Here is a 123,938-nt window from a genome sequence, read left to right as displayed (position 1 = left end):
GCGGCGGCGTGAGGCAGGCGACGGCAGGAGCCGCTTGACAGGCGCGGGAGCCGCCGCGGGACGCCGGCGACCGGCTTCTCGCCCGCCCCTCCCCGGTGAGTGGCGGCCGCGCCGGCGCCGCGGCTGCCGTCAGCTCCGGCGGGAGAGCGCCGCGCGGGGCCCGGCTCCCCTCGGGGCAACCTGCCGCGGGGCCGGGGCAGGAGCACGCGGTTGGGAGGGCGGCGGTGCGGGAGCCGCTGCGGTGCGGCCGCTCCCCCTCGAGAGCCGGGTGGCGCGGCTCTTCCTGCCGTCCGCAAAGAAGCTCCGCTCCGCACCGCACCGCGGGGGAGGTGGCGGCTCCTCGGCCCGCGCGCGGCGGCCGTTGGGGGCCGCGGCGCTGCGCCTGTGGCCGGCGCCCGCGCGAGATCCTGCGCCCGTTAGGAGCGAGGCGGCGGCGAGCTCCCACCACTCTGCTCCCTCTGGCACTGCGGTTCCGCCTGGAGGCAGCGCGAGGCAGCTCGGGCGGCTGGGGGGCGCCGGCTGCCCTGCCGCGGGCGGCGGCGTCTCTAGCGTCTTGTTTGCAGCTGAGCTGGGCGCCCGGCATCATAAATGGGCTGCCGAGTTCAAAGCGGATTTCTTGCGTAGTGAATTGTCCTTTTTACGAATGCGTGGTAATCCATTAAAAAAAAAAAAAAGGTAGTTAGGCAAAGTATGAAAAATTCGGTTGGAACTCTCATAAAGAGTGCTCTTCTCATCGCTGTCGTCTGCTAAGTCAAATCGCAAACCAGAGTGTGGTGCTGCAGTAGTTAAGTGAAGCCTTTCTCAAGTTAGCTTGTATGCTCCGTTAGACTTCAGGAATAGAATGCCACTTTCTGTGCTTTTAAAAACGTCCAAGTATTTATTTATTGCAATTCAAACTTAAAGTCTTTCCCTATGGTTATTTTCTGTTTCTCACTAATTACTTAGGCTATAAAAGGTGGCTCCAAATAATTCTGAAGCCTAAAAAGTGTAATGCAGAGGTTAAATACTGCTATCTTGGTGAGGTCTAGTAAAGTAAACTTTGCTTGTGACTCATGCATATTCCAACTAATCTAGGTTTGCTGATTAAACTTTACAAAATAAATACTTTGTAGATCTGATTATAGCTTTTCAGAGCATGCTTTACCTGACTTGTAGACAACTTTTCAATACAAGTTTGATGACGATTTTTTCTATTATTTGAGGAATGGCAGTCTTAAACGTTTGAACTTTTAAAACTTTCATCCTGCATCTCAGTTACGTGGAAGTGACAAAGAGAAGTGGTCTGTTAGACGGTCACTACCAGTAAGTACTGTGGCATATGGTCAGGTGGGAAAAATAATGGTTAGGAAGGTGTTTTCTGTATTACAGTTATGTTTTAAGCTGTCATATTAACAGCAGGTAACAAATAGGAGAGTGAACAGCTTGCAAGCGACCAGTTCTCCAGGACCCACCATCAAGTGCTCTTCCGACCGCAGTAGCCTGCTGAACACTTGAGTGGGCTCCATGGCAGCGTGCTCAGGGAGACTACTCGTACAACCAGACTGCTTGCTTTGGGCTGGGGAAACTGTTTTTTCTTTGTTAGGGTATAATAAAATGTCAGTACTATTTAAGGATGATGTTGCTTGAATGGATGCAAAGAAAAAGTGCTTTGAAAACACCTCTGCTGGTACCCTATTTATGGGAAGTCTCAAAGTTATGTAAGCAGGAGGCAATGGGGAAGAGTATGTGGTAAAACTGAAGTTCTGATCTTGAAATACTTAACGTTGTAAAGCTAACTGCCATATAACATAATCCATTTTTTAATATAAAAGTAATGTTTCCTGATTTTGCTTGAGGCTTAGCTGACAGAGTTGATGCTCTAGTTTTCTAGTTCGTGTACATAATGTAGTTTGTGTAATGTCTTGGAGGTCAACTGATATTAAATATTTTTACAGTAACGTTCAGATTCTGAAAAAAAATTAATTGCTTTTGAGTGCATGTTATAGCTACAAGTACAAGCTGCTTTCACACTAATTGAAGCTGAGTAGAAATGCAAAGGTAACTTTTTCGTTCTGATGTCCTGCATCAGGTTATTCTTATAGTTTGATTATACATTAAGTGTTGATCTTTACTTAGGGAAGTTCAGTGAAGGAGCAGTGACAGACCCCTAAAATATGTTTCCTCATACTTGGTATGTATTATTACTTTGAATGTGCAGATGCTCTTCCCTCCCCTGCTGCATTCAGATACAGTGTTCTAATGAGGCAGAGGTATTGTTTTTTGGAGTAGCTGCTTAAGTTCAGAAGAGGCCTTGGAGAGTGTTTCCATTGCAAAACCAAGTGTATCTGGCCACTAGTGTGAAATTCATAGTACGGAGAAGGTATTCATTCCAACATCTATCTAAAAGTTGCATACATAAAATGACGACTCAGCTCTCCTTAAGAGGAGGGAATGTGAAAAAGGCTAAAATAAATGTAGATAGCTCCTCTTGCCCTTTGCACGTGGGTGTCCTTTTCTCATGAGTTTGTTTCATATTTTTTAATATTCAAATAGGGTTGTGAGCCGAGTGTGAGCCACGTCTACTCCCTTTACTGTTGCAGTCAATCCATAATGGAGTGGATGTAAAGGGAAAAATTAAGTCTTCAGTAATTATCCCTTGGCACTAAATAACATCACGAAGAAGAAATTACACTTGTCATTAACTGTCCGTGACTGCAGCTGACCTTGTTATTGGTCTGGGTGCATCTGCATCAAACAAGGATGGGTAAAATGCAGGGAACTTGCATGTTTTAAGATAGTCTTTTAAGATATCATTTGACACTGTACTGTAATGTTTTCCAAGAGTAAATATAGAACAAATTACAGCATGGAGGCTAGTACAGTGCTTCAAGGAGTCTACAGAAGGGGGACTGTTAACCAGCTTCTTGACCTCTGCATCTGCTGGGAATTTAAATTTTTATTTATTCAAGTTTTAAAGAAATAGCCTTAGGCATCCAATCTTACTGCTAGTTACTTCTTCCAGAGATTAAAATCTTAATTGTAGAGCACTGTGCTGTTAGTATTCTCTAAAATATAAGAAATGCATGGAAGATGGGCCAGGAGACCTCTGAGATTTTTCTAGTACACAGGAAGGGCCAAAAAATCCTGTACAAAGTTGTCAAGGCTTAACAGAGCAGTTTATAAATGCAGAGCACAAGAAATGTTAAACGTAAAATGATTTGTGCTTGCACATTATAAATGTTTTGGTATACAACAGTGTTTTGCTAATACAATTTGTACGGCTCCTTTGAAGACCTGCTAAGGTCTAAGTCTTCTATAATTTGATGATACTTTGATTTAATGGTAGGTAGAAAACTTTTAAAACTAGTTATATATAGTTAAGTTTATCAGTCATCACTACAATGCAGAAGTAATACATGTGGTATATGTGCACAGCTTATGATGTCTAAGTGGACAGATACTTCATTTGCTTCAGGTGAAGCCTCTAAAAAGTGAAACAGTTAAGTCCTTATGTGAGTTGTAGTTTCTTCTAAGAGAACGTGTCTGTGTGAGTGCTGCTGCTTGCATGTGAGCATTTCACGCACCTGCCAGCTGACTGTCCTGAATGGACAGTGGTGCTGCGGCAGGTGCCCTCTTCTGCGGCAGCAGCGGAGGTGAAGCAGCCCTGTCACCTCCTATTCCTGGGAGCAGCAAGATAGGACCTGGTGAGTGACCAGCTCAGTTCGCGCGTGTGTGTAAACTCTCCACATTGCCTAAAACTTGTATTCTTATTTGTGATTTCTCCTAGTACATGTATTTTTCGTGTTGTGGGGTGGGGAAGGGGGTTTTGTGCCAGCTGCTGCTTGGGCAGGGACCTTATGAAACAGCCCGTTCTTGTAACGGCCAGCTGAGACTGCAGGAGATGGTGGGGATGGCCTCACGTATCTGAGCCAACGGTGAGCGGATTTCCCATTTATTTTCAACAGGTGTATAGACAAAGAGTTACCAGGGCATAAATAGTGATGATGATACGCAGAGGTACTTGCATGTCTGTCTTGTTAGTCATTCTTTTTTGTTGACAAGGATACATGTATGGAGGAAAGTTGGGAGCTACATCACAGCCATTCAGAAAGCAACAACTACCTTTGCAAGCCTTCTTACCTGTTTTATTTGAGCTTGTTCAGATACTCTCTTTTGTATATGCTGGGTATTGGGCACAGGTATATGCAACTAAATCATTTGAGTTAGGGGGGCAACACTATCTCCTACCTTTAGTAAATCTCTTCAGAAGATCCCTATCACAAAAAGTAACTTTCTTGCTTTAGCTTCTATGTCCTTGGAATAGGACAAAAAATCTGGGTCCAATACCAAGTGCTTGCTTACTGTGTTTTTTCCATCTACTTTCTTCCTGCTTTTCTGAATTCCTTCTAGGCTAAGCTTAATATTGTGAAGGAACTGAAGGGAGTCTGCAGCTGTTATTTCCTTGCAGTTGGGCACCTGAAGATTGAGACAAGTTTTAAGATTTGCTGGATGCAGCTGTTTCTTAAAAAAAAAAGTGGTGGGGGGATTATGCTTGATACACTATAAGGGTATGTGTGGTTCCTGCTAACTCCTTAGAGTTGAAATAGGACAAATCACCATGTTTTCCTAATAAGTGAGCCTGATCTGAGTGTGTATCTGAATTTCTCTGGAGAGTTTCTACATACATACATACATACCTCTTCCCACCTTCATGCATGGTACCTTGTGTAGTCTCTCTCATTAGGACATGCTTAACACCTCGGGGCTGTGATCTTGTGTATCTGCTTTCTGAGTTATCTGATCTATCTTCTGATGGGATAAATAGTTCACATTCTTTTGTAGCTGGTTGCTACATTGTTAATGGAATTATCATAATTCATTTTCTTGGGGTCGTGATTTTAGTGTTCCACATGCAGTGGTTGCCTGCAGTAGAATCTTAAGTTTGTACAGTAAGGAATTGTCAGGTTCTGATCTTTCCAATTTTTAAAAATTCAGGCTGTTTTTGTATATGATACTTCTTTAAAGTAATACCATGAGTTTATGCAAGGTCTTTCTGAAATACTAAAATCTTTAACAGAATTTTACTGCTTTTCTGTTTGTTTTAGCAGGAGATAGCCTTTTTGTCCCAAAAGGAAGATGCTGTCTAGATATCTTGTGTCCAGATTAGTCTTAAAGTACTTCTTCAGATTTGTTAAAACAATGTTATATGCAGCTTCAGTATGAACAGTGTTTTTGAATTTATAGTTTTTTCCCTGTATATGATGTACTTTCTGTGCAGCTCCCCATTGGTATGTTGTAATCTAAAAGCAAGTTAAGGCATTGTATTGAAGGTAGATACCCTGATTAAATCATTTCATTCTAGGCCTTCAGCTACACAAATCAGGTCAAATTTTATCCAAGACACCAAGGAAATCTTGTCTTTAGGTGAAAGAGATAAACTTCTCTAGTGGAAATTTAAGTTTGCTGTCTTCTCAAGGTAATATGATATCCCTTTTAGTTAGTTCAGGACTAAGCCTTGAGGCTGTCATTATCTCAAGCATACATTAGTTCAGGGAGCTTCTGAAGTTTATAAAACCTGCAAGAGAGTAGTACTGCTTTGATGAGGAAGGTGAATGAAGTGTGTACCATTATTTATGCATTGTATGGAATCTATCGTGGATTAACACAGGGAAGTTCAGGGGAATGAGTGCAGTTCTAAGGGGCGCTTTTGAAAACCTATTTGAAAAGAAGGGTTTGTAAAAGTGAATTTTGTATGTAGAGGAATGTGAAAGGGTATCAGAGCTGTTAAGTTTGGTGAAACATGTTAGTGACACTGTCATATATTAAGAGCTCAGAGATTAAAAGGGCTGCTAGCGTGTTTGATGGCACTTTTGATATTAAATCTCCTGTATGTATACAATATATTGGAGTGCTTGAAAGAGGCAGACAGTTTTCTGGAAAGGTCAGAAGATACATACTGGCTTTAATCATGAAATGAACAGCATTATAATTACCTGGGAAATATTATCTGTATGTTGTGAGTAATATTTTTCCTAGCTTGTTGTAGGAAAATGCTGCCTGGACTAATGGCTGAATTTTCTCCAGTGCTCAGTAGTATAAGCCCTCTGCGGCAGAGGTGGGGGAATGGCACCTTCCTCAAGGAGGCAGCAGAAGGCTGGCTGCTCTGCCCCTGCCTGGGCTGCGGTGTTGGCACACAACCAGTTGCACAGCTGGGGAATAGGTGGGGGAGGCTGCCCCCTTACACCTGGTCTCATCCTGTTTTGTATAATCAGACAGTCATCCCAGAAATTGGGAATGGGGAGATGGACTTGCTTGGGATGTTCTCTGATGCTTTGGGATTTTCAACCTGTTCCATTTTCTGAGGAGCATGACAGATTCTGCAGCTGAGTGTTTGCAGCCATCTAGCCCTCTGAGCTGCTGCACGTTGGCTTTTTTTTTTGTGACCTGTCAATGCTTTGCTATCTGCAGAAATGTCTAGCAACATTCAACAGCGCTTATGAATGTTTGTGCAAATATTTTTCGTAATGTCTGTGTGGAAGATGATTCCGCTCCCTTATGGAAGGGGATTGAAGAAAGATGTTTCTTTCCTAAAGAAATAAGAAGTGGGGAAGGAGAGCCGTAACTACCAGTAGCGCAGTGTGGCCAGCCCAGTGGGGTGTGGGTGTGCTTGGAATGCAGCTGGGCAGTGAAGGCTGCAATCAGCCACCTTGGGTTTCCTTCCCCCAGAAACATCCTCTGGAAGGGGAGGTATCAGGAAATACCTTGAGGGTTAACTTAGTTTTGGTTTGTTTGCTTTTTTTGTTTGTTTTGGGGGTTTGTTGGGGTTTTTTTGGTGCCCTGATTAGACACCAGCAGGCAGCATGTGGTACCAGTGTAGTTGTCCCATTATGTAAGGGAGCATACATTGCAGTGCGTTACAGCAGGGGGACAGGTGTGTTAGAGGCAGTGTGTTACAGCAGGAGGAGATAGATGTGGTAAGGCAAGTTCTGCCTTTGTTAATGAGTGCTGGTTGCTAGTCCCAGCTGGCATGGTATTGTTCGGATACTCGAGAGAGAGGCGGGAGATACCGTAAGCACTAGAGGAAGATGGTAGCAGAAGGATGTTGCTGCTGGCATTGAGTACAAGCAGCAAGAGGCAAGTGTCTTTTGCTTCAGAACAAGCTAACTCACGTGAGGTGCTTGTGATAGATTGATCGTATGCAGAGATATCCCAAGACTGTTCTCTGTGCCACCAATTAAAAAAAAGCTGTGCTCTGTATTTGTTACTCATAGATTTTTGCACCAAATAAAAGGTGGTTGTGTTTCTCTCGTCACTCTGTTGGATTAATAACAAATCTGGACCACAGGGATGGATGTCAGCTCCGTGATGCATGGATAGGGCTCTGTTAGATCATATCTGAACCAAGCTTCCACAGTCCTTTTAGAGTTTGAAGGCAATGTAGAAGGGAGGAAGCCAAAGCTATCTAACAGGTTGTAAAATCCCTTTTTTGCCCTCCCTCCTCTGCTCGTCTTTCTGCCCCTAGTCCSCTTGTGTACACACACACTCTCTTATTACTGCATGTAAAACTGTTTGTATTGCTTGTTTTCTGTAAAAGACAAGTGCAGAAAAGCTCTATAGGGATCTCGAGCATCCATTCCATACTAGCCTCTGGGCATCTCTTATTATGTTTGCAATAGCAATTTCTCTTCTCCTGTACCTGTTTTATTTGCACTGTGCTAAAGGTATGCTTGGTGCCTCACAAAACAAATAGTTAGAAAGCTCTCTTCTGTGTCAAGGCAGGCTGAGCTGAAGGAAGAGAAGATGAATCTGGGTGTATAGAGAATTTTGTGCAGGAATTCAGCACGCAGCCAGTGCTTATCATACAGGGCTTTTTGTGCATCATTTAATTGGTTTGTTTCATAACAGAAATCTGAGTTTGATTTGAATGAAGTCAGGCTGAATAATAATGATGAATGTTTTTAGGAACAGTGCTCCAGGCTTGAAGAGGGAAGTGGAAAACAACACAGAGGTATTAGGGAGATGAATTTACCAAAATGTTTAAACAATTTGTCGAACTCTTATGCTCCTGTGAGTATGTATTAGTAAATATAGTCTGACAAACAGTTTTACTTTAGATAGAAGTATAAATGCTTTGAGCTATATTTTTAGTTTATTTGAATATAACATTAAAAATACCCTTTCATGTGGTAAGACTGGCATTTTAAGAATATTTAAAGCTGTTAATGGACTGGGTTCCAGCCGCCTGGCTGAACTGCTGACTTCACACATACCATTTCCTTTTTCAGGTTTTTACAGCCCCGCATCTTCAAACTTTTCAAGCAGGATGAGGGGGGTGAGCGGCTGTTTTTATTTTCCTCTGGTAGCCTTAGAGCAGCTCTAAACTTTCTTTTTTTAAATTACTGTCAAATTAGTAAACAATGAATCTACTTGACATAAGGTATTTTTGTTATTAGTTGATACTGCCTATGTTATTTTACTGAGACATTTGTTTTCTGCCATTCCCATAAAAGTATTCATTTCTTGTTTCAGGAAGTTTTGTGACAAATCTTTGGTCTAAATTCTGTTAGTGTTGCTTTTTTTAAATACACAATGCCTTTTTCTGTACTGAATAATGCAGTCAGTATGGATTGTGAGGCTGTGATTTTTGAAGCTTTGAAATGTATAACTTATTGTAATTACAGTGCTCATATTCTAAAGCAGGTCGTATACTTACCTGTATAAAGGGCAGAATGTTTACAGATGGTATTTTACTGCTGACAGCTTAGAAGTTTGTTTATATTAATTATTTGATAAACAGCGAGTTGTGCACTGTCAATGTATTTCTAAGAAACTTTGCAAGTGCAGAAAATTTCATCTTGATGTTAGGGCAAACGACATTACAAAAAGATTTTATAAAGCAGTAATTGCCTACTCACTTTCCTTAACGCCACTTAAGAAATATTTGAACTTTGTTGTTATAATAATACATATAGCTACCTAATATTTGTTCCTTTTGAAAGCCAGTAAATCTGACAAAAGCCCAGCTCTCCTAGCTCTGTTTTTATCAACTAGAAGAGAAGGTGTTCCCATCTATCGGTTCATTAGAAGGTCTGCCATATGAAATACAGAAATTTAATTTCCTTTCCTTGAAAGATTCTCACTCTTTTTACAAAGAAGGTGAACTAAAAGGGATTCTAATTTAGACTCAGTTTGTCAGAACACCTACTGATTATATGCTTGTGTGTATAAATGAAGGAAAAACTAATCTTTGCTATTGTTTTGAAATGGTAAGTGTGTAATGACAAATAATGCTGATTTTTACAACTGCAAAGCTTGTGTTACATTTTATAATCTTATATATTTCTACAAGTGTAATTTTTTTTTAATCTTCAAAATCTTACTTTTCTGTAATGATGGAGCAGTATGTTCTGAAAGGTGCCTACTGATTATTTCTATTACAGAAATTAAGGAGGTATGTGCTGTTGTGTCTTAAAGTTTGCTCAATGAGTCTGCACACTAAAATATGCGTTGGGTAACTAGTCTGGAAGTAGTTTTCAAGGGGACTTGGAAGTATTTAAAATTACAGAAATCTTGTTTTAAGTCTCCTGTGTTTTTTTTTCTTCATCTTTTCAGCCTCTTAAGGACTTGTGAAAATGGTATGAAACAGTGTTTTTATTTAAAAGATAAGAGATTAATAGGGAATTAGGTTTAGAAAAGTATTCCAAATTCATGAAGAATAACTTTGAAGGAATGCAACACTTAAAAAAAAAAAAAAAAAAAAAAGTCACACTTGTTTTGGAAACTACTGTTCTTGCATGTTGGGCTGTGTTTATGTGCATGTTACCCCTGCATAGAAATTGAAGTCAGAATCATGACTGTTGCACTATGTGTTAGTCCACAGAGGAGACAGTGAAGGCCCTTTCCATGGAGGGCTCTCTGCAGCATTGGCTGTAACAAATGGGCAGAAGGAGGGGAGGAATGGTAAGAGCAAGAAGAGCATGGCGATACTGGCCAGCAGTTACAACCGGTAACTGTTAAGTTTCTAAAGCTAATAGCACTTCGATGGTGGAGGTAAAAGCAAAGTGTAGGTCTGGTGTAAGTGAAAGATCAGGAGGAAATATTAGTTTGTTTATATTGTGCCTTTTCTTTGCTCTTAACTGGTTTTGCTGTTTAAACTATGTATAATTCTTTTCCCCCTTGCATATGGGGGTTTGATCTAGAAACATCTGTAGAAGAAAAAGAAATAAGAAAGAGAGGGGAAAGTATAACTACCTCTTCAGATATAGTCTCAAACATGACTATTTCAACCTAGAAATAAGAATATTGATATTTCAGAGCTGATTTCCTACTAGTTTCCTCTTGTGCATTCTGGATGTCTTGCAGCTTTGTATCTGTCTAAAAGAATAGCCTCAGCCTTTGCCGAGCTGCGACTGCCCATTGATGGCTGTCCCTTCCTCCCCCAAGGACTGCAGAGCTGAGCGCCGACTCACTCCATTTATACCAGTGACGGTGTCACTCCATTTATACCAGTGACAGGGTCAGAAAGCTAACTGCCGCCAAGGCTGGCCTCTCTTTCTTATCTCTGAGTCTGAAATGCTGAGTCATTAACACAAAAAACAAGCATTTTGCTGGGTGCTAAGCCCACAATGTATTTGATGCTTAGGCTTCTTTTAAGTATTACACTTATCTCTGTAATTCTGTGCTGTACGTTTTTATGAGCAGGTATGCTGCCAAGATAAACTTGCTCTGGGAAGCTCTAAGTATGCATGATTTTTTTCAGAATGTTTACCTGGTTAGCTTGGTTGAATGACTAGCTTAGAGTGAGAAGGATAATGGAGACGTGTATTAGACAAAACACAGAATGATTTTTGACATTTTCTGTAAAAATAATAGCTTCTTAGAAATGCAGCAATACATGTCCTTTGAATATTTTTTCCAAAATCAGAAGAGCAATGTCAGACAGGAAACGTTTTCCATCCTGTTTTCTGCTATCTAGTAGTAGCAGCTCAGAGAGGATGGTTTAGGCTTGGGTACTAATGTATTTCTTTGTCACTAAGGTCTAGCGCAGTGGGGGGTGGCTAGTAGAAGTGATTTGGGACTTGACAATAAAAACCTTAATAAAGAATTAAAGGCAGATAAATGCTTTCCATCTGATGCTAAAACAAGTAACTGATGTAGGAGAAGCTAAGCAAAGAAGGAATAAAACTGAATTTCAGGATAATTTGAAACCTAGATGTAAATACTCCTGTTCCTGAGAGTGGGGATCCTGCATGGCTCTTTAATTAGAAATATTTTAATGATGAATCTAATGTGATACTTCCGTTCATGGATTTTATTTTTTTTTCTAGCTTTTCAATTCCTGAAGTTTACAGCAAACAGTTTCTCACTGGTATTGCCACACAGATTCTGTACTTCCACTCCCTGAATGGATGCTTTTTGGCTATTTTCTGCATGTGACCGACAAGCGTTGCTCTTAGCTTGGGTTTTGTACCTTTGCTTTTCGTTCTTTTCCTTTGTGCCTCCTAACTCCATTACCCTTCAGCCTGGCCATTGCATTTCTCTCTTTGTTTGTTCGTACGTTCCTGGCCTTGTTGCATTTTTTTTTTCTCTTCATTTCTAAAAGCTGCTAGATTACTTTCTTAACCCAAACTTTCTCTTCACTTGCCCTATTTTTTTGCTGAGTTGCACATACAAGACTGCCTTGAGCACCATGCTTTCTCTATAACTTTTCCAAAAAGTCCCTGGAGGCTTCTCCCCCATATTTGCTGGTTGTTTTCTTCTGTTCAGGAGAGGGTGGGCTGTGGCTCGAGTCAGGCTGATGATGTTGAGAGCAACATGAAAGGACTTCTGTTGGTTAGCAAAGGACATAACTGCCCTGCTCACAGTTTGCTGCTTAATTACATGAGGTGATGAAGAGCTGTTTCTGGGTCTGCCCCTGCAAAAGAAGTTACACTTTGTTTCAGACTGACCAGGCTGTGTTTTGGAGGAAACTGGCTTTCATTGTGTATTTTTCAGCAACATGCAGTGGTTGCTAGATTAGAGGCTCAGAAAGACCTTTCTTGGGTATGTCTTCTGTGACAGATAGCACTATCTACAAGCTAGTTTAATAGTGACTCTGAATTGATTACAGTAGGTGTAAGTGGGTTTTCAGTAGCACCTCTTCTAAATAGAAATATATTGTATTCCTGCTGTTGAATTTGCCCTATTTCAGACAGCACTTTCAGAACTCTCAATTGTCTTATATTTTTAACAGGCTCATGGGCATGCTGTAAAATAGCCTATCTGGTACAACACAAGCTAATGAAATGCTGGAATCCTTTTTATGTTCTGACAGACGTTCCAGTTGTGCTAAACTTGATGACTATCACTAAGGGTTGGAATCTTTATTACTGCACCAAGTGCAATCTGGTACTTGGAACAAAAAGATAAAAACCATGCGCGTTTTTAAAGTAATCTGTAAAAACAGCTACTTTGACTCCGCATCACCTTTCACAATTTATTACTTAGAGAGGAAAAGCTTTGAATTTTTGGGGGAGTCTACAGAAGTATCAAGTATTTCAAATTTATTTGATGGCTTAAAAGGATTTCTGTTCTTAATCCTGCTGATCACTTATGTGAATGCTATTGTGTAGCGAAAACTGCTTCCTTTATGTTACTATTCAGTTTTATTTATAACTGCTTTCAAGTCTCAGTCTTTTGAGTTTTTGTAATAACTGTGCAGCATGTTCACACACAGTACACACACTAAAAGAATTTTTCATTCATTGGTATTTTCAAAACCATATTTAATTAATTTTAGCCATGGGACTTGCACTGTATAAGTCATTTTCATCATGCAGTCTATCATAGTGTACAACTTGATCTAAATTTTGCAGAAATGTCCCAGTTTAAGGAAAATACTCATCTGTATGACACCTCTTTTGTTATATGCAGTATGTGTGTGTAAATTTTTATGGCATGTGGTTATAAGACTCAAGAAATTCCAAGTAGATACCTTGCTTTTCAGCTACTATTCCTTTTATGTAACATTGAAAAGTGTGGCTTCTAAAAATGTTGCCTGTAGCCAAACTTGATTTTGGAAAAAGTGTGCACATATTTAAGTTAAAAAAATCTTGAACTTTTGATGGTGTTAACTTTAACCTCATGGGAATTCCTTGAAAGGAATTGGTCAAAAATGATAGTTCAGAACTTTTAATATCTTTTTACCCATTGTTACTTGAGTATTGGATGGAAAAGGATAAAAAACTTGATGATTTTGCTTCTTCCAGGCTGAAAAGTTTCAAGTGAGTTTGATTTCAGCTGAACACAGTCAAAATTTGAAAATTAGATGCTGGAGTGGAAAATCACAGTAGCAAAAGGGGAGGGGGGGAAGGTTGCTTCTGGTGTTTTACAATGGTTTAACTAAGTTGGCACTTCTGGTTTCTAAAGCCTACAAGGATGTGGATCACTCCTTCTATCTGAAGTCAATATACCCCTAGCAGTTTTTCTTCACTGTAATACGAGTTGCGATGGCAAGTGGTATCAGTGAACAGTTATGCCTTTGTGTAGATTTCTTACATCGGTGCTTTTGTTCCCCCTTCTGCTGTAGTTCTGAAGTACAGTGTGCTTTATCCAAAGGTGTTTGTGGTGATGATTGTTAAACTATGCGTATGTGAGACACGAGGGTCTTGCTTCCATTTTTTCAGTAATGTGTTGGGTTTTTTGGGGGGGGGGGAATAAAGTATGTTTTGTATCTTTCTTTGCATTAGTAACCCACTGAAAATGCAAACCATTAAACAATGAGCAGTCTAAAACAATGAAATAAAAGTTTGGTTTCTTCTGTACCCTTGCCACTTGGATATATCCATTGTTTACACAGTGTTGCTCTACAAATAGCTTGTTAAACCTTTCTCGCTTTAAACCTGCAAGATAATTATAGACCAATACAGAAAAAATCCTCCTTTCCAAAAAAATCCCAAACCCCAAAACCCAACAACCCCCCTCCCCTAACATGTTGTATTACTACTCCACAGGAAACTGTTGTGCTGAAAGGAAGAATTAACTGGTCTTTCAACTTCAGCCTTTTTATTGTGAGAGGGAAGATCACAGAAGTGTTACCATGGGGAGAACAGCAGCTAAAGGTAAGGCCTGGTAGCTTTTATCCAAGAGGGAAGAAAATAGGGAAACTGTTAACTCTTTTTTTTTTTTTTGAAGGTGGTGGGATATTACTTGATAATTACTATACTGTTAGATTAAAGAAGGGAGGTTATGATATGTATTGAACACAACTAAGTTCATACTTTACATTGTTTTAGAGTAACTACGCTAAATTTAGCTTACCTTGGAGCTGTTCTATACAATTCAATGAAAGCAACTTTGTCCTCTGACGGTCTTGAAACCGTTGTCCTACTTTAAAATTGAAGAGTGTGTCTAGATGTGATATTAAATAAAAAGTAGTCCTTTATTCTGTAACTACTGCTTAATTTAGCAGGAGGATAACTGGTAATGCTAGGAATCAAATTTTACCACAACAAATGGCATCAGCAGCTATCTTTCACAATCTCTTGAAGATAAAATGAACAGTTTGTTTTAAAAAATGTATTTACAAATGCATAGTGTACCGTGAAGGTTGGATTTCTGCTGTGTCATCTCTAGAGAAGTTGATCATGAATTAACGTAAGTGCTAAATTAAAGAATGAGACTTAAGAAGCAACGAGTGTGTTTGGGTTAGTGGAACAAAGAGAATGTAATAAGAGAAAGGCCTGCTGTCCGGAGCTGGGTTGCTGCTGCTTTTCAAAGCTTTCAAATGAGTAGCCATCCCCCATAAAACCTTGCTAACACTTTTGTGTAACACTCTTGAGCTTTCTTCCACCTTCAGCCCAAGTTGCTTTATGTGCTTGTGTGCTCCTTTGGTAAATAATTGTCTCTCGCTATAATAATAGCAGTGGTCATCCATTTAATTGTTGCACCAGGAGTTTATGGAGGAAGCCTACCCCCTTCTCTTGTAGATTTTATGCATGGCTGTTGTCTAAATATACTAAAAGAGACACTCTGTTTCTGGCAGATAAGATAAGATAAACCCCCTGGGAAAGCACAAAAAGAAGTAGAAGGAGATGTCTCAGATTCCCTCAGTCTTGATATCTTCAACTGTGTGCACTGAGGTTTGGTGAAGGGGTAGCTAAAAGGTGCTCACAACCCTGTGTGTTAGGGAGTGAAGGTGGCTGGCCCCTTCCTGGGCTATGATAGGTCTTAAGAGACTTGGGCTCATCTTTGTGTAGGAATATTGGCCCATCTTAGTAACTTGCCTTCAGATGAAGTTCACTGTATGGCATGGGAAGATCAAATGCTTTTGTCACCCAAAGGTGTTTAATGTGTCAGGAAGACACAAAGGATTTCTTTGAGAAAAGTGGTCTCCTGCTGTGTTTTGAACACAAGCCAGCGTAGAAGACTTTAAGGTATCTAAGAAATAGCTGTACAAATCCTGAAAACATGACTGCCAGCTTCTTTTTCTTCCACAGTGGACAGCAAGAAAATATGCAAGTCTTAAATTATGAAAAACATATGCCTCCTCATGGAGCTCACTACTCTTTTTGTCTGGTAAAAACAAATGCTGTCTAAAGGGGTGTTTGCCAGCATACAGACAAAGCTATAGTCCTGTTGGTTGAAAGCTTAACTCTTCCCAGAAGGAAGTGTGTGGTTTTGTTTTCTTTAAGCATCTCGGGCAAGAAATTGGAGTTCAGTATGGCAGTATTTAACAGGAAACATCAATTGGCCACCAGGACTATCTTTTACTAGACTTTATGTTCTAAAGATGCCTTTTCTGCTTGTAATTCTTTTTGTCTCATTCACAAGCCAGTAAAGATAGCTTTGTCTAGATTCTTCCTTGTCTCTGGTTTCTTGGGTGATAGATGTGGTTACTCTTGCCTGTCTTCTGTTGAGTAATCTTATCAGCAGAAGAATTCTGTGGTTACAGATAGGGTAGAGTGGTGTAAACAAATGGAGTTTTGAATCAGTAAGCAGAAAACACCATGTTAAATAATCTAATCTTATTTTGTATCTGCTGCATTAGTTTATATAAAGTGTGCTGTGAAAAACTCTTATTTGGTGGACATAAAATATGCTGCTTTCATAATTTAGTATATCCTATACTCTAATCTTGCTACTTAGAACAAAGGAATCTTTTTATGGGATTTTAAAAATATATGATTGTATATATAATACTAGATATATTTTATATATATAATGTGTATATATGCCTGCACATATAATGTGTAGAAATAGATAAACAATATAGACTATGTATTGTATATATAATATATGCTATTTTTATATATATAGTACACATGCACATATTACTATATATTTAACACATTTTTGGTAACGATGCCTCATCCTCTGTTTTTGTGGTTTAAGAGCTGAGTAGCATGTAATTAAATCCAAAATAGCAGCATTTCTTTTTTGTTGTTTTGATAAACTACTTAAAAAACATTGCATATGCTGTAAAAGTAAACTCAGACTTGTCTCTTAAAAATGGACTTTATAAACAGAGGAAGATAAATAATGAGTTAAACTGACTTGTTTTTTGTCACCACGAACTTGAATACTTCAGAACGAATAGGTCTCTTCTGTCTCTTACTTAAAAATAAAGTTCCCATTTTCAAGTCCATTTTTCAGCTTTGAAGGAAATCAGTCATTGAACATAGCCTGCTAAAGAAGTTGAAAAGAAAATATTTTTTGTACCTGCAGAATAATTGCCCCTTTTCATAATCTCATTTAAAGTTTCACTGAACTGACTGTTAAATGCTTACCAAGAGATCGCCCTCAGCCCAGTGATTGACATAATACTCCTCCATTTCTTAATCTTATTTTCAGTAATCCTCTCAAACTAAATTTACTAGAACTTGAACTATCAGAATTTCAAACCTAGGTGGACACATTTTAAAAAACCATGTATTTCATCTTTATAAAATCATATTTTAATAAAATCTTAATTAATTTTTCTTTTAAAAATAATCCATACATTTTTATCCACCCTGGATACAGACATTGGAAGAGGCACTCCAGACTAAGATATCATAACATCTGTGAAGTGTAGACTGGGGGAAAACTTTTGAGTGGTGGGAGGTGAGAAATTACTTCTAGACCTTAGGGTTAGAGAAAGAGACTACAAATATGACCTCGTGGCACTCTTAAAAATTCAGGACAACATGAAAACAAAATGGCCCTTACAAGAAAAAAGAAGACAGGTAAGTAATTTTTACTGTTAATAGTTTTTCATCTGGTTAGATAAAGTACTCAGCTTTGCAACAGCCTTCCAACATTGAAGGTTGGAATGCATAAAGGCAAGGGGAGCCTTTGGAAAGAAAAATCTTGCTTTTATTCAGACTCATTTTTGGACACTTCAGCATGTGCTGGGTGAGTTTTGCTCAAGGATCTTAAAGTATAGATTTCTGGCTGTCAAAAGCAACTGATAGTGATGGTGCTTCAGCTTTATTATAAATGAAGGTGTCTTCACTGGATACAAAAGAGATGTTTAAACTGCTACTGAGGAATCCACTTCTTTTCATTAATGTCTTCATCTCTTGTTCTCGTAATTTCTTTAATGGTTGGTTACAGAAGAAATATGTCCCTGAAAGTGTTCCATTTCAACATTCATGTTTGCTGTAGTATTTCTAAGATACGCATTAACCTAACTGTGATGTAGGAAGTAAATGGGGTGGTGATGGTCAGAGAAAACTCTTCTGGTGTGCAGGCTGTGATCTTTCAGATTCTTTCATTTGTTCTTGATTTTTCTGATCATGAAAGGCTGTCATCTTGTTTGAGATCTAACACTGGTGGATAGATATTTTTTCATGACTCTATCTTTCAATCTTTGGGTATTCCTGGGAAGCAGTTATTCGTTCTTACTCTTCAAGTCTTACTCTTGAAACATGAAAATAGAGCCAGCCAGTGCAGAACATAAATAATTTCTCAGCTTGCTGTGACCACTTGTGAGATTTCAGCTTCACGGGTGTTTCACAGAATCACACATTCTCAAGCAGGGTCACCTAGAGCACGTTGCCCAGGACCATGTCCAGGCGGCTTTTGAATATCTCCGAGAATGGAGATTCCACAACCTTTCTGGGCAAGCTGTTCCAATGCTCAGTCACCCTCACAGGAAAAATTTTTTCCTTAGGTTCAGATGGCATTTCCTGTGTTTCAGTTTGTGCCCATTGCCTCTCGTCCTGTTGCTGGGCACCACTGAGAAGAGTCTGGCTCTGTCTTCTTTATACTTTCCCATCAGATATGTATACACATTGATCAGATCCCCCTGAGCCTTCTCTTCTCCAGGCTAAACAATCCTAACTCTCTCAGCCTTTTTTTTTTTTTTTCCTTTCCCCTCCCTCATATGGGAGATGCTCCAGTCTCTTCTTCATCTTTGTGCCATTTTGTTGGACTCGCTCCAGTATTTCCATACCTCTCTTGTAGTGGGGAGTCCAGAACAACATTTGCATGTCATCTAAGAAACTAGCGGCAGGCCTCTGCGTAATTATTGTATGGATAATCATGCTTAGTCTTTCTATAAGGAAGTGGAAAAAGGGCAGAAGAAGCAGCAGGGAAAACTTAAGTCAGTCCAGTAAGGGACTGACAGTATCCAACCACTGAGCTGACGGGTTGGCGATTCCTTGATCTCTGTCCTATTTTCAGGCCGGTGCACTGTCAGGACCAGAAGATTTTATTTCTAAAACAATGCCTGACCTCTGGTTCAATGGTTTTCTGTACGGTGGCTATATTGCTACTTGTTTGCTGTATTAAAAACTGTTAAAAGAAGATGTATTGACTTTTTTTTTTTCTATATGCTTTAGCTAGACAGATTGCTCACCATTTTAACAGTGAAATGCCAAGTTTGTCATGTGAATGTATTAAAGCTGTGTGTAACAATTATATTTGCTTAAAAAAAATAGAGGAGCCAGTACTTGAAACTTGTTTAATATAGCTAAAACTAAATTTACCTATACATAACTTGTTTCTTGAAAAAACATAAGTGAGGTCTGCTGCATGGAATAAAAAGTAAGCAACACGGTCTTTCCTTGGGAAGAATCAGCAGAAGGCATTCACTTTCTCTTTACCTACCTTCTCTGTCATTCATCTGTACACACACATAGAAAGGAGTCTGTCATATTTCATTTTTTGCCAGATTTCAGTGTATATGTGTGTGCGTGCTTGAGAGAGAGAGATGCTGTACCTATAGTGGAGAAGAGAGAGCCAGTGCCACCCTTCCTTTCAGTGTTTAAAATACGTTAGTCTGGTGATCTACTTTTGACACTGGTGGACTGCAGTTCAAATGCAATTCAGATACGACACTGAAATTGGCAATTGAAATATAAGTACATTTTCAGATTTTAAAAAGTGTCCAGCTCTGTATGGCAGAATAATTTTCTCAAAGTTTGCTAATGCCTCAGAGTTGTGCATGGGGTCAGTTACAGGTCGCTCCTCTCAGAAGGTGAGTATTTCAGTTAACTCCTTTGGTTGTCCTACTTGGTGTGAGTTGCTACAGGTGACATAATGATTCAGTTGTACAGGGTGATTGTATTGATAGTTGATTATTGTATTCTCTTACACTTAAGTCCTTACCTATTGATGGGCTTGTATTTGAAATAAATACACTCCTAGCCTGGAATTAGAGGATTTCTGGTGATCAGAAACACTTAAGATGTATTTAGAGTTATTTCTGCAGCAATGATAAGCCCTACTGGTTTTTCTTCTGTGCTTTCTGTAAGTAAGGCTTGAAACAGAGTACAGATGAACCATGTGTGATGTTCATCATTTCTACTCCAGTTCTTTCATTACTTATTGAAGAATAACCACATACAGAAAGAGCTGAATCATGACAATCTGTTGGAATTCTTTTGATGCTTATTTTTTATAACTAAAATGGGCACTGAGGTAGCTGTCTGCATTTGATTATTCAATAAATTAAAGATGGAATGGAATCTTTAACTCAAAAATACACTTTAAGGGTTTTGTTTTTTTTCCCCCCCGTTTTCTCAGTTCAGAGTGGTCTGGACAAGATTTAAAAAAAAAATGCAGTGATCCAGAAGATCTCAAATTGTGTGTAGATTGGGTAAATTGTTAAAAATTAGAGCAGGGTTACTCTTTGTAGAGCTAATAAACTGTTTTCTGCAACTAGCTTTAATAATGTAATATAGAACACTTAAAAGCTCTGCTTTTTCATGCTGTACTTCTCAATATATTTTAAAAGAAGAAATAGTGCAGTGAGTAAAACTGTAATACAAATATCTTTTGATTATGCACTGAAATGAATTTGAAAAAGTTTTTGGAACAACACATTCTGTATTATTTGAAAGTATTCTGTGTTATACTGGACATCGTTATGATGTGAATATTACATTGATTATGTAATGGAATCTTGTCTTTTAGATTCAAAGAATATTAAAAAAGAGAAACATGGAAAGAATCAGCAGGCAAACAACCCGTCTTTAAAAAGTGGTAGGTATTGCAGCTGTCAGGTTATTAGTTAAGGTACCCTTAAAAATAAATAAAAAAATTATTTTTATATATTTTTATATATATATATAAATATATACATATAAATTCGGATCATACTGTCTCCTGAGGCTTTTTTATTCTTTTTTTTTTTCCTCCCAACCTCCTTGGCTATTACTGATGGGTAGTTAAAAACATACTATTGCTTCTGTCTACCTCCGTTAACAAAGTATGTTTTAGTACAGCAAATGATGCTTGAAATGGCTTGACTTCAGCCTGGTAGTTTTGCTAGCCTAAGACAACTATTGATTGTTTATATAATCAAAACCATCCTGTGAACACTTTTTTTAAAAAAAAAGATTTGTTAGTTTGCCCATTTTCCTAATCATCTGCTTCCCTTTTCTGTGCCTCTTCTGCCCCAATTATTTTCTCTTTCCTTATGTGTTTGCTGGTGCCAGAGTAAGGCTTTTCACTTTAATAATCTGAATTTTTACCATTGCTAACTGGATTAAATTGCCTGGGATTCTAACTTTACTTTAAGCAAATTCTGTTTTCAAATCAACTGCGTGTTTATAATAAACTGAGGAAGCTACACACTTGCTGGAAATGGTCCTGCTTCTTACCACATCTAGACATCTACTTCCCCCAACAGGTGCCATAAGGCATGTGCATTGGGATTGTTGCCAGCTTTTCTGTTCAACAGCTTACTAAATAAAGGGGCTGTCCGGTCTTCATGAGTTGCACTGAGAGGACAACAGCCTCTTTATATGCTTTTCATGTGTTCACGTTGGTCGCTTGAATGCGGGGCAGTAAGAAATGTCACAAGTCCTGTTGACTGAAGTAGAAAATGTCTTTCAGAGTCCTTAGTTAATTCTTGATAAAATATCACTGGGTGACTTAAACTCTCACTTCCAGTCCCATGCCCTTTGACTCCTAATAGGTGGCCTGGTACAGAGATTTTCTTGGGTACCAGAGGAGGAGGGACTTACGGTAGTATAGTCATTGGAACAATGTGGAAATATTAACATGGTAACTGGGTAGTTGAGGCAATGACATGACATGCAAGTGTGATATTCTGTTATCACAAGCCACAGTAGACTTTCTGCTGTTCCATTGGTCAGACTCTTTCAGTTTCTTTCATTTTTTTGGATCCTGGCAGTGGTTTCTGTTATTCTTCCCTGTTACTTTGAGACATGAGAGGAAACGTTTTGTCTTGTTTTCTTTCTAGCAGTGTAAGATAAGCTCCAGTCAAACTAAAGTCAAATAGCATGTCTATGTTTTAAAATTACGCTGTCTAACACAACATAAGCCCCTTACCCCCAATACTTTTCATATGCGAATGAGATAACAGAACTTAAGGAGTCACTCTAAAACTTCCCTGCCTTTTTCCGTAGTAGAGAGCAGGGTGTTGAAAAGGCTTTGTGCAGAAATAGTGCTAAGCAGACAAGCCTTATTCCATCATCTGTGCTTTTCCACGGAGGACTATGCTGTTAGTGTACTGTTTGAGCACTGAGTTTACTCATGAGATCTAGACTCAGTTCTGTCAAACATCTAGAGAAAGTGACTTGCTCAGGATCACACAGCATCTCTAATTATGTATGGATGAGATGATAATTTTATCCTGTTACTGCTTGTTGGTGGGAAGGAAGAAGAAAGAGCCTCTCTTTGTGCTGAAAAAAGAAAGGTACCTTACAGTACATCTACCACATCTCAAGAGTTTTCAGGAGGGTGTGTGATAGGAGAAGTTGAAGAGGAGAGGAAACAGATGTGAGAACAGATGAATAAATAGATTAAAGTAGGTAGGGAAATATAGGAGGAGAAAACTTCTATTTGAATGATCACAATATATGGATGGAAGTATAAGGTATAAGGGAGGATTTAAAATATTTTATACTTACTATGTTTGCAAGAATATGTAAACCAAAATTAAAGAGAAACTTTGTCATCTTTGACAAAAAGGGATGGTGAGATGAAGACTAGAAAAGACACAGCTGTGTGTCAGAAGTCTCTGATGTATACACAGGAAACCTAGGGATGAGATGAGAAGACATGAGGTGCTCCATTTGCTTAAACAGCATTTAAACTGTGGTGATACTGTATTAAACTAAATTAAATAAACCGGAATCTTAACTCTGTTTATAAGTGATAAAAATCACAGTTTAAATCTTTAAATAAATAAAAATTTTATTTAAACTTAACTGATGTGTTATGTGCAGTAGAGGAAGATAGAGATCCTGGGCATACACAAACAGGGCATACACACATCCTTGGAAGCAGACAGGATGCCTCCGAGTGTGCTGAGGGAGTTGACTGATGTCACTGCAAAGCACCTACCTCTCTATCATTTTGGAGAGGTTATAGTGATTAGGGATGTTTCCTGATGAATAGAAAAAGCCAAACAATATGGCAGTCTTCCGGAAGGGGAGTATCTAGGTAACTGCAGGCTGGTGTGCCTAACCTCAGTCTTCAGGAAAACTATGAAGCAAATCCTCCTGGAAGCCATTTCCAAGCAAATAAAGGACAAGAACATGCTTAGGAACAGCCAAGATGGATTTGCCAAGTGCAAGCTAAGCCTGACTGACCTGACTGCCTTCCTCAGGAAGATGACCGATTCTGTGGACAGGGGGAGAGCAGTGGATGGTGTTTATCTCTGCTTAAGCAAGGCCTTGGCTATGGTCTTTTTCAGTGCCTTTACAGCCAAACTGGTGAGCTGTGGTTTGGCTAGGTGGGTAGAAAATTGGCTGGGCTGCCGAGCTCAAAGATTTTTGATCAACAGCAGGGAGTCCCGCTGGCAGCTGGCTACTAGTGGCATTTCTCAGAGGTTGATACTAGGGCTGATGCTGTTTTATGTCTTCTTGGTAGACTTGTATGAGAGGAAAGAGCCCACCATCAGCTAGTTTGTGAATGATACCAGCCTGGGATGAGTGGCTGATGTGCTGGAGGGCAATGTTGCTATTCAGAGGAACCTGGACATGCTAGAGAAATGAGACAACAGGAACCTCATGAAATTCAAAGGCAAATGCAGAGTCCTGCACCTGTGGGAGGACTAATCCCATGCAACAGTGCAGGTGGGAAACTGGCTGGTTAGAAAGCAGATTTGCAGAAAAGGCCCTCGAGCCCTGGTGGGCAGCAAGCTGAGCATGAGCCAGCAGTGTCCCCTTGTGGTGAAGAACGGCAAATGCATACTGAGCTCTTCTAGCAAAAATGCAGCTAGCAGGCTGAGGGAAGCGTTTAGTTCCTTCTTTTTGGTATTTGTGAGGCTGCATCTGAAGTACTGTGTTCAGTTTTGAGCTCCCCAGTACAAGGAAGACATTGATATACTGGAGCAAGTCCATTGGCAGTCCACCAAGAAAATGAAGGTGCTGGAGAACATGACGCGTGAGGGAGGAGGCTGAGAAAACTGGTTTCTTCAGCCTTAAGAAGAGAAAGCTTACAGGAGAGCATCTTGCTGTCTTCAATTACCTAATGGGTGGGTGTAGAGAAGACGGGGCCAGACTCATCTGAGAGGTGCTGTGGGAGGACAAGAAGCAACAAACACAAGTTGGAACATGGGAAATTCCTACTTCATGTAAGGAAAAAATTCTTCCCAATGAGGGTGGTAAAACCCTGGAAGAGGGATCTGGAGCGATTGCGGTATCTCTGTCCATAGAGATGCTCAAAAGCCAGCAGGGCCCCAAGCAGCTTGCTCTTATTGGGCCTACTTCAAGCAGGGGGTTCAACTGGAGACCTCCATGGGCCCCTTCTGGTTTAAGTTACTTTGCGATTGGCAGAATTGGTCAAGAAGTGATACAGTATTGGTGTAGAATTGGAAAGAGCATCATGGGTCATTGACTGCAGTCCTGTGCTATTGCAGGCAACCATGCCATAAACTTATTTTCTCTATATTTAAACTATTCAGGCTTTTTGTCCATACTGACTCTCTTGGATCGCTTTTTTAACATATCATTCTGGTGTTGGTTACAAGCTATTTAATTTTTTACAAAAAGTCTTAATTATCTTCTGATTTTCCTCCCCCCGCCCCATTTTCAGTATATGCTGATTTGTTCTTACCATTGTCCTTCAGCATAAAAATCCTTTTCTCTCTCCAGTTTTCACTTTGCTGATGTGTTCACAGAGAAAGTTGTGCTTGTTGCATAATAAGTTTTTCTTAAGCTATTTTATTCAGCCTACAGGTTTGACTGGGAAGAAGAATGCATGTTAAATCATTGTGTGAGCTAATTTTCTTAAAGGCTTCTATTTCTCAGAAGTTGCATGCTTTCTGGGGCTTTAGAATTAGAAATGTGCAGAAAACAATTGCTTCTCTACCTGTGCCCACTGGATACAGAGAAGCTTTTTTGCAGAAATATTTTCATTTGATTATCTCCCTAGACATGCATGTTATGTATTGCAAACATATTTTCATCTCCTTTTTCTATCACTGCAGTAATTAAATGATAATAAAGACTATCTCTAGAGCTTGTCTTTAATTTACTATAGCATGTCTTCACAGGTGGAGTAATGCTAAAGTAAACTTCAGGTTGTTTTTGCTTGGTAAAAGAGGTTTTAATATCCAGAATTTAAAGCGAAGAGCCAGGCAGTGTGTTCCTCCTCTTGGATTTGTGTGCACAAACAAAAAATGACAGCGTGTTTTTTGAGGGGGGATTTTTTTTTTGTGGTAGGTTTAATTTTATTGAATTGGGGATTTTTAAATTTTATTTTATTTATTTATTTTTTTTAGAGATCAGAAGTCAACCTGTAGTGGCAATTTTATTTATTATTAGGCTCAAAAAAGAACCAACAAATATCCTTCAGAGAAGCAGTATGCAAGTGGCTGAAAACGCTGTCATTTTCTGTTTGGATTTTTTTGTTTTGTTTTGTTTCTCCTCTCCTGAAAATCGCAGAAATGCGCTTAACTGTGCCCAAGGGGGTTCTTGAAGGGACTGCTAACAAACCTAATTTCATTTTTTCTTCATTGCCACGTCGGGATTATGATACAGGCTTTGAAAAGTGGTAGTAGACTGAACCGCTAGGTGGCACCATTGTACCATTTTTGGGTTCATCTGTTATCGAGTCTTTCAGAAAGATGCTAGGTGCCCAAACAAGAAAAATAAGCAAAAGAGCTCACTTAGATGATTATAAGAACAAAAATGTTAGCTGAACTATTGTAGTTTTTCTCTTGTGCTTTGCATTAATTTAAGTAAATGCTCGCTTATATCTTTGATAATCTAATTTGATAAACTAATTATCTTTGATAATTAGTATTTCATACTGTGCCATTAGTGTAAAAATTTATAATACTGAGAAAATCCAATGTAAAATACACCCACCCACCCATGCACAAAAAAGGTCTCAACATTAGCATTGGAAAAAAATAACAAGGTATGATGATGCTGAAGTTACTTGTTGCTGAACATTGTAGTGATGTTTACTTTACCATACAAGCATTAACCTTTAGCAGACTTTGGATAAAAAGTCACGAAGGTGCAGTTAGAAGGTGTGTGTGTGTGGTTTGGTTTTTTTTGTTCATGTAAGATCACATTCATAGACTGGGCTAATCCTTTTGATTTCTAGTGGATTTGGGTTAATATATGATTCTTAATATACATTTCAAATACTTCATCCTATAAGCACAGAATCTAAGTGGCTGTGCTTTTTAACATATATCATCTCAGTAGTCCTATGAGGTAGGAAATGCTGCTGTTCCCATGTTACAGTTAGGGAGACAAAGACAAAGAAAGATTAATGTGATTTGTACAAGGATTCTTGGGACATCCTTGAGCAGATAACTGAATCTAGATATCCTTGACTTGTATCTTCTTAAGTGAACCACAGAAAAAGAATTTGGGGAAGATTTATATTCATTTTGCCTGTTCTGTGATCCACGCTGTGGATTAATAGAACTCCTAAAACTACTTCAAGGGTTGTATATTTTAAAAAGGTGGAGTTTCCATTTTACAGTAATTCTCTTCTTGAAAAAAAACCTTAGTCTACAACATCGTTGGGGTTTTCTCCCCTCTTTCCCAAAAGCTCTTTTTTTATTTGTTTCTTTTAAAAACTGTCTGTATTTTTTTTTTGTTTGTTTGTTTTATGTCTTCCAGAACAGTTTAATTGGGATGATTATCTGAAAGAGACTGAATCAGTAGCTGCCCCTCTGCATTGTTTCAGACAGGTATGCTAAATACTATTCTGCAAGTCTCTGTGAATGTATGCGTGTTGATAGGGTGATGCTAGAGCAACCTTTATATTTAGACTTCTTGTAAACTTCCTATTTGATTTCTCTTGATGTCTAGTTACAATTTTGGCAGATGCTAGCTGCTGAAACTTTCTATTCTTGGTATCTGCCTCAAGCCAAACTTCGAGGGTTTCATTAACATGGTAGCTTTGGACTCTCTTTTTTTAAGGAAGATTAGATGCATGTATATCTATATATATATATAGACAAGATGTATACATGTATGTTTGTGTAGTAGAATTTATTCATCACTTCTTTTCTGGATCTCCCAAATATATTGAATTTTGGATCTTTCTGAGCAGAGTGATTATTGCCGAGGAGTAGTAGATATTGAAGATTAAAAAAAAAAAACCAAAACAAGGGAAATATGCGGGGAATACTGAAGAAGTACTGGTTTCACAATGAAGAACTTTATTTGCCCCTAACCTTCGATCGTGCAGAGCTCTGGTTGCTGAAGTGTTGCTTCTGCTCTACAGAATGTGGATAGTGGCTAAGCTTGAACATTTCAGAGATATGAGTTTAAAAAAAAGCAAGTTTATTGAAAAGTATACAAGTGTTAACTACGTTCTCTGAAGTTATCAGTATTGTTAATTGTTCAGTAAGATGTACTAAGGAATGTTTAATGGTCATATAAGAAAGGTTTTTACTGTACTGTTGTACACTGTGCCCTACAGATTTGATTTCCCCTCTGCCTGATGTTTTTATATCCATTCCAAGATGAAGTTTAAATCTATCATCCTGTGTGAGCTAATGATCTCCAGTGGTTCAGCCCTCTGGAGACTGAGTCAACCTCTGCAAGCATCTTTCTCTGTGTAGAGGGGGATGTGGGCCAGTATGTTTTGAACTTGAGGACTAGCTTAGCTGGCTGCATAAAGATACACAGGATGAGTTTGGGTTTGTCTGCCTTCTCTCTATTAGAAAGATAGGTGCTGAAGGAATTACATAGTTCAGGTAGGTGTGACAAGTGGCAAATGTGTAGTTTAGTGGATCAGGTATGTGCAGAAAGGTATCTTCTAGGATTTGTTGGTAGTCTGATGGTGCCGTAAGCAGTACTGGCCTCCAGTGGGAACTAAACACAAAGCAACATGAATGGAATAATCTGAGGAGGAGAGGAACTGTAACACAGTGAATTTGAAGTAGCTTGTAGAATTGGAGACCGGGGGGAGAGGAAACCAGGTGGTAACACTTCCTCATGCTAGATCTTGGGTCTCAGCTTGCTCTTGGGGAGTTGAAGATAAAGGACAAAGAGGCCCTTATGTGTTGGTTTCAAACAGCAAGCAAGGAAGGTTAGAGGGGGCTAAGAGTAGCAATGTCCATAGCTCCGTTTGGATGGAGCACCTATAATTCAGTATCTTCAGTAAACAATTCTACAGTATTCCTTTTTCATAGTGAATACCAGCTCAAGGCAGAGACTCTAAACTGCTTGGGTAGAGACTCTGAACTGCTTGAAGGGCTACAAAGATGATTAGGGGACTGGAACATCTCTGTTATGAGGAAAGACTGAGAGAGCTGGGCCTGTTTAGCCTAGAGAAGAGAAGGCTAAGAGGAGATCTTGTTAATGTGTACAAGTATCTTAAGGGAGGGTGTCGAGAGGATGGAGCCAGACTCTTTTCAGTGGTGCCCAGTGACAGGATGCGAGGCAACGAGCACAAACTGAAACACAGACAATTCCATCTGAACATGAGGAAAAACTTCTTCACTGTGGGGGTGACAGCGCACTGGAACAGGCTGCCCAGAGAGGTTGTGGAGTCTCCTTCTCTGGAGATATTCAAAACATGCCTGGACGCGATCCTGTGCAACGTGCTCTAGGTGACCCTGCTTGAGCAGGGGGCTTGAACTAGATGATCTCCAGAGGTCCCTTCCAAACTCAACCCTTCTGTGATTCTGTGGGTAGAAGCAGAGGTCAGTAGCGTATCCATTGGTCTTTCTGAGGTTGATACCGTACTCGCAGACCATGGACCATGGTGATGAGAGCATATACTCGAGATATGTAGCTACTGCAGAAACCTGCCTAGAAGCCTTCCCTTGTCTCTTTCTGTACTTGCATCTTTCTCTTTGCTACTAGTGCTCAAGATTTCCAAAGTGAACAACTGAGTAACGCCTTAAATAAAGGTGTTTAAGTGACATGTATTGACTGAGATAAATCTGAGCGGCTTAGATTGCTTGAAGTGTGTGGAGGAGTTGGAAAGAGGAACTTTAATTTCTGTGCATAGCAAATTTCAAAACAATTTACATATGCAGGTTTACAGTTTCTTCTACGTGTTGACCTTTAAGTAGAAAGTGATATGCAATGTTAATTATTGCAGAGCTGGCTCCTCTTACTAATTAATAGTTGCAGATTTTAGAAGCTGAAGTGCTTGAGCTTTGTGTAGGACTAATTTGACTTTATTGGGTTACACATGGCTTGTATATGTCATTATCACTCTGTATAATGTGAAGAAATACGCTGCAGTGGCAAGTCAAATGCAACAAAGCAGAGAGAAGCTTAACTTGACAGTTAAATCCAGAATTTGTAACTTGTGGGTGTTTTACAAAACTTAAGTTTTGTATTAAAATTAAAAATTTAAATTAAAAATTAAAAATGACCCGGGGAGCAATAGATAAGTGTCTACCATAAATTAATATACAGGTGTAGACAACTAATGGAAATTGCTGAAAGTATTTATCTTAATTTAGAGTATATTTTATCTGTTGCTCTCCATTGTTTTTAATTACCATTTAAAATTTTGAAATAATCCACATCCCTTTCTCTCACTGTATGACTTTCTTTCAAACAGTTGAAAATTTTAAATAAAAAAGGTCAGTCCCTTCTGGTTTGAACAGAGCTTAAAACAAGGTTGTTGTTCAACTGGTTTTGTTATCTTGGTGCAAATAAGAACCAGTGTGGAGGTGATACCTTTTTAGTACAGTGCCCTGAGTTGTTGCAGTTTAAACAAACTCACCTTTTTTAAAAACAAACAAACCCTCCAACTTTTCAATTTCAATTGCTTTTCATGGTTGTAGAAAATAACAGCTTGACAAGCAATATCCTGAAATTGAATTGCACTTTAAATTTAATATGCTCAGGCTCCCCCCTCAGCCAGCCTGCTGTCTAAATGCTGTATTGGCAGATGCTACACTCAGCATTCACTGAATATTGCTTGTCTTTTTGTTTTTTGGGCTCTGGCTCCTTCAGGGCTCCTGCTGTTGTTCTGGGGTCTGCTTCAAATAATGCACCTGCACACAGTAGCACAAGTACAGCAAGATGTATTTTTAAAATTTAAAGGTAGTGGAGGCAAAATATCACCAATGCTTGTTATAGTAGCACAAATTACTTCAGCCTTTTTGTGTGTGCCCAGATGTATAAATGTGCCCAATCCACCTGCTGTAGAATCCCTATCTGAGCTGATCAGGCAGGCAGGGATGGGACAGTCGTATCTGGTGAGTATGAATGCTCATGTTTCTTATTTTTCTACCTGCCTCCCATATTAGGTTTCAGGTTGCCTTAGTCTACATAGGAGAGCTAGAGGGTTAAAATGTCATGGGGAACACTGCCTACAGTTTTTGTCACCTGTGTTCAAAAACAGCTTTGTACTGGAAGAGATGCAGAAAAGGACTTCTGGGATGACAGGGGAATAGTCATCCTCTCTTACAAGAAACTTCAGTGCTTGCTTATTCAATTTGATGAAAGAATGCTGAGAGAGGATTAGATTACCTTCTGTCAATATCCTGCAGGTTTTGATGTTATTTTTAAAGGATTTAAGGTAAAAGATAACGTTGGCAAAAATTTCCATGAATACATTTAGGCTGGAAATAAGGAGGCTTCTTAAGAGAATACTGAGATTCTGGACTAATCCTTCTACAAAAGTGGCAGAGGCAACCAGTCCTAGTTAGTTTTAATATAGATTTCTGAACAGCATTAAATGGTCTTATTGCCTGCAGTACTACTGTAGGTGAGTGATCAGACTCAGTGACCCAGTGGTTTTCTCCCAGTACAGTATTGTTATGTGAGCTTTTCCATTTTCTTAGCCGCAGTCCTATAAAAGATATTCCCTTCGCTCTTCTTAATATTTAGCTTTTCACAAAAAGCTTGGATCAAAGACCAAATTGCATAGTCACATTTCTTTTCCCTGTGCCAGTGTCTTTTTCCAAAAATCTGATATCGGCTAGTTGAATTGGCATTTCACTCTGTGTGTGTATATGTATGCATTCAGTTTTCTATGAATAAGCACAAGCTATGATTCCTATCTTAGCTCAGAAGTTTCATGTGACTTTGGGACTGTATTTCCTTTCTGTAAAATTAAGTTAACATTAATTCCTTTCTCTTTCTTCTTTTTTCACATTGTAAGCTTTTTTGATGCAGAAACTGTTTCTTGCCTTGAGCTTTTGTAAGCCTAGTAGGGCAGGGTCCAAGTTTTGTTTGAGTTTCCAAGACATTACTGTATTGCGATTAACTATCTCTTGTCAACTGAAAATTAATAAACCTTGCTTTTTAAAGAGCTGAATGTCATGTTTGTTAATGTCCTTGTTTTCTGTTCGCTTCAAGAATTAATCACTAGTCTCCTATCTTTATGTTCGTATTTTCATCAAGATTCCTATGTTACCCTTCATAGTAATGCTTACCTTTTAAAAAAATCAATCGTGTTTGTGCAGTAGAAACTGAAATGGTAGCTGTTAGTTATCTAATGTCCCTTTCTGACTTGATGCTCAAGGTTCAAAGGTTTCTTTATATTTAACAGTTGTGTTTGGATGAATGAAAGCTGTACATTGAATTAGCTGGTAAATTTAGAAATACTAACAAAAATAAGAAATGTCTTTTACCTCTTATTGTAGTCTAGAATTCCACCTACAAATGATTTCAAAGCTGGTATGAAACTGGAAGCCCATGATCCTCGCAATGTTACCTCGGTTTGTATAGCTACTGTAATTGGAATCACTGGCGCCAGATTAAGGTTGCGGCTTGATGGAAGTGACAACAAAAATGATTTTTGGAGGCTTGTGGATTCCTCGGACATACAGCCAATCGGGACCTGTGAAAAGAAAGGGGGCATGCTCCAGCCTCCTCTTGGTAAGAAGCAAAGTTTCTGAACTGTCATGTATGGAGGTCAGTTTTGTCTTTTCGCGTTGGCAAATTTGATGGTACTAATGCTTCACTGAACCATTATTTACCTAAAAAGGAGAGGTAAGCAAGCCAATTCAGAGTAAGTCAATTGTCACTTTTTCTTGTTTTGGATTTTTTTTGACATAAGAATGAGCAGAATAATTAGATTTTTGAGTTCTGGGTTTTTTTTGTGTGTGTCCTTTATTATTAAATGGGTGTGTCAGACTGACAGCTTTTTTAATGACCAAATATATTGTCTTGTGCACCAGTCTAAAAATATTCCCCGATACACACCCTATCCTGTGGATGTGTATGGATGCAGTATTTTCTTGCTTTATGTTGTCCATGCTCCTTTTAGCAGGCCTTGATAAGAATTGAGTAGTGCTGGTGGAAGCTGAGTGATTTTTCTTTTTCCTCTTCAGCTGAACAAAGTGGCCCACTAGAAGGCGCTCACTGTTAACCGAAGTGTGAAATGCTCAGCTGGGCTGCAGAAGGTGCATCAGTTCAGGACAATCTGAATGTTTTCTCAGGCTCTTGGAGAAGATTGATTGTGATCTGGGAAAGGTAGCACAGGAAGGGTTGACTACGGTATTGTAACATTCCACTCTGAGATAGGAGAAAAGCACTCCAGGGATCCGGCAAACTGTAAACTTATATTGCATACAATTCCGATCTCTTCTAATCAACACATCTTGGGGGATGCCTGATCAGTTTTTTATGACTGGGTTATGAGCTCTGTGAACACTCGTGAACAAGATATAGCTTTCCTGTGTTCAGAAATAGTGCAAAACTAAAATAGTCTGCAGAGTATCTTTTGCCTTCCATGGGCAATATAAGCTACAACATTGTGTCTCCCCAAACTGAGAAGCAGTACTTAGGCTTTGTCAAAAAAGATTGAGGGCATTTATTGAAGGGGGAACTGTACAAAGGAATTCCTTGTTATATGATGAACAATCAAAGTTAACTTTGACTAACCACTGTGGGTAATACAACTGTAATGCAACTTCTCTTTGTATGATTAATCTGTATATTTAGATCTGCTTTCTTGTACCATATTTGTTATAGCATAAACTTCTAGACGTGAACATTTTGAAATAACACATTTTTCACATTGGTCTGAAAATAGTTCTGCTTTAAAAAAAGAAAAATAGTGACAGACATCTCTCTCAAAACAAACAAAAACAAAATTTCACAACAGCAACCCCCTTGCCCAAATCTGTAACATTCAGAAGATACAAGAAATAATGTTCTTAATGTAAAGAAATGTTACTATGGGTTTACCATCTTACGGTTATAAACCTCCTTCTGGCTTTGGTGTAATCAGGAATTCCTACACATGAGAAAACGGAGGTTCAGTAAAGATAAGTAGGCTTTCTCTTACTAACCTCTTATATTTGTGAACATTAGTTGCTAATGACTTTCAGATCCAAATGAAAATTACCATTTCACTACAATATGAAACTTGATTTGCTTTTATCAAGGCAAGCAGATACGGCAGCAGTATACAAGTATATATAACCTTTAAGACACTTAAACTAGATAATAATAATGACAGATTTTTGTGCTGTTGTGCTACTTTAGAAACACAAGGAAAGCATTGCAACCAGGGTGGTTGTCTGGAAAAGTAGTATTTAGGATAGAAAGACATGGATTGTTAAGCCCAGAATGGGGTTTTTCTTCTTTCTTTTGAACATATACAGGTTTTAAATGAAAAGACTGGAAATTCTTGAAAAAAAATCTAAAACTTTTTTTTTTTTTTTTTGAGGAGTTGTTCAGTTTAATCTCTTTGATGTTCTTGGTACACCCTTGCAGAATGAATGCCGTGGTACCAGTATGAAAGAGGATTATAATAGGAATGAGTATACCTGTTCCTTCAGCTACACAGATGTACAGTTTTACATGTATGGCTTTAATTAGGAGCCTAGTACTTTTATAAACCTGTTTCTAAACCAGCATGATGTATAAAACAGCTCTGGTTTATGTATAATGGGGTCAGCTTATCCATTAAGAAGAGAAACTTATTGTGCTCATCGGTGAAGGGGTTGACGGATACCCTTTGGATACTGTCTCGTACTCGTATTCAGTCAAGCTACTTGTAGTGCTGCACCTAACAAGATGTTTCCATACCACCAGGAGTGTAAGTGCATCTACCCTCAGAACAATTGCTGGTTATTCAGAAAAGAATGTGAGTGCCATTATTTGTCCCTCCTGGCCTAGATCTTCCTCGAGATAGGCTGAGTTCCAACTAGCAAACATTCTGGTATACCTAGATAAATTTTTGAAAAAGCCTTTTTGGCTGTTTTACAGCATCCTTTTCCTGGGCAAAGCTGGGAGCTAATTGGGTGTGTAATTACCTCCTGTTAGACATTTAAACAACTGATTTTTTCTTTTTTCTTTTTTTTTTTTTTCTGAGTAGTAGGGAGCCTTCTGGATACTGATGTTCTATTTCTTTCATAATAAGTTAAAATAATCCCTCCTACCTGATTTTTACATGGGTTTAATTATGCATGTTACACCAGGTTTCTGAAAGTGATTAATGTGGCAAAGGTTTCCTATTCCAGCTTCCATTTGTCAGAGGTGATTTTTTGTTGTTCTTGCTGTTTTCAGCAACTTAATGTTTTCTGAAAACTCCCCCGAGGATAACACTTTCTGTGTTTTTTACCCGGACAATTCAAAGACCAAATGAAGTTAATTTGAACTGTTGTTTAGCTGTCATCCCGCTGTCTCAGGTATAAGTCATTTCTGTGCTAGCTGGTTAGGATTATGGTATTTCAATAATCAAATGTGTTTAGGTCATACAAAGACTCTGGTATCAAACCAGGACTGCTAATCAGCTCGGTAGTCCTCAAGTTATGACAGCATTTGTCAGGCATGAGTTTTGTATTCGTTTAGGTGTTGCATAGGTAGTTCCAACCTGAAAACTGATTTTTCAGCAGAGGATAACTTAAAGCTACAAATTAAAGGGCCATTTTACCATATAATCCAATTTTAGGTGATTTAATCATTTGACAAATCAAAAGTTGCAAGCATGTTCCACCTTTCTAGTTGCGCTTCTTAAATGGCTCATGGAGGCTAGGTTATGAGGAAACTCCTCAGTTTCTGGCAGTTCTAGAACTATGTGCTTTGTGGAGAAATTTCCTATTTGTATTATGTCTGTCTGTCTATAGAACTATGCCAGATGTTTACCTGCTAAAGATGTCAAACCAAATGCCTAGCGTGTCTTTCATTTTATTCGTTACTTTGAAGCATCCATTTGGAAAGCTCAGAAAGCAGAGGGGGTATTTTTTTGTTTTGTTTTTTAACTGGAAAATAGTTGGTCCTCAGGGAGGATTACCTGGAACAAAAGTGGTTTCAGCCAAACCTTTATTCTGCCTGAATAAGGTTGTTAATCTAAACAGATCTGATTATTGTTTGTGCTTTTTATTCATTTCTTTAATGAAGAATATTAAACTACAAACAGCTTGCATTTTGTGTTTTGCAATATAATACATGCATTTATTAAATTCATTGTATGTTCTTTGTTTTTTAAGGGTGTGTGAGTGTGCACGAGTATGTATGTATGTATTTGTTTGTTCATTTTTGGAGGAAGGAGAAGAAACCAATTGTTCTTTTTCTTGTCTGTATTTCGGTGAAAGAATTACCTTTTCATTTTCGAGGCTATTGCATCTCTTTAATAAATGAGAGAAGCTGGAACCGAGGATGGTTTTTGAGAATGAGAGTGAAAAGTGGCTCAGAAAAGTAAACTAGATACTTCTGTTGGGGAAGTTCCACTGAATCAGGGAATACGTTGGGTTACTCGATTATCTCCTGTACCGCAGAGTTAGATTATGACAAGTGATCTGCAGGCAAACCACTCAAAATGGAAATGCATGCGCAGCTTTCTGCACCAACAGCTGCTTTATCTGTCCCTTCTTCTTGGCTACGTTTATTTCAAGCCAAGTCCAAAATAGAGGGAATTAGGCATTAGTAAGGCAGACTTTATATCCTTCTGCTTCTGTTCTGTATTTTATAAACAGAAGGCAGGGATTTTGTATACAAGTAATGTATCTGTTACTTAGGATTCCAGATGAATGCATCTTCTTGGCCAATGTTTCTCTTAAGAACTCTGAACGGAGCTGAGATGGCACCTGCAGCATTCTTTAAGAAGGTAAGAAAGGGTCTCCCAGTAAACAAGCTTTTGTCAGCTGGTTCGTGGTTACTTTTTTTGTTGAGGAAGCCGAGATACTACACTGTTCTCTCCAGCATGGGAAGGCAAGAATATTTAAAATTATTTTAAGTTGGATTGGCAAGCTAGAAAGCTAGACAGGAAGTGATCGTCTAGTCCATTGGATGGTCATCGCTTTTTCCCAAGTTTTGGACCTTTAAAGTGTGCTGTGGTGTTTAGAAAAATTTTGTTAACTCATTTTTTTTGCGCCTCATGGATTTAAGATGTGATGCAGCTCTCATCTGTTAACAGCACCATGTTCATGTTGTGATTATGTGCAGGAATAAAAGTTTTTGGTGGTAAATAAGAGCCACTGGAATACAACAGTGCTTGGAAAGGTTTTGTTAAATGTTTTCATTGGGTGTATACTGATCGTTTAAAATGTAATGGGAATGTAGCTGAAAGTAGTAGAAAAAGGTGTTCTGCTGCTTTTTGAAACATAACTTTTGAGTAAATTACTGCAAAAACATGAAAAATTATGTAAGAACAGTAGTCCTATCAGAATGTCTTGTTGGTTCAATTTTTTGTCTTACTGTTCCTGTCAAGGTGCTAAAATCCTGCTGTCACATTGAATGACTTCATTCCTGATACTGAGAATGGAGTTTACAAGTATGTCAGCAAATCAAACAGTTGGGTTCAGACCTGCAGCCACCTTGCTTACATGCTAACTTTAAAAATTTTTTGAGCTGTGATAAATCATACTTCACTGTATTAGCTTATCAACATATCTGAGATCTTTTTTGGATGATGAGTTTCCTAAGGCAAGGTGGTAATTCAGGTTCCATTCAATCACAGCTTCTGCTGTGAGGGTACACTTTTGCTGGTCACGTTGACTTGATTTTTGTTTTCCTTTTGTCCACTTGGAATTGATCCAGGGTCAGTTTGGTTCAGAGAGGCCTATAAATAATGTCCAATGTTAATGAATTTTTTCATGGATTAATTGAGAGGTGAAGTTTGTAGCAGGCAGTTATCAGTCCCCAGGAATATACTTTCCTTGCAAACCTCCTTTTCCTTATTAACATGTAATATTTTCATTTTAGTCTCTCTGTTGTCTTGTTGCCCAGACATAGTGTGTTGGGTGCAACCTATTGCTTATGTAAATGCTTTAACGTAGTCTTTCTGTCATGAGGAATTTTGCTAATGATTTCAACTATGTTCATGGGAACAGAATCTAGCCTTTATAGTATAAAAGAGCAAAAACAAATTTGATACATGAATAAGTTTGTTTTTTTTAAAAACCTATATTACAACTTTTTGAGAGTAGTCAGTGTAAGAAGTAAAAATTTTGAAAAAAAATAGTTGTTTGTTTGTTTTTAAGAGGTTATACAAACTCAAATGTTCTACCACCCTTGCTCTCATAGGAACCACCAAAGCCTGCGCCAAACTGTTTTAAAGTTGGAATGAAACTTGAAGCTATAGATAGAAAGAATCCATACTTAATTTGCCCAGCAACCATTGGAGATGTTAAAGGAGATGAAGTTTTTGTTACATTTGATGGCTGGAGAGGAGCATTTGACTATTGGTGCAGATGTGATTCTCGAGATATTTTCCCAGTCGGATGGTGTAGCTTGACAGGAGATGCATTACAGCCACCAGGGAACAATGGTAAGATGACTAATAATATTGCTTGATTATTCTTCCCCTCAATTATAGCAGAATTTTAAAAACCAGCTGGCTGTATGCAAATAAGGCTGAAGGTCTAGTTTGCAAGTAGTTGATGAGGCTGAAATTTTGTTATATTTTTCTTTATGTAATTTAAAGCTAATGGTATAGTTTCTGGGAAATAGTTTTTGTCAGTTCATATCAACTCTGGAAACATTTTATTTAATAACCTACTATTATAAGTGCTTTTGATAATCTTTAATTTTTTGTGTGCTTGGGAAGAATCTTGGGTTTAAACTAGGTTTGCTGTTTATATTACACATGGTTAAATATTCCTCTTTAATGACACTAATATAGTTTCTGCAGCAGCACCTTATATTAAGCTAGCTGCTACGGAAGTAAAGTAAAATAGTCTTCTAATAAGAAAATATTATAGTAACTTTGCTTCTATGATGTTTGAAGATTTAAACTGTGTATTTAGTGTTTTTTGCTTCACACTCCCCAAATTCTGTTTTGAAACTATGTATTCTGAATGCTTTATCATCCTCATACCTGTGTGGATGCTTGAACATACGGCTATAGAATCCCTTTAACTCATAGCCACTGTGCTTTATAAGCTGTAGCCCTCTACCCCGGGAAGAGGAGAAATGAAATAAAGAGGACCATCACTGAATGTAATCCCTTCGCTACTCTGGGGACCTCTTGTCATGTTTCTGTAATCTAAAGTTTTGCTGTCAAACTGCTTGGGCTGTTTTTTTACCCTACTCCCTTCAGATTTGAGATAAGGAGAGTTTTTAAAGAAGGAGCCATATTTTAATGAATTACTTTACTATTATTGATCAGCTGGTGGTGAGTGAGTAAGGAACAAGTAGACAGGTGTCACAGAGCTCTTCACTGGAAGTACCAAAAGACTAGAAGCAGGAAGGCAAGAAATCAGTCACTTTCTCTGCCTTCTCGCTCGCTGTTATTTTTCTTGATCTTATGCCAGCAGGTAAAGAACTGTATGGAAAATCTAGGTGAGGTTAGTCAAGAGTACCTTTCTCAGCTGCTCGCTGTTTTCTCTGCATCCCTGCCCTCATTTGCCTGTCTATAATTACTGCCTTCAGTTACTGTCAGTGGGACAAAGTAACTTTCATCTGGTTTAGTCTGCATTGGCAGGTTTCAGCTAGCCAGCGACTCTGTGTGTAGCTATACTGTCAGATCCCAGATGAGCAGGTAAAAACCTGCCGTGAGAAGGCAGCTCAAGTGAGGTGAGGACACCCTACTTTAGATCGGAAGTAATGTAATAGGTACAAAGCTGACTACAGCGTTAATGTTTGTGTGCTTCAGTTCCCAGTCTTTGAAGTGTATTTCTCAGCTTCCTCAGAAGGTTGCCCTTGTCTTGACAAATCATCAATAACATGTGTTACCATGGTAAGTTAATGATATTAGTTGTGATGAAATAAAATAGCTTTATACAAAAGGGGGCTGTGTAAATAAGTGACAGGTAAAATTTTTTAGAAGATGTTTTTGTGGCAGTTTAGATTGCTGCGTCCAATTGCATCTTCTGGAAAGAAGCTTTATTAAATTGCTTAGACTACTCCAGTTTCAGTGCTGGAGAAAGAGCAATGTTTTGAGATAATATGTAGAGAAGTTTTCTTGCCTGTTCAGTGTTTGACAGAGATCAGACATAAGAGTTGTATAGCAAGTAGTTAGTAAAGATGATTACATATTCCAGTTGTTCAGGTAGTAAAATGAAGAAACAGAATGTTCAAGGCTGAAGGCTTGGAATATCTAAGCTGGATAAGTTTTATGAAGTCTGTTGCTTTGTTATTAAAAACAATAGTTCTTTAAACATTACTAAGACCTGAGGCAAAATTTTTACATACTTTTAGTCAAAAATGAGAATTTTGTTTATGTGATAGAAATTGGGGCAGGGAGGTGCAGGCTGGTGGGGGTTTTGTTATTTGTAATTCTAAAAGTGAGTCCTAAGTTAACTGCAGTTTTATTAAAATTTTTATGTTTGCTTCTTTTTCCCCATCCTGAGCAGAAAGAATTTGTTGGGTTTTAAATTTTGCTTCATGTCCTCATTTGTTAAACATGCATACTATATGCATTTGTCTAGTTTACATAGCTAGATGAAATATTTACTGCTCTCAGGTTACATTTTTTCACTGCAGTTTTATCCCTTTTGAGCCATTAAAGAACTGTAATGATAGCCCTTTATTAAGATGTAAATAATAGCTTCAAGGAGAGTGTAATCAAGACATTTTAATTCAGAAATATGATAACGTTGTCAGAATTCTTCATTTAAGTCATGTTAACATTGACTACTTCTTCCTCTGTAAAGGAAAAAAGTATGAGAGATACTATGTTGTAGGAATTCACTTGAAATGTTATAATGTCATTCTGGCCCAGACTTTTTTCCTGCAGGTTGGTTTAGTATCTTTGTCTTAGATTTACCACAGTAGAAAGTGAAAATACTTGACTTAGTGTGGCTAAGAATTTAGGGTGAATAAAGTGGGAAGTATTCTTAATCTTTCTAACTACTTTTTCTGAAAGCATATAAATGTGGTAAATCACTGGACCACCCAGTATGGACCACCCCACCCCCCCAGATTTTAGTGAGCAAGCAAAAACAGTAATCTACTTAATCTAAGTATGAATGCATGATTCTCTAAGTTTCATCCATTCCTAAGATGACAGTCTCCTGCCAAGAGACTTATGTTTTTAGGGCCTAGTTTAACACTTTGCAAGAGAGGTGAAGAATTGCAGTAAGGGAGGCTTCATCTAAAAATTGGGGAAGACTGTTCCAGCAGTTTAGCCATTTTAGGTTGCCTGGAGAGAATGTAGGACTTCTGTTGTGGGAGGTTTTTAAGAACAAATGAAACACAGACTTCTTAGATACGGTTGAATTTACTTCAGAAAAAGTTAAGGGATATATGTAGTCTTTTCAGCCCTATCTTGTGTGACTCCCATTGTTTTTAGAATGATAAGCTCAGGAACTGAGACACAATTGATACAAGATTAAAAGGAGAAGGTAGGTAAAAGGCTTTTTTTGGGGGGAGGGGGGACTTTTTTTTTTTTAAATCATGCAGGCATTAGTCTTCTTGCTGGTGTTTTGTCTTTGATCCTTTTCAGCAAATGTAACTTAGGTGGACCTGGGTGTTAGGGTATGTGCACAGTGGTATGAAATGTAGTCATACTATTTAATAGTTATACTAGCAGTAGCTCTGTTTAGCTACTATTGTAGTTGGTTTCTCTAGAAATATCTCTGATAATAGTGATCTGTGTAATACATGGTGTGACAGCAGTACTTGGTCTCAGCTTGACCAGCTGGCCCAAGGTTAATATTCTAAGGATGCAGTAGCTTGTTTCTCTGTCTCTTTGTGTCACTTCAGTGCTGTTAGAGATGGCTTGTCACTCAGGAACATCAGTGTGAACTATAGCTGATGATTGAATTTGGTGTGATAGTGTCTATGCTGGATCAATCTGAAGGACCATCTGCTTTAGCAGACTTTCTCCAGCAGTGGCTGGAAGCAGATGTCTGAAGAAAAGCGTAAACACATAGGAGTGAGGTTTGCAGAACTGTTACTAGTATCTGATGGTTTGTGACCCAGCACATCCGAAGGCTAGGAATAATGCCTTTGTGCTGAATACATCCTGGAGGATTTTGATCTATTCTGTTCAATTACATTTTGGAGCTACCTGAACTTGTAGCACCAAAACATCCTGTAGTAGGGAGTTCTGTACTTAAGGATATGTTCTGTGAAAAAGGAGATATTCTTTTTCTTTCTGGTAGTTTCATTTGTTGTGCTCTAGTTCTTGTACAGAAGCGGATTCTTGTACTTCCAGTTCTTGTACTGGAAGAGACAGTAAACAGTTATTTCCCTGATGGCCTTCTTCATTTCAGTCATGATTTTATAGACCTATATTCTATCTTACCTCAGTAGTCTCTATTCCAAACTTGTGAAGTCCTGTTCTGTTTTGTTTTTCCTTGTATGGGATCAGTGTAATTCTTTTGATCATCTGTGTTCTAATGTACTATTTCCATTTCAGCTCTGTCATTTTTGAACCACTGGAACCAGAAATGCACACAGTATGTAAGGCTCAGTAGCATTGTGGTGTTTTCTGCTTTGTTTTTTTTGTTCCTTTTGTAATAATTCTTAACTTTCTATCTGGGATTTTTGTATTGCCGTGGAGCAATGAACTAATACTGTAAAAGAACTATTTAGTTTAATTCCAAGATGTCATTTTCGTATAAATCATCTAATAGCCCATCATTGATGACAGAAGCTGGGTTATTTTAAATTATTTGACATTGAATTTCATCTGTTGCACCCTCACCTGCTGAGCAGCTGCTCAGTTTTGCAAGATCTTTCTCCACATCTTTACTGATTCAAGTAATTATTTAGCAATTGTTGCCATCTCATGCTTTACTCCTTTTTCTAGATCTTAAATGTGTTGAATGACACAAGCCTAAGCAGAGATCTCATCAGGAGTTCTCTAGAGTCCTCTCTTGACTGAGGAAACATGTCCATTTATTCCTGACCACTGCTTGGTATTTTCCAAGAAATTCTTTAGAAGGATCATGAGGATCTTCCTTCATATCCGTTGTCAGCTTAGGGGTTTGGGGGGGGGAGGGGTTACTTTTTAAGAGTTTTTAAGAGAATTTAAAAATGTAAATGCAAATCTACAGACTACATCAATTGACTTTCCATTGACTCCTTAAAAAAATTGAAATAGATTTGTGAGGTTTTGTCATTTCTTTACAGAGAGCATGTTTGCTTCTTCCCCAATACAGTGTATTTATCTCTGTGTTCATTACTCCTATTATGTACAATAGCTTCTAGCAACTTAGCCAGTACAGACATCAGGTATCCTGTCCATAACTTCCTGGAGCCTTTTGAAAATGTTGGCATCACATTAACCAGCTTTAAGTCTTTGGATCTGAAGCGATTTTAAGGAAGAATTTGAACAGCACAGTCAGTAGGTTGGTCACTTCATCTTTCAGTTTCCTTAAAACTCTTAAGTACTGTCTGTCCTGCCAACTCTTTACTGTTTGTTTTGTCTCCATTCCCTAACCTCTTCTACTGGCACTTCACGTCAGAGAACTTGTTTCAAATCACTGTAAAGAGGGGTTCTGGTATGGGAACTTATGCAGGCTCCTTTGGAGTGAATATGAATGCAAAAAAACATACAATTTTGTTGCTTTAGCATCATCTTCTGTGTGTGCTCATTCTGAAATCTGATCATCTGTTGGCTCTGTGTAATTTCTGCTTTTGGTATGCTTTAAAAAGGCTTTATTAGTTTTCATATCTTTTGGACATTTTTCTATTAACTGTTTTTTCTGGGTCAAACGTATTGTGCTTTTCTATTTAACTGCCATAGTTTGTGATTTTTATTTTACTCACTTGGACAGTAGAAATCTGTTACCTATGGCTAAGAATATTCTTGTATTGCTCTGTAACTAGCTGTATCTGAAGGTTATGACTGAACTAGAAAGCAGTTAACTGGAGACTGTCTGAACAGATTCTGTTGGCTATTTCTATATAAACTCATTTTACTATTTAGTCATTACATGTAAGTGGCAATTACTTAGACAACCCACCTCTTTATTTGTAATATAAGCAAAACCTGTTCCATAAAGGAGCGAAGAAAAGAACAATTGGGAACAAGCTGTCTGGGACATGATAAGTAGTTTCAACTGCAGAGATTACTTTATACTTAAAGTAGTGTCTATCATTTAGATGTGAACAGGGGCTGGAGTGGGATCAGTTTCTATATATCGCTGATCCCCACACCCTTCTAAAATTGGATCTTGGATAGGTCAAGGTGTGATCATGGGCACAGGAAGTCACGCAGGAGAAATTGCTCTCCGAGATCCACAGGAGAGAATTTTGGTGACCAAGGGAAGGTGAGGCAGTAACCTAAATAAATAAAGACAATGATATGTTGTAGCTTTTATCCTTAGCCTCCCCCCCCCCAGCCCTTCCCTTACACCTTTCACCCCACCACACCATGCGTCACCTCACTGCTTTTCTCCCAATTCAGTGTATTTATTGTCGGTGAGAGCAATCTTCTTTCATTGCCCTAATCAGCCTGTGATGTTAAAGGTCTCCTTCAAAAGCTGTCTGCAGCAATAAGAATAGTACAGGCACAAGCAGAGATTAAAAAGTGTCTTGTTTGTCTGTTTTATGATTTCTTAGTTTAGTTTTATTTCATTTTCAACCATGATCTCAATACTTTGTGCAGATTTTTCCATCTAGCTACCAGAAGCATACTGTTATTGATAATGGAATTATGTCAAAATAACTGTGCTGTATTTTCAGCTGAATTCTACCCAAATGTGCAATATGATTATAAACTTCAATGCTACTCTACAGTGTTTGCAGATAAAACAAAAAAGTGTTGGAACCACTTGAGAGCTACTGCAGATCTGTGAAAAGCTTCTACATTGTTTACTTTTAAAATAGCAAAAAAAGTATCAGATAAGCACAGTAATACTTAAGTTTCATTAAAGAAAGAAACAAATGTTGAAATGGTACAATTTCATACTGTTGGTTTCATTTTTCTCTCAGCACAGCCAGCTTCCTTTCATGAACAGATCACAGTAGTTAAATCAGGCACATACAGTTAGCAGATTTATGCTGTCTTCAGAATTGTACATGAAAAAAACTTCAGTGCTTCAGGCTAAAATCTGATTTGCTACATTCTCTTACATGTAAAGCTTTTTTTATTTGGTCTTAATGTTTCTTGGCATCTTGCGGCAAGGTCTGGATGGTGCTGCTACAGGGCAATAATCACTTAGGAAAAGGTAAAGATTTTTGCCTTTTCCCAAAGCTGCGACCTCATTGTCTGGTTTCCTGACCACCTTACCACATTTATTATAAGATAATTGTGATTTTCTTTTAAAATGCAAGTGTTCCAAGTGCACGTATTTTTGACTGTTACATAGAAAACTTGTTTTTTATTTGCTCTTCTTCAGGTCCTATGGATGGTGGTGTCATCACTGGCTCTGTTGCCCAACTAGTGGAGGGGGCTGGCTGGATTGTGTGCAAGTGTGTGTTAGTACATATAAGCGATGTCAGGAATACCAATGCTGCCATTCAAAACCTATGCTGAGACAAAACAAATTGTGGTTTTGCACTAACTGTGGGCATTTCTTTTTTTTCTTCCCCTGAAGCTTGTTGCATTTTACTGTCTCATTTTGGGCCCACTCTTTATCTTGGTGATGCTATTGGGGAAATGAGTTCAGCATCTGTTTCCAGAGTTTTTTGCAGGCCTTGTTTTGGTCTCTGGATAATCATTTCAGATTTCACTTGGAAGAAAATCAAAATGTTCCCTATTCATTACAATTTTAAGGATCGCTCCTGTTGTGATGCACAGTGAAGGAAACGGCATGAAGCACAAAGGCTACTTAGAATTAACAGATCAGTTCAGGGTGAGAGATTCACTTAGTACATTTTCCATCGTGGTAGGTTAGGTCGATACATGTGCACTGTTTTGAAGAGCTTTGAAAAGGAAGGACTTTCTAGGTACGCTTTGAAGATTGAAATAATGTGAAAAAACAGGCAGATTCGGTGATGAATCTGAGGGAGCAGGAACTAGGCGAAGAATCTGGCAGGGAAAGAACCAGGATGCTAAAATCCTTACCCAAGGCTGTAGAGCTAGGCTTTGCCATGCTTAAGGACAGATTCATCACCAGCATGCCCAAACAGTCTTTAGGTAACTCAGATTTGCGCTTCTGAGGAAAGTTCATTGGATGCTTTCTTCCTTCTGAGCTTAGAGACTATCAACAAAATACAGTTCCGTTTGTTGCTAGCATGGTTACAATGGCAGTGCTTTGTTGAAGAGTGAGACCTAGCAGCTGACTCTTTGCAGCTCTTTCTGGAGAGGAACTGTAGGGATCTTCCCAGGAATTTTGTTTTGTTTGTATTCCTCCACCAAGCTGGGCTGTTTGGGTTTGTTTGTTTTTGAAAGTGGTGTGTGTTAGTTTAGTTAGCAGTGTTTTTTGATGGAGCTTAACTGGCACAGGTACACCAAAAGATCATAGATCTGTTCTGTAGGTGCTAGCTTGACTATTTCTTGAAAATGTGGGAGACCAGTGCTATGATTGAGGTTTTGGTGGGAGAGTAGCAAGTGCTGTGATGCAGTTTGGGCAAGTCTCTGGGAAAGAATTGCATTCCTTCAGTTCCTTGTTACGTTTACTTAGCCCTCCCTTTTGCCTTTCAGGACTGTGAAATGAAGGCTAGAATTTTTTGCAAAAGATACCAAGAGACTTTTTTTATACTGAGAGCAGAGATTGAAATCTAGAAGGAAGGAAATTATAAGCCATGCTGTCCATATCTTGCTAAGGTAAAGGCTGAAGTTCTCAAGTGCAGTGTTGCTTTTTAGATAGCAAAATGATGAATTAGAATTGATTTTATATTATAGTGTCATCCTAATACCTCACAGATCTTTTAACCGGAAGTAATCCAAATATAGATTGAAAGAGCTAGAGTGTATTACAGATGCTTGTTGTGCTTTTGTATGGCCCTCTTCTTAAATTTCTTGTTTGATCGAGACCCAAGGACATCTTTTTTTTTATAATCCTTGGCAGTAAGCTTTTTTGAAAAATTGCTAATCTTTTCCACCTCCTCTTCCAGCTTGTCAAAACTATCATGATAGTAACTTACTATATTCAGGAAGGTTAATTTTATAGCTAAAATCCAGGGCTAGAATTCAAAAAGTATGTTTCCATTAGTTCTGCTGTGGAATTCTCGCATGGATTTAGGGTAAGCTGTTAAATCTCTTTGCCTCCACTTTTTTTAATTTGTAGACGAGAGAAGGGCCAGGTTTTTACATTCTCAAGAAGAGCGTTTGGCTTCACTCTCAGTGCGGGCATAGGAACAATACTGCAGTGCCAATAGAATCACTTCTGTCTTGAAAGCAATGCTGGTTTAAACACTGAATTATTGTTTTTATTGTCTTAATTGGCACCTTAACCTCAGGTAGCAATGCTATGTTCACAGAATATATGAAGAAACAGGCCCCTTTGCTTCATATCATTTCACTTTGGCTTTTTGAAGTCTTTTCTTGCAGTTGCCACTCGACACTAACCAAATGATAGATTTCTAAAATTTAAGTATTACAAATCTGAAGCTTTTGTTCCTCATTCTAGATAAAAAGGTAAAGTGAAACCATTGCTATGGATTGTTTAAGATAATTTTAATAATTAGAATTTCATGAGAGTTCAGGCTTCTGAGCTGTCATTTGTCCCATCCCCTTCCCAAGTGCTGGAGTTTTTCAGTGGCTTCAGATTTCACAGTTGCCTTAGATATCTGACTTAGTCTGGCAAGAGATCTTGAGGATAGCATTATGGGGTCAAATTTTGCAGTCGTGCATATATCTGGTCAGTTTTTCTGCTTCTATGAGCAGAATTTGCCCATTATCTAAAGTGTAATCTTTCATATCCTTTGCTTGCAAATAAGCTTGGTTGACTGCTGTGGGTCTGCTTGTGCAAATAAGGGCTGAATTATGGTAATGCATTTTCAGGCTATTGGTCCCAAGATGTTTGGATTTTTGTTTTCTGCTATGTATGTTGGATCCAAAGATTGTAAGTGTTGGATTCTCACAGGAGTGATTTTTGGGAAAAAATTGAAAATATTTTGAATGAGCAGTAGTTAGAAGTATGAAAGATATCTGTGTATTTCATTAAGTTAGTCTCCTGTACCTTTCACTAATGTGACAGTATAACTAGAACTCTGTAAACTTTGAAAACTCTGTTCATTTGCTAACATTTATATGGTAAAGTGTGTGTATGTAGCATGATCTCTGGCCTTCAGTTATTGTGGATGCCGGTACAGTTTTTTGGGTATTTGTAAGACATGGGAAAGAATGCTGTGCAATGCATCAAACTCCCGAAACTTGAGCAGTTGATATTTTTGTAGAAGAGCAGCATGAACCAAATGCTTTATTTCGTTTGTGCGAAGGCCATTGTGATGCAAAGCAGTATCCTGAAAAGGCAAATGTGCTTTTTCTGTTTTAAATATCCCAACTAAATACTGCAGTAATTGCAAGCAGAGCTTGGTATTTTTCCTCTCTATTCTTTTCATCGATATATTTTAACAAGTTCTCATGAGACTATTAAAATGTCTTAGTTTTTGGAACATGTGGTCTAGTGGGGATAACTTTGTCCACAGATGCAGTGGGTTGGCAGCTAGCTTTTGCATGTCTTTTCATTTCCCTCCAGCTTCTGTGACCCAGTGTAACCTTTGGTCTCCCTCTGAAGGCCGGGGTGAAGGAAGTATGAGCAGGTGACTGATGATCACTGTCAATACAGCCTGCAGACAATATGGGAATTACTTTAGCAGTCTCCCGCTCCCTCACGCTCCCCCTGCTCCTCTTTTAAATCAACAAATGCAAATAGCCGGCTCCTCATTTGCTCGTGTCTTGGGGAGGCTGCCCAGGCAGCATGGGCTTTGTTGTAGTCCTGCTTACTCAAAAAAGCAGCTTCAGCCCTAGTCAGAAGAAAAAATATCAAATGGGACCTGACCCCCACTCCCCTTAATGATTAATGCTGCTAATATTTGGTCCTCTGGCGTATACAGGTAGGAAGATACTGTGATAAAAATACTTGTATTTGTATTTCAAGGGGGCACCGTGAAGCGGTAAGAACTGTTTGCATTGTTCATCTTTGTCTGGTAAATGTCCTCTGGAAAGGAGTAGGGATGCCCAGTGTGTATAAACTCATACCTGTGCTCCTGGAACCTGTTGCCATTAAAACTTGTTTGCTGTTGACATTGCAATTAGCTCTGTATTTAACATTAGCGATTTATTTACTGTGCAAGAATAGGAATGCATTTGCTAGGTTTCAGTATAGACAGAGGCACAAAGAGTTTGTGAATCCATGCTACCTTACAAGTTCATGATTATTTTATAAAACATGTAGTTGGGTGGCGCAAATAAATAAAAAGAACAGTATTTTACATTGGTATAAGCATAATACAGGACATAATGCATAATATTGTATTGTACAGTATACATTTGATATTGTTCTGCTTTCCAGACATACATCTCAACTGAGTTGTCATTCAAAGATTCAGGGACAGAAGAGTAATGCTATGCCAGCATTTGGTTAAAATTCTGTTCAGCTTATTTGAAGCTGTTGTATGTGAAAATAAGTTTTGGTATACAGGGATAGAAGTGGTCACTTTCCTCATCCGGAAGGTGGTCCTCCTCAGATACCTAGGGATATAATGTCTGTGTTTGATGTATTAGGATTGCAACCAGCCATAATAAAGAGATTTCTTCTAAAGACTGTTTAGGGATATTAGATTTGTAACTGAATCAGACAAATCACAATGTATGTAATTGGTCCTAGAGCTTTAAAAATGTGTGCCAGTAGAACTTGTGTTTTGTGTTTTATAAGAAGCCTGTTTACAGTGTGTAGTTCATCTTACCAGGACATCCTATTTTGCAAGTACTTTTATTCTAATTTTTTTGTCTAAGAGTTAACAGTTATGAAGTAACAGTTTTAAAGCTAAATGGTGGGGTGTTAAGGTGAATATCATGCACATAGCCAGGCATTAAAGCTGTTACTCAGTCTTTAAAGTATATTCTTTTTTCTAGATCTCTTTTCAAATGTATCTCTGGTAAGCAAATAAAACGTGAAATAAAACCCAAAAAGTCTCAGAATACTGATATTCTGGGAGAAGACATATTTCAATTTGACAAAAAATCCAAGAAATTAACTATTTAGAAGCTCCTTATGCTCCAGTTTTAGTCTGCAGAAGTGCTTTGGATCAGGCACTGGTGACTGACAGTCAAAGCTCACTTGAACCTTAATTTGCAATACTTTTAAGTCATGTCACATTAAGTTCATAATATTTAAGTTTAGGATGAGTCACTGAGTTTTTCCCTGCGTCAGTGAACTGCAAAAGGTCGTGGTCCAGACAGTATCATTTTAAGCACCATCCAGTTTTAATGTAAAGACTTCAAATTATTTCGCATATGTTATGAGTTCTCCCTCCTTTCTCATACCCCTCCCAACAATAAGGTGGTTGTCACAAAAATTTCCCATTTTGACCCTTTGCTTACCTTTTCCTTAGTAGGTTCTATGCCTTATCTGTCTGTCTGTCAGACATCAGGCCAAAGAAATAGAAATACGGTTCTCTCTGCACTTAGTCACTGTTTTTTGTTGGGCACAGGTACTAGTCTAGTATGGCGCAGAGCATCTTTTTGTGGAGGACATATCCGTACACATAGCTTCTGTATGACATACTGTACTCCTGTTGTTTTAATCAGTCTGTTGCTAAGGGAATTGTTAAAATAAAATCATTATTACTTTGGAGACGAGTGAGATGGGTGAAAATGATTGCTAACTAGGAAATTTTATTCAATGAAGCCTGATTATAGCTTGCAGGATCACATCAGATTATAATGTAGTCGCATCCTATACATATTGGATCAATTTTGTATTGGGATGAGAGATTCAACAGGGAACTACTTCAGTGTAAGAATGAATAAAAAGGAAGTTTTGCATTTTATTTCTGGAAGTCCTTCCTTCAAATAAAATTTTAAGTCTGGATGGCTCCAGGTAGAAAATATCAGGGAATAGTCACATGAACTTCAGTTTTCAACCTGGCATCTCAGACAAATACTAATTAAGGATACTTTGCCTATCATCAGTTTCTCCCCCTTTAGTTGAATGATTTTCTTCACTGCCCAAAATTTCTGTGTAGCTCCCTAGCAATAATTGGCCTATCTTGTATTTGTAGAAGCTGCTCTTATAGGAGGATGGCTATCGCGGGCTATATAATTTGTGAAGTATTTTGAAGGCTGCCTAGGTGAATGGCACCTTATAAATATCTTAGTAGTAGTAACAATGAAAATTTTGGAAAACATTTATAAGGTGAGTGGATTAATTCTTTTTAATTTATATTTTAATGTTTTTCTCTTAAGGAAGTCCCTCTAAAATAATGAGTATAAAGAGTTCACTTCTTGGATTTAATGAAGTTATGTAGTCTCATGCCAAACACTTAAATTCAAAATATCCAAATATATTTATTTTAGAATGTAAATTATGCACTACACTTTTTTTAAGCCTTTGTTAGAAAAGTTACATTCCATCATTCATTTTGAGGTTTTCCCCCCTTCCCTTTTGTTTTTGTTTTTCCTCAGTTTCCATTACAAAGAGCAGTGCAAAAATCCAATCTTCCCCTTCCAAAGTGACCCGACGTTCAATGCAGTCTCCACAGAAATCTGCTCCAGTGCCGGCGCAACAGGGCAGGAAACCAGGTCGGGGCAAACCCCCTGGACAGTCTGCAGTTCCCAAGAAGGGCAGGTCTCCTAAAAATATTCCCCTGACAAAAAGCACCTCTCATACTGAAAATCTTAAAACAAGGAAAAAAAGTTTAAAACCTGGAAAAAAGGTTAGTTCTTATCTACTACTTTACTTTACATTGCAGAATTTTGTAGAGGTTTTTTTTAATTATTTTTTAATTTCTATCTTCTCTGTGGCCTTAAGGGCTTTATTGTATTCAGAAACTGATTACAAGAAAAACTCTGGAATAGCTGTTCTGGAATATTTATTTCAGTATAAGCTTCTGTGGATAATCTTATTCTAGAACAAGATTACCAGTTTAGATTAATTTATGGGTGAGTTGTTGGGATGGAAAAAAACTATTCTGGAATAGCCATTTCCAGTAAAATTGCAAGAGTAGGGAAGCCTTTAGGCTATTTAGCCTGGGTTATTTTGTTGCTGAACCAAATACGTAGTTCTCTTAGTGGTGTTCTATCTTTTGTTTAGAAGCAGTTAGAACTGGTGAGGGTCTTGGAGCAAAACTTAGGCATCTTAAGCATACAGCTGGATTTGCAAAATCAATCTCTCTGATACTCCCTAATCCTGGAGACACTAGCATGCAACAGGAGGCAGCTTTTGAGGCAGTAATGCCCCGGGTGCCTGGAGCGCTGCCCTGGGCAGGCCTGCCTCTGCCCTGATCTGAAAGACTTGGTGCCTTTCTCCCCTCGAAGCACAACCTGAGCCCTCCTAGACTCTTCTTTCAGGCTGCAGGTCCTCTGCCATTTCAGCGGATACCGATTGGTGCTGCCGTAAACCCGCGCTTCCCTGTTGCCTGGGACACCAGCGCTGGCCTGTAAATGATCCCAGGGTGAGCCAGTGCAGGGAGCTGAATCGGTAGAGAACAGACCCAGCATCCCTTCCCCTTTACTCCCCTCTTTGTCTACTCCTTCCTCTTCCCCCCCCCAAAAAAAAAACAATTAAGAGGCACGAATGCTACTACAAAGAAGGATATAGGATCACAGCAGGGCAGATTTGGGCAAGTCTTAAATTGCCATGAAAGTACAATCTGACTTTTTTAAGACTTGTTCACTCACTGCAGTTCCAGCGGTGCTTCAAGAGGGCAGGCCACCTAAAATAGCAGTCATGCAGTATCTTTCCCCAGACAGCTTGTGCCTTTCCCCTGTGCTGCTCCCTCCTCTGTGCTAGCACAAATATGGGGGAAAGGGATTGCTTTCTGGTCCCCTTCCCCGCAGTCTGGGCTCACTGTGTGTCTGTGGCAATATTTGTAGTGATGCATGGGAGGGGATGGACTAATGGTAGGAGTGGGACTTCTCCCTTCAGTGACAGTGATGAACAATGTAAAGTGCTAATGAAGTAACATTAATAGAGCATGCCTCAAAGGCACTAGCACAAAAGCGGAGGCAGTCACTTCTTTGAAATGGTGGCCACAGGGTAAGAAATGGTTCTGGGGATTGGCAGTAGAATCCCAAATGCCCCCTCTTCTGCTGCCTGCCCTTTCCCCTTGGGCACACAAGTTAGTAGGCTACTGATGCAAGCAGCCTTGCTGCTAGCTTTTGCTGGTAGCTCACTAGCCTTGCTCACTGGCTTTTTCTCTTGCTTGGTGTATGAAGCTGCACAGAGACACAGATTCAAGAAGTAGAAGGTGCCCCCACAAAGACTCGGCTGACGGATAGGTGTTCTCTGTTTGTGTGAGGGTTTTGAAGGAGAGCATTGAACACAGGACTTTCATGTCTTGAGGAAGTAGTCAGGAAGGGCAGGATATGTTTTGTATGAGTTTTGTGCTCTATCTTTTGCGAAAAAGAAATAGAGAAACTTCATGTGGCCTTTGAAAGAACAGTTGGAGAAGTTTTGGGGCTCTAAAGGCTCTGTGACTGCAAGTGTGTGCTTGCAGCACCGAATTTGGCACCTGCTCATCCTCTGTGTAAAATAGCCTGGCCTGTGTGCTGCTGACTGGGAATGGGGATTACTGCTGACACTCCCCATGCTGAAGCAGTGGATCTGATGCAATGAAACATGCTTCTGATTTCCTCTCTGGGACCAGGCAACTAGCAGTTAGGTTTTGTAGTACCTACGTTTGAGGTGCCTGTCTAACTTTGAATATTGCTATATTAACTTTTACGTGGAAAAACTTAAAATGAGCTCCTTTTAAGAATCCATGGAAGGTTTTTAACTGCTGCTGTGATAAGATTGGCAACATGTTACATGTGTGATTTAATGATCATTCTGATAACTGTCAAGTATAACCTGTATTTATTTTATAAATTCGCTCACCAGCATGAGTTCATTACTGCATCTTGATGTATTGTTTGAGCAAAGTTTAGGCTTATATAAGATGGTGATTTCTGTTAATGTCTTATTTTACTACAGTCTTTATCAACAAGATGCATTTAAAAGATATTACATATGTGCATGCTCTTCTTTGGAGTATTAGAGCTCTTACTATAAGAGTGAAGAGGAAATTGTTTTGTGGGAGTTCTGCACATACAAAGTATATTTGACATGGAGTGCCATACAGCCTGTATACTTAAATGATATGTGCTTAGAGGTTGGAATGTGATTTTCCTTTTTTTAAGGCAGGTCAAAAAAACCCTTTTTTTCAGACTAAGCAACTGTGCTCCAAGTGTCAGCTAACTGTGTGCTGGTTTAAAACCTGTATATTTAGGGAGATTGGTCTATGCCTGATACACTGTAGATTTGTTTGACTTTTTGAATCTTACATTGAAGAAGCACTCTGGGACTCTTTGCCTTTTTAAGTTTGTTACACTACAATGTTTATCATTATGCAGGTATTAATTTTTATTATACAGTTAGGAATGTTAAGCTTCTGTGTCATTTTCTCCTTTATCTAAATGTTTTCTAAGCTTCTCCGTAAGAGTGACATGCATGTCGGGTTTTATTTTCCATTATTCTTTCCCAGTTTGGACTATATGGTATTACTCTGTCATAATGAAAAAGAAATCTTTATATGTCTTTCATTACCTTTAAAAGTACACTTTTATATCACAGTACAAAGAATTCCTTCCAGACCAACTGGTAACACACGTTTTCTTGAATAACAGCCTTGATTTAAATATGGATCACAGCCCTAAATTCAACCCTATAAATACAGAATTTTAAAGTATCTCTATAAAGTCTGTGTCGAAGTTAGTCATATAATGCCAGACTGTGTAGAGCCTTCTGCAGGCAAACTGTGCTCGCATGCTCTCCAAGCTGGCAGGGTGCCAGCTAGCAAAACTCTGTGCCCAGGCAAATGTGCTGCATTTCCCTGCTGGGAACATGGCCTGCCTCATGAAACTACATGGCTTTTGGATCACAGTTTGCTGCTCTGCAGTTTGGGGTTGCAAAATGAGAACCTCAGTTGAGCAAGCATAATGTGCTGTATTTCCAAAACAAATGCTTTTTCCTCATTCTGAAGACGCAAGTAGGAAATGACTGGCTAGCCTGATCGCATTTGTGTGTTGGTTGTGGAAGACAGATAGTTCCTCTGTCTTATACTTTAGTATTTGTATTTCATTTTCATGCCTCCCATTCCCTCCCCTCTCCCAGCCATTTGACCACCCATGTTTTGCAGCATGATGAAAGACAAATGGTCCCCAGAAGAGTAAGTCCCCTCTGCAGAGAGGCCTTCTGAAATGTCAGGCTTAAGATCAAAAGCTCAAACTTCCTAACTGCATTTTTACTCTCTGTGTTAAGGATGACAAGAGACCTTTTCTGACAAGTAATATATCACTGCTTGGGTCAGTATCTGACCCAAGCCACCTCCGCTCATTCACCATGCAGTGCCAGACCGTGCCAGTGCATCTCTTATGTTCATGGCGATTCCAGTTAGTGCCATATTGTCAGATAGTTTCTCCAGCCAAACCTATCTTTTTTGATCCATGGGCACAGAAATTTTCTTGACGCATCTCAGATTTCAGAAAAAAAGTTAGTTTGTTCTTTGTAGGTATTGTGGAGATGTTAAGCACAAACTGCACTTAGGAAGACATGTACTTTGATTGCTAGCTGAATGATTTTTGTAATATATTATGTAGTAAATATACTGCTTATAAAACTTTAAAGGATTAGTACTGCTAAATGGAAGAGGAGTCCATAGTGAATGAATACACTTGCAGTCTCTTCATTTGTGATATGAATAGATGGTTTAGCCCCTATCTATAAAGATAAATAGCTACTTTGTTCTACTTAGCTGAGTTGAAATGGAAAAGCAATACCATCCAGCATTTCTACAATCAAACTCTCCGCTACTCATGCCACTAACACTTTTATCTCTTTCCTTGAAATTGAACAGGAGCTGGCATAAAAGTAGTTTACCTGATGTAAAAGTTGTCTTCGTTAACAAAGAACCATTTTTCTTTTTTCCCCAAAGTTGATCTGTGTTATTCCACATGTTAAGAGACCTTTTCCTACTCACAATTATGTGACCCCCTTCCCTGTTATTGTGGTATTGTCCACAGAACAGTTGAGGTTGGAAGGGACCTTTAGAGATCATCTCGTCCAACCCCCCTGCTCAAAGAGGGTCACCTAGAGCAGGTTGCCCAGGACTGTGTCCAGATGGCTTTTGAATATCTCCAAGGATGGAGTCTCCACAGCCTCTGTCTGGCAACAGCAACTATTGGTTACAGAGCAAAGCGATGTTGGGAAGCACTCATGGTACGGTTTTCAAGAAACATTAAAGGAATTGGGTTCTCAAATACCATTGCCTCCCTTGAAACTCCAGCTTGACTGAATTTTCTCTTGACTATAGATCAATGTTAGAAATTAGTCCTTACCACATGAGCAGCCAGGTCACTGCTGCCTTCAGCAACATAAAGACCTTGGGTCATCTCCAATATTTGTAATTTTTTTAGTAGGTAAATTTCTTTTCTTTCCATGTATTTTTATAACTCTTCTAAGCATGTTAGAAATGCGTTCCTTGTACATGTCTCTTTTCTAAACCCCAGACTAAACCAAATTACAACAAAGAATTTCCATTACCTCAGGTGAAAGATAAAGCACGCTGACCAATTTGCAATTCTTCGTGCTACAAATTCTGATAGCCTGTCATATGATAGGCTGCAAATGAGTTTGCTATGGGCAAGAAAAAGTTTTGACAACCTGTGTGATTAGATTAGAATTCTACTGATTATTTGATGTCATGCTTAAAGTACCAATTACAGAAAGCAAATGATTATTTGAGAATTTCAGCCCCTTTAAAACAAGCTGAGGGAAAATCTAGAAGCACTGTAGAGTTGACACCTAAATTTGAAACAGACTTTATATGGGAATAGCTACTCTGCCCAACTAATTTATTGGGGTTGTGGTAAACCTAGATGATTGGAAGAGTATGGATAGGAAAGTAATCCAAAACACTACTTCTGTGATTCCAGGGCTTAAAAGGGTCATTAATTGATATATATTCTTTTTTTTTTTTTTTTTTTTTTTTTTTTTTGCTGCTTCTTTTCAGATAGAGGTGGGTTCCTTTTTAAGTCAGTTATCTCCCCATGCCTTACTTAAGTAGCTGTAAATGGACACTAACAGTTTCTGGTATTCCTTCCCTAGACTTTGTTCTTTGCAGTGTGTAGTACTTTTGTAGTGAGTAACCACATGTATTCGGTAGTATAATAACTGATAGCACAAAGTTTTTGCAAACTCTTAAAAAAAAAAAATCAGTATCTTGACTTTGGGTTTTTTGTTTAAACAGAAAAAAATTTTGCCAGAACAACCGACTCCTGCGCCGCCACCACCTCTTTCTTCTCCTGATGGGGACAGTGGCACAAAGCAGATACTTAAAGATGGAATTAGTTTGTCTGGGGCAACTGCAGCAGTTATATCCACAGGTAAAAGAGAAAAACAAAAAAGATACTTTTAGTGTGAAATGGCTACCATTTCAAGAAAACTAATAATGTTATATTACGGAAAATGTGCTGCTAACATATTACTGTAAATCATTATTCCACTACTTTATTTTTTAAAGATATTTGTGGGTGCCAGCGTTACTTTGTAGAACTGGTATTTTGATGCCTACGCTACAGCAAGAAGTGCTGGAACAGTAGGGCTTTTGGTAGTTCTGCTAGACCTGGCACTTTGCTGTCTAAAGGAGGATTCTGAACGGTTCTTTCATGTCTGTCCCACTCTTTAATATATGCAATGGCAATAGATGTAGTTAAAATCCCATAGGATATTTTGGTAGCATGCAGACTATACTATAATAATATCTATATCTCTCTATAGCCTTACATTAAAAGAAAGAACTCAGATTATTTAAACCAAGTAAAGGCAATGAGGAGAAATATATCCCCGTTTCCTTCTACGTTTGTTTTTCAAATGTAATGAAATGTATTTGAAAAAGTGTGAGCAAAACAAAATAAGCAAGTTAATGAACTAACTCCTTGAGGAACTTGTAACCCTGTGATGAAACAATTTACATGTTTCAACTGAAATCTCAGAACTTTCTAAAAAGTCCAGAAACTGTGATCATTTTGTTTCAGGTATTTTTTTTTTTTTTGACATTTAAAATAGAAGCTGTCCATCTTTTTTGCATCTATTGCCTCTTTTTAGTCCCAACTTCAGTAATGTATGAGGGAAAAATACATATGTGTTTCCTAGGAAAATAAATCTATCAGGATGCAGTTGTTACTGAGCCAGCCAGAAGATATCATGAAAACTATTTTTGCTGATTTGTAACTTGGAGTATTCCTACAAATATATTTCCTCCGATCTGCAGACATCAGAGAGTGGAGACATATGTGTGAAGATAAGATCATTAAAACACCTTTTAGAAATGTTTCCTTTTTTAAAATCCAAGTTTTTAATTAAGCCCAGGTAATACTACAGTTCAGAAAATGAGTCTTTTGTATACTGAATGCTTAAAATGTGTGCTTAATCACCACTGAGGTGCATTTTTTCATTAAGCCATAATAAGTGTCTTGGGTGTGTTCCTGGTCTTATGACAGTCAAGGCCAAAAGGAAACAAGAAGAAAAATCTTGCATTAGGACTTTTTCCTTTTTTTTTTTGTTTTTTGCATTGCTGTTCCTTTTGAAAGACAGTTTTGTTTAGCCTATATAGTCTGTATAGAAAGTATTTTCAAAAGTCCTATTTGTTTGCTTTTGTGATGAGCTTTAATTTGGCTTGCACTGTTTCCAGAGAATTATGTTTATTTTATTTAGCAGAGAAGGCCAAGCTGTAGAGTGGAAGTCATTCATGTCTTGAGTGATTTGGGGCTACTGAAGATATGGATACTGACCATTATATACGCACACATTAATGCTACATAGGTGCTTCAGAATGAGCATCCATGGCAGGTACATGCCATAGGGTTGTCTTTCTTGCAACTCTCAACTATGAGAAAAATAAAGGCAGCAATTTGGTTAGGCCTGCTTTTTAGCATAAAGTCTTTGTAGTTCAGAGCACCTGTCAGTAATTCTTACTTTACTGGAACTAGTGTGTGAGTAGAACTTAGTCAAAAGAAAAGATAAGCAGAAATTATGGTAACTTTGTTATGTTGCCTGGATACAGAAGGGCTTTAGAAAACAGAAAGAAGTGGGTTCGGGACTAGATAGGAGAACCTCGATGTAATACAGAGAACTTTTTGTATGCTCAAAAAGTGCGTATGCCTGCTTGTATGCATGTTCAACTTCTTGACTTGAACGGTGCATCTCTTCGTCAAGAGTCAAACTAAAAAAATTCTTTGCAGTTCTAACTTGTGAAACAAGTTTCAGTTTCTTCATGTATACCAGCTGTGATTTAAGTAGAAAAACTCAACAGTAAATACGGCTTGTTCTTTTTCAGTGTGTGTGTATGTCAACAAGCATGGAAACTCTGGGCCTCATCTGGATAAGAAGAAGGTTCAGCAGCTTCCAGATCACTTTGGACCAGGTCCTGTCAATGTGGTGCTTCAGCAGGCTGTACAGGCTTGTGTGGATTGTGCCTATCAATCTAAAACAGTCTTTGGATTTCTGAAATCTGGCCATCATGGAGGGGAAATGATAACTGGTATGCAAAGTTGTGTCGTTTGTTTCCTGTTCTTCACTTGGTTGTGGAATTGCAGTAGTGCTGGAGAATTGAAGTAGCTGCAATGGTTTTATATTACTTTTGTAACTCTGTAAGCACAGTCAAGAATGAATACTTGTGACCTCCTTCACTAAATGAGTATTGATGTTGCTTAATTTATTTCAGTGTGGGTACAGCACGACTTGAGCAATTTTCTATATTAGAATTCAGCTGTAGCAGTTTTAAAATACATATACACGGTACTGTTGGATTCTTATTACTAAGTAGAGCTTGCGCACCTCCTTTAACAGCTGTAGCCAAACATTTGTCAAGTAAATTCAGTGCAAATCAAGTATAAGCTTTGTTAATTCAAGTCATTCACATAATCTTATCCATACATAGTGTTTGTGTTCTTAATGCCTTAACCAAGTGGGTGAAAAGTTTCAAACTAATCTGTTTAGTTTCCAGGTAAATGATTCCATATGTTAAAAATTGCTGCTTCTTTCCTTCCCCCTTCCCCAGAATTCTAGCAGTATCTTAGGTCAGTGTTCATCCACCTACGTCCTCTGTTATCGAATAGTTTTATTTCTGCTACATATTAATGGCAGGTCTACAGATAAATTATCCCTATATCTCAAACTGAATAGCTGCTACTTGACCTTTTTTTTCCTTCTAGTCTAGGAAATATTCTGTATAGCAGTTAGCACATCAATTCATAATTCCATCAGTGACAGTAGAAAGACTTTGTGTTATTTTAATCTCCTTACATTAACACCAGATGTGAAAGATGATTAGTGGAATACAGGTTTAATTAAATCTTCAAAAAAGGTGTAACAATATTTAAAGCACAGCATCCTTACCTGCATATACCAGAACTTCAGTAATCCTTGCTTACGCTTCTCCATGAGTTTGTTCACAAAGTGGAAGTTTCTTCTCTGCTGTATAGTAAAAGCTTAACTGCACTGGGTAAGCCTGGTTTTGAAATCTATACTACTTTATTTTTTCAAGATACATGAAAAATTATTAATATCCTGCTGTACCTAATTCAGACAAATCACTTTTGCTTGAACAAAATCCATTCTGAGATATGCATTGCCAGTATTCTGTTTGTGATTGTTTATCATGAGGGACTAAATTCCTAGGCTGATGGCTTATCTGGGCTATGACTGAATGGATGAAAGCAAGTATTTCACAGAGGAGATAGATATTTTGAAATTTCTATTTAATTCTGATTTGTTGAGGTTTAAAAATTCTGTATGAAAATGAATGGCAATTCTGCACCTAACCTTGCTACACAGCCTGGGTTCAGAGAAGCCTGCTCAGTAGCTCTAAATTTGAGGAACTTGGCTATGTAGACTGCTCCTGAAGCTGAGTCTTGGAACTCACTCAGGTTTTAGAGAGCCACAAGACCAAGGGCATTGGGGTTCCTGTGTTCTCGAGTTCCTGTCGTCTTATCTTGCCAGACAGGTGGATGAGAAGCTGAGTGAGCAAACACTTAAAACTCTGTCATTTTATCAAAATTTTTTGTGAAATATTTTGAGAAGCACAAAATGTGACTTAGGTTAATGTTGCAAATACAACCAGCTGTATGTGTGAACGGTGAGGAAGAAGGGGAAATATACAGTAGAATAAAATAAGAATTACAGGATAAAGTAGAGCTTTTTGTTTGAAAGTGGTTTTGGTGCTTTTTTTGAATAAATAAAAATAAATAAAAATCAGTTAATTTATGTTTAAAGGTATCTTTTGTGGACTGGTGAACTTTCATGACAAGTATTATATCTGCCATAGGAAGAAACTGTATGCTGATGAGTACATGGATAAAATAATCTTGCTAGAATATGTGTGAATAATTAGAGGGTTCTTTTGGTTCAGCTGCCAAAGAAAATAATTGTTTTGAATGGAACTGAATTTAGGATTTTTTCATCTTTTCTTACTCAAACAAAAGCACAAACCATTTTAGTTTTGCTTGATGCATAAGGTTTCAATTCAAGCAAATGTAATTGAAAGGAAATTAAAGACTTGATTAACAAGCCCAGTAATGGTGGTGGTGTCAGACCCTTTTCTCCTTTTAGCTCACAGCTCATAGACTATGGCATTTGGTGGGATGAAATAGACTGTGGTTCAGATTAATTCTCTGCTTGAGAAGATTTAAATCAGACTCTTGGGTGAGTTTCTTCACTAGCAGACAAAAAACTTTTAGTTTAGGTCTCCTCAGCCTTTCTCCTGGCTCAAACCTGCTCTTTAAAACACGCTTACACAATAAAAGATAAAGAAGTGAGAATGACTCCTCATCCTGGGCCTGGGATTGCACACATAAGACCTAGTACCCGTTTCTTTATCATTAAAGGCTGGGGTGATTTCACCTCAGAAACAGTCCTTTTTATTTTTTCCCCTAGCATTTATCTGGGAAGTAAGAGGCTTATGTCCTCCTCAAGCAGAGGAGCCAGTAGAGCCTATGGACCTGGATCCTCCACCCTTGGCTGGAGTTGCAAGGGTTGCCCTTGGGTGTTTAGTGTACAAGGGAGCTGGGTTTGTGCAGAGTATTTATGTGTGTGTGTTTCCCATGATATGTATTGCTGGAACAATTAGATTGCCCCAGATGTTTCTTGCTGTACCCTCCTGACAACTCTAAGATAATATTGTTCTTTTCAGTACTTCTTTTCGAAATGAGAAAGTAAGGCACAGAGAATAAGTAATTTCCCCAAGGTTATATGCAAGGACCCATAAGGCTATTATAAAGCATTTTAAATTTTTGCTGTAGCTGACAGTACTGACTTACAGTATATTTGTCAGGAGATTAGGCTGCGTTCGGCCTCATGGCCTGTTTGCTCTCCATAGCTGGTTGACTTCCAAGGAAAAATATGCCTTCCAAAATCCCTTCCCAATCCTCCCTTGCCCAAACAGGAAGTAGGGGACTCTGTGTCTGAGCCACATGCGCGACTGCGAATCATAAGGATTTAATTTGAACACAAGAGTCTGGATAAACCAAACAGGCTATGGAAAAATGTGGTTCCAGGATTTGCCCCTGTGGTACTGATTTGTAACTTTAAGCACGTGCATAGGGCCATTCCATCAGTAAAGCAAATGAGAGAGGCAGCGCGTTGCTGTTTATGCTAAACCATGTACTTGCATTAGCTCTAATTCTAAACTTGCTTATGTTAACAGTGCAAGTAACTCATACTTCTGATCTCCTAGGCAAGCCTCAAATAAGCTAAAGCTTGGACCTTTTTTGTTTTTGTGTATTATCTGTCTCTTTTGTAAAACAACACAGAAAGTTCCTTAATTCAGATTCTGTGAGTAAAGGCTTTCTTATCATTTCTGGTTTTTGAAAATGCACATGCCATCAACTAAACATGATCCTTTAAAGCTCTGCTTACTGTTGGGAAACTTGTGTCCACAGCAGAAAGCTGCATGTTAGGCTGAAAAATCAGGAAGACAAAGTGATACATAATGGAATGTTTATGCTGCTTCTTTCTAATCCTAAGCTTTAGCTACAAGTTTAACTGCTATGTTGTAATGTCTTTCTAATCAGAAAAAACTAATGTTCTCACCTAAAGTAATGGTAATTATTTATCTGTGTACTGGTATTAGCAATATTAAATCTTTTCAAAATCTTAAAAATTGTCACAAAAAAGGAAAATGTCCTTGACCATATCAGTCTGACATTTGCAGGGGTCAGGGAAGGTGTTCAACAATAAAAGGTACAGACTGATGTCCAGTCTCTTTGGAATCAGTCAGTTTAACAGGCAGTAGATTCATTTGTGTCTGGTGTTGTGGTGTGTCTGCCACCTAGCTCCTATTGAAATAAATGGGAAATTGAGCTGTGTAACATTGACAGCAGGGTAGATTTCTCTAACGGTAAAATAGCAAATGGCAAGACAGTTTCTGTAGTCAGTCAATGGTAATAGGTGCCAGCACACCACCACAAGTATGCTCAGTTCAATTAGAAACTTGAAAAAAAAACTTAAACTCTTGTTTACTTGCTTGCTTTTAAACAAATACTATGAAGAGTCCTTTTTGTGTTACTTCCTGCACATATCTGGGTGCTTTTTTGCTGTTTTATAAGCTAATAACAAATTACACATAAGGTTTTGATGATGAGGTAATAGTTACAAGTTTTACTATGTTGGTGTAAATCCAAAATTATTTTATTAAAGTAAGTTCCCACAGAACCAATGTAAACTGGCAGGGATCTACCATGTTAGAATCAGTCCTGTGGATGCAAATTTGCTAAATACCATAATGTGTGTTTACTCTTCTCTTGTGTCTTGCACAGTTTAAATCAAAGATGGATGTTTTCTCCTTTAGTTAATGATGGTGTTTTACTATATTTCATGATGCTTGGGGATGTTTGACATCATCTTCTTATTCACAGCTTCCTTTGATGGAGAGAAACATGCCATCAATCTTCCTTCTGTAAACAGCGCATCATTTGTCCTTCGTTTCTTGGAGAAACTCTGCCACAGCCTGCGGTGTGATAATCTTTTTAGTAGCCAGCCTTTCAGCCCTTACATGGGATGTGCACATAGTCCTACGGAATATGATAGGAACAAACCAGGTACTATTAAATAACGGTTATTTTCAAGTACCCACATCTTTGAGAAGTGTGGTGACTTTGTGAAATTTAGCTTTTTAATCTTTCTTTAACTTGAATTGATTGAAATTAATACTCTCCAGTTCTTAGTGAATTAGTTCCAGCACGGTAGTGCTTTGATAGGTTGGGGTAGCTCATACCACATGTGCAGAAATCATTTTGTTCAGCAGACTCTTTCTTGCAGTCAAATCAGGAAACATATGTATTGTACCGCTGGCATACTACTAAAAGAACAAGCTCAAAACGTCACATTTCATCTTTTCAATTTATGTTCAGATCATAAAATAAGCTTACAAAAGGATACTTACTGCCTTATAAGAAGGGTCTTGCCCTGAAAGGTAATTCAGTTCAACCTTTCCCACATCAGTAAAAGGTGCTTTCTTCCCTCTGTATTCACCTTGCTCATTGATGGCTCTGAAAGTTTTACACATTCTACTATGTACTGTCTAGTCTTTTAATAGAAAAGGTGGTTTATGCAGCTGGCTGCTTGTGATATTTTGTATGAGGCTAGTATCTTTGTCTGCTACGCAGAGAGGATAGAGTGAGGGAGAAAACAACTTGCCTAAAACCTCCCATCAGGTCATTTGCAGAGCTTGGTATTTCACATCTCAGCCCATGGGTTACCAGGAGCCATAACTGAGAAATGCTTGATGTCAGTGCAATTTCAGAAGATTCATATTGGGTATGAAACTCCTCATAGCCATCTTAGAACTGAGTCTAAAATCCAGATGCTGCTTTAGAAAATGCTTATTTTTCCCTTTGTGATGGAGAAATTTTGTTCATCTTGTCTGTCATATGGAAGTCTGTAATTTTAACTCTTTTCATAAGAGTGGTTAGAGTCAAGGTAATTTGGATGGTGATAGTATAAGCTAAACTGTTCTTCAGCTTTGAAAGTTTGCATCAAAATGACTGAGTCTGTGTGACACAAGAAACTGAACTGTAACCTGATGATTGCCTATGGTGTATGTCTTTGCTTTTGTCCCTTGACTTCCGCCATAAATTTTTTTATGCTAGAATAATAGCTGGTGACTTTCCTCTTCACAGCAAAAGAAGAAATATCTGAAAACAGAAGTGCTAAACGATACTCTCAGGACTCTCCACCATATACTGCTCCTCTTTCCCCTAAGCTTCCCAGAAATGATGCTCATCCATCTGAGGGTAATTACATTGTGTTTGGATTATATGTGAGGATTATTTATGATTTCAGTATTTCCAGTCAAAAAAGACCAAGTACAACTCGTGTCTAGTTTGTCTCCAGCCTTTGACAGGTCAGGATGAAAGAGTATGTTAATTATTGAGTGGCACAAATATTGCGCTTATGGAAGATCTACTGCAGGTTCTAGAAGTCCTTCACCCAAACATGCTGGCCCTTTTCATGAAGGGACTCAGACAGATGGGTGATGGATGAAGCGATCTGCTTCATATATGGTAATTTAGTAAAAAGCCAGTTGCCTTAAAATGGATTAGAAAATAAACTGGAAGCAACTCTAATAGCTCTGGACTGGGGCCAACAAGTGATAAGGGTGTAGCTTGATGATACAGTTAAGCTGAATTTATGACTAGCTGCCACTGAAAGTTGAGGTGCTCCTGCTTTCCTTGCCTTCTTGTGCTTGCAGTGGTTCCCACACCTCACTGACTGGGTGGTGAGCTGGACCAGTGAGCCAAAACACAGAGAAAAATTTGGTGAAGCAAAAAGTCTTTTGCAGTTTAGTTCTCTGGACTGACTTGCCATGGCGTCAGATGAGCCCAGGGAAGGATTGAGCAAAATACAGCCATGCAAAGGGCAGCAAACTAACCTCTTTGTGGCAGCTAGCTGTTAGATTGCTTTAGTTTACTGATGAATAGCACCTTTTCCTGCATGACAGCTAAGCTGCAGTAACTAAGCATGCATCTACTTTCAGTCCACCTCAGATGTGAAGCATGTTGCTTTAAACCTCAGTGAGAGAGACTTACACAAGTGTACTCTGCATTCACTACGTAATTCATTAAGCCATAGCAACTTCTCTGTTTTGACTCATCCCATCTGACATATACTTTCTCTTGTTGCAATATAGTTACACAGAATTTCCAAAGGGGCTTTTTTGAAGTGTGACAGTGATTAGTTATTTGTTCCATGATACTATTTTTTTCTTTTTGGAGATCCTTGGATCATTTTATGTATATTGGCATCTGTGGGGGCAGAATAATCTCTTTCTGTGCAGGTTAAAAAGTCATAGGACTAGAATTAAAGAAGAGGATGTCTAGTTAAAATGTTCAAAATGATAGTTTATTTAAAATGGTACAACTTATTCTTTTATATATATGTAGTTTATTTACTTCTATGTATATAATACATAAGAGAGAATACATAGGAGGAGGTAACAGAAATTAATAATAAATACACAACTGTTTCCCAAAGTAGTATTGTTTAGGTGTACAATATGTCTGTGGAATTAAGTCAGCTATTTCTGCTGGGTAACTTGATGAAAAATACTGAGATGGAATTGCTTAAACTGGAGCAAAACAAATGTTTGAGTTAGACCTCCGTTATCTTGCAAGAAATCTCCCTCAAAGCAAACATGCAGGCATATACTGCTTTTTAATCCTCATTGAGTAGGTTGATACTGGATCCCTTTTACAGATTAAATCGATGTATTCCTTAAAATGTATTTTAAATCAGTAGTTTATTATAAGGTGCAGTTACCTGAACTAAAAAAAAGAAAAAAATAAATAAAATAAATGTTTTGTCATGATTTCAGAGGTCTGAGTTTGTACTCTGTGCATTTCAAGAGGCAAAATATTCTCCAGTGTTGTGTGTTTTCCATTAGGGCAATGTCCTCTGCTGAAAATCTGGAGGTAATTTCATAGCGGTCAGTCATGGCTTGGTTAGCAAGAAAGATCTGTCCTAAAAAAGTTCTGGCTCCATTGAGACATAGTTGCCTTGAAATAGTTGTTTTGAAATATCATTTGAAGACAAAATGGAATAATTGTGGGAAAGGGTCTTTCAAACAGCTCATTTTCCTTCTGATCTGCTCAGGGATATGTTTTGCAGGTTTTCGCTGGCTTTTTTGCTCTCTAACAGTTTCCTCTTAAGGTTATGAAAGATAAAGGGGGGGGATTACAATCTCCCCCTGAAAACAGTGTTCTTACTACTGCAGCCAATTACATCACTCCAGTTACGTACGAAGCAGAACTTCTGACTTCTACGTCCTGGAGGAGCTTCCAGAAAATCGAAATATGATTCCTTCACAGGAATTAGACTTCTTGTGTTAAACTAGTCTGTTGCCATCTTTACATTTGAACTATAAGATTTTTTATAGGTCTTTTATTAATCTACCCAGAGATCAGGTATTCTGCAATGGAACCTCCAGTGAAACATGAGAAAACCTGTTCTCTTCCCATATGGTTGTTACAACTGCTCAAAACGCTGAGGTAGAACAATTTTGTCATTCATTGCCCCGTTGACTGCAAAGCTCTGCTAGACAGCAGTGTTGAATCAGCAGTCACACGAGATGAGCACTTTTCCAACAAGATTGCAGCTGTTTCTTTGTGTGTTGGCTTTTTTTTGGTAGAGAATCTAGATGGATGGAAAGGGAGCAGATGGGACAGTACAGTTGTTGGACAGAAGCACCTCTAAAAGCTGTGATGGCCCAGTGAAATAAGCCAACTTTCCCATATTGTGTATGTGAACTGAGGACTTATATTAATTCAAACGTTAGTATCTTCGAAGAAAAAACAGAGTTGATCTGATCCCAGCCCTTTTCAATATTGTTAAATTTAAGATGTATAACATCAGAGAGAAATCTAGCATAGCATTGGAATAAACACAATTGGATTCTTATGTAATATAGACAAATTTTAAAATCTTGAAAAGGATAAAGTAAAACAACTATTTAAAAATCTATTATCTCCTGTTAGGGCCCTCTGCTTGATTGCTTTAAAAAGGTTCATTCTTAAGACATTGGGTGGTGTTGGCTGATACGTGCTTAAATATTCTAGTTGAAACTTCCTGTTGGGCAATATTGTCTCCATTAATTCATTCTACATTCCAAGACTTCTGAGCTTTGTACAGCTTTGTATAACTATTTAAAATATTACCTCTGCCTTTTGGTCTCCTGAAATTCTGTCGAATGATTGCTTTGTTTTCATTTCAGCAAGTTGCTGCAAATGCTTCAAGCTGACAAGTGTAAAGAGGTTTAATGTTTTCTTTGAAAACCTCAGTAGCCACTTCTTGTTTTTTTTCGATTCAGATCTGACAAACTAGAAAGTTTGCAGTGGTTGTTTTGGCTCTTATTATAAACCAAAGTGTTTGAATATTTTGGGGCAAAAAAGGGTTCTCCTGAGAAGAGAAATAGCCAAATATTGTTTTAGCTCTTACATTCTTTGTCACTACATTTAGCTTTTAGGGTGTTAGGGGAAATATTGAATCAAAGAAGGGCTTGTGTACTTAGAAGCTGCTTTACTGCACAGCTATCTAGTCTAATGAAGGATGTTACATCTTCTTGCAGATCTTGCCTTACTGAATTCACTAAGGGGATGGTTCTCTGAGTGTCTTTATTTCCCTTCAGGATTTTGTTGTCTGAAGACCATTACTGCAAAATACACTTAACAACTCCTCACTAAACTCATGAAGCAAGTTAAAGATGTGCTTGAGAATCTTGCAAGCTTTTTTAGGAAAATACTCTTCCTTTAGTTTTAATTGCAGTATTTGCCCAAGAAATAATTGAAAGTTGCAATACAAGAAGGATAGTAAAAAGCTTATTTCAGGAACTTGTTTCACAGTGTACCACTTCTTATCCAGAAGAGTAGGCTGCTTTGCTTGCGTATGTTTTATAACTTTCCTAGAGTAATTTTCAAGATCACAGTGTGGGGTTTACACCTCTGTGAACCTGTTAGCTACATTTTCCAGCTCTTCACTCTGGTGCCAAAGCAACATTTGTTTCTTTTAGATTTATACATGGTGCTTCCAGCTTCTTTCTCAGGCTAGATGCTGGGCTAGTGCAGATGGAGAAGAATATGTATAATTGCTAGAGAACGGAGGGATGTTCTCAGTGATTTCCCCCCCCCCCCCATATAGCCTGTTGCTCCCAATCAGGCTTGAATTGGGGTAGGTTAAGAATGGAATTTTTTAGTAATCAAACAAACTGAACTCCTGCCTTGGGGCAGAGAGAAAGGAACAAACTGAGCTCTCTTCAGCAGTTTAGGAACAGTATTGACAGATGCTAAAAATTCATGGAACTTCTAAGCAGAGGTCATTTGTGTTTTGAAGAGTAGAAACTAGCAGATAACTGATAAAAATTAAAAAGGGGAGTGTGTTTACACTCCTTTCCTGAGGCCTGATTTTTATTTATTTATTTTTTTTAACTTGCACAGTGGGTTCACTTGTTTACATTTATCTTTAGTTTAGCTTTCCACAAGCCTGTGTGCATAGACACTGTGTTATGCACTCAGTGAAGAACTAACTGCGTGTAGATACAGCATCGTGGTCAGGATGTGTTAATGTTAGTTTACCATGTATCTGGGATTCACAGCTTTCTGTAGCTTTGTATGTAATCTGTTCAATTTTTAATGACGGCCACTGTGTCTGGATGTATTGTGATCTATAAAGGACAATTGCCCACTTGTTTTGCTTTTGAAGTTAATGGTTCCCTCTATTGTTTAGAACAAATTAAACAACTGTTAGTTAACACAAGAACTTTTATTAAAAATCTCTTGCAAGATAAACATAAACACAGTCATAATGATTAGGCTTTTGAGAATGCATTTAAATAAAGATGATGGAAATGCTGACCAAGTTTGCATATGTGTCAATATTAACATCAGACAGTTTTACAAAACAGAATTTTCCTACGTTCCTTCCCTGTTCATATTGCTTACAAATAAGACTGAAATGATATATGTAAGTCTGTCTCAGATTTACCTGTTCAATCTTTTATTACAAATACTTTTTAAAAATATAGTAAGAACCCACTGATTACTTGAGGAAAAGAGCAAAAACTCTAGGTTGTGCTTGCTTCACAGATTTGTTGACAGGCTTAGAATCTGCTGTTATCTTGAAGAGAACATAGCATGGAATTAAATAACAAGGTTATTAAGTCCAGCGCTTCCAACAGATCGATACTTGTTTTTATGTAGCAGAAACATTACCTATAGAAGAAAACAGCACTTCCAAAGAACACCGATTTTCTGAGGACTCTATGGATTCTGCGCTTAATTCAGTAAATCCTTCAAGCCCAACCTGTCGAAATTCCACTGAATACCGTACTTCAGGGAATGCAACGTATTACAGAAATTCTCTTCAGCCAGTGACTGCTACCTCAAACTCAGTCCCAATCCTTCGCAGGCTGTCGTTGAGCTCTGCCAGGAACAGCAATTACTATGAAGTTAGTAGGAATCGAATACAGAGGAGGATTGAAGGTATGCTATATACCTAAACTTTCCAAAGAATATGACTGCTTTTATTAACACACAAAATCCGCGAGTAATGCATAAAGTACTTTGCCATTGAAAAGCTTGCATATGGAGTGAAACGTGCTGTTGCCAAATGCGTCAAGCCTGCTAACGGAGCTTCAAATACAGAATTTAAGCTTATTAAAACTAATACTGCTGTGGAAGCCAGAGGGATTTTGCCTGCTGCACTTTCCTCTCACTGCTATTATGGACCCTGCAGCAGACCTGACTGGGGAGTGCTGGTTATATGCAGCTCACTTCTGGAGCATCTTATCAACTATTACTGTGTTACTGAAATATGGGGATAGGGTTTCTTCCTGTCCCTCCCTCTGTCTGCACAGCTTACCTTGCCTTCGCCACATTCCCAATTACTGGCATCCTGGGACCCAGGAACCAAATATCAAACTGATCCTTCTAGGTATGACATAGTGCTAATGCTTATGCTGCTATAAATAGCAGCAGTTATATAAGGCATTTAAAGACAAATGAAACAGTTTGACGTTATCTGGAGGAAAATAAAAACATCTTTCATTTTAATATATTGCAAAAGAGTGAACAAAATAAGTCTGTTGTTAATATTAAGACTGTCTTGTAAAATGAAATGTATTATCCTTGTATAGACTAGTGATACTTCTTCCTTTCACAATATTTTTATACTATAAGCTGCAAGTTCCACGACTGGACCAGATCTGAATGCACTAAAAAGGGAACCTTCAAGAATATTGAATAAGGATCCTTCCACCTGGTCAATAGAGGAAGTAATGCGTTTTGTGAAAGAAGCTGATCCACAGGCACTAGCTCCACACGCAGAACTCTTTAGGAGACATGTATGATGCATATCCATTCTGTTCTTGTAGATTTTACATATCACATTAATTGTTAGAATACAGCTTTCATGTCTATCACTGTATTTGCAATTAAAGGTAGAGCAGACTCTACCCACTTGTATATTAGAGGGAGGCTGAAAATTATTTTTTTTCCCCTGGAACTCCTACTGTGGTATGTTTTCTCTGTGTTCCAGTCTTGTTAGACTTAAATAAATTGCTGTTGCTTTCCAGTTTATATAGAGTAACATGATACTGGAATTCCGTGTTCTGATGGACAATGTAAGTTATCATCCCTAGTACCTCTGGAGAAGGTACTGTACAGTATGGGGTACTTAGTCCATTTAGATGTCTCCTCTCTAAGAAGGTCTGTTTGTAGACTGATTATCCCAGGGTAGACAAGCTATTGTGCCTTTTAAGCTTTACACTTGATTATTAATAGTAAAAGTTTAATTTGTCTGTTTTAACAATGTGCAGCGTTTCATAGGGTCTAACTAGATGTTGTATTTAGAGAGAGAAACTGTGTCTGTTTTTAGTTTCCCCTCTTCCTTTTCACAGTGCTTTTCTGTGGCAGATTGCTTAGCTTTGTTATTTCATCATATATGATGAAATTAACCCTCCAAAAAGAGGTTGGCTTCTCTTTAGTAGACCCTGTCACCAAACTCTCTATTGATTTGTGCCTTGTGTGTGTTTTCTGCATGAGGTCAAAGGCATTTCATCCTTGTTCTGCACTAGCTGCTACTAACAGTTAAATTTCAGAGTAAGCTGGATTTGAAGGAAAATTCAAAATAACTTTTAACGGGACTTCCTGTCTGATGTTTTATTCTTAGTTGTATAACAAGACTAAATGTCACTTGTTTTGTCAGATTGATTTATTTATTTAAAGTGGTTTTCCTTATGCTGTTTTAGGGAACTAACTGCTTGTCTACAATATGTAATGCTGCTAAGAGCTGAGGACTGTCACATTTCAGCAACTTCTCAACAAGGCAGTTGAAATTTGACTAAGTTGTCCTTGGTCTTGGTCCTAACAATGTCTGGCTTAACCTGGACATAGATCTGTCTTATTTCATGGATTTAGATGGTCTATAACCCCTTCCTCTATGTGACTGTTTGCATGAGCATGCCAGAATCCTCCCACAGCTGTGTTCAAGGTTCAGCGCAAGGCCTCAGTGCTTGGATCATTTAATCTCTAACTGCACAGGCCTTCTTTTTCAGCTTTTTTTCCTTGACCCATTCACTTTTTGTTTCACTTAGTACCTAATTCCGAGGGCCATTTGGTCGGTTTCTTTTACTTACTGTAATTTTCTTTAGTATCTCAAATACCTAACTCATACATTAAAAATACTAAAATAAATAATTTTAATTTCAGTGGCCATCAGTAAATATTAAATTATACTAAGTTACTGCTTTATATATGCTAGATAAATACTTACTACAGTATAAACAAAAATAATGTACTCTTCAGTTTTATCATGCAACTTGTTAAAGCAGTTGTGTGTTGTCTTGTTTATTCTCTTTCTTCTGCAGGAAATTGATGGGAAGGCGCTACTGTTACTGAGGAGTGATATGATAATGAAATATATGGGACTGAAGCTGGGGCCTGCGCTAAAATTGTGCTACCACATTGAAAGACTTAAACAAGGAAAGTACTAGCCGATGGGGATACCACAACGTGTGTGTTCATACCACGTTAATCTCTCAGGTTCACAGCCATTGTCTTTATTTGAAAATATTTTGCTGCTGTAAACCATTCTTAGTTTTTGGAAGTTATCTCAAAATGCAGTAAGACGTTTAGCATAAAGAGCTGAAAAAAGAAAAATCTGTATTACATTCTAATATTTTGATAACTGTTTCATCCCTTTTGCAAGGAGGGGCAGTTGGTTATACTGTGTTGGGGGGGTCTTTTGCTGAAAGCAGTGCTCTTAGTGCTACTCTTGACACCAAATTCTGAAAAGTTCATTCTCTATTACAGACTTCAGCCAACACATTCATATTCAGAACCAAAACAGCTGAATCCCAAAGGAAAAAGAAAAAACAGCATCAGGTGTTAATAATTTTTACAGGGGTGGCTGTAATCTTTTACATTGCAAGAAGAATTTAAGATAGAAGATCTAATTTCTTTAGTTAATACTGTATCTGGTCAGGAGAGTAATACTCAGCTAGATTATTCTTCATAGATTTCCATAAAGGGAATAGTGATATGAATTGTTCTTGGGTGAGGGAGATATGGGCAAGAAAGGGCTATGTAGAAAAGGGCTTAATACGAGTACAAGCTTTTATAAAGTGTGATTATCAGTCCTTCTGTAAGTTATGAGGACAAATGCACAGTATATTGTCAATTTATGCAGGTAATATTCATGTTCCATGGAGAAGGGCATTTTGGCTGTTTAAACAGCCAGTTCTGAGACAAGCATATTTGTCTGGAACAGTATATCCACATTTTAAACATTCCATCTTTTGCTAAGTTTGGCATGGATATGTGTGTTCATGCTGGTTATATATACATGTGTATGTGTCAGGGAAATACATACTATATATATATATATAAAAATACATACACACTGTACATATGTATTCTTTTTTTATGTGTTTTAAGGTACTTTGCACTGCACCAGAGAACTGTACAATTTCTTGTTATGTTTTTTTTACCAGTAAATTTAATTGTGTACTACTTTCATATTCATTAGCACCTGTTTAATTTGTTGTCCATTTCTGGAGTCAGAAGGTGACAAACAATCAATGCGTGGATGGATACATACAGGCGAGATCCCTGTACTATGCAATACTCTTGGTTATGCATCACTTAACTCTGAGCCATGTGTTCTGGTGGATTTCTGGAGATGCGTGTTTGGTTCTGATGTTTTTGGCTTAGGCTTCCTATGAGGAAGTGTTACTATGTAACTGATAAGTGTGTTTTGGGTAAATTTGGTGCTGTTTATATAAGCTACAAGAATGAGCGGTGATAATAAACCGGTATGTTGTCACTGCCAATTGTAATATACATCGGGGACAAGAAAGTATACTTTCTGTGTAGGAAACAGAATGTACTGTATGTAATAGTGCAAGTAATAAAAACTATATGCTAGGGAAAGTGTAGTCCTAAAATGGTAGGTTTTATTATATTTCTTATTGCCTTTTTATATGAAAGCATATAGCAAAAATGTATTTTCTACAAATTTCTTGTTCGAAAATGCCTTGCCTTACCAATAGTCTGATGTTCCTCAGGTTTCAGCAGAGATGCTGCTGCCAAATGAAACATTTTGTGACTCACAAGTGTTCAAGTATTTTGTTAGTTTGAGTGACTGCAATGCGATTTTAATTTAGCAGGTCATTTGGGCTATGAGGATTGTTTTTATTACTGCATCATTAGACATTTGACACTAAAGGTTATCTGTATTGATTTGTTTTGCATATCTTTTGTGGTGCATGTATGTGTAGCTGAATAACACAAACATGATCTTTATAGTAAGAAAAGGTCAGAGCACTGACTGGAGAAACAGTGTGTTTTTTCTTTGTGTTGAGTGTTGGTGTAACAATATGAAAGTTACAGCTTACATAATGGGGAAAACATCATTCCCTGGGTGTTCAGTATACTGTTTCTACTTCCATGCTTTATTATGCTGAATTTCAGGATATTTTAGTGTAAAAAGAAGGACCACTTGTACAATTTACGTGAAAGTAATTGACTGAAAATAGTTTTTATTTTTTACATTGGCATAAGGAAAACAAAGATGTTTAAATTTTCTGTTTGGCTTTATGGAATGAGCTTTTTGTACATGGCACTGTTAAGGGTAGAAATACTTGTTCAAGGCTTTGTGTGCACCTGTGTGCATCGGGTTTACTGTGATTTTGCAGTACCAGAATTTCATCCTGTGCTATAGGATGAGATTCAAGCCTGCAAACTGTTGTAGCAGAATATATTTTTAATTCTTTATTTTCAATGGGATGTTCTTATCTATCAACAAAAATAAAATAGTTTGTTCGTTGTCGTAACTGTCCATTTTGTTTAACATTGTGTATATGTGTGAGCACCGTTTGCGTAGGCAAGGGTTGCTATCTTATCTGGCATTTGGCAGCTCCTGACAGTTCATGTAAACATCTGATGTAAGGAACTTTTAATCAAAAGGATAAAATCATTCCAACAGTATTTATCTAAAGCAATTAATATTTGAACTTGGGCTTGTCTATGCTTTTAAAATAACAATTTAGAAGTGCATTCAACTATGTAGCTTTGCATATAGCATTTTGCCCCTTATGGTTTACAGCATTCCCTTATAACCACTAAGGGGAAGAGACGACTAAAAACTATGATTTGTCATTACTTGTATTTTGTATGCAAAAAATGAGAATTCATTAGAGTAGCTTTTTTTTCTGATGATTTGATATTTGACTTGATTTAGATGTGATTCAGAACTGGTATGTCAGCTATATCTTAGCAGAACATAGTTTTAGATTTATGCTTGATTTTCAATCTGTCTCATTAGATAGCAACATATAGGCCATACTTGGAAGTAGAATTTAAAGCATTTTCATATCTGCATGTAGTCCCTTTTTTAAAACTGGTTCTCCATTTTGTGTGGAGATGGATCAGGCTGCTTGTACAGCTTCCACGGAGCGCTCTGAAGTTTCAAAGGCTTGTACAGGGTTCATACTCTGCTGGGACTGAGTTTGAGTGGGAACCTCCCATGGTCCTGTCCTGAGCTTGTGATTGCCAAGTGCTTTCAGCATCAGTGTGCCTTACCCAAATGTTTGTCCTGTGTTCAGATGAAGACCTGAACTATTTTAGATCAAAGCTGTTAATGCCTATAGATTTGAACTTCATATGCTTAAGGTTTTAAAGTCTGTTGTTCTGATGCCTGTTCCTGGTGACCAGCTTGCATTTGAAAGCTTGAATTGGATTAATGGTAGCCTGAAATCCGCTGTAGGCAAATTATGGAACTTGGAATTAACAGTAGTCCAGAGACTTTTTGCATCTGATCTCTCTCAGAAGATACTGAATATTCTTTTATTTTGGTATATATTCAATATCAAAAAAAGCATAGTATATTCTCTTTGTTTCTCCGAGTTGCTTTTCTATCTGCAGGGCTTCATCTGCTTTATGTGGTTCCGTGTCTTTTAGTCTCTTACAAGACAGTACTATAACTCCTCAGTGCTTCATAAGATTTCTTCTCTTTAAAATTAAAATGGTACTGCTTGTGAGGACTAGCAGCTCTCATACAATTCTTGTAGCAAAAGACCTATGCAGTATCAGAATTGACAAGTGCTGTATAGCACGGCTGTTGCAGCATTACAGTTGACATGACTGCAGTTCTAACAAGTTCGTTGCGCCTGTAGACACATTGCAATACTTCTTCAGGAATGACTGTGAAAAACAGCAACATCACTTTTTAAATGTTCGCTCAAAGGATGGGAGAGTCTTCCCTTTTTTTGTTGCTTTTAATAAAGGTACGCCATTTTTTACTTCAGGTGGTAGAGGGAAAGGTGTTCCTCAAGCAAGTTCCTTTGACTACTCACAGTGTTTGTGGAAACACTACTTCCTTTCCAACCACTTAGGGATAAAATCTGCTCAGAAGCCATGTTAACTTTCTCTGTAATTCTGATGGCAGTTGTATGGGAGTCTGCAGACATGATTGTGTGTCCTGAATGTGGTACAAAAACTCTCCATTTGGGTATCTCAAGTATTTTCTGTAGTGGAAAAATGAAGCCTCAAGCAAGGGTGGCCAAAATCCTTAAGTTTGAATTTGGTCAGATAAAATAACATCGTTATTTGTCTCTGTCTTTGCTTTCATTGGAGATGAAATTGGGAGGTTTGAAACATGGGTCTGCTGTTGAATTAATAGTTTACCTTCCTGCCTAACTCAGCGGACTCAGTCACGTTTTCCTATTCATGTAATATTCCAGTGTTGGGATCATGTTTTCTTTTAAATATGAGGAAGTAATGGAAGGAAAGTGCCCATATATATGTATATATGAATCTACAATATAAACAATTTTTACTTTAAATGGTCTGGCATCCAGAAGCAAGGAGTCAGAGTGGCATGTGTCCAGCCAACTTGAAGTAGAGGCTGGGAGTCACTGTTTTAAGATAATTTGTATTACACTGTTTCTCTGTTTCCAATTTGAAATGTCAGATTTCGTGTGAGTGTGTGTGATCTGCATGATCATGGAATCACCTTAAGGTCTGCTCAGTGTTTCTATCTACAGCACTTTTGAAATGCTTATGCATGGTTTTCTATACCAATCACTCTGAAGCTAGGTGATTTTTTTTTTTAAAAATCTATGGGATATCTCCCATAGATTTAAAATAGTAACTGAAAGTAATAATTATATATAAAGTTGTATAGAGGGTAATGGTACAGAGAAAAACAAAATTACTGCTCAGCACAGACCTGAGAGCTTTCAAAGTAAGTATAGCAGGCTTTGTATCTGCAGCTGTTTGTGTTTCTAGGTTTGTCTTGCCTCTTTAGTGTTTATAAGGAGGAGTTGGGGAGTGCAGACTGCTGTAATGCAGTATCATGTGGCTAAACACATTTTTAAAAGTGGATAGCTGTATTTTTTCTTCAGTTGATTAGCTAGCTACATAATAAAATGAGTATTTAATTCCAACATTAGATGGTTGAGCCTCTTTCAAAAGTTACAGACATCTTCATGTTTCTGCTGCTTCTTCAGCAGTGTCAAAGCTATGTAGACTTGGACTTTTTTTTTTTTTTTTTTTAGACCCCTTGAGATCAATTTCGAAGGTCACATATTCCTCCTCTCTTTTTTACTGCATATAAAACTATTGGAGTGAATAAAAAATGCACATCTGGAACTGCCCGAGAGCTATAGTGATGCAGGGAGGCAGAAGCTGATTTCACATCCCTTTCTGTGGTGAAATGGTTGCTGCTTCTTTCATAAGCCTTGATTATAATCTTTCGCTCTGTAAAGCTTACTAACTAGTCCATAATCCTGGGATCTTGTTCCCCAACTGTCGGTGCTCCTGCCTCAAAGATAACGCAGAGCCATTTTGGGACCATCTTCTTAAAATCCTGAATAGACAGTTGTAAACTCACTGTATTTCAACTCAGCAACTATGAGACATTTTATATATGTATATATTTTTTCCTCCACTGGGAACCTCTGAGATCTTGTTTAATAATTGCAAAATAGATATGCTTCAAAACTTTCTCCTCTGAGGGCTTGTCTTAAATTCTTACTACTGTGGCTGTGTAAGTGATGCGATTTCTACATGTACTTCAGATATGCCATTACACTGATCCAATAGTCCTTTAAATCCCTCACTTACCATAGTCATCCATCCCTGTCCTAGCAGATCATTTTGATTAGCTGTAATTTGTCCCACCTGAATCAGAATTAGCTTCCACTAGCTCCAGAATCTCCCAGTCCTGTTGTGTAAGGCAAGGAGTCCTGTGTGAGCCACTTCTGCTCGTAACTCCATGGACCACTGATAACTTTATTTCAGGTTTCGTTATCTGCAGTGGAGCTGTTCAGCACTGATGGTGAAGGCTGCTCTCACCTACTTCTTTTTAAAACACGTGAAGACATTTTCTGATATCGAAGTTCATTTCTCAGCCTTCCAAATCAAAGCCCCTCCAGGACAAATAGTATGAGCAAGCAGATGCCAGCACAAGAGGAAAGAGAGATCACATCCCATGTTGTGTGAACAGACAAATGTGAACAGATGTACAGCTTGAAGCTGGCAGAAACACGCTCCTGCCAATGATTCCTTTCTAGTTATGACAGCTGGAAGGAAGTGAATACACCACAAAACCACCATGATAATTGCCATTACCCTGTGTTGGCAGTCTCAGCAGTGTGAGGTCAAGAACTGGAAAGACAAAGACTCATCTAACCTCCCAGGTGGAAGCTGAGGCAGATTGGCAAGGCACTGGGAAAGTCTTGCTGAATGGTGGCCGGATGTTTGAATGTAAAAGACCAGATTTTCCCTAGATTTCTTCTTTTCTCAGGTTTTTCTCAGGAGTTCTGGAGGTTCTCTGTTCCCCCAAATAATTGTGCTAATGCTATTCAGATGTCTAAGAGTGGAGTTTTCAAACAGGTCTAGGAAGTAACTGAACTCTCCTTCCCTCAACTTCCAGCTCTCCAAACCAGTGCTGCCAGGCAGGACTTTCTCTTACTTGACACCCTCTATTCTGATGGCAGGATCCTTGCATGGACTTTTTATTCCTGCATATGATGAAAAATAATAAGAAAAGGATTATGCAGCTTGCTTGCTTGACCTCTGACACATACTAGCTGTTGCTACTAATTTCTTGTCTGGGAATGCTTGTGGTACTCCCTTATTAAACAGATGCCTCTCACCTTGAGCAGTGTTACTCAGTGTGGTCTACAAAACGTTTGTCTGTACATTTTTTTTTTGGTTGGTTGGTTTTTGTCCCTGTGCTTGGATGAGCAAAATAGTGGCAGAAGGAAGAATAAATAAATAAATACTTGGAGTTTTATGTTGTGGTTTTAGAGGTGAAGAACTACATACATCATCACAATATACTTGGGGCAAGTACCACCAACAAAGCTCAGAAAGGATCTGACCTACCAGGAAGCTCTCTAAGGCCTAGAAAGAACCTGGAGGCCTGGTTGGAAGGTGATTCATGTGAAACTGGGAAAGGGGAGCTTTAGAGCTAAATCGTCTCTTAAGCAAAAGGCCCAGGGATTCATCGTGCCACAGCAATTAGCTGAATTGGGAGAGTCGATCAACTCTTCTCTTGTTCCAGCTTTCACACTGCAGGTTAGGAAGGAACTTCAGTCTCGCTTGCTGCCAGCTGTGTGCCTTTCATAGGCTGTTATTTACAGGAAGGAGGCACTTTGTCCCTGCACTCTTAGCTTGCCCTGCACACAGTTATTTCACCTTCTGCATATGAAATCTGTTTTCCTTCTGCATTTTACCACTGCAAGCCTAGAGATGCATTTGGCCCATTTAAGCAATGCACCAAGGTATTACTGGTACTGTGCCTGAGACAACCAGTTCTTTTTCCATGCTTATCAGCCTCTGTCGGTAATGTGTGTTGTTTTGGGGGATTTTTTTCCTCCTATCTGAAAGCATGTTGCCAGCTATTTATTTGCTTTCAGTGGACCAACACAGTGTGTTTTTGGCTCAACCAAAGGGAGCATATTACTTTCATACATCTTTGCATTCATCGTACTGTATTAATTGCAAACTGTCTTTGCCTGGGTAGTGTTTGGCTACAGGAAATGAACAGGTTGGGGAAAGTTTAAATGTTTTCAAAGAAAACAGAAATGGAAGACTGAGATGAGTGATATGGTTTGCATGCAATAAACATGGGAAAGAAAATGTATGAAGTAATGGAAAATCAGAAACCAGATGGAGATACTAACTTAAACTGTTTCAGATTTGGATGCATTGACTGCCGAACCATAATCAATGTCTTTGGGCATTTGTGTTGAACTGTGATTTTAAAGAAGAAAATTAGAGATTAACATTTTAAGCGTATCAGTAGTGTGAAGTGTTCTGTCTTGTGTCGAAATGGACATTTTCTGTCCATTTTGCTGCCCACAGGTTGCAAAAATTCATAATGTGACTTTTTAGCATGGGCACCAGTGGTTTTGGTTAAAGCAAGACTCCTGGGCCTGTCCCTCTGAGGTCAATAATTTCTAATGCTAAAGACCTCTTGACATGATTTTATCTGAAAACATAGGCTGAGTCCTTATCATTCCCTACCTGAATCTTGGGGTATCTTCTCTCTGTCCTTTATTTCCTCCTATTTTATGAAAGAAGAACTACTGCTACTAACTCTTTATTGATGTGATCTCTTTCAAAGTCAGACCAGTCTAGGAGCCAAAACCTAGGAATAGGGGTTAGGTTTAATTTCGTTTAACTGCCAGTCTTTAAATTGGAGTTGTCTAGGCTCTCACTGTAGTCCCTGGAGGTCTCTTTGTCAGAGTTCAGGGTATGAGTGATCTGACCAGATACAAGCATCTACTTTACGAAGAGAGATATAGCTCTCTTGACTCTATTGGTTTTAATGATAGATCCTCATTATCTCTAATGGGAGCCTCAATATCCATCTTGCTTAACTTTAGCTCATTCTCCTACCTAAAGTGCTTTTTATTGCAGGTAAGATGGAACAGTCCACTTTGAATCCTGCACGAAAGGCCTTGGTGGCATGCAGAAGGAAATGCTCAGGTGCATATTTTGTTAACAAGAAGTTACTTTATTATGAGAAGTACTGGCAAAATCCCGTGGTCTACTGCACAGGGTGTCTTACTCAAAACTCCGGTTGTCCAGGATTTCTAGCCCTAAAAGTCTGTCATCTGAGAATATTCCTGTGAGGCTCAGTCTGCTCTTAGATTCTCTTTGTTGCTCATTTAGAGCACTGTAGCACATCTCTTGTTTAAAGTGGCAAAAGGTGGACACCAATATTTACTGCATTTAAATAGTCTGTAGGGTTTTTTTTTAATCACTCTGCCCCCCCCCCCCCTTTAAACAAGTACTGAGAAGGTACTGAGTGAACGAGGCATCGGGACCATCAGGCTTCAAGATGAGCTTTGTTCCATCATGGTTGAGTGATACAGGGTCTCCAAAGGGCAGGCATGCAATCTGTTATGCTGTACAGTCCCCAGTGCTCCCATTCTCTATGGATCAAATTTTCAAGGTATTTATTTTGAAATAATTATTTAAAATAAAAAGAATCCATTTGGTACCTTTATAGGTGTGAATGCAGGTCAGTCTTTTTCTTTCTCCTTGGATGTGGTCTCACAGGAAGTAACTTGGATGTCAGAAACCTCAAAAAATAGCTTAGTAGTTTTCCCATGCCTTCTGATGAGATTTTAGGGGTTTTCTTGCAGTATATGAGAAGCAGAAAGAAGGTTATTTTGTGTCACAGTGACACACTTTTTTTTTTTTTTTTAAAGCTTTGGTCTGTGAGATGCCAGACTACAACAAAAATGTTGCATATCTTCAGTTGTTAAGCAAATAAAGATGGGAATTCCATTGACGAGGACGTGGTGGGAAGGATGCTATTAAAACAATGCAGAAAATGTAACAGTTTTGAGACAGCTGTGAGCTAAGGAACATAGTAATCCCAAGAGCAAAGGGGGGGCTGGGCACAAGGCTGACAAGGCGGCACAATTTATCAGTTACCCAGACTTCACTGGAGACTTGGATGTGAAAGATGCTGCATTTCTTAAGAGTGAAAATTAATGTGGCTTGGGCGTAAATAACTTCCCTTTGCATGGGAAATAATGCTCACTTCAGATACTTTATTAGACTGTATCCTGCCATTTGCTCCTTCAATTTTCTCCACTTAGCTTGAAAGTATCCTAATAATTTCAATACCAGGATATTATACTATTATTATAGGAGAACTTGGGGTATATGGTCACAAAGTAATGCTGAATATTTTAGTGATTAGTAATTTTTCTCTCCAAACATGTAGAAATGTTTCAGATGGTTCAACAACAGAATTGATTTTCCTAGCAGGAGTGTGCTATCAGGATTTTAACAACTGTGGGAAATATGTTATCCGCACTAAAACGAGGGGATTTACCTGTGTGTCTAGGACAGTCCCAGACTATTCTGAATTGCAAACTTTAACTGTAACAACTGGCTATATTCTGAGAGAAATGAAACCCTAAATAAGGGGAGGAGGGAGCGGGAAGCATTGAAAAAGTGAAAGGTGAGTATAAATACCAAATTGCACAAGTTCACATTATTAATGTAGCAGTGGCAGGCTGGCTGCGTTCAGGAAGGCAGGAACTGATCCCAGCCAGATGAAAACAAGGTCTTTGAGCACTTCAGCATGTTTTTATAAACTTGAGCACAAAAAGAAACTAAAACATCTGGCACCAGGATATTATGTAATGTTGTTTTATGCTATTTTCATTGTCTAAGATTCTTCAAGAGGACTGTGAGCAAGTCGCTTATTGTTGTCAGATCACTGTCCTGAGGTGCCTCCATGCACGGGAAGGAGCCCAGACTTCTCTGAAATGTTTCCCTCTGTGCTCAAGGGCCATTTTTGTGCCAGTCAGTTTCCTGTTTAAGCCTTTAATGTGCAAGAGACTTTTTGTGAAGCAGTTTTGTGAACCCCTGTGGATCAAAACTCTGCAGGAATGTGAAGGGTGGTGTAATGTATCTCAGTGCTCTGGAAGATGAGCAGATGGGTAGAAGTGGTTAAAAAAGAAAAGTTCACGCTGACCAGGAGGTGTATTGGCCTATCAAATCTGTAGTTGATAGGAATGGGTGTGGTAGGAGGCCTAGGGCCCTCACCTTTCTTGGGTGAGCTGGAAACTACGCTGCTATCACACACATAACTTCACATCTATGATCTGCAGAAACTGATGCCTTTGCTGTTCTCCTTCCTTTCTAGTCTTGCTCTGCTGCTGTCTTCTACTCTTCCTCATGACCTACCAAATCCAGGGCAAGTTTACTACAGTGTGCAAGGGGCAAGAAGGACATATTCTCTCACATGTTATAGTCTGTGTGTGTAAGATTTGATACACAGTCTCCCCCTGCTTTCACTGCTCAGTTCCCTTCAGCCCAAGGAAGCATTACACTCCCGTCTCTCTGCACTCATCTTTCTTCCCACTCTTGCTAAGCCAAGTTTCCCTGGAGCAAATTCTTTGAAGTTGCCAACTTCTTTTTCTCTGTTTGTCACCTTTTCATGGCCAAGGGCTGCAGCTTTGTTTCTTCCCTTCATTCTCTGGCTGGATTTTTGCTAACTTTTAATAAAGGCGTGATATTAACAGACCTGGAGGTAGCTTTTATCTTGGCTTCAACTGTCTGCTTTCATCTCCCCTTTCTCCACCCTTTTCTTGCACTCGTAATTGTAGTCTTCTTACCTGATGGCCTGTCTGTTCTCTCAGCCAAAAAATAGTCTGGTCCAAATAAGTTTTCTGACTGAGAAACTGTTCCTTTTTCCTTTGGACTCATTTCTGCTGTGAACAGCTAATTCTGTGTGCAGGAATCTTAGATGTGCACTCTCTGTCACAGGCTGTGCCTTGTGCAATGCGTTGGGGAAGGGGACATGCTACACATGGGTGCTGAGCATGGTAGCTGAACTGCCTGCCGAGAAAAGCTCTTAGCAGACGTGTCTTTGAGCTCTCCTGTCCCTGAGGCTACCACTTATAGTGGCCTTCACTTGAGATCCACAGCCCTGCTGCTCTGCATGAATCAAGTGTCTGTGGCTTCTTGCAAAGCCTACTACTTGATGATGGAAAAAGTAAACAGATGGGAAGGTAACCCCTCACTTCCCCCACTCACCCCCTAATAAAAACCCACACCCAAAGTCCAAGTCAAAGCTCGGAGCCAACAGGGGTTGCCCTTCAGGGTCTGTATGGCTCTTTTCTCTTGTGCATCTCACCACTGTAAAACATCCTCCTCCTACCATTATGGCTTAATGACTTTCCCTTCAGCTTCACAAGAGGTATTAATGTCTCCATTAGCAGCCACCAGAAATGGAAGCTCCATATATCACTAGTGCAGTTCTGAATCCTTCTCCCTCTACAGAAGTTTCAGAAGCAGTTAAAAGGTAGCTGTGTAGAAAATTAATGGCCCAATATACAAAATCTGTAATTGCTGCTAGCAATGAGGAGGAGGAGGAGGAGGAGGTGGAAGTGCTCAGTCTTGGTGTAATTAAGTACCTTGTACTGTGGCTACCTCTCCCCCATGCTGACAGGATGTAGGACTTGCGCTTTAAACACATGAGTGGTGGTGGGAGGCAAATGGTAGCTAGTTAGTATAGTTTACCCGACAGAGTAAGCATACCGAAAGGCGCTGTTGCATGGCTGTTTCTGCTGTCACAGCGTAGCCTTTACAACCAGAATCACGTGAAATGGTAGCATGGCAGCATGAGCTGTCCTACGCCTTCCTGGCAGGAAAGCAGCTGTTCAAAATATCCCTCCTACCATTGCCTGTTTTTCTGGATTGCTAAAATTGCAATAGGGAGAACGAGCAAAGGAAGTCCATTCGGTTGATATATTTATAGTGAGGTGTCTGCAGCCAGCGTACTGGCCTTGTAACAGTGGGAAAGTCAGCGGTGACCAACAGTGCTGGAGAGCTTGGCCGTTCTGAAAACAACCATGTGCATTTAGGTGGACTGTTTCTCAGGTGGGGAGAGGGGGACACTGGGACATGTGGAGCCTCTTGTTTTTCCTTAGCTCTGTTTTGGAGGGGGGAGGTTGCAGTTCACTTGCTTCCCTTGTAATGTTCTGGGGGAAGATGCAACCGAAATGGTTGCTCAGGTTGGCTGCCTTTATGATTGGCACCAGCTGGTTTTAAACTGAATTAGTTATACATAGGCATAGTGTGTTTAGACAGTGCTTATATGGGTTTATAATGGTGTAAAGCTGATTTAGCCTAATTTGTTGTCAGGGTTGCTGGGGTTTGTGGTCTAAATTCAGTTAAACCAGACCACTGTGTGCAGAGACCAGGCCAGGAGGTAGTTTGGGAATTACAGCTAACCCAGGAGCACTAACAGCTCCCAGTGAAGCCTGCAGTGGAAAGGAGGGAGGCTAACGGATATGAAACCTCATCAGCTGCTGCCAGGTTTGGCACTGACGAAAGTACCGGGGGATGGTGGGAGGTGCATGGGTCAGCTGCAGGCCCCTCACCTGCTGAGGGTGCTGTGGGTGATGCCATGCAGGGAGGACTGGGGACAGGGGATGGTCAATGCCAGCATGACACCAGTGTGAGCAGCCTGTACTTTAAAAAATAAAATAAAAACAGAACTCACTAACCTGATCCATAACACTTTCCTCAAACTTGCTTGCCTTAATTGAGAAATAAAAAAAGGGCAGCAGCTGATTCTGTGACTTCCTCCTTTTAAAATAATCTGATAGCCCTGGAAAAACCACCTTTTCAGAAGATCTTGACAGTGGCCTGCCTCAAAAAGGGCCAGGTCGTGACAAGTGGGATGGCCAGCCCAAGCAATTTTGAAAGCCTCAACCTCTGCGCTGCACTAGCCAGAAGATGATGCATTTCATCAGCATTGCTTCTAGGAAAAAAAACAAAACAAAACAGCAGAGTATTTTCAATTAATAAAAATCATTTTTAAAAATACAGTCAGACAACTAAACATTAATGAATCTAACAGTGCTTTAAGCTATTCTGAACACTCTCTGTTTTACCAGCTTTGGGAAAAATAACAGGCTTTAAAAAATGCTTGTTAAAAGTGGGGACTTGATAGAATATGATACTACAGTTATGTGGAAGTCCCTGCTTTTCCTATTAAGCAAGATGGCAGCAATACTTTAGCCCAGAAAAAGCAGAATGCCTTTCCTAACTTCCTGATGAGGATGCATTTTCTGAATAGTGAATTTATATTTATGTTTGCATCAAGCGTTTCAGCAGATTTCAGAATTAGACCTATGCCTGAAGCTGAGGTTAGATTTCTAACTGGAAGCTGCTTGTTTGGACAACTTCTCATTGCAAGAACTACTGCAAAACCCTTCCCAAAACTGTCCAAGAGGCAGCGTGGAAGTAGTTTGACTGCAAATAGGTAAAGGTGATCCAGCTGAGGTGTTTTAAAATTGGCTTTTTTTTTTTTTTTTTCTTTAGACAATAGTGGTGCTGCTCTGGCAACGTGTCATATGAAATAATAAAGGAGAGTTTTCCCAAGTTCACAGGTCTAACCACAAAAAGGGAGCGTCCATCAAAAACCGTTCCCTTGCTCTCATGTTCGTTCTTCCGAGGGATGCGTTTTTACAAGCAAGGCATGTGAATTTAAAAGCAGACATACAATAATGCATCTCCAGCTCATTTTCATACACAAGTGCAAAACTGTAACCTACCAGAACTTTTATTTTAATTATACATTCACATTTCTCCATTTATGTGGGTGGCTTGTACACTGTCAAATAATAAAGTTACATAGTTCTACTCTTTTATGTGCATTGATTTCAGCCATCAAAGAAAATTATAAAACTAACAATGAAACAACTTTTCCATATATCTATAGTCAGGCTGGGAAAAATTATGTGACTTTTCCTCAACCCCGGCCACCAAATTCCCCCGACTTTTAGGGTTTTCTTTTTGAAACAGTTGCTAATATTACTTAATATTTTTAAACTGTTTCATATGTGTCTCTAGTAACGAAACTGGCATTAGCTGTGCCCTGAGCTGTACTGCTCACTTACTCTCACTTTTACAGAAGCTGGTTTAGGCACATCGTTACTGGCTGTTCAGCAGTGCTCTCCGATAGTGCTATTGGACAATATAATTTTTCTTAGCCTGGTGATCTTAACATTTTAGGATCATCACAAATCAATTGTAGCGCTTTACAGTTTACAGACTTTTGCCAATCCTTTTCCATATAATGAAAACAATTCAGAAATGACAAAAATGCTGCAACCAATTAGCACATACAAACATTTATTTTGAAATTTCCATTCTAACCATTATGAAGAATTACATCATCAAAGCACTTTATGGCAGTGAAAATAGCTCTTACCCCTCTGACTCATCTATTATTCCATTAAAGCTGCAAAATGTGCAATCTGCTTGAAAAATAGGTTGCTTTTTATTCAGTTTTTCATGAAAAGTCAAAATTCGATAACAAAAAAACAAAAGAAAAAAGCCCAGCTTATAGGGAATCTACATCTGATCCTCTCCCCCTTCCCCCAAAAATAACTTACAAAGATAGTTTAAAGTTTTAAATGAGTTTAAAACCAAGTGCATCCTTTTTATTATTTTTTTATAATAATCTTAAAATTCTAAAAACCCATAATTTACTTTCTTGGAAAAAAGGCAGCAAGCCGTTGCTTTTTGATTGGAAGAATATGTATTTCTGGTGAGTTCATTTTCTTTAACTTTACACTCCTGTTTTTTACGGGTTTCCTAAGAGCTTCTGCGTTATCCCTAGGCTCCGGCTGGTTCTTCACGTCGTAACACTGCAGCACAGAGTCCTGGGGCATGTCCCTTTTGAAGGAAAAGTTTTTAGTGGATACTCCCGAGAGGCCTTTGATCTTGCCACAGAAAATAGTGGGCACAGCATCTTTGACGGACACTATCACTTTGGCTGTCTGTGACGTGCTTACTATCTCAATATTATTGCCGGCCTTTGGCTCGCAGGCTGTTCTGCCCGCCTGGTCCACCAGCCACTTCTGCTGCTGTCGCAGGAGCTCGGCCGAGTTGTTACCCATGATCCTGCCGTCGACCTTGGCTGAGGTTTCGTGTGGTTTGGAAGAGGTGAAGGGGGTTGTTGCGCTGGAGAACTTGTCCAGCACGGCGTGTGCGGCATTGTCCAGCATGGAGCCGGAGCAGATGGTACCGGCTGCGTCAGTGTGGCCCCCACTACCGCCCATCTTGCGGCACGATGCCAGCGACAGGTCCAGCGCCCCGTCTTCTGGTGGTACCTGCAAACTGGCCTCGCTGGCCTTGAGCAGGGGTGCCGTTTTCATGGAGAGGTCCAGGGCCTCGTTCTCATTGCTCATCTTGATGACTGTGTGGCGATTGAGCTGGGAAAACTCCCGCTGGTGGATGAAGTCGAAGGGCTTTGATTCCTCTTTCTCCAGGGGCGTCTGGGTGCCCTTGCAGGAATGCAGGGTGAACAGTGGCGGTTTAGGGTAGTCCGGGGCCACCTTGGCTTCGGTGCTGTGAGGCACGGGGATGGGGATGGGGATGGGGATGGGCACTGGGACAGGCAGGGGCACGATCACGGGGTACGGGACCAGCAGAGTGGCCGGCGGGACCAGTGGTGACAGCGGTGAGCTGAAGGCCTGGGGTGGGAGGGACGCATAGTCGGGGGGTGGCTGGCAGGGGGCAGAGCCCAGGGTGCCCTGCGATGGAAACAGATCCTGCAGGACGGCAGCGAAGCCAGGTGTCTGAAACACTGGTGGCAGGACAGGCTCTGGGGCTTGGCTGGAAGGCTTCGGATCCAGGAGCTGGGGCTGCCCAACGGGGGCGGAGGAACCCTGGAAGAGATTGCCATGGAGAGGGTTGGTGGCACAGGGAGCGCCCGGGGGAAGCACCAGGGGCGAATTCAAATGCTGAAAGACGTGCTGCTCCAGGAGGACAGGCAGCGGGACGGGGCCTTGGGTGGTCATGACGTAGGGCGTGCTGCCGTTGGCCGCCAGCTGCGGCGTGGCGCTGCCAGCGACCTGCAGGTGAATGGGCAGCACCACGGGGCTGTCCCCCAGGCAGATGGGCTGCAGCACGGTGGCAGCCACCTTGAGCGCCACCCCACTCTGTGACTCGGCCGGCGGCGTGAGGATGGAGGGAGCAGGCACCGTCACCAGCGGAGAAAGCGCCTTCTTCATCAGGTCCGTCGAGTTGATGTTCCAGGCCTCTGCCGTTATCAGCTGCGCAACCCCGTTTTCGAGTTTGTTGTTGGCAATCGTCGAAGGCGAACTGGTAACGTCCATGGGCAGGTTTTGGGTGTCCTTGTACAGCTCCTCCATTTTACAGGGCTTGTGAGACTCTGCAGACTCCAAGTTTACATTGCTGTCACCAGGACCCGCAGTGGCTCCGTGCTGCCAGAAGCATCTGCACAGACATAATTTGGCCTGCAAAACAGAAACACATTTTAGGCACTGCATAAATCTCCTTCTTAAAATAATATTTGCAATTGCCTTTAAAGACCCTATCACCAAAAAAAACCTGTTAAATGTTTCCACACTTCAGGGTACTATACAGTATATATACATATATGCTGTATATACATACAGCCGTGAGTGTTGTACAAAGAGTTCTGAGGAACTTATATTTAGCCGTAAACACAGATAATTTAAAAGGACTCGCAAACTGACTGCAGGCAAAGGAAAAAAAAAACTCTCCAGCATGTAGCATAAAACAAGGACTTGGGCAGTCCATTTTACATTTTTAAACAAAGCTTCATGTAATGACAGTGTATGGCAGAGCCGAGAGACAGCACACTGTTTTAACTCAACAAAAGCACAAAAACAAACATTCCTAAAAATAAACCGCTAAGAAATGTTCCACTGCAGGCAAAGGGTCCTCTGTTCCCCGAAAATAATCATCCCTTTTTTGTCCTTGCAGGCTTTGCTAAAATAAAGCAGCCAATCCCCGCACGCTCGCCCTAGCACCTCAGGAACTGCAGTTCGCAGGGTAACAAAGGAGCCCGGCCGCGCCGCCAGCACCTTCGGCAGCGCCGCGGTTCTGCTCCCTACGAGAAAAACAGCAAAACAAAACAAAAAAATACCGCTACCCCCCCCACCCCAAACGCTCGCCCTGCTCCAGAGCTAGATAAAGACAGGAATATGAGCCAGACATCTGATTAATAAAAGATACAAAGACTAAAAAATCAAAGCAACTTTAAATTTACTTTGACAGCCTAATCCTTTATCTTAACTAGGCAAATGTTAGTTTAAAAAAAAGGGGGGGGGCAGAGATCTTTCCCATTCAGCAGCTCCGTGAAATATTCAGCGTACTTCCTAAAAAGATCCCCCCCCCCCCCCCCCGCCAAAAGGCAGCAAATTAATGGTGACGTGCATTCATTTATTTAGCAGGATAAATAATTTCTGCCCTGAGAGCTGCCGTATGCAGAATTTGTCTGGAGGAGCGCCGTGCCGCGTTGCACAAAATGTGCCACTCCTAAAGCGAGCATCACATCCTGTGATAATAATCACCATGGAAACTTGTCCATTTTTAACTCTGTTACCATGGGAAAGCACCAGAGCCCCCCCAAATTTACATTTTCACCTGCACGCAGCTGAATTCGCCTACCTAAAGCTGAAAGACGCAGAGGTGCTGGCACGCTTGCCAGGCCTGTCAGAGCGAGGCTCTCCCCCCCGCCCTTCAGCCAGGTTTGTTATTAAAATAATAGGGAAGGGAGCGCGACTCCAAAATTGGGTGTGCTGAGAGGCTGAGCCTTCAGCTGCTGCTCTGTCTGCAGCCACACAAATAGTTTCACTGAACTGGTTACACACGCACGTTTACTTGCTTGCATACATGCTTGCGGGAATGGCACTATAACCTGCAAACTAAGAGGGGACCAGGGAAAAAAAAACGAACAAAGGCTAAAAAAATGGCCAAGGCAGGGAAGCGGGAAATCTCAGAGTCTCTCCCGAGACTTGTAAATCCTTGGATTTGGCAGCAAGATGCCACGGCAAGCGCGAGACTACAGAAATGTCGAGAATTAATAGCTAGGGCTGGTTCGGTACAATTCGAATAATTTATCAGAGCCATTTGATTTTTTTAAAAGGATTTTTAAAAGTAAACAGATTAGTCATTTATTTTCCACTACTGCTGCTAGCCTAAGGAGAATAATTCATGATTATTCACATCTCACGAAATGTTCTGAAGAAAATATTTTCCAATACAGGCTTGAGGGTTTTTGTTTGTTTCCTTTTTCAGCTTTGGCCAAAACAGAATAGAGGGAGGCAGAGACTCCCAAACACAGAAACCAGGAAGAAAAAAATCACTTATTCAAAGAGTGACAAGTATGTGAACCAAAAAAAAAAACAAATTGAGCCCATCTTGTTTTGAAGAATAAAGAGCAAATGTTTCTAAAAATAAAGACAATGAAGAGAATGCTCAGCCAATTCAAGCTGAAAAAATAAACACTGTTATTGCTGTTAATGAATTAAAAAGCCATTTTATACTTCTCTCATAATCTCTCTCTCTTTTTAAAAATACCCATTTTAAAATTCTTTAGTGTCTGTAGCTTACCCTAGTATCTTCACTGCTCAAGGTTCTGCAGCACAGGAAAATATTTTGCAAATTAGATTGGCTGTTTTTGATTTTTTTTGTTTGTTTGAAAAGCGTGAGATCTCTGTGTTTTCACAGAAAATTAATGATCTAGTAGGGACAGGAAATGACCTTCTATTCCCATGATAAACTCGTTTAACATTGAGAAATAGAAAAATTAAGATGAAAATTATGCTGTGTAAGAGACTTGAGGGATTAGCATGCTGTACAGACCCACAGAGAGAGAGACAGATAACCACAGAAGATGAAAGTATAAAACTTAATAAAATCCCCCACTGCCGCTTTAAAAAGCTACAGGGCTGGAGGCAGAGGAAATACCTCGACGAGGGAAAGAACAGCTCATCTGTCACGATCAGACACCTTGAAGAGATTCCTGTAGGTGTCTTTCTTTAAGGCATAGTCAAATATTGTTTTGCACGCTGAATCCTATGTTGTTCAGGGCTATCTGTTTCGGTGAGGGCGCTCCTGGCACCGCCGGCCGGGGTCCCGCGCTGCCACCGGGAGGGCCCGCAGCGCTGAGGGAAGGAGCCGGAGAGCAAAGGGGCGCTGCATCCCGCCATCGGCTGGAAGGGACGGAAGGCTTCAGGGCTGTTTTCTTTTTCCCCTCATCCTTTCTGTCTCGCTAGTGGCTAGAGGGACGTGGCGTAGCCCTGCTGGGCAGGACGGTGATTTCGGGGTGCTGCTGAGCCCCGCGTGGGCGAGGGTCGCCTCTTGCTTTGGGAGACGCTCACGCTCGTGCTGGGTAGACGGAGCTGCTTGCTGGTGGGAAAGGAGGGGAGGGAGCCCCTTTCCTAAATGACAGCTGGGCCTGGACATTACAGGAGCAGAACAGCTCCCCCGGAGCCACCTGCCCTTGCCCATGGTTTGGTTCAGCCTTCGAGTTTCGGGTGCCTGGTAATGGTTCGAGTCCTGCTTCCGGGTGAAATACAGGAGTCCCCAAAGGCAATGGGAAGTCTCTGCAGAGCTTGGCTCCAGCAGCTCCGCGTGGGGCTCCAGCTCAAGCCCCTGCATGGGAGAGGGCTGGGAAAGCCTGTCGGGGAGAGCCTGTGCAGGGAAAACCAAGAGCGAGGGTTGCCAAGGTGGGAACAGACTCGGAGCACCCGGAGCAGGTTTCTCCCAAGCGTGGGGTTAGGCAGGTTAACAGGCCGAATCGCCAACACAGCGCTTCTCATTTCTTTGCCAACCTCCTACCGGCATAAACTGTAAAAGCTCCTAAACCGCCAAACCTCTACCTACCCTACGCAGAAGCAAACCCCGTATTTCCGGTGCATTTTGTTCTTGAGCATGTGCTTGCTACAGGAAAAGAGTACCCATCTAAAAGGATTTCATGATATTCCAGTGCAGCATGCGCCCTGCAGCCCGCCGTTTCTCAGCACCTAGGTGCAAAGCAGAGCGGCGGCACAGCACAGCTGCCCACCATGCTTGGCACAACCACCCTCCATCTCATGCAGCAGGTGATCGACCCCCCGGCTGCTGAACTCCTCGCACAAGAAACACAAAATATCAAGGTCAATAAGCAGACAGAGGGAAAAGGATCCAAGACCCAAAGTCCTCTAAGAGGAGACATTTGAAGATCTGGGACCAGGAGATATTTTGAAGTTGCTCAAAAAGGTATTTTTTAGTTCCTGTATTCCCTTCTTTGTACTGTGTATACTGACTACAGAGTCCATAAACATAAGTCAACAAGGAGATGACAAACTAAAATGTCCGTATTAACAGTAATAGCTGTTACTGCTGTACTATATTTCTACTTTAATAAAAATCAACCAGGAGTATTTGCTGCCCCCCCCCTTTTTTTTTTAAGATTGTTGCTTCACTGCACATTAATATATTAAGAGTTACCCAGTTTTCCCAGAAAAAAATTTTCATGTATCTAATCCAGACAGAGGAATGCAATATAACTTAGTGAAAATGCCTTAAATTTCCTCTGTCTACCACACCTTGGTGTCTGCAAATCAATTAATTTCACTTTCCCTACTTACCTATTTAATATTTAATCTGTTATTTGTTTTAATTGAAAATAAGAGTACAACACTGAAAAGCGACCTGTTGTGAATAACACTGGTTTTCCCACTGGGGTGGTAATAAGAGTTAAGTTCATGGTACTATGCAATGATGTGTGTAACTATACAGGAAATGATATGTTAGTTATATAGGAATGCCTTTAAAAGGGTGGTGATAATTCTAGCATTTTTTTTTAATCTCCTGTTGATGGCTGCACAATGAACTTTTGTCAAATGTGCCTTACAGTTGAGTCACATATTTCCACCATCTCTGAAGGTATGAAGTATGCAACAACCTTTATACTTTGCTTGCTTGTACGCACCATGGTTTGTATGTCATTATTTACACAGAATTCAAATTACACTGTGCACACCGGGTCCCGCGTGACCCGCAGGCCAAGCCGGCCACCGCCACGTTGCGCCCGAAACACTGCCAAGGCACATCCAACCTGCTCTAAACATTTGTGCTGAGACCTGAGTTTCTCTAAGGGCCTCGAAGTTGGGCCTCCCCGTTCGGTGCGGTCTCACCTGCCAAAGCCAGTCTCAGCTTTCTGCATGGTTAATAAATAAACAAGCAGGCAACTATGAGGATGCGCGCTGACCCAGATCAACAATTCGCGTCTCGAATTTCCAATCGATTCACACATTTAAAGCATCTGAGATATTGACAATTCTGGCTCCCACCTACCCTTTTATGTAGCATACTCCTCAGATACTGAAGGGGAGAAGAGTAACCGTCTCACTAACACTAAAATAACCTTTTCCTCTTTCTTGCACCCTTTGCAATGCTGTGTTTGATATCTCCTTGCAAACCTTGGTGCCAGGCTGTCCTCCAAGGCCAGTGCTCAGCCCCAGGGGCGGCACAGCTGCTCTGGCAGCCTGGGCATAGAAGTGCCAAGGGGGTTGGTGGGATCCTCCCGACACCCAACAGAGGACGGTGACCCCTCCAAGATATGAGGCGGATGGAGCCGAGGAGACCCAAAGGACACTTGTCAAGGCAAGTGCCTTGCTCCTTGTGGCGGGCTGACAGATGGACCCCAAACTCGGTTCCGTCACCTCTGGACACACACCTCTGGGACTGGATGCCACCAAGGCTGCGTTTGAAGGGCAGCTTGTCAAGGGTTGCACTTCTCCAGCCCCTCACAGGGCACCATGGAAACACCGCAGTTATGCTCTTGCCCTCCCTGCTCTCCCCTTGTAACCCATCATTCCCTTGGGTCAAATACCCAGTAACTAACGGGTAAGATTTCGGTGGCACCACTCAAAATGAAGGTGCGATATGCATCAGAAAGGCAGAATTTACTCTAGTGCCACCAGAGCGAGAAGGGAGGGCTACACAGAGGCATCCCCTCTGGTATAAAAGCCACATCCACATTTTTGCTCTCCGTAGCACTGCATGATACCCACGTTCACCATGCAACCTACGCACCAGCCCCTGCGTTATTTTTCATTACACGGAAGCTGCATTACCCAAGATGAGACGGATGCTGTTGAGGGGCAGCTAAAATACAAGCATCTCCCTAGACAACCTCAGAAGATGCCACAGGAATAATGATGACCTTATGCAACAGGTATGCTTTTATTTTCCCAGGGCCGCTGCTGCATTATGGATCCTTCCAGGATGCAAACCTATTTGTGTCAAGGCTCCCATCCAGACTGTTAATCCCGGGGGGGGGGGCACTAGGAAAGGAAATCATTACAGCAGCACAAAATGGCACGTTATAGATGGTACATTGACAATATGTACACACTGCTTAGGCACAAAGGATGATCATTCTCAAATGCGGTAGTTTGACTCGCTGATCATACTTCAGTCTTTTAAATAGTTCAGCTGAGAAATACAGAGGAGGCCTGCCTATTGCACAGGCTAATCGCCTGCAAAGAGCTCGCTTAGAGTAATATATTTGCTAACTATATTGCTGTTGTCAACAGTCCGTAGTTCGCAATCCATTCTGGGGAGGAGAGAACTCACTTTCTTCTCATTTAAAAACAAATCAGGCCAATTTAAAAAAAATCCTGTCACAGATCTGAAACCAGTGTCTTCACTCCCAAGGGCAATATATACAAGACAGACAATAAATGCTGGGGAAGGAACAGAGCATTTGCCTGATAAATTTCAACCTGTAGTGAATTTTTATACCCAATTTGAAAACCTTGCACAAACTACATTTACAGTGGAGACTGTGACATACCCCACGCTATAATGGAGATAGCACATGCCGCTGTACTGCCGGATGCATTTTCCCTCCCGCTGCTCCATTCACCACCGATGCTGGTAACTTGATGAAGCAGTCAATGGAAGGTCTCCTGTTCTCAGAACGATTCCTGCTGACTTGATATGTGGTATTACATATAAACAGGCACTATAAAAACATGACTACTTTGAAATTATTTGAGATTAATCTTGCTATTCCCAAATGCTCAGGCTCCTCGTATCTGTAGCACATCCTAACTTCTGCTGTTTCTAAACTGGCATGCTAGGAAGAACCTTGCAGTGAGTTTCCCAGAATAACACCTTTCAAACCATGTTTGTTTTTTTCTACCATAGTTTAGTACAAAAACGCTTAAACAGAAGCAGTTTGCTTAGCCTGCAGCAAGCTGCACATCCGCACTGAGGCTGAGGTAGTGTACGGAAATGTGTCATGTTAAGCCTGACGTACGAAGGACAAATACAAATTTGTCAGCTGTAACTACTGCTGCGTCACGTGCCGCGTGCATTTTGTGACGCTCCTTCAGCCTCCTCGCAGGTTTTGCTGACCCGCGGCAGCTTTCAGGCTCAGAATTTCTGCTCAAACGGGGACAATGAGTTACTGCTTTGGAAAATATTCCCAGGCCATTGCAAAAGTACCTTTCTAAATCACTTTATGCTTCGGGCAGTGTGCTGAGTGTCCTTCCGCAGAGTGAGAAAATCCCTCGGGGCCAGGGGAGCGGGGGGCTGCGGCAGTGAACGGGGTGCGTGCCGTGGCCCCCTGGACAATCACGGCTGGGAAGCGACCTCCGGCGGCGGGGAGGCAACAGCAGCGCCAAGGCAGCCATGGCCGAATGCCTCCCAGGGAAACACGCACCACTCGCCCGCCGGCCTTGCAGCCCTGCCAGCTCCTCGGAGAAAGTCTAAGAAAGCGTGCATTAAAATGACAGTGGGGGAAAACTGGACTTGCTGCAGGGACACCTCCGGCAGCGGCATCCCCGAGACTGACTATACCTTGACCTCTGCGGTTTTCACACACGCGGTGTGCCCACGTGTTTACTTTTCCACTGAGCTCGTAGGAAGAATGTAGACTCACGCTAGCATTGAAAGACTGCTTAGACTTGAAAAGAAAACGGCATGATTTTCCTATGGGGAAAAAATATTTTAAATAGTTTTTCCTGCCATTAAATATCCCATTGAACTGATTATTTAGTATCGTTTTCAATCAAAACATTAGATTCACCAGCAAAGCAAAGAAAAATGAGCTGTTTTGAGAACACAGAGCTAAACAAAACAAACAAAAGAGCCGTTACTTTACAGTAAATTTTAAAAAACATGTATTTTGTTTTCCCAGCAATCGATACACCAATGATAACATGAGGAAAAGGATACCAATTAAATGTAATTGCCAGTCCCCCTTCCCCCAAAACCTGAAACAAAAAGCACTCCATGTCAGCCTGATAAAATATTTGCTTCTTTTCCAGTCAAGAGCTTTATTAAACAGTCCTTAAAGCATTTCAGTTCTTACAAAGGATTTCAAAGTTTCATGTCAGTTAAATGACTTCAAAGCCTCATTAGTTCCACGACGGAGGTTTATTCTCAGCACAGAAACATTCAGCTCACTCGTTCCTCCTGACCCATTTCACTGATCCCAGACTCCAAGATATTTTCACTAAAATTCATTTGATCTTTTCTGATATCCAGACGAGAATTTGTATCAATGCTACAAAGGCCCCGTTCATTCCCTCTCGCCTCTTGCTTGTGTGACTCTGTTTTACTCCTTGCTATAAGGGACGAGGACCCCTCCCAGACCAGTTAGCAAGTCTCAGCTGACAGGTTAGTGAGGTAAAGCTAAAACCACTTTTTTTTATACCCAGTTTGGCAGTCTGGCAGGCAAAACATCTGGCCATGCCCAGTTACACCAATATAGTTTCAACAACTTCAGCTGTCTTCTACCTAGCTACACAGAGCACTCCCAGGTACTCCTGGAGGAGTAAAATACCGTCCCCAGTCCAAAACCCATGACCATTGCTGAGATGCCGCTGGCCCACACGCGGATCAACAGACCCAGCACCTGATCCCAGCCCTCACTTCGGCCTGAGAGCCAGGGTAAACACTGCAATCCTTTTCATACCCCCTCCTCACAACAAGCCAACTCAAACTAAAAAACACTTTTTCTCAGTGAAGACAAGACCAGAATAAGGATAACCTCAGTATTGCGGAGTGGATTGCCTTTAGGCTTGCCTTGCTTTGTAGACCTTCTTTAGACACAAAGGAAGAATAAGCAAGACCCAGTTTGACTGTGTTTTAAAGTCATGGAGGTTAGAATAGCAAATCCTGACACCACTGTAACTGATCTTAAATCAACCAAAAGCTAAACTTTCACATAACCTCTCATTGTCCTAATATACCTTCCAGCTTAAATAGATAAATAATCAGAAGAAAAGCAAAATCAAGGAAGAGATTGCACCTTCCAGCTTTCAACTCATGTTTTAGCCACTACAAATGTTAATATCTAAGACCATAGATAAGAATATGCATGTGATTACCTACACATCCTTGTGCCATCCAGCTTGCCATGGCAAACTGCAACAGCCAAGCCCCTCTCCTGCCCGCAGCTTTGAGGGATCAGGCAAGCAGCAGCACTGACAGTGCTGTGCTCTGCAGGAAAGGGTAAGCACACTTCAGGTGTGCCAGACTCCAGGCCCTTCCACATCAGAAAACAGAACACCAAAAAATTAACCAAATCCAGATTAAAAAATTAATCCAAATCAGATTAACCGAGTCCAGTCTATTTAGGGACTAAATAGACACACTGCTTCTCTTCTCATGTGGGACAGGGTCTTATTTGGAAGCGCAGGCAGATGATAAGGCACAGGAGTAGCAGCGTGTGATCTGGAGAGCGGAAGGGAAGACGATTCTTCCCTCCCCAGCGCAAAATGTGGTTATTTAATACTTGCATCCTTCTCCACTAACATTAGTAACCAAATGCCCTTTCAACTTGCCAATTGAAGATCACATTTTATATTCACAGCCTCAGATTTATTAGACTCTCTCTCTCCCCCCATCCCATCACTTTGGTAAACCAAGCCTAATGTTTCATCAGCTACGTGAAGGCACTAATCCTCAGCAGAGAGTATGCCCCCATCAAATTTCAAACCTGTCCCATTCTTGCACCACCCTATCTAAAAATGTGTGGATGGAAAAACTTTCAAGTAAAAATACCCCTGGATTTTCATCCTTGCAAAATTCATAAGCAGCTGCTGGGATTTTATTTAAAAGAGCAAGAAAAACGTAGGATCCCTATAATGTGAGGAAAAATGCAGCATTTTTTCTTTTTATTTCATATCCTTTCACATACTCACTTTCATCCCCATCTGCTGCACTGAGCGTTTCCTGGTCTGATTTTGAGAGGCAGACAAATGACCTATTCTCTCTGTGGTGCGGTGATGCACGAGATGTCAGCCTTTTGATTGAATTCAAGATAACACCAGTGTGAGATGCAGCATTACAGTGCTGATGGATGTTATGAGAAGACCTCACAACTTTTCAACATGTTTTCACCCACAGAGACCAATTTTGCCCTCCTAGCAGTCCATATGCTTAACTGTGAAATATAGATGTCTCTAACCACAAATAATACATAAGTAACGGGAAATGCTGAAAATCTGTCTTGTTAGACCTGACGCCCTTGAGTTTCTATCCCTATTCAGTTAATCTGTCCAGGTTACCTATAAAGCCTATGAATGCACCATGTGCAAATGCACCACAGCCTGCGAGTACTTCCTCTCCAATACCTTTTCCCCTCCGTTTGACTGTGGGCTCTTCTGGGCAGAGATTGTTTTGGCATGTGATTAGCACAAAGTCAAGACTCCAGCCAGGACTCCAGTTACTGCCGTAATACAAATTAGTTATCAGTTGTGAGTATGGGTATATGCACATACACACCTACAGAGGAGTTACGTAGCTGTTCTCCCTTTCATTCTAGTTGTTTGCCACTAATTGCAGTTTTGTTCCTTCAGTATGCCTGTTCCTACCTTCCTTTTTTTTTTTTTTTTTTTTTTAGTGTACAACCTACCTTTTTTTAGGGTACAAGGTCTACCGTGTTTCTTTGCTGTCAAAGCATTTACAGGCTTCCCAAGTGTGAACATTATTGTCCAAAATTCAATAATTTGATGCTATATTAATAGAAACCTTCCAGCCAGCTCAAAGGAACTTTCTCCAGCCAGATATCCTCGCTCAGACTGATACGCTGTTCATACTGCACAAAAGTGAGCTTATTCTACACTGTGCTCCGAATATACAATCAAGTAGTAATGCTCTTTGTAACTAGAGATACAGACTCCGACAATTCATAAAAAAGGTTATTTCAGGAAATGTAGGTAGGGCAGCTAGCACTGTAGATATAGCACTGTTTTTGCAGGTAAAAGCAAATATTATTTTCCTGATGCTATGAACCAGTCAACATGAAAATATTTGGCAGATGTGTACTGTGAGAGGAAACAAAATCAGTACTACCCACACTTTTCCATCTAAAACTTTGGAGGCCACATATATCATTATGAATGCAGTATACCAAATTTTGTTATTATCACTTCCCCTATCTTAATGATGGCTGCGTGGTACCGGCATAGAGGTACTCTGCCTTACGATATAGAGTCCCTGACATATTTACTGCAACATTCTTCACAAGCAATTTCCATTGTGATGTGTGCTATTACGTGTTCTGAAAAACTTATGGAAACTGCAGGATATAGAACGACAATTACATCTTTCCCAGATGAGACTACTACATTAATGGATCAGCGTAATCCATCATCATAGATTGTAAGTCCTCTGGGAAATGTCACCAGGCCACTCCAATAAATCTGACTGCTGGATTTTGTATTTGGCTATTCAGTTCAGCCTTAGGAAGTAGTTTAGAAACATGTTCTGCAGCGTGATTATAGCTCGGCTCTCCCAGTGAAGTACAGTTGTTATACAGCCATGAAATTCAGCGCTCAGATCTGCATGAAAATGTGGAAGAGCACAAAGAATTTAAGCCTTGTGTTAATTCCATACATTTTCAGTTTTTCAAAGACAGCCCACTAAATCCATGAATTTTGGTACACAGACTGTAGACTATAAAGCAAGAAAGCTGATTCCATAGCTCCATTCATTTAACAACAACAACAACACAAAGAAAATAAAAAATAAAGAAGAACAGAACTAACAGATAAAAAATACCTGTAGGCAGACTGGTGCAGTTCTGACAGCAAAAAAAATTTACTCCGCTCTTTCTTATTCTTCAGGCCACTTAGCACAAGAAGCAGACTAGCTGTTGTGAAAATGTAAGGCGATGCTCTACTGCAGAAGAGCATCCTTCTCACAGACTCTTCCTTCAGCAAAGCCAAACAAACAACACACAAATAAAAATCTCCTTGGCTGTACCATGTCCTAGCTTATCCTCCTAATAACAACAGAATAAAACCTGAAGCTGTATCCTCTTGTCTCACATATTAATACAAATACAGGAGCTGTATAAGAAAAGGCTGAAAGGAAGGTCAGTCCCATGGAAGCCCTTTTGTGAGGCAGTTGTGAGTGAGTGGGTACGAGGGCACTTTTGTCTCTCGCACTTTGTGTATATTCCGTTTCAGGCAACGATATATTTTCCTGACATGCTGTTCTTGTATCTGGAGCTAAGCATTTCCTCGTACAGTATTGGGGGTGGGGAGTTTTAACCGCATTTCGGTGCCCCAGTTTAACCATTTCAAGCCCTCTCCTCCCTTAGAAAATGCCTTCCATTACCGGGTGTCCCCCACTCCAAGGCGACCGGAAGAGAAACAGCGATGTGCTTGTGCCTTTTTCCCTCATTCCCGGCCATCTGAAGCTGGGGTAGCAAAAGCACAGCCCATTCCTACCAGGGCATGAACTACTGCAATTCTTACAGCAGTGACTATCCGCCTGTAACCCGCCAGAAACGCAACAGAGCTAGGGAGATTAACAAAACAAAGAGGAAGTCGTTTTAATTACATAATAATTGCAGGGAATAAAAAGTGTCTACAGCCTGCATAAGCACTAAGAAACCGTACTTGCTTGTCTTGCCTCAGGCAAATCCATATGTTGGAAGGCAGGCTCAGCTATAAAAATCATACCTTTCTTGTAGATAAAAACAGCAGGAGTGCCTGCAAAGTACAAAACACTCAATATTTTTTTAGAGCGGAGTTACAGAAAACAACCATGCTAACTTAAGAAGTTGCTGTTGGCAAAAGGAGGAGGACTGTTGCCATTCAGCCTTGCCCCAAGCCACGCAGTCCCCCCTCCATACCCTCTGCTCCAACCTGTACTGGACCTTTCACCGAGCTACTTCAGCTCACTCGCTCAGCCCAAACTATCCAAGGCTTTTCTTCTCCTGGGCAATTTTCCTACCAGACTAAGCACCAACATCCATCCAGGGTAAGCTGTGAAGGGCAAAGCCAGCAGCTGGAAGGAAGTTTTGGGAAGAGCTTTTTGGTGGCAGTGACTTGTTAGCCAGGCTCCAGTCACCTTGCGAAGCTTCGCCATTAGCTGTGCCGCTCTGAAGCGATCAGCGTTGCCCTTGCTGCCTGCGGCGGGGCTCAGCTCCTGCCCAGGCCTCCCACAAGTGTCCTCCACGGCCCAGGATTACAGCTGCTCACCTGGGACAGCAGTGGTGACCCGCTCCCTCCGGCAGGGCAGCGAGTGCCAGCTGCAGGGCCATGCTGTTGAACTCCAGAGGGCTCTTACTGGTGTGTCTTTGGCTGGTATTACGGCTAAAAGAAATGCAAAGTCTGAAATACAAAAGGCACAGCAGGAACAATCCATTTTGCAACGAGGGTTGCAAAAGAAGCCAAGAGAGCTAAGGAGGCAACCAAGAAAACCTCTGTTGTTACTACAGGGCTCCCACAAACACAGCCCTGAAGCAAAAGCCTGTGAATGCAGTGAAAGTTGCTGTTCCTCATGTTGGTGGACACGCTAGTTTGCCAAACCATTGGCTGACTTGAATAAACATCTGAATAGCAAAAACCAAACCAAGTTGGATAGTTAGCTGTCCCCTGGCTAGCACAAACCCTTTGAGACCCCATCTGAATCTTCCCAAGAAAGGCAGCATGACCCATAGTTTGAGAAATCGAGTAGACCCTTGCTGACCTGGCCTGCTGGAATGGTTACAGTTAGGAAGGCAGGGTACCAAGGCAGATATGAACAACTGTAACCCATGAGATGAGCTTTCTTCTGAGACAGTGAGCATGCTGGAGCCACTGTTAGCAAAACTGAGAACCAAAATTTTTCCAATGGGGAATATGGGCCTAGCCCATAATGACTACCCTACATTTCTTTGGCTCCCTCATACAATGATGGCACAAGTAGCTATGAGGAGATCTCTATCTGGTATACTTTTCAGAAAATACTTTGCACATATTAACTTTAGTAATCTTCTTTAAAGCAACACAGCCAGTTGTTGGGTGGAGAACTTGCCTTCGTTCTGGCAAGGCCACACGGCCAGACCCTCACTTACAAAGCTGACACCTGCACACAAGTCTTCACAGTGTATACGGCCTTGGATAGCGGGGCCCTGCGACTTCTCATGTACCTACCTCGCCACCGGCAGGTGGCTTCAATGTTCAGTGGAAATGCTGCTGCAGCACGCAGCCAAAGTATGAAAAAATCAACAGACTGTATTGACTTTGTCTGACATCATTAGCAATTTTATAGCTTAATGCTAACCAAAGTAAGCAGGAGAGCATGCTACTACCAAAAATTAATTAAATGGAAAAAAAACCCTCTAAAGATTCCAAAGTAACCCAGTACAATAAATGCCTGGTAAACCCTTCTCTGTCCTTATAATGATTAAAGCTGAACTTGTATACTGCACCATAAAGGAGTTGGTTAAAATAATGATAAGGTTCTGTCTTGCATAGCTTCTCCTCTCCCTTTGCAACTTTGAACAGCTTGAATTTAGCTACAGGGAAATCAGAAAGAAAACCCAAACCCTTAAGCATTCTTTGAATCCAAGTATCAGGATCCTCAGCTAATACAAATTGTCCTCGGCTGACAATTTGGTCTGGCATGAACTTTTTCTTATAAACTAGAGGTCAACGTGTGAGTGAAAGCAGCCACCCAACAGCAGGTTGGAAGCAGTGCCCTGGCTTCGGGCACCGAGCGGGGCTGGGGACCGCAGCGGTGTGACAGCTACCGCCCTCGCACAAACCATCAGCTGAGGGGGCTGCTCAGCGCGCCACGTCTCGGGACACGGGAAGCGGGGCGCAGAAGGCCGACTGTTTTGGTTTAATTGTCTAAACAGGCACTGAGGGATTAGGTCCCGTTATGCCTCTCGCTCTAATTAAGGGCTGTTTATTATCGGATTGTTCCTGATAGCATATATTTCTTCTTTGTGTAAACAGATCTGACGTTCCGGTCTAAAAATTCACAAAACAAAAGGAATGGAAATGTCCACGTCTGAGCAAGTTATAGAGTGTGAGAGATGCCATGCAGCCCTTCCCACAAACATGGACCCCCGTCCTGCACGGGGACCCTCGGGAGCAGGGTGCTAACCCCACAGTGAGCTAGGCGCACAAGCGTTAACAGCCCCCAACTGACAAAATACCGAGGTCTAGGGTTTTTTTAATTGCCGGTTATGACTAGGATAATATTTACTATGAAGAGATTTTTGTCAAAGAGTTCATTCTTTGAATAGTAGTTATGTGTAACCAGAGCTTAAAGAGATAGTTTGACTGCATACGCTCCAAAGTCAGAGTAAAGTTGTTATCTGAGTATCCTGGACATTGCTAATACACACAAAGAAGGCAGAAAAAAGGGTCAGAGAGGAAAAGCATTCACTTGTAGACAGAGAAACACTTGAAGAACACCCGATGAGACTGGGTTTGGATCATGAAGTGAAGCAGTTGAACCCAGTAATTCATCAACCAGGAATAACAGCTTTCTCAGTTAAAATAGCTAGCTGCTCTTTTAGCTCAAGTGCTAGCAGACTGTGTTACGGGGCTGTTGATAACAGCTCTCCTACTGCTGCGTCGGGTTAAGTTGAGAGGAGCGTCAGCTGGCACGCAGCAGAATTTGTTTCTACCCCCTGTTCTTGAAGAAAAATCTCTCAAATGCGTATCTGAAACAATGGGTAGAATCCAGCTCGGCACCGTTCAACCAAAATCTTTTAGGTCCTAGGATGGGTTTACCTAAATCCGAGTAAACAAAGCCATATGCCCTTGGTATAGTCGATGGAGAAGGACAGGTGTCGCTCAACAGCTGTGAGAGTCGGTGTCTCCTCTAGGCCTTGGATTTAGATGGGTAGTAGGCACCGAGTGGACTGGACTGGGACCAGATCCCAGTCACTATGTTAAAACACCTTTAAAGTTGCAAACTCAGGCACTGAGAAGAAAGGAAATGCAATTTCTGTAGTTGCCTATATGATCTTGATTTTATGGGGCTGCATTATGACACATCCTTAAATACACAATTCCCCCTCTTTTTCTAAAAGGCCTTTTGTATGCTGCAAAAGGCAAAAAGTAATTATTTTTTCCATAGGCATCTTTGTAATTTTCAAGTGCCTGCTTCCAAACTAAGTAACACTCTTTTCATGCAGATTTGTATATGCAATCTAAAAGAATTAATTTAGTCTATGAATCTCCTTTTAATGATACAATAGTAAGTTCTACCCCTGTAAATCTGTAGAATTATTTTAGACTTCTGCTTGCTGCATCTTACAAAGGCAAGCATACTCTCGTTTTAGTAGTTGCATTTTTTAAATGTGTTTATCTGGGTCACTGCTACTTACAGCGTAAGAAGATTTAGTGAATCCAGTTTAGCATCAGTCTGGTGCAAAGGAAAAAATTCTTTAATTAAAACCAAAAGAATTATATTGTTTGGTGGGTAAAAATATGAACATTTTCGCATTTAAGTCTTTAGACTGATTCAAGAGTAAAATGGATTTCTGTGTAGATTTCATTTGAAAGTTTAGGGGGCTTTTTTTGGCTTGTCACAAACTATTTAATGTAATTGGCAATTTCAGCTATCGAAAAGAAAAGTGAGAGCACTGGAAAATCAGGATGATTTTTTTTTTAAGTGATAACATTTAAAATCATAAGCCATAAAAGAATTTGATTTCTGATAATGGTGGTCCATTTGACATGGTGGAGCACAGCTGTTTATATTCCAAATTGTCCAGAGAGATAGTATTTCTTTGCCACGTAGCATTCACTATGGGAAACTGGGGAGAAGGAAACCTGTTTTACTAGCACTACTCTCATACTTTCCATTACGAACCAAATAATTTGTAGACAAAAGAAATTAGGGGTATTTAGAAGACAGGAAAGGCACCTAACATAGTCTTCGTGCATTTCTATCTTTCATCGGAAAATCGGAAAATGCTAAAAAAAATTAAGGTGTTGTTGGGAGGGGGGGAAGCTACCATTCACGCAAGAAATGACGTATGAGGTTGAAAGGCCCCTGTGAGATGAAAGTCTAAAAGTGTCTTTGTGACGTGAGAACAACATCCCTTAGCATCACACTGCCAGTCAGACAATACGGAAATGACTCAGAAGATGAACGTACTTCAAAGATTCACAGATTACTATTTTAGCTGAAGGCTATCTGCTGTGGAGCAGGGACAATCTGCAAGCAGAAAGCTTCCGTTCTGCACCCGCTAGCCACTTCCAGAGGAGTTCATCCCTCAGAAACAAAAGCTTTCTTCCTCTTTTCCCTTTCTTCTGGTTGAAGGAGGAGGGCAGGCAAAGCAATAGCTGTCATTTGCCATTGCTAACCTGCAGTTCCCAGAGGTGTGATGCTGCGTGGTGCTTGGAGCTGCCTGTCAGGCCCCAGAGGCCGTTGCTGCAAGGGACTTGGGCAGCAGTGTGGGATGCTCAGCACCTGCCTTCATCTAGCCCGCAATTTCTGCTCCAGAAAGCTAGCAATTGTGCTGCAATTACTAGGGTACTGGTGTCACAAAAACATGAGGTTACAGGAGTCGTATTACTGTCATCTGTAGCTAATTGTTCCCCAGCTCCAAAGAGCAGCAACACAGCGTGGGAAGGGATGAGCATGTAGTTGGTACTTTGATTCTGTTATCAATTTGATGCTAACAGAGAGTGCAAGAAATGCAAATTATAAAATCTTTCCCATGTCAAAAACAAATAGGAAGGATGATAGATTTTCCTCAAATTATTGGGGGGGAGGAAAGGGAAGTCACAAACTCTAAAAACCCTGAAGTTTTTATTTAAGTTTTTTCATATATGGCAGATATTTCTTCAGTTGATGAAACATTTTTTTTTTTCAGTTCCCCAAAACTGTCTACGGCTGATGGGCAGCACTCCAGCTATTTACTGGATTTGGTGATCTACAGCTCTAGCTTTTGGCATTCCTGTTTGATTATAAGGAGCCAGCTGCTGGCACATTTAGTCATACTGAAGCAGTGGTCATCTTACAGTCAAGGGGGCAATTACAGATTAAGATACTGAATGAGTAATAAACTCAGTATCTGACCCCTTAGTTAGAGTGGATTTATTTTATCATACTGTTTTTAGAGATTTATCACTTCCTTTACCTTCCTCTATACACACAGTGAAGAAAATCTGTTTTAAAGATGTGATAGGCACAGTTTCCGTCAGGGAGTAAATTTGGAGGTAAAATAAAGAAAAAAAAAGAGCTATTTTTAAGCCAGAGCTGATCACCATGCTGATCAGTGAAAACAAGTGTCTGAACACAAATATTGGTTAGCATATTTATAAGATCAGGCTGCCATGTGATTCTTCAGATGATCTGAAATCACTGGAATTCCTTTCCTTAAAAATATGGCGGTAAGAAATAATTAAATATAGGTTTGGGGTTTGTGCACATAAGCATGACTACTTTTTCCTCAAGCACCTCAGAAGTCTGCTACTGGTCCTTAAAGAAAAATGCATTCTGCGCTAATATTAGGTCACACAGGTTGTGAAAGCGCATGTTCAACTTGGTGGGATCTTTGTGCAATAACTTCAGACACCCGTATCGGATCAATTCCAGAAACGCACCTATATTTGTAAGTAGTTAAGACACCAGTCCCATTGAGATCAGCAGCATGTCTCAAAAAAAATGAAACAAGAGGCAGAAAGAGAAGGAAGGAGGATAGGATATAGAGCTCCTGACATCTGTATCACAGAACTTCAAGGACCTCTGGGTTGTCTCCAGATCAAAGGACCACTTGATAGCAGTCACTAAATGCCTTCTGGCAGAACACTACCATTCACCTCATCCTTTGCACATCCTCCCAAGAAAGGTCACTATGTTGACGCTCTTCATGATTTACTCCTAAGAGTAGCTGTAATGGAAGGAAGTGGTAGCACATGAAGGCCTGGCACTGGCAGAGAGATTCGGGGCCCAGTTGTGGGCATATGCATGGCATCTGCTACAAAAAGAGAAGATGATGCAGGGTCCAATACATAAACAGCTCTGGGCATCAAAGAATCAGAAAAAAATGCATGACTGCTGTAGGAGAGATGGAGGAGAGAAATGAGGAAACCAAGAGCTGCTGACAGAAGGGACAAGGTGAGGGAAGCTGTAGGGAACACCTGAAAATAGAGGGAGGTAGAAAACTCAGCTTGGTAGGGAAGATACAGATGGAGCGGCAGTAAAAAGGTACACATTTGTGCAATGTACATAGCCTGCAAAAGCAAGACGGACTAATGGATGTCTATTGGTCTTTCTAAAAGAGTAGCCATCAACACAGATGAAAAATGTCTCTGACTAAAACTGAGAAAGTGATATATTTCCATAACTTTGAAAGGTGGAGAAACAGAGCCACAGAATAGTCCCAGAGGTGTCCCGGTCACACTGCAAAAACCCAGGTCATGCAAACAGGTCTCCTTTTACAGACTTCCATGGACTCTCCAGTGTTGGGGTATGAAGATGTGACTGGATTCAGGGCCTGAAGAAGGGGGCTGGTCAATAGAAGCAAGTTTCTATGTGGAGTCCCAGGGCATGTCCACAGTATGATTTACAAAACTGCTCTCAGCTAAAATTACAGAAGCTGAGTGCTCACTGAGTACAAATATATTCAGGACAACATTTAAGGTTCTTGAAGAAAAATACCCTACTTTCTATCTATAGTCACTTCCACATACAAATCCTCTTGCACTTTGTCTTCTAGAAGGAGAGAAATCACACTGAAGCCATCCGTAAGCAATAACCTGTCTGGAGCTGACTGAAAACCAACTTCAGATGCATGTTGTCATTTATTAAGCCATTAAGAAACTTCTTATCATTGCCTTGAAGCCACAATTTCCTGTGGCCTACTTATAACCACTTTGGGCTTCAAATTCTCAAATCAGCAAAACAGTAAAAACGATTAGAAAATGTGAAGCCAGTAAATACAAAGGCAATTGTCTGTGTGTTTTATGAACAAGGGTTGATATAATTTAACATTAGGTCTATAGTCTGAGAAATAAAATAACTAAAGTAAACAAAATAAGTCTAAAAAAAAAATCAAACAAAAACATTCTCAAGCCCAAATTAACAAGAACCTGAAACAGCCAAAGAAGAGTCAATACAGATTTAGAGATTTACTACTTTGATATAATAAAATTCTTTGGATAGTGTTGCTTGCTCAGTATAAACATAGAAATTGGAATGCCAAATACTGTACTGTGATTTAGGGACTGAAAGGTTGCCTGATTTCATTGTGTTGGTAATTATAACAGTGCAGATACTGACTCTTGGAAAGCTATTTTCTAAATTCCAATCAATATTCAGATAATCAGAACTAATATTCACCTTCTACAGGAACAGCATGTTTGTGTATATCCCTGTGCACACATGCACACACATGCACACTCACACACACACCCATTTTTATTCTCTTCCATCTTTCATGTCACAGGAATATGCACTAAAAAAGCATTGCTGCATCCCAGATCAAGACCTCTGAATTTGCAAGGCGCCTGGCCTTTTACATAAGATGTATTTCTGCAAATTGTACCCTCCTCCCTCACAAAAATAAATTCAAGCAGAATTGCTCAGTAGAGGTTTAGTTCAACCACTTGTTATTTCAGATCTATGAAGGTGTAACTCCACAAAGAGTTTGCAGTGACACAATTGATGGATAAATCACTGAAACTCCAAAACATTCAGTGTAACACTTATGTTAATTCCATTTCTTTTTCTTTTTTTTCCTCTCTTAGTAGAGCACAGTAAATAATTTTTTAACTAAACTTTCCTTTTCACTCACCGTTCTGCAGACTGCACCAGAAGCACAAAGCAGTGCTGTAACACTGAAGTCAGGAACCAGAATCTATGCATTGTTACCTACAGCGTCCATGGGAGAGGATGTTGACAGGAAGGTAAAGGAGGCATGCCAGTACCAGCAAAGGAGAGGAGGGAGAAGTGAGGATGCACACACAGCCAAAGAGCAACAAGGAACTCCCTCCCCCAGGACACCACTGCAAGGTGGAGCTTCGTGTTCCCGCTGCCACCTTTGCCTGGCATAACTAATCCTTCTTGGCTTTGTCCAAAAATCTTGCCCTGTTTACTTTCCTCTCTGTCCCCCACATCAGAGTTTCCACTTCAGGGTGACCATTGCAGGGGGCCAAGGTCCCAGTGTCTGTGTTTTACATGCTCAGCAATACCTCGGAGAACTAAAAGCAGATATAATCATTTAACATGAAGAACCACAAAATCGTCTACGGCTACAGCCAGTGCGACACCAGCTAACCAGGCCAGCTATCAGGTGCATGTGGACCTAGGAAGGGAGGTTGACAAGATCAGCCTTGAGTTATAGGTTATTCTGTGGGAAGTCTGCAGCCCTGCACTGGAATCAGTAGCATGCCAAGTATGTAAGAGGAGAGGGGATCACAGTGTACGGTCAATGACATGCTGACCTATGAGTCATTTGTCTACCTGTCCTTGACAGTGGGCTTGCACAACCCGAGTCCCCTGGAAACTGCAGCAGTAAGTCTCTAGGGGGACATATCTGGGACACATCTTCTCTCAGCTGCAGGGACAGAACAGTATCTGGAGAAGAAAGAGCGTGTGGATACATTAATGTAAAAAAGGTTGGGAGAGGATTATGGAAATTGCACAAGAAGCTCCAAGGACACACATCCATACACTACAGCAGGCCAAAAAGTTAAAGCACTTCTAGGTATGATGAATAAACCAGGCCACATCCAGATTTCTGAAAAGCACTGCAGGAGCTCGCAGGGTGATCCTTTACCTTGTCCTCCTCGATCACTGTCACCACAAACAACAACCAGCTCTTATCAGCAGAGACGTCTCTGTGAACAAGTGACTTTAGGACACAGTGTCCTTCCCCAGTTCCTTGAACCCTCTAGACTATTTACGATGCTGTCACTCATACATACTCCCTTCTCATTTGCACAGTTCTTTCCTCTAAATTTACCATTTTGATTTTTAAACAAATGTCCTAGAAAGCTCTTTTGAGACTGTGATGTTAAGCCATTTTATTGATATTCTGGTTCACTTTTCAAAATATTTGCAGATTATAGGATAAATAGTATTTGCTTTTAGGCTTTCTTTGGGAGATAACAGTTTGGTAACTTACACTGCCCAGATGAAAATTTATTGGTTATCATTGGGAAAAGCAGTTCCTTTACAAAATTAGCCTTTGACCCAGTTAGTCTTTCATAAACAAGCAATGAATTAAAAAATCCTCAGCGGATAGAGGTATTTGCAGTCCTGGTATTAACTCGCACAAATGTTAAAAGGTGTAAGGATAACAAAACTACATCATCCATATTTTACAGCATAAAGACCAGGGATGAAAAACTACTGAAAACTTCCCTAATGAAATGTCAAAGCCAACTAGCTTCACTAAAGCTAATCCGCAAATCTTGATGACAGTGCAGATTATCCAGCCTGCTAAACTGGCAAGCATCCAAAGAAGCTCACCTCCCAGGGATTACACCTCCATTTAGGCTCGCCTTAGTCTGAATTATTTGGAAGAATCCCGGAGGAAACAAATTTCAGCTCACATATTTCATTTTCAGGGCTTTCCCTACACTACTACGAAGTGTTAAAATATCAAGCACGTACACACACACGCGCAAAGCCCCAAACATTGTCATTGATTATGCAATGGCCAGTCACTGACAGATATCAGACAGAAAGCTGTTGACAGATGCTGCAATATAAACCTCCTAAGAACCTCAAGGTTTGGCAAGGAAACCCCTCGTTCTTCATCTACACTGCCCTAATGCTTGGATCTGAAACACACTCAAAATGAAAGATTTTGTCTCACACTGGCTATCTCTAGAAGATCCTTTTTATAATTCTCCGGGTTGTGCAGCTCCTGAACGTCAGATCCAGCAAATCAAAACATTTTATTGTAACTTCATATTGTTTACTTTTGCAAGCCAGGATCTTGGCAGAGATGAGTGTTTCCTCTAGGGACGAAGAGGATGGGGGCGGGAGCGGGAAAAGGAGGGAGGCATGGAAGGAAGCACATTAATGCAGACTTCCTTATTGTCTGTTTTAGGAACACTGGCTGAAATACAAAGGAAAAGTAGCTAAACAAGACCTTTGCTACAAATTTAGATACACTAGAGAATGGATGTGAAGGTGCACCAGGGCCAGCCCGTGCAGACATCAACAACAGATTAGGGATCCGGCACGGCCACAGGAAAGCGCCAGCGCCTCCTCGCCATCACCTCTATCTGCCCAACACATGCTGTTGCTTCATCAGCAAAACTGGGAAAGACTGCGGGCTCCCCTTTTGGGACAGGGCAGGCCCAAGGATGGTGGCTGAGGCTGTCCTTGGGGGAGAAGGCAAGCGGGCAGACAGCCTTAGCACCTTGGCCGAGCACTTGGGTGAGCAACTCAAACTCCCCAGCCCCAAGCTAGGGGCAGGTTACTCGCAGAGGAATACAGCACAGCCAGAGCATTTCTTTCCCTGAGCCTTACTCTCTTCTCGCTGGCTGAGCGCAGGTAAAGGCACAGCATTGCCAACTGTCAGGAGGCTGTTACGAGTCTCGCACTGTTTTCCTCCAAAAGGCCCAGCTCTTGGAGCTTACTGACTACGTGAAAGCAGCAGCTCTCCTAGGAAGAAAGAGAAGAAGGAGAGGTTTCTCACACCTAGTCTGCCTGAGAAACTTGAAAGCAGTAATTCCAAATGCATTTATTTTTCACTGCATGGTTTCCAGGGAGATTTGACTCATAATATTCAAATGTTTAGGTTAGCAATGTTTAAACTGATGAAAGTACTTAAGAGCTCTAGGTTGGGAGAATAAAGTGTTTGTATTTTAACAAATTACATGGACAACTCTTACAGTTATATTGTTTCGTTCTGAACAGGAGCTGCTCTTCCTGTTTGCTGCTGAAGCCATGGGCCTCTGAGCAGTATGTGGGAAATGGATGATGCAAAGAGAGTATGCCTGAAAGGGATTTTATTTATCTAATTTTGTTGCTGATTGCCCATATCAGGGGCCCAGACCTCCTCACGGTCTTTAACTCCAGCTTCCTTGTGCTGCTTTGACCTAGACAAAGATCCAGGACCAGACATCTGAAATGGATATTATGCCTTTAAGTCATAATCTGACCCGTCCTCAGGGTTGCCCGGCTGGGGGTAGGTAGAAGGGCAAAGGCATGCTACAGCCCTCTGTCGCTGAGTGCTGTCTGGCGAACCCTGGCAGAGCAGAGCTGCAAGCTTTCTGCCAGCCATAACAAATCTCCCTGTCCTTTGGCATCATCTTTTTCTCCCTCTCCAGCTTTGTTTAGGTAGACAAAGTGGTTCACAAAGACCCTTACACAAACTCATCCCCACAACAATCGAGTTACTATGCAAAATGATTCATTGATGTTTAAAAAATCACACAAACAGGAGCCCTCTCTTATTTTATTACCGACTTTCCACAAAGGCACTGAGGCTGACAATTGCTAATGCTATGTCTGGCATTAACTCGCTGTGAATACCTCTCAGCAATAACAACTGATAGCAGAGCTTGGAGCCTACACATCATTCTCCTGTTTGTACATAAATTCCTTTTAAAAGGATTTCAGCATCCTCTCACTGGTTCTACCCAAGCATTTAGGCTGTTAAAGTCAAGTCAGCCAGACAGAATGGTGCCATACAACTACAAACAACACAGGACAATTTTTTATTACAGTACATTGCACTATTATTTCCAAAAGCACTGACAGTAATACACAGCGTGTAAAAATATACATTCATCATTAAGAGGTTAGATACTAATTCCCGCAGCTTAATTTTTTCGTGAGGGCCCCAGCCCATTTTTCAGTTAAGGCAGGATAATATTATTAATCATAAAAAATTGCTGAGGTGTAAAATTGTTTCCTTTCTAGCTAGCACTGGCTGAGAAATGTCCGACACCGTGCCTCCGACTTATTCTAACTTAGTCACAGTACCGAAGCCGTATCATCCCTTTCAGCAAGGATTAAATCCTGCGTCCAACCTCTGCCGCGTGGAGAGGCGCAGTCCCAGGGGAAACACGCAGAGCTGGGTGCAGCTTCTGCAGAGGCAGGCCCCTCCGTGGGACCGCTCATGGCGCCATCCCATCGCCTGTCACGTTTCTACTTCACCAGGCGTGGGCTGGCAGGAATAAGCCTACGGATACAGATAAAATGCATTCATCCCCAGCTCTCCCCTTTCCCTTGCTCCCACAGCCGGTTTCGTGGGGCAACCCTGTGCCAGGAGCATGTGTTTTAATGGGCTCTGGTACGGGCCATGTGTCAGCACCTCCCTAAAGAAAGGGCCGAGGAATTTCTGCCCCCTCCCTTGCCTTTTAGCACTAACTTTGGCACTACAGGGCTCTCCTTGGCTGAGAAGGTCAGCGGTTCTTCGCTTTAATGGTTTTTCCGTTCCTCTGCTACTGAATGGGTTAGTCTAATTCCCACCAGCTTCACAGGGAACCTCGCCTTCAACTGGGCCACTGAAAGCAGCACGAAGAGAAGAGAGGAACTGAAAAAAGTCATAAAACAATAAGTAAGTTCAGAATGATGAAACCTTTCCTTTCCCAGCAGTGAACGGGGGAGACACCTGAGCTCCAGCTCAACAGGCCGTGAACGAGCTGCCTCTTGCCCTGCCGTCGCCGCACCGGCTCCACCACGCGCCACCTCGGCAAGGCCAGGTACACGGCCACGCGGCTGGCAGCTCAGCGGGACGACAGTCCCCTGCCCCACTCCTCTGGCTGCCCAACCTGGGGACCTGCTGGATTGCTCCCGGCCCGAGCGCTCAGGTTCCTCCCCCAGCAGGCTAAAGGCGCGTGTTTCGGGATGGGACTGGCGTGCTGTGGTTTTGCTCCCGTACAGAGCGCATGCAAGGAGCTGTTTGCTTAGACGCAGCTGGAAGTGTCTAAGTGAGGAGCATGGTCACCCAAGTCCCTCCACAGGCGGTGGAGGGACCCCTCCAGGCAGGTTTCCGGGGATGATGGAGTCTCCCCAGGCACCATGGCAAGTTGGCTCCTCGCTCAAGTGCCTGACTCTTATTGCAGTGGCATGAATCCAGGCCAAACGCCTTGTCTCCAGCCATGTGTCCAACCCTCTTCCCATCTATGGGCACTTTCCCTCCTACACATTGCTATGTCATATATTCCCTGGCTTCTACTGAGAATTCACACTCCCTCGCTTACAGGACCTCCCACGATCAACTCATGGCAGTTATCTCCTTTGCAGCTCAACCTTTGCCCATTGCCTGGAAAACTTTCAGTATCACTCCCGACTTGTGTGCCCCTGCCGTTCATCTCCTCCCTCCCCAGGCTCTCTTAATCCCCTGTCCTGGAAACTGTATCCTCCTTAATTTTTTCCCATAGTGACTGATCTTCTCACAGCGTCAGAATCCTCTTTCTGTTCTTCCCCACGCAATCAACTGTTCAACGCTATTGCCAGTTATCTGCAGCCTTGTGCTGTTAGTTTCCTGACACCACAAGATACTTTCTTATCCAAAGCTGCTTTTATATATACATAATAACTATACACATATATATATACACACACACACATATATAAAAAAATACATACACACACGTGGTGTATAATGGTGGAAGATGGGCATATATATATATATAGATAGAGATATAGAAATAAAAGCCCACCTTCCACCATTTTGTTTATTTGTGTAAAGAAGAAAGGCAAAATGCTGGGACCATCTTGTAGAATGTCCCCCCCACCACAGTCATTGTGTCTTGGCAAATACTAACAACAGCAGCATTTTGTTCTCAAGCCTGCAGAGGCAAATCGGATAAATAGAAATTGTGAGTTTCAGCCAAAAAATCCTTTCTGACACAAGTCGCTCCTATTCATACGACCAGTCTTATTAAGATCAATGAGGACTGGCTAAAGCTGCAGGACAGCGTTTGTGTGTGTCTCTTTGCTGAGATGTTCAGCATTATTTTTCCTCATGAAAAGGCAAACTAACCCTGTACCACTAAAGCAATAAACATAGTGGGATTAATGGTCAGCAACACACTGAATACCATTTCCAGCAGTTCTATATTTAGTAACTATTCATTGACAGCAATTGTTACAAACAACTGAACTGCAAGAGAGAGATTTTCCTATTATACATACATACACATATATAAAAATATATATGTGCATAAATACCACTTCATACAAACCCAAAGTATGTGAGGTTAAAGCTAATGGGCTAGCTTTGTTGATCATCTCAAAAATCAAATTAACTACGATCAAATTCATGGCACAGCTCAGGGTTCATTTCATTACTATCAGAAAATTCAATCTCTGAAATCTTACAATATTAAGCTAAAGCAATGATCTTTCTGTTAAAGTTCTTTCTTTTTTCATTTTAAGGTGAGAAAAAGCTAGTGGGCCCTGTGAAGGTGGGGGTGGGGATTTTTCTGATGGATACTGCTGAAAGCTTGGCAAACGTTCAATCAATTACTTCTATATAAGAAAAAAATAATAAGCATCCTTTCAAACAAACACTAAAATACATTTTGCAGAATAAACTCTACTTCTTGTATCTATTCCTACATCATGCCTTTTCTTGCAAAGATTAAATATATACACACACACATATATATGCATAATCTATATTTAAATTTAAAATACAAATCCATTAGGGAGCTATTTAAATCTACTCATTGTTGCAATAACTAATCATCTTATCTGTGTGTCATACTGTATGTGGGAGAGTCAGAAGTTCAAATAAGATGCCTACATTTAATGCAATGTTTTAATGAATCTGCCTTTTTGGTTTATTTTATAATAAATACTCTTTAACCTTACTGCAAGACCTATATGTAGAATACTCACTGCAATTTCAGCCTCCCTTTTATTCCTTCTCTTCTGGGTTTCCAGCTATGTTTCTCTGCAGGAGTCAAGTGTGGTTTTAATAAGGCAGATGAGGCAGGGCTTCTCAACTGCTTTTGATAGAGGTGAGGTGGTCAGCTCTTTATTGACTTTCTGCAGTACTGCAGCTATGTACCGTACAGACAATCTTGCTTTATGAGCATGCACCAGACAGGAAATGGGCCTGGAAATTTCCAGTCGGTGTTGTTTGATGCACTGTTTGAAAAGCTGCACAATGTGCATATAAAGGAAATGAAGGAGAGCCTTTTCTCTTGTTGTTGCTAACCCATCAAACTGCAGTCACTAAACATATCTAGGAATGACTGTTCAGAAGCCATTTTAAGAATGAACATGTTTCAGCAAAATAAAGAAAAACAATATTGATTATTCTGTACATGTCAGAAAGTGCTGCATATCAGAGATCCTTTTTTAAATACTTTGAAAAAGGCTGAAAAATAACGTGGGAGGTAGCTGCTAAAGATTTTATAATCCCTTTCTATGTAATCACCCACAGTATATATATATGTTGTACACAGTATGCAATTGCACTTGTATACACACATATTCACAAGGGGATGTGGAAAAAAAGGGGAGAAATCACAGGATGGTATCATGTACTTTTAAGGTTTTATTGATACTAGCACAGAGCAACTGCATCACTAATTAATGGATACTCACAAACTACACACATCTTTCCAATCAAGTGGCAATAAAAAACATGCAACATTCTTCACCTACATATATTACTTCTGCTATTTACCATGTTCTTTTTTCACTTTTATTTTTTTGGGGTCTACTGCATATCCCTTCTCCACCTCACATGCACACTGGCAAGATATATTCCTCTGCTTCCGGTTCTAGCATGGGAATTGGGAGATGTACGTTCATATCCTCTGTCATGGACTGCTCACATAAGGTTGAGCAAGCCACTTTGAGCGAGGTTTGTAATGGCAAACAGGGTCCAAAATATGCAGACAGAAGGTTCTGAAACATCCCCACAGAGATGTCTCCACACATTTGGACATGAAAGTAATTTTTAATACCAGACTTTACATCTCTCTGCGTCTCTTCTTACTTTCTGCCAAATGGGGATAATATCTTTCTGCCTCAGGGGAGCATAGTGATGGTGTGTAGATCAAAGATGATAAGAAGGTTCAGACACTCTGGTAATGGCAGCCATATAAAAAGCTAAAACAGATTTAGTTACTATGAAAATATCATGCATACGTATACACACTGGTGGTGCTGACTGCATAATAAGTATGAATCCAAACACCAGCTCACACCTTGAGAAATATTAACTGCAGAACTGCTATTGTCAAATAATGGAGGAGTAAGCTACTTCCCACCTCTTACTGAAGAGCTGTACCTGAATATCAAAGGCTGCATGGTATTTATCATGATTTTACTTCTTGCTGGAGAGCAGCTCTGCGGAGAAGGACCTGGGAGTGCTGGTGGACACCAAGTTAACCATGAGGCAGCAATGTGCCCTTGTGGCCAAGAAGGCCAATGGTATCCTGGGGTGCATCAGGAAGAGTGTTGCCAGCAGGTCAAGGGAGGTGATCCTCCCCCTCTACTCAGCCCTGGTGAGGCCACATCTGGAGTACTGCGTCCAGTTCTGGGCTCCCCAGTACAAGAGGGATGTGGCACTACTGGAGCAAGTCCAGCGAAGGGCCACAAAGATGATTAGGGGACTGGAGCATCTCTCTTAGGAGGAAAGGCTGAGAGAGCTGGGCCTGTTGAGCCTGGAGAAGAGAAGACTGAGAGGAGATCTTATCAACGTGTACAAGTATCTGAAGGGAGGGTGTCAAGAGGATGGGGCCAGACTCTTTTCAGTGGTGCCGAGCGACAGGACGCGAGGCAACGGGCATAAACTGAAACACAGACGCTTCCATCTGAACATGAGAAAAGGCTTCTTCACTGTGAGGGTGACAGAGCACTGGAACAGGTTGCCCAGAGAGGTTGTGGAGTCTCCTTCTCTGGAGATATTCAAAACACGCCTGGACGCGATCCTGTGCAATGTGCTCTAGGTGACCCTGCTTGAGCAGGGGGGTTGGACTAGATGATCTCCAGAGGTCCCTTCCAACCTCAGCGATTCTGTGATTCTGTGATTCTTTCAGCTAATTGCAGAGCTCTGGGGAATCTGATAATAGAGTTGTACACACACAAGGATTCAAGTCTTTAACAGCAGTCTTCCAGCTATTGTGTTACTACCAGAACATATGCCCTTATTTCACAAAGGCCTAACTAGATGCTTAAATTCTACTGACTTCAGTGGGATATAAGGATTTGCTTAACTTTCATTATATGTTTAGGTGTCTTTTCTCAATATATATGCTCTCCTGCATAAGATTTAATGTATGCTTTAATGTATACTAGTCATTTGTTTTATAGTTACCTGGATAATATGTCTTTCCTTTCCAAGTACAGCACTGGGCCACTTATACTGTAGGATATTATTTACCATATATAAATGGAACGGAACATTAAAAATTGGGGAAGACTTTTCTACTTTTTAAAGTTAGTGATTTGAAGAACATTGACAATGCTGGGTAGATGATTTGGCTGCACACTGCAATGTTATTTAAGTGCTCCCAAATTTTTGTCCACTAAAGAAACATCAGTGGAGGGCTATATAATAGTCTTTAATGGAATGCAATGACATGAAAATAACCCATAGAACAGAACATTTTCATACTGTGGTCTGCACTTATATTTGGAATGCAGCTACAGGGAATCGGCATCCTATAAATTAACAGACGTTAGGATCTTACAACACATACATTGCTTTAATTCAGATCACTTTGCTGAATTAGGAAGCCAAATGAAAGATAAATGTCCACCTTCTCTTCTGAATAGCTGTCTTGAACAGACCCAGTTTTTACTGTAGTTTAGCTGATCTATATTTCTTACGTGTTCCCACCTGCAGTTCCCCAAAGCATGTTCTTATAGCAGTTTGCCTTATTTTTCTGAATGAGATACTGCTTACCTAGTGGATCTCATGAATTTCCTTTTCTGATATGAACTGGCGACTACTTCATTTTAACCCTCTTAACTTGGCAGAATCTGGAGATTGGCCTGGATCTGCTGCATGTTTGTGCTCTGGGTCTGGTGGGCAATAGATGCTTAAGTGTTTCTAGAGATTCATATATAATATATTGATTTCATCAAAATTACAGGCAAGCTTTGCTCTTCAGAGCATAACCTCAACAGTCAAAACTATTAATGGTTTCTTCAAATTTTAAGACCTTTTTTCAGGACTTGTTTGAAATACTCCAAGAGAAGGAACAGACTGACATTTTATTTAGGTCTTTGCTGGTGGCAAAGCAGATTATTCTGATCATATTCTGCAGGGGTGCAGTCAAAAGCCCTTCCAGGCTATGGGCCAAAATCTACCCCCAGTCCATGTGCTCAGTTCCCACTGGCATCAATGATAATTCCACCACGGACTGAGAGTAGTAAATGGGCAGAGATATGCTAGCTGCTCAAATAACGTGATCTATGTGCTGAATAATTCATTTTAAACTGTTGCACAGATGTCAAAATGTTATTGCTGATCTCTATCCAGCAGAATGGGCATTTCTTCTCCTGGTACAAGTGTGTCACTCCCAGTAAGGTTAGAGAAAAACTGGGAGATGTCTCAGCAAGACAACAAACCCTATATATGGCATGCCCGTGAACGTAAAATGAAACTCCTGAATGCTGGTTATAAGTCACCTTTTACTCTCCTTACTCTCTCAGGATTTTCCTGAGGACACACTCATCCATTGCCTCTTTAAAGAATTTCAGAAAAGTACATAAAAATATGATGTGGTTACATATATTTAAGTACTTGGTCCCCAGCAACCAATTCAACAGGCAGTATTTTCTGTAAAAGTCCCACAAAAAGCCTCTAGCTACAGACAACTTAAGAATCACAGCTGAATCTGGATAACAAACAAACCCGTGTAAGTGAGAGTAAGTAGATGTATCCTGCTAGGTTTGTTCACCTGGCCATGACAAGAGAGCCCCATGGTAGAAGTCAAATACTTCCCGAAAGAAAACAGGCATTTTCCTGTGTCTCCTCTCCCTCTGAACCTGGACTAGCCAATCTTTTCAGCTGGGCTTACCACCTGCATCGCTTGGGGACCAGTCAGCATGGCCCCACCAACATTCGCCCCCAGGAGCGAGGTGGGACTTCTTTGTGCACATGGGGTGGTGGCATCAAGGGAGGCATCCTGCGTATGAGGAGGTCTGGAGGAAAGGGGGGGAAAAGACACAGGAGAGCCATGGGCTGAGCGACTTTTCCTGGCTGATCAGAGACTGGCCATCTCTGCCACAAGCCCAAATAGCAAAGATATACTTTGATAGCACGGGTGCCTCTCTGCTAGGGAAGTGTTGGCTAGGAATCGCAATTTTCCACAGGCTTTTTCATGTCAGCTGGTCTGTGTGGAAACAGACCAAGGCTTAATGAGTTCTAATTTGTTTTAAATCCATAGGTTTCTTTTTAATAATTAACAGCCCCCATCGTTCAGCAAAGTCATTTCTTACCCCTGACTACTTGCTATTAGGAATGAATTCATTGTGAAATATTGTTAAAAGGTGGAAAGCAAGTGACATAATTCAAGTTTTAATTAAAAATGTACATATATCACACAAACCAAGAGCAGGAGAAGGGATCCTAACTGAATAAGAAAAAAAAAAAGTACTCCTTCCAATTATGCATTTTATTCTTTTTATACTATTTGAATTCTTGTAATTGGTTCCTCTTACTGGATGTACTGTGCTCAGAACGTATATAACATTTTCTCTCTGAGATTCCAGGAATACAGAATGTGTCCACATCATTACAGCAAATATTACACATGCTCACACACTAGGGTCCAGGAACTACAATTAACACATTAAGAAATAATAACTGCCAAGGGAGCAACGAAAGATAAACAGCATGTAGCTGATGTAGCAAGAATTCTGGTTGGAAAACGCCTGTCTCTTGGGTAACAGGCAATAGAGAAAAATCGAAGCACTGTGCAGTCCTGCCCTGCCATTTAGCTAAGAAATCCCCAAAACTGGTTGAACAACTGTTTATACATTAATTCCCTGAAATTTAATTTCACTAAAAGTATTGATGGCTTTAAGCTAGATTTTGGTGGAAACTGAAAGCTTATGTGTACAAAGAAATAACTGTTGTGTCCAATTTGAAGGTTTAAATTGATATTTTTTTTGTGATTTAAAAATTTTCCTGAAATGTTGTGGGGGTTTTGTGTTGTTTTTTTTTTAATAGAAGCCAGAAATATTTATTGAATGACTTTTTTTTCCTGCTTTTTCCTTTTCCTGCTGACATCCATTTTGATGATTTGGGATTTTTATTTAAAGAACTGGAAAGAAATAAGAGTTTCCAAATTTTTCTATGTATTTTTAGTCAAAAAAAAAAAAGCTTCTGAGCTGTTTAAATTTAAAGCTTTCAGTTTCAAAATGTTTTATGCAAGTAGTCCGGTAGAAGTGGCATAACAAAAGATTACAAGAGAATGCCCACCATTTCAGTGTTATTTGGATATGCATTTTCACTACTGGAACAAACAGAAACCATGGACCATGCCTGCCCTTTTGGATACCAGCCTGAGTTTTTGTCACTGCTTTCAGCTAGATCATCAGAAGGCCTTAATACTTTATTTTTCACTGAAATCTGAAACCAATGGAAAACATGGCACAAACAAGGTTTACGAAGTGCTTTGTCTTACTCCTTTCCAATCCCATTTCCCACCTTGGGGGTGCACAGTCACAGCAAATTCAGCAAAAATACTGATATTATAAGCCCTTCGCTAAATTCACACAAATCCCTCCAGGGGAAAAGGGAGGCAGAAGAGGCCACAAATATGAGGGCAGCATTAGCAGTTGTGCTAAAATCCACCTTTTGGAGAGAGAATTGAGACTGTCTCTCAAGCTGGGGAAATGCCTGTTATCCATTTGGTGACTCTGGCTCAGTGTTTTTGTGAAAGGCATGATCCCCCACGCTGCCCTGAAGCATCTCTCATCAGTCAAATAAGACATTTCAGCAAATAACATGGCACTTTGTAAAAACATAATTGTTTTTATTTTCCAATTTTCCATGTTTTGTGTAGAGTGCTGCTGTGTTCAAGTGAACTGAATAAAAGCATAAACAGTAAGCACCATCTGGAGAACATTCTTCCAGCATGCTGAGAAATAGCAGCCGCCTGTGCTCTACCTGCTATAAATAAATGTCATTAAAAAATGTCCAAAAAATTGTTCCTATTTGATGGAACTGCAGCCAGATAAATTTTACTTAACCCTGTATTAGGGTGCCTACCACCTTCCTAACCAGAAAAAAAGAAATTTAAATGTTTGTTTCTCAATCATTTATGTTAATATCAGTATTACTAACAGAGTATCAATCCCACACATTATTCTAATAATAGCATCAGAGGTTGCAATTTAACTGAGTAACACATAAGATATTCAGAATCTGATTGCCTTTAAACTGTATCAGATATCCTTGAATCTGCTAGCAAGAAAATGGGTAAAATTATTCTTGCGCTAAACTGACAGTATATCAGTTAGAAAAAAAAAATGTCGATTTTTTTTCCCGCTCTAGCACAAAACCACTCCAATCTCCTTCTCTGCTGCTTTGCTGAAGAAAAAATACAGGCTAAGTTGGCTGTGGGGTTCTGATGAGGCTCTGTGAAGGGTCAATGTTTGCTGTGTTTGTTTAATCACTGCAATTAGAGCTATGCAAATAATGAAATTGTTTGCTCTGGTGGCCAGGCTGAAAAATTTAAAAGGAAATGTTTGGGTTGAGCATTTTAAGAACTATTTTTATTTTCTCCTTTGGTAAAAGAAAAAAATAAAAATGTTTTGTTTGTTCCACTCTGAGGACAGTGATGCGTTGGAAAAAAAAAAATCAAGTTAATTTGAAATGAAAAAGACATTTTCACACTGAAACAAAATGTTTCAGCATTCTACATTTTTTCCCTCCTTTTTGTCAGAACATTCAGCAAGTGTTTTCAGCTCCCTGATCGGGATTCTTAGGAGAGCTTACTATTTGCTGGGGAAGGGGGAAGAGTTTGACCAGTCCTCATTCTGATCTCAGACACATTTCAGGCCTTTGTTTATGGGCAAAGAGCGAGAATTGCAACTTTCTCTCTTCAAGGCATCACTTCCAGTGTTTAGCATTTTTTGATGTCAAATGCAGACCCAGAGCTCATGGAATTCAAAGGGAATCTTTCCAC

At 40.1% G+C, this 123,938-nt stretch overlaps 2 protein-coding genes across 5 annotated transcripts; one reads left to right on the top strand and one right to left on the bottom strand.

The window, feature by feature from the left end:
* The first annotated feature begins 9,841 nt into the window (after nt 1-9,841).
* Nucleotides 9,842-74,603, top strand: SCML2 (Scm polycomb group protein like 2). 4 transcript variants are annotated; one of them, XM_026061510.1, is made up of 15 exons: nt 9,858-9,985; nt 13,971-14,078; nt 20,359-20,427; nt 26,502-26,572; nt 31,448-31,682; nt 35,774-35,862; nt 37,281-37,524; nt 50,665-50,915; nt 56,487-56,622; nt 58,575-58,778; nt 63,151-63,333; nt 64,414-64,527; nt 69,484-69,765; nt 70,462-70,625; nt 72,150-74,603. In XM_026061510.1, exons 2-15 carry the CDS (start codon nt 14,057-14,059, stop codon nt 72,273-72,275), a joined length of 2,190 nt encoding a protein of 729 aa, XP_025917295.1. In that variant the 5' UTR covers nt 9,858-9,985; nt 13,971-14,056; the 3' UTR covers nt 72,276-74,603. The 4 variants fall into 4 exon arrangements, with proteins under 4 accessions (XP_025917296.1, XP_025917295.1, XP_025917297.1 ...); XM_026061512.1 differs by lacking the exon at nt 20,359-20,427; XM_026061511.1 differs by lacking the exons at nt 20,359-20,427; nt 26,502-26,572 and having other exon boundaries at nt 9,842-9,939.
* Nucleotides 74,604-86,947: 12,344 nt separating this feature from the next.
* RAI2 (retinoic acid induced 2) lies at nt 86,948-89,067 on the bottom strand. Its single transcript, XM_026061493.1, has one exon. It carries the CDS (start codon nt 88,989-88,991, stop codon nt 87,321-87,323), a length of 1,671 nt encoding a protein of 556 aa, XP_025917278.1. The 5' UTR covers nt 88,992-89,067; the 3' UTR covers nt 86,948-87,320.
* Between the last annotated feature and the right edge of the window lie 34,871 nt (nt 89,068-123,938).

This window comes from Apteryx rowi, unplaced genomic scaffold (assembly GCF_003343035.1).
Source record: "Apteryx rowi isolate R43461 unplaced genomic scaffold, aptRow1 scaffold_181, whole genome shotgun sequence".
NCBI classification, from domain to species: Eukaryota; Metazoa; Chordata; class Aves; order Apterygiformes; family Apterygidae; genus Apteryx; species Apteryx rowi.
This window is presented reverse-complemented; position numbering and strand designations above follow the sequence as displayed.

Excerpts from the sequence above, each read along its gene's own strand:
- SCML2 (XM_026061510.1), top strand. The coding sequence starts at position 14,057 with ATGGGGAGAACAGCAGCTAAAG. Across the intron at positions 50,916-56,486 it reads GTTTAAAACCTGGAAAAAAG|AAAAAAATTTTGCCAGAACA; the intron begins GTTAGTTCTTAT and ends TTGTTTAAACAG. Across the intron at positions 58,779-63,150 it reads TGGAGGGGAAATGATAACTG|CTTCCTTTGATGGAGAGAAA; the intron begins GTATGCAAAGTT and ends TCTTATTCACAG.
- RAI2 (XM_026061493.1), bottom strand. The coding sequence starts at position 88,991 with ATGGAGGAGCTGTACAAGGACACCCAAAACCTGCCCATGGACGTTACC.